The following is a 127,410-nucleotide window of genomic DNA, read 5'->3' as shown; positions in this document are numbered from 1 at the left end:
CTACTGGAAAGGTGAGTCTAGAACACAGTGCTCTTTTTTTTGCATACAGTTTTGGCTAATACATGTAGGCTCTTAATGAATAAGAAGCATTGGTTAAATATGGCACTGTAACTATGTGGATTTTTTTCTTTTTTTGTTGTTGTCAATGCTGTAAACATACAGTACTTCCTGTGTTTGTTGTTGTACTGTGTTAAAAATGTAATGGTGGCCTAAAACATTTACACAGTAAAGTATCTCTGTTAAATCTGTCCAAAACGTGCAATTTCTCAGTTTTTGTTAGCTGTTTGTGAAATTAAACGTTCGCTCACATTCTGTGCATCTCCTGGGGGCTAAGCCCCCTCTGTCCTTAAAACCCAGTGACGCCCCTGATCTTCCTGCCACATTACTTTTACTAAAGGACTTTTTTATATATATACCATTTCAGCTGTATACATTTGAATTCATTGCCAATACAGAATTTTTAAAAAATGAAATACAATATTCATGAGAAACTGTGAAAATTCAACAAATGAATCAGCAGCTGCAGCAAAGAAGGAGCTGCCTGTGTGCGTGTCTGTAGGAAAGCAGAGCCTCACATCCAGAGTGGTGACACCATGCACTTTTTTGACATAATGGAAAACGTACATGTTAAATATGTGCCTTCACATGCCGTGTGTCAGGGGTTGCAAGGGGTGCAGTCTCATTTGTGCCTAACGAATTGTGAAAAGTCAGAAAATGCTCTATAATGCACAAAAATGATTGGGGAAGTCATTGTGGGATAAGATTAGCCTTATTGTCACTGGGCATATTTTAAAGAAAAGGGCAGTATGTACCTTGATGGGAAAATCCACCACTTGTCTTGTGGATGTCCAGTCAGTGTTGGTGTTAATTTGAAAAACAATCCTAATTTTCTGCTATATTGAAAAAGAAAGATGACTTCTCAAGCTCATAGACCAATACAGTGCCTACATTAACCAGGATGCATTGCATGGTAGCTTTTGGAACCAACGTCTATGTTGCCATGTGTCATTACCTGATCATACAGCTATTATTTTGTTGGTCAGAACATATAGTTAGGTGACCAAAATACTCATCAACACGCCATGTGGCTACACAGAAGAGGACTTCCATGTTAAAAGCACTGGATTTTACATGTTATTTATCAGTGGTTTAATGGGCCACCCTGCTATTACTCTCAGTGATCAAAATAAAACAAACACATGGTGTTGTGGTTGACCAGCCAGCAGTGACTTCTACATTTGCTACACGGCTGAGATACTTCTACCTTCAAGTGAGGTGTGAGGACTTTTTACTACCTCAGACAATTTCTCTTGCTGGGACTGTCCAAACTCTTCCAGATCTGTTTGAGTGCAGTGGGGCACAGAGGCTGAGTGGGCTGGTTATATTAGGGAGAGAGCTCTATTTGCTTTAAATTACTGGTTTGTGGCTGCATCTGCTGTGGAGTTTATATAGTTTATACATCTATGTGTTGTTACTTTAGTGGTGTTTTATCATGCTGCTAAGGTAACAGTTATTACATTTAGTTTTAATGAGAATATACAGAGAAAGACGTGTATATTTGCAACTGATTACCAACAGGCTGCAAACTCTATACAAATGTGATGTCTTGAATTTGGACATCAGGGCTGAGTGGTGTGATGTTGCTCTAAAAGTGATACTGAATTGACATTTGATGCAATTGTAGCCTTTACATGTTCTTTAATATAACAGTGCCATCAAATACCACTAGACAGCCCCCTTGACCTGAATGTAATATTCTATAAATGTGTGTGAATGACAATATAAATGATCTGACTTTATCATAAAAGGTAATTACCGTTAAGTCTTCAGAACTTAGATGGGACTTTGCTGTGTCATCCAACTGAGTTCCAGTTTTCTTCAGCCAAGACTGCAGCCTGTTGAAATGTTTTTCAACATTGTCCCAACTGGATGGACTTTAGAACACAACTGCAGCACTTTGCACCATGTCATCCAGGTCTCCCAAAGTACTTGCAGTTGTGAGAAGTCCAAAAGTATGCATGGCCAGGTGGTAGTGGTTCGATGCACTGTGGGTTTTAAAAATAAAAGATTAAATATTTTCATGTCATGTAAGGAAATATGTACATGTAACCTGGCAGCACAAACATATTTTTATGTTATGTTCTTAGTGTAAATAGGCTACCAAAAAATTGTAGTAATAATAGGTTATGCTTACTACTTTCTGCACATTTCCTTAGCATTCTTCATAACATGACTAAGGCAGCGATGGAGAATGGGCACCTCAAAATCAGCTTTTGTTGCTGTGCCACTAGCAATACTGTAATAATGGTCAATGGCGTCATGCAAGTTCTTTTTTGCAAATGACAGACATATTGCCTGTATCAATACCATTGAACCATCACACATCAGCATGATGGGTGCCCGCATGCCCTTTCGTCCGTATGCCCTTGCCACATCGGTCTGAAATGCCTCCAAAAAATATAAGACCGAGGCTGTCGTGTGGTCGCACGTCAGGTAGGTGGCAACTGGCAAAGGGGAGCATTTTTTCGTTGGATGGTGAACCACAAGTTCGTAGACATAGAAGGGAGGGGAGCCCTTCTCCTTTTTTTTAATGCTCCCTGTAGCATCCAAATACACAATGTCCTCCCTGCATCACTCCTGAAAGTGTCAATGCTCCTGAGAGACCACAAAAGAACACCTTTTGGGTGTAAAAACACCTTTTGTAGAACCTCCTCTGGGGTGTTCTTTTTGTTCTCCAGCATTTTTTGGAGGCTGAGCATATCATGACTGTGAAGACGGCTTCTCTGGCGTACTTCCCAGGAAATGCTCTTCAGGACCTGAGGAGTTGGAGCCTCATCCCTGCACCCAGACTCCATTACATCGTCATTTATTCCGGCCAACTTCTCGAGATACATGGCTCGAGGTAATTGTCTTTGTAAAACCTGGCCAATTGCTTCTCTGTCTTCTGCCCGTATTGGCCGTCGTATCAGTTCACTTCTGTTGTGAACACACTCCCCAGCTTGAAACTCCACCGTTGCCTTCAGGTCATCCTCACTCTCCACAGTCACAGTGAAAGTGACTGGGCAGTCGTGAAATCTGCAGTAACCCCGGCACTTGAATTCTGGGGATTTGTTTGAGCCGACAGCTCTCAGCCTGTGCCTCTTGAAGGCTATCGAGCAAAATGGGTGGATGGTCCTCACTCCTTGAGAGATTAAGTTGGTCCACTGCAGTCCTGCAGTGGACCAACTTCCTGCAACCCCTCTGTGTTTTCTTTTTTGTTTTAGGACAGTCCACTTTTTCTTATCAATTAAAAAGAATGATGGATTTGTTGGTAGTGGGATCCTGATGAATCCCTCGTCCTCTGATGTGTTGCTCCAGGTTTCCTATAGAGAATGCACAATGTTATTCCTGTGCCATTAAATATTTTTGTTTTAATATGTTTCTTATAATCTTGCACTGTACATTAGTAACATGTTATAAACAGCATGTACTTTAAAAGGTGTGTTATTATTTGGCTTACGAATAAAGGACAGATTTAGAAATGAGAAATGTAATGCAGATGCCCAAGTATGCAATACTAATTTAAAGTAAGGTATAATTCAGTAGTCAACACAGGTATGACAATATTAACTTCATGTACCCTTAATAACACAAGATGTGATCAATTCATTGTAATAATGGCATATTAGAATGTAGGCAGTTTCAGTACAAAAATAAACCAACATTGAACTGTCAGTTCTGGCCATTTAATAAACATTTAATATTAAAATACAAGCCATACCACTAAAAAAATGTCAAATGACAATAAGTAGTAAAGCTATCACTACAATTAAAAATACTTTTTAATGTTAAATAACGGTTAGACGGAATTAGTAATAGAGTACCCATAACTGTTTTCACAATACATATTGTTTCTATTTGGTTGTGAATATAATTTAGGATCAGCATAACGGTGGTGATGATTATGGTGTGATCGATTACCACACTATTTCTTTTTAAAACACTTATTTACAGCAACCCTTGTATCTTTAGATTATTTCAAGTACTAAAATCATCACCTATATTCATTGAAAAAAATCTGTATATACTCAAATATACTCAAATAATTACAAAGGAACATGCGCCATTCAGTAGACGTAAACATGTAAATGGCAAACGGACTGCCTGTTTATATGACTATTGTCCAAACTGCTTTACAATGTATGACTCATATTCATCCATTCAAACACACACTTTCATATTTTGATGGAGGAGGCAACCTTGTAAGTTGCCAACTTGCTGATCCAGAGCAATTTGGAGTTAGTGTCTAAGTCAATGAGTCTTTGACAAAATGCACAGAGGAGCAAGGAATTGAAAGTGGGACATGTCAATTACCAGACGTGGCTTTTTTGCTCCACAAAGATAACCAAGTTGTTTAAATGCAAATAACACACAATGATGACTAACTTTTTCTGAAGATTTGTCTTCATCTGGGTCTTTGCTGTCTTGGGACAGGAGGGGGGAGGACGACGGCTGTGGCTTGAAAGAAAGACAACACACATTTAAGCATATAAAGTATAGGGACAGTGGCATTCTACATAGCATGTAGGCACACAGTTATAACCAACCTGGTATAGAGATGTGTCTGCCTCAGGAGACATGTCTTTATCTGACTGAGGAGACTTGTCTTCATCTGGGTCTTTGCTGTCTTGGGACAGGAGGGGAGAGGATGACGGCTGTGGCTTGAAAGAAAGACAACACACATTTGAGCATATAAAGTATAGGGACAGTGGCATTCTACTTAGCATGTAGGCACACAGTAATAACCAACCTGGTATTGAGATGTGTCCGCCTCAGGAGACATGTCTTTATCTGACTGAGGAGACTTGTCTTCATCTGGGTATTTGCTGTCTTGGGACAGGAGGGGGGAGGACGACGGCTGTGGCTTGAAAGAAAGACAACACACATTTGAGCATATAAAGTATAGGGACAGTGGCATTCTACATAGCATGTAGGCACACAGTAATAACCAACCTGGTATAGAGATGTGTCTGCCTCAGGAGACATGTCTTTATCTGACTGAGGAGACTTGTCTTCATCTGGGTCTTTGCCGTCTTGGGACAGGAGGGGAGAGGACGACAGCTGTGGCTTGAAAGAAAGACAACACACATTTGAGCATATAAAGTATAGGGACAGTGGCATTCTACATAGCATGTAGGCACACAGTAATAACCAACCTGGTATAGAGAGGTATAGAGATAAAGACATGTCTCCTGAGGCGTCTGCCTCAGGGGACATGTCTTTATCGTCTTTATCTGACTGAGGAGACTTGTCTTCATCTGGGTCTTTGCCGTCTTGGGACAGGAGGGGAGAAGACGACGGCTGTGGCTTGAAAGAAAGACAACACACATTTGAGCATATAAAGTATAGGGACAGTGGCATTCTACATAGCATGTAGGCACACAGTAATAACCAACCTGGTATAGAGATTTCTCTTCATCTGGCTCTGTCTTGCCTTTGCTGTACTATCATTTTTTTAAATAGTGTATTACATTAGAACATTTTTATGATTGACAAAAGTTACTAACATTTTATATTTTCATTTACAAGAAATACCAACCTGTTCCAGCAACAATTGTTGCAGATTCAGACATTTTCTGCCAAAGGAAAAAAACAAAAAAACAAATGTATAGTGTAATCACTAAAAGTCATTTATCAAGCTTTGAATTTCTGATAATTAAACTCAAGTAAACACCTTATTAAATTCATAGGCCTTATGAACTCTGTACCGATTGTTCCTGTTGTTTGGAATCTTGAGCACAGAGCACACTTCACTCCAGAAGCCATCCTTATGTGATGCATTTTCTTTGAGTGTGATGCCACTCTTTTGCAACTCTATAACACTTTTCAAAATGTCATCGACACAGATTTGTTTTGATTTGTTCTATTTTGTAAAAAAAAAAAAAAAAGCGTAATTATTGATCATTAACATACATGGACATTCAGTCTTTGATTAAATATGTGTAATGAAGAGATGATTCATGATTGAATTAATAACTTACTCACCCCAAATAACCTGAAGGTGCATACTCTGTTTAAAATCAAAAAGGGCAGAATATTAGGAAGACAGCATACATACTCTTTCTATATACCATGCTAAAAAAGATTGCTGAGCTGGTTCCTCAGTATCCCATACCAGGCAGTCACTGTAGTAATTACTTTACATTACAGATTTTTTAAGAGAGATACTTATTGAGACATCAGAGGTCAACAGTATGTGCCACTCAGCACTGTCAACTTTTTGAATCTTGGAATTTCGAATCTGTGAATATATTTCCAACTTTGTCGAACTCCAAATCTAACTGTGCAAAGTATTTCCAGTCTTTGATAAAAAAAAAAAGAAAAAAAAAGGTTGCTTGTAAAGTCATTAAAGTTGACCCACGTGATGAAAATGTAACGGACTAAAATAGGCAGATATAATCCAAAAAGTCTCTTGGTGCCTCAACCTAAACCCAAAAGAAAGTCGTTTTGAATTGAACATGAAATTGTAACTTACAGACAAGTGGTTGATCGATATGGTGTTTCAGTGGCTGAAAATGATGATGCAGATTTGTAGATAGGTAGCATCCGACAGCCAATATTGAATGCCAAAATCAAAAAATCCGTAATGTCATGCACATTAGAATGTAAAATGATATTTTAGATTTATTTTATTAATTAAATAAATAAATATGTTCGATTGTGATGTAGATTGTAGAACATTACTGCTAATTAAGGGTGAGCGAGGTACTGTATGTCAGAAAAGATGGCATTTAACCGCATTATTCTATACATCATTACATGTACTATATACTGTATATGTAATGGTAGAGGCCCATTTGTCTCTGCTTGCAGATATTTGACAAACAAAATTGGCCAATAATAAAATACCCCAATTGGCACTCAACTGGCAAACCAAAAAGTAAACACAGATGTCCACTTTCTAGGCTCTTGGTCCTTGTAGTAAAGCAGATGACAGTATAAATGTCTTCTGTATCTGCATGACTTCCAAGTTGTCAGTCAGTTGTCATGAGAAAGGGGTGAAGGTGTGCTGATGAACATGCCGATTAAGGGTGAGAAATCACATTTTTAAAATCATAACTCTTATGGCCGGGTGGATCAGTTGGTAGTGTGTGTTGTGAGTCCTCAACAGCAGCCATATGTTTGAACACAAACATTTTATTTTCCAAAAGAACTTTCCATCAGATGTGTTGGTTAGACAGTTAGTTGTTAGTGAGTTTATACTTGTGTGCATCCACCCAATTTAGTTGCCATTCACTGCTTCAGTCCAGGAACAAAAATGTGCCTTGTCAGTGTGGTGTTGGCAAATCTGTGTAACTTTATCAGTATCCATTGTGTAAAAAAACAATAACAGTATTGCATGAAAAACATAACATTACCAAAACTTAATATCCTGTAAATAGTTCCACTACTATTATCGTACTGCATTGCTACATACCATCCTTACCATTGATCACTACCACTGTTATCACTAGTAATCACATTTCCATGTGCATTTAATCATTATTGCTGTAATACATCTTTGTGTACTTTCACTCCTGTCAACCATCGCTTATAATTGAATACATTGTGATCTCGTTGATCTGCTCTGTACATGCGACATCTATTGCACGTCTGTCCGTCCTGGGAGAGGGATCCCTCCTCTGTGGCTCTCCCTGAGGTTTCTTCCGCATTTTTTTTTTTCCCTGTTAAAAGGGCCTTTTTTTTTTGGGGCAAGTTTTTCCTCACTCGAATCGAGGGTCGAAGGACAGAGGGTGTCGTCTCTGTACAGATTGTAAAGCCCTCTGAGGCAAACTGTGATTTGTGAATTTGGGCTATACAAATAAAATTTGATTTGATTTGATTTGAAATATGAGAAATTTCACTTTATGGACAAATCAAAGAGTCAGGTTCACAGAGAGACACATGACACAATCTAAAATTTAACAGAACAAACTTTTTATTGAAGAGCTGATCAGTCATGTACACGATATCAGTCAATTCTAGTAAGAGAGACTAGCACTGGGAAAACACTGTAAAACAATACACACACAAGGCAGAAGATTAAATTCTGGCCAAATAGGGGCAGGTGAGGGCGCACATGTGGCTGAAAGACAAGAAGCACAGTGCGACTGAAATGACAGGACATGCTAGTCTTCCGGGGTGGATGGGTTTGTGAAATTGTAATGTAATGTTAATAATATAAACCTGAATTTGAGGAAAATATTGAGGATAATATTGAAAATATTTCAAATTTCAGAGGGCTTTAATTTTGAAAATCCACATCAGACCTTGCTGATATTACCTGAGTGACATTCTAGTAATATCAGTCTGAACTAAAATTAGTCTGTGGAAACAGGTAGTTTCCTCCCAATATCAATCTGAATTAAGAGAGAAATTTTATAAATATTTGACATTTTTGAGGGCTTTAATTTTGAAATACAATATCATAACTTCCTGATATTACACGAGTGAGTCTCTGACTCCATCTGAAGTTAAATTAGTCCGTGGAAACAGGAAGTTTCCTTTAAATGTAAATCTGAATTTTGGGAAAATATTGTAAACATTTGACATTTTAGAGGGCTTTAACTTTGAAAATCCACATCAGAACTTCCTGATATTATATGAGTTAGTCTCTGAGGTGGGGTGCTATCATTCTGAAGTGAAATCAGTCTGTGGAAACAGGGAGTTTCCTCCCAATTAGGGGTGTGCAGAGCAGCCGATATTTGTATCTGTATTTGTATTTGTTGAGGGGGGAAAAGTATTTGTATTTGTATTTGTATTCGAGTAAAATTCAAAATAGGCGTAACATTTTTTTTTTTTTTGAGTTACACTTCTAATTTTCGTTATCGTGTAAGTATTCTTTAATTATCCATTATAATAATTATGGATATGCAATATTGGTTGATGTTTTTCCATAAATCCAGCAATGAACATGTAATAAGGAATGTCATTGAAAAGAAAATAACATAACAGCCATTACCTCATCCATGGTTAAACAGACAACTAATAAAATATCATTGTGAACATTATGAACCCCACCACCACCCGTACTTGTTAAAGGACGTTCAACAGACAGAATAAAAACAAATAATACTTAGAAGAACTGTTCTTTCTAATGCACAGAATTCCAAAAACTAAACTTGATCTGTAAATAATATGACATAGTAGCCTGTAGCTAACGGTCATTATGCTTCTGGCCTCTACCTGGTCTTTTTAGTAAACTTTTCTCCCCCGGTCTGCTGTCAGCAGGGTCGCAGGCTGCAGCAGCCTCACGCCCGTGAAGTGGGCTCAAGCCGCGTTCAGCCGCGATCGAGCGGAGCGGGGGAGAGAAACAATGTGTATTTGTTTTACTCTGTGGAAGATCTCCCAACGGAGTGAGGGACAAAGCAAGTGGGACAGATCTGCCCAGTCCCTGAGCAGCGCGCGTTTCAGATAAGCCACAACGCAGAGTGTAAACAACGTCACCTGGTTCAGCAGCACCATGGAAAGCTGCGGGGGCGGGGCGGGGGGGGGGACAACGGTGTTTTGACGCCCCCACCCCCGACTCCTGAACGTCACTCACTCATCCGGGCATGTACTGCGGTCTCATGAGGAAACGTAGCTTTTTGATATGATGTTTTTCTTGTTCCCGAATACAAATATTTTTTAAAGTATTTGTTCAAAATACGTATTTGGAAAAAACATGTTATTTGTGCCTTTCCGAATACCGTATTCGGATTCGGCTCCACACCTACTCCCAATATCAATCTGAATTCAAAGAGAAATATAGAAAATATTTCAAATTTCAGAGGACTTTAATTTTGAAAATGCACATCAGAACTTCCTGATATTATATGAGTTATTCTCTGAGGTGGGGTGCTATCATTCTGAAGTGAAATTAGTCTGTGGAAACAGGGAGTTTCCTTTTAATATCGATCTGAATTTAAAGGAAAATATTGTAAACATTTGACATTTTAGAGGGCTTTAACTTTGAAAATCCACATCAGAATTTCCTGATATTATATGAGTGAGTCTCGGAGGTGGACCACTATCAGTCTGAAGGGAAATCAGTCTGTGGAAACAGGAAGTTTCCTTTTAATGTCAAGCTGAATTCACATGGAATATTGAAAATATTTGACCATTAAATTGGCTTTTATTTTTAAAAACCACATCAGAACTTCCTGATATCATATGAGTGAGTCTCTGACATGGACCACTATCAGTCTGAAGTGAAATCAGTCTGTGGAAACAGGGAGTTTCCTTTTAATGTAAATCTGAATTTGAGGAAAATATTGACAATATTTGACATTTTAGAGTGCTTTAATTTTGAAAAACCACATCAGAACTTCCTGATATTATATGAGTGAGTCTCTGACGTGGACCACTATCAGTCTGAAGGGAAATCAGTCTGTGGAAACAGGAAGTTTCCTTTTAATGTCAAGCTGAATTCACATGGAAATATTGAAAATATTTGACCATTAAATTGGCTTTTATTTTTAAAAACCACATCAGAACTTCCTGATATCATATGAGTGAGTCTCTGACATGGACCACTATCAGTCTGAAGTGAAATCAGTCTGTGGAAACAGGGAGTTTCCTTTTAATGTAAATCTGAATTTGAGGAAAATATTGACAATATTTGACATTTTAGAGTGCTTTAATTTTGAAAAACCACATCAGAACTTCCTGATATTATATGAGTGAGTCTCTGACGTGGACCACTATCAGTCTGAAGGGAAATCAGTCTGTGGAAACAGGAAGTTTCCTTTTAATGTCAAGCTGAATTCACATGGAAATATTGAAAATATTTGACCATTAAATTGGCTTTTATTTTTAAAAACCACATCAGAACTTCCTGATATCATATGAGTGAGTCTCTGACATGGACCACTATCAGTCTGAAGCGAAATCAGTCTGTGGAAACAGGAAGTTTCCTTTTAAATTTGAGGAAAATATTGACAATGGCCGCGTTTCCCAGATTCGATCGTTCTTAAGGACTTAAGAAGGCTCTTAAGAAGGGTTCGGCTAAGAAGGAGCGCTAAGATACGGGTGTTTCCCAGATGCGTTCTTAACTGCCTTCTTAGGAGAACCTTAAGATCAAGCCAAAGAAGCTTCTTAAGAAGCTCTTAGTGGGAGCTGTCCACCGCGGTGCTGCTGTGCTGAATCAATCGATGCCAGGCAAATCGATCACCCACCTCTTTATCAGCGCATAAGTGTGTGTGTGTGTGTGTGTGTGTGCGCTGTCAGACTGGGCTGTCCAGGCAAAGAGATCCAACGGCCGTTGGATCTCCGCACGGGCCAGCCGGTACTTTGCCTGGACAGCCCGGTCTGACAGCACGTCCAGTGGGGAGAAGTGCTGACGCACGTATGCATTTATGTAAACCGTCTGGCTTCGCGCACGGCGACGCTGTTGGTTCGCAGGGAGAATGTGCTGTATTGCAGCCATGGTTTCTCACACGCGCGGACTTTGGCAACGCAGAGTAGCAGGGGAAGCCTCTCTGGATGAGGTTCAGCTGAGTTTAATACATCTGTTCCCTTGATATCTGTGAAATGCCACAGGGTTGTTGTTTTTTTTATGTGTAGTACTATAAACTCATATATGCAGATGTTGCGGAAAACTTTAACGTGTAATTCAATAAAAAGGTTTTTTTTCATCTACCATTTTCTTATTTTTTTTTCTTGCGCCAGTGGTCCGCAGCTATGAGCGCATTTCAACACTGAGCATTGTTTTATTATTTCGCAAAGTGGAGGATGTAAATTTCCCTGACGCGCTTGATCACTGAGCATTCGGTCACTAAGAAGGCTGTTAAGAGTGGGTCAGCTCGATCTTACATTTCCTTCTTAGTGAAAGATCTTCTTAAGCTAAGAGCGACTCTGGGAAACACATCCTTCTTTCACAGCGTTCTTAAGAGCGCTCCTAAGAAGATCTTAGCACTTAAGAGCTTCTTAACGAATCTGGGAAACGCGGCCAATATCTGACATTTCAGAGGGCTTTAATTTTGAAAAACCACATCAGAACTTCCTGATATTACATGAGTGAGTCTCTGAGGTGGACCACTATCAGTCTGAAGTGAAATCAGTCAGTGGAAACAGGAAGTTTCCTTTAATTGTAAATCTGAATTTGAGGAAAATATTGACAATATCTGACATTTCAGAGGGCTTTAATTTTGAAAACCCACATCAGAACTTCCTGATATTACATGAGTGAGTCTCTGACGTGGACCACTATTATTCTGAAGTGAAATCAGTCTGTGGAAACAGGAAGTTTCCTTTTATTGTAAATCTGAATTTGAGGAAAATATTGACAATATCTGACATTTCAGAGGGCTTTTATTTTGAAAAACCACATCAGAACTTCCTGAAATTACATGAGTGAGTCTCTGACGTGGACCACTATCATTCTGAAGTGAAATCAGTCCGTGGAAACAGGAAGTTTCCTTTTATTGTAAATCTGAATTTGAGGAAAATATTGACAATATCTGACATTTCAGAGGGCTTTAATTTTGAAAAACCACATCAGAACTTCCTGATATTATATGAGTGAGTCTATGAGGTGGGGTGCTATCATTCTGAAGTGAAATTAGTCTGTGGAAACAGGAAGTTTCCTTTTATTGTAAATCTGAATTTGAGGAAAATATTGACAATATCTGACATTTCAGAGGGCTTTAATTTTGAAAAACCACATCAGAACTTCCTGATATTATATGAGTGAGTCTATGAGGTGGGGTGCTATCATTCTGAAGTGAAATTAGTCTGTGGAAACAGGAAGTTTCCTTTTATTGTAAATCTGAATTTGAGGAAAATATTGACAATATCTGACATTTCAGAGGGCTTTAATTTTGAAAAACCACATCAGAACTTCCTGATATTACATGAGTGAGTCTCTGACGTGGACCACTATCATTCTGAAGTGAAATCAGTCTGTGGAAACAGGAAGTCTCCTTTTATTGTAAATCTGAATTTGAGGAAAATATTGACAATATCTGACATTTCAGAGGGCTTTAATTTTGAAAAACCACATCAGAACTTCCTGATATTATATGAGTGAGTCTCTGAGGTGGGGTGCTATCAGTCTGAAGTGAAATCAGTCTGTGGAAATAGGAAGTTTCCTTTTAATGTAAATCTGAATTTGAGGAAAATATTGACAATATCTGACATTTCAGAGGGCTTTAATTTTGAAAACCACATCAGAACTTCCTGATATTATATGAGTGAGTCTCTGAGGTGGGGTGCTATCATTCTGAAGTGAAATTAGTCTGTGGAAACAGGAAGTTTCCTTTTATTGTAAATCTGAATTTGAGGAAAATATTGACAATATCTGACATTTCAGAGGGCTTTAATTTTGAAAAACCACATCAGAACTTCCTGATATTACATGAATGAGTCTCTGACGTGGACCACTATCAGTCTGTAGTGAAATCGGTCTGTGGAAACAGGAAGTTTCTTTTTAATGTCAAGCTGAATTCACATGGAAATATTGAAAATATTTGACCATTAAATTGGCTTTTATTTTGAAATTCCTCATCGCAAGCTCCTGATGTTGTGTTTACTTTTTACGTTGGACTAATTATTCACACAGATGAATTGCCAGGGCCTCCATCTGCTAAGCTTCAATGTGATCAGAATGAATTCCTTAAATGCACAATTAATTAATCAATTAACTAATCGTTAAATCACTTCAACAATTAATTAACAGACTGACTGACTGAATGAATGTGAAATTGCAAATTTGCGTTCATAGGTCTGTGCTTTTATTTTGAATTCTGTTCTTGGACTGTATTACCGTAATATGTAGTATATACAGGCACCACCAAGCGACTGGGGGCTCGCTTGACCAGGGTTTTTCGAGTAGAGGCGGGCTTGACCGCAGTAGGAATACCAGGCGGCAGCAGCAGGGGGCGGTGACAAAAAGCTGCAGTCAAGTCGGACAGTTTCCAGCCGCCGTCAAAGAATATACAGGAAGTCACAGAAATATTTCCATCCTGTTAGAGCCATCTGTAGGCTACCTGCAGTGCAGAACACGTTCGGATAGCCATGGCTAAAGAAAATGCGTATGCGTTCTTGATTGCTGATGAAATTGAAGCAGAAGAGATCCCCCTACTTTTCAACTTTGCACATAAATTACACTGTGTTAATCCTCTTAATGGGCATATGGGATGTGGTGTGATTTTTACTATTAAATCTCATAAATGAAACAAATAGAAATACAAACTTTGAGGTCATATAAAGTGGATTTTTCTAAAATGATAACTACTTTTCACTGTGGTCTAAATTTGTCAATCATAACTTTTTATTTGATTAACGATGCCACTGTTATGATTGAGGTGAGAATCAGAACGACTGGGCAGATGTTAGCCCTTGGAAGTCATTTATTGAATAAGAATTGCCTACAAAGTAGATTTATATAAAGGCACTACTTGCATCCATGTGTCAGTCAAACTATATTGTTTTGTAGTAACACAAAATTGACACAAGGGGGCGATTGCAAAATTTGAGCTCGAGCTCATTGTTGTTACTCAATACCTTCCTGGCCACATTTCACAGTAAATGCCTGACAGGAAATGAACTGGTTTGGGTTCTGAGTTAAATCTGTTTTCTAAATCTGCAGAGGGTGTCTGATGAACAATGAATACAGGGACTTTTTGTTTTAACTACTTGTATTAACAGTTTTATACTGTAACTGAAACAGCTGAAATACATCCCATCTGAAAATATGGCAGTGTCAGTGATATGAGAAAAAAAAAAGTAATGTATTTTTCAATTGAATGAGCTATAGGAATATCAAAGTCAAAGTCAGTTTTATTGTCAATTTCTGCAATACATACACATATTCAGGGGGGAAGTCGTATGCCGAACCGCACAACGCCGAACCGCATTAGCAAGGCGCCAATTTTTTTTAAAAAAGAACCTTTGTAACTTTTAACTGTGTGGGAACTTTTAACTGTGTGCTTTCTTAAGAGTGGGGAAGGTCCCCCTGGACATTTCGGCACCAGAGCTGACACTAAATTACAACTCACCTCCGTGTGCTGACTCTGTGGTTCGCAGTGACAGATCGCCTACACAGGCTGCAGGTATGATGGCGGTGTGCGAGTCCTGCCTCCCCACCCTCTCAAAACTGAGGGAGAGTGTCTCTGGCCTGCAGGCTGACCTCAAGGAGAGGGACAAGGTCCTCATGGATTTTTCTACCGTCGCCACGACCCAGGCGAAGCTTGTCGCCCATTTAAAAGCATCCGGTGCTGGTGACCGGAGCCTGACGGCCACGAACAACGCCACCCTGCCGTGGACCGGCTCTATCACCATCGAAACTCCGGCACCAGTACCCACCGAGTCCTGCTGGCACCGCCAGGGAGCCAAGCCTGAGACATCGGCACTCTCCACCTCCTGCCTTCGCCCCACGGAGTCGCAGTGCTCTATCAGGGAGGATGGAGTAGTGGCTCCGGCTCCGGTGAGCTCAACTCCACTCAAGCCGAGGAAACCCTGGTCGGTGGTGAACAGGGGCGCCGGGGCTCGTCCATCTCCCCCTCCGCCTCCGGATCTACCACTGGATAACAGGTTTAACATTTTAAGCCTGCAGGATTTCCCTCCCATGGGCGCTTGGTCCAGCTCGCCTCCGGGACCTGTCCATCTAGCTGGTCATGGCTCTCACTAGTTCAGGAGCCTGAAGCAGTCTGAACCCCCACCTTGGTCAGGTGAAACCGCAGCCGGACACCACCAACCTCAGGCGTCTTCCCGCCGCCGCACCTCCGGGCGCAGCCCCCGGCAGCCAGTGGAGCAGCACACCCCTTCCGTACTGGTTGTCGGGACCTCTATGGTCAGGCACGTGGCTGTACGCAGCGGCCGGACTATGGAAGAATTATCCTATCTTTATTCAAGAGCATAGATTTTCAGTTTGAGAGCATGATTTCATTCCTTTTTAGTGACACAGCTCCTTCTCGCGCTCAGATTTATTCTCCTCGTACTCACATTTTCTGCTCGCACTTGGATGTCTGCTGCTTTCTTTCAAAATGTGTGCTTGAACTCAAAAATCACATGCTTGTGCTCACATTTCTTCTGCTTGCACTCAAAAATTTCACTCACATACAAATATGTCCTGCGCTCGCTCAGATCTAAAGTCTGCGCGCTCAAAACTAATGTGCACGCACTTAGAACAAGCACCTCCTCTCAGGTTGAGGAGTCTGCTCAGAGTCAAGGCTGTCCCTCCTTGCACTCAAAATATTGTGTTTCACCAGCCAATAGGGGACAGCTAGAGTGTGGACCAATCAAATGACGGATGACGCCTTGGGTGCGTTCCTTCACACTTTTTTGAGTGCTCCGTAGGGGCGGGTATATGGTCTGTTTGTGAAACTGCTTCTCTCAAATACACCAGTTTACCATATTAGCCAGCTATTTGAATCGTCACTTATTTAAGATGCCAGCATATTTATGTATAATTATTCTAATCGTAAAATCGTAAAACGAGTTATCGTAATTTAGATTCTCTTTTTTATTCAATATTAGTGGAAATATGTTATATTGTATGAATACACACAACACCACATAAGTATTATGATGGCTGAGTGGTTAAGTCCATTGGCAATTTTGCATTTTAAATCATCGGACGCCGGTTCGATGATTCAGCAGCGACAAGGATTGGTCAGCAAAGTTTTAACTTTCACTTTCACTTTCAAGGCCGGCCTGAGAGAGGAGCTGGACAGCGTGCTGTGGTTGGTGTAACGCGTTGAAAGTCCAGCTGTCTTGCTTATGTTGCTATATGTTGCCAGGGCGGATCAGAGCGCCGTCCCTAGCTGCTCTCATGTGTCCAGTCACAGACATGATCTCACGACTTTCAAGGCCGGCCTGAGAGAGGAGCTGGACAGCGGTGCTGTCTTGGTTATGTTGCTACATGTTGCCAGGGCGGATCAGAGCGCCGTCCCTAGCAACGGTCTGTTATACTTGACGACGGTCATTATACAGAAATAACAGACCGTAGAACGCAGCGATGGACCAATCAGAGAGCAGCATTCAATAGAGCCATGTAATAAACCTTTTAAATTAAACGTTAAACGTTTCAATAAGAGAATCAGCTGGGTACACGTATTCTATTACTGTAACAGTAATTTATTAATTCAAATTTAAAATAATAATATGACACACAGATGGCTTAAAATGCAAAATTTGCCATTGGACTTGACCACTCAGCCATCGTAACACTTACGTAATGTAGTGAGTATTCATACTATATAACATATTTCCGCTAATATTGAATAAAAAAGAGAATCTAAACTACGATAACTAATTTTACAATTACTTAAGAATAATTATACATAAATATGCCGGCGTCTTAAATAAGTGACGATTCAAATAGCTGGCTAATATGGTAAACTGGTGTATTTGAGAGAAGCAGTTTTACAAACAGACCATATACCCGCCCCTACGGAGCACTCAAAAAAGTGTGAAGGAACGCACCCAAGGCGTCATCCGTCATTTGATTGGTCCACACTCTAGCTGTCCCCTATTGGCTGGTGAAACACAATATTTTGAGTGCAAGGAGGGACAGCCTTGACTCTGAGCAGACTCCTCAACCTGAGAGGAGGTCCTTGTTCTAAGTGCGTGCACATTAGTTTTGAGCGCGCAGACTTTAGATCTGAGCGAGCGCAGGACATATTTGTATGTGAGTGAAATTTTTGAGTGCAAGCTGAAGAAATGTGAGCACAAGCATGTGATTTTTGAGTTCAAGCACACATTTTGAAAGAAAGCAGCAGACATCCAAGTGCGAGCAGAAAATGTGAGTACGAGGAGAATAAATCTGAGCGCGAGAAGGAGCTGTGTCACTGAAAAGGAATGAAATCATGCTCTCAAACTGAAAATCTACGCTCTTGAATAAAGATAGGATAATTCTTCCATACCCGGACCTTCTGTCACCCTGGAGCCCGCGTCTCGGAGGTTGCATCCTCCGCCCTGCAGCTGAACGCGCAGCACCGCTCGGCCTCCACGCTGGTCCTGGAGGCCGACATCAACGACCTTAAAAATGAGCGGTCGGAGGTCCTCAAACGGGACTTCTCCGCCATGATCGACCGCCTGCTGGACACGGGGAAGCAGCTAATTATCTCCCGTCTGCTTCCCCCACCGCGTTATGGAGACGCCTTGGCCAGCTGCACATGTGGTTGAAGGGGTACTGCCTGATGAAAAGTATCCCAATTGTGGACAATTTTATGGCTTTTTTAAACAGACCCCACCTTTTTAAACACGACGGCCTGCACCCAAACCGGGAGGGATCGAGGCTTTTATCAGTCAACATTGGCCTGACTGTCCGGTCCTGCACCACAACCACCTCCTGACTCACTACACCTACACACAGACCCTCTGCACCTCACTCACGCTCACCGTCACCCCCCCCCTACCTGCACCATACAACACCCCCCCCCCCAGGTGCCCCAGTTCACGCAATCAAAACCATAATTTCACACAGACAATTGAGACCCAGGACTGTTTTTAGACCAACCACTGTTTTTAACAAAACGCGACGAGCGCACGTTCAGCACAGACGTTAAAATGGCTGTGCTGAATGTGCGCTCTCTTTTAAACAAATCTTTTATCATAAATGATATAATTTCAGATAATAACCTGGACAGCATTCTCCTTACAGAGACATGGCTTGGCACTGATGCACCTGTTGTTCTCACTGAGGCTTCCCCACCAAATTTTAACTTTTTATTTTCAACTAGGGGGTGCAAAAGAGGAGGTGGTACTGCGTCAATCACAAAGAACACCATGCACTCCAACGAAATCTGTTTTAACAGCTACTCATCATTTGAGTACCATGCCTTTGTTTTTAGCAGCCCACCTATCCTCTGTATGACAGTCTACCGACCACCCCAGTACTCCACTTCTTCTATTAGTGAGTTTTCAGAACTTTTATCAATTATTCATACCACTTTTAACAGAATTTTAATAACCGGTGATTTTAATCTACACGTGTCCAAAGAATTTTTAAACCTTTTACACTGCCTTGATTTTAAGCAGCATGTCACACAGCCGACCCACAGCAGGGGGCGCACCTTAGACCTGGTTATATCCTATGGCCTGTCCATTGGTGCGCCCTCTGTTGTGGACCTGGCTGTATCCGACCACTTTTGTGTGTTTTTTACAATCACCAGTTTTAACCAGCGGGAGGCCCCTGTGAGAACAGTGAGGAAACGCCACCTAACTTCTGAAGTGGCTGCAAATTTTATCCAGATTTTACAGAGCACTCCTGCCGAAATTTTACCAGCACCCTGTGACTTAATCACTGACAACTTTTAACAATAAAATAAAGTCAACACTGGACTCAGTGGCTCCACTTTTAATTAAATCAATCAAAACAAGACCTATACCCCCGTGGAGAACTGAGGAAATCAAAAAACTCAAAAGGGAATGCAGGAGTGCTGAAAGGAGATGGAGGAAATCAAAGCTAACAGTTTATTATGAAATACTACGTGAACAACTCAAATCTTACAATAACACAGTCAAAAAGGCAAGAATCTCCCACTTCCAAAAACTAATCCATGATCATAAAAATAATCCCAAATTCTTATTCTCCACAATCGATCTTTTAACAAACAAAAATTTTAAAAGGTCCTCCAAGACACAAGACAACGCCCTCTGCGAGGACTTTGCAGACCACTTCAGAAGAAAAATCAATGACATCAGATCCAGTCTTTTATCCCAACAGTTTTTAAGTGTCGACACAACTGGATCATTGATTTCATTGATTTCACCTATGGAAAGTTTTTCCCTGGTTGATGTGAGGACACTTGGTAGAGTTTTCTCCCAGGTAAAGCCCACAACCTGCCTTTTAGATCCAATTCCCACACCCTTTTTTAAAACACTCTATGGATTCTTTGAGGAACAACTGTTATATATGGTGAACTGCTCCCTTCAGACGGGTGTCTCCTTTAAAACGGCGGTGGTGAAGCCCCTTCTGAAGAAGAGTGATTTAGACCCCAATGTTTTAAATAATTATCGGCCTGTATCCAACTTACCATTTTTAAGTAAAATTTTAGAAAAACTTGTTTTTAATCAATTAAATGATCTTTTAAACTCAAAACATATTTTAGAGAGCCATCAATCTGGTTTTAGGATGAACCACAGTACAGAGACAGCCCTTTTAAAGATTTTAAATGACATCAGGAGCAATTTAGATAATCATAAACTCACAGTGTTGGTTCTACTGGATCTAACCGCCGCCTTTGATACAGTAACCATCACATTTTATTAAACAGACTGAGGAACCTGGTCGGCCTCTCTGGTACTGTTCTTAACTAGTTCACATCCTACCTTACTGATCGACGTTTCTTTGTAAGTATGGATACATGTTCCTCGAGAATCCACGAGACAAAGTGTGGAGCTCCCCAAGGGTCAATCTTAGGTCCAACTCTTTTTAATCTTTACATGCTTCCCCTTGGGGATGTCATCAGGAGGCACGGCATCAGCTTTCATAGCTACGCTGACGATACACAGCTGTACATCGCCGTGTCTCCTGATGACACAGGGTCAATTGATGCCCTTTTTAACTGCATTTTAGATATTAAGTCATGGATGGCAGCAAACTTCCTGCAGCTCAACCAGGACAAAACAGAGGTTTTAGTTATTGGTCCTGAAGGCCAGAGAGAGAAACTTTTACCAAAGTTACAGGATTTTAAACCATCACAATCTGTAAAAAATCTGGGCGTGATTTTTGACTCTGAGCTCACTTTTATTCCGCACATCAAAAACATAACAAAGATAGGTTTTTACCATCTTAAGAATATAGCCAGAGTCCGCCCGTTTCTCTCCCAGGCCAGCGTGGAGGTGCTGATGCATGCTTTTATCTCTTGTCGTTTAGATTATTGTAATGCCCTGCTGTCTGGTCTTCCCAAAAAGAACTCACATAATCTACAATTACTACAAAACTCAGCCGCACGTGTGCTGACGAGGACCAGAGGGCGGGAGCACACTACACCAGTTTTAAAATCGCTGCATTGGCTCCCTGTGCGCGTCAGGATCGATTTTAAGGTTCTTTTTAATAGTTTTTAAATGTCTTAATGGTCTCGGGCCTTCTTATTTATTTGAACTACTTTTACTATATCAACCCTCGCGGACCCTGAGGTCCTCCAGTGCCGGCCTTTTAACCATACCACATGTAAGAACTAAAACAGACGGGGAGGCGGCATTCAGTTATTATGGCTCCCGATTGTGGAACAGCCTACCGGAGAACCTCAGGGCTGCAGAGACTGTTGATGTTTTTAAAAAGAGGCTCAAGACCCACCTTTTTAATCAAGCTTTTAACTGAGCTTGTTTAATTCTTTTTAATTCCTTTTATGCTGTTACCCGTATTTCTTATAATTTTTTATTATTCTTTTCTATTTTATACTATTTAATTTAACTTTTACTTTCTTAATCGATCAGCTTAAGCCTTTTTACCTTTTACCCTATCCTATTGTTCTATTGTTTTTCCTTAATGTCTTAATCGTTTTTATTACTTCAGCTTTTAGCTTTACACTTTTAACTTATTTTACTGTTTTATCCCTCGCATTTCCGGTGTTTCCCTAATGGGGCCTACCACACTGGGAGTTGTTTTTGGTCTACCGATGGGGGTGCTGTCCCGTGGACGGCTCTGGCCTGGGTGCCTAGAGGGCTTTGCACCTTCGTGTGGAGCCTCCTGTGTGCCTGGGCTGGGGTGCCTGTGGCAGCGCCCCCTGCAGTCATGGACCATGATTTCTCTCAGTGTGCGTGGCCCCCAAACGTAGCTTCTTCCTCACCTCGAGTCTCGGTGCCCAGCCATGTCACCTCAGTTACAGCCAGTGTAGGTGTGTGGGTGTGGGTGTGAGCGTGTGTGTGTGTGTCGGTGTGTCGGTGTGTATGCCTGCGTTTGTGCCTGAGTGTGTATGCATTTATATGTGTTTATTTGTGGGGGTGCGAGGGTTGGGTTTTTAAGGTTATTCTTTGTGGTTCTCAGTTTTCTTTTATGTTTTTATCCTCTGTGAGGCACTTTGTGTTGCTGTATGCATGAAAAGTGCATACAGAGATACATAATACATAGTTTTGCTTATAATTAAAAGTATTAATTAACACTATATTTGAAACGACATGAGTGTCCACAGCATTTCCACATCATTGCAATAAATGTATTTGTTAGGACAATGAATTACATGTATTGTAACATCAAAGTAAACACCAAATATCCATTGAAAACAGTCATCATTAATACATTTGTTTGTGTGTGTCCTTAAGCATAAATGTATATGGTTGCTTGACAGATGTTTCTTTTATATGAATACAACCTGGTGTATCCAAAATTTCCCCTCCTAATAGATACAGACATGGCTATGATTTATGGGAACAATTTGAGGTAGATGGACATAGGATTAGGAATTGTAAATGACATATTTAGCATGAAAAGCATGTGAATGTGATCAGTGTGTTGACATGAGTTACTTACCTTTTTATGTGGTCCTGAACTCGTGGTTGAAGGTATTCTGCACAACTATAGCTTCAGATTAGTCTTTGGATTAGGATGTGGGGTTCAAACAGGTGTAGGTTCCACAGCTTTTGATAGGGAATATTGCATGCTTCTCCACAGGTTAAGGTTTCTGTAAGAAAATGTGTGTAATCAGGAGACATTTTGGAGACATATTGTCATTGCAATTCAGCCAATGTCATGATATAAAACAGAAGGCAAAGCAGGTACAGAAAGAAAGAATGAATTATTGTTTTCCTATGAAACAAGTTAACTGTACCATATTAATTAACAGCCAGTCATACAAATAAGAAAGATGTGATAACTCAACTGATGGAGGTTTACCTGTTGAAGGAGAAGTAGTCTAGTTGCTGGACTGATATGGGATGCTGCCTCAGTGTAATGGTTGAAGACATGTGTGTGTGTGTATGTGTGCATGTCTGTGTGTGTGTGTGTGTGTGTGTGTGTGTGTGTGTGTGTGTGTGTGTGTGTGTGTGTGTGTGGTAAGGTTCCTCAAATATGAAAATGACAATAACATGGGTATGATTAACAGTGGGGGAAAGAAAGGCTATAGAAGTGCATTATGTACCCGGCCATGATAGGTGTAAAATACTGGGAGCATCAACAGTCTTGGATGTACAGGTGATCAGTTGAATTCATTTTGTCAGTTGGTAAAAAATGTACACAATAGTGTGTATTTCATTGCTCAGCATGTCTGCATTGAAATAATGGGAGACTCCTTTTATCTTTCTTCTTGGATCCCCACTAGCTCCAACAAAGTGGTAGCTAGTCTTTATGGGGTCCATTGGAGTCTCCTTAGGTATTTTCTTTTCAGCAGAACAATGCTCAATTTTGGTAAGCAAATGGTTCAAATATAGAAGGGAAGTGTGTCCTCTTGTTCTTAAGAATGTAAGATAAAATGAGATGTGTACATTAAAAAAATTCATATATAGTTTTTGTTTGATGCAAGAAAGAGAATAATGACATAAAAGACAATCCCATTTTAGAAACATAGTATAATCTGTCCTAAAAAATAAGTTATGTTAAAATTATTTACAAAATGCATGTGCAAACTTGTCACAGACTTAGAGACAGATGGCAATGATAATGGCAATATTCAATAATGTGTACAGGAAGACAAAGAACAATCTACAGAACTGCAATACGTACCATTTCATGATAGCTGTAATATACTGGCAGCACATCCACAAGTATGTTAGCACCATCTTTCACGTAAACATGATCAATTAAAGTGCCTTTGTCAGTTGTTACTGTTTGTACATACTGGGTGTAATTGTGTTCAGTGAAAAATCTCACCAGCTTACCATCATCCAGTGCATTTTCATTAAAGTCTCCCATAATGATTTTCATGCCAGGACATCCATCGATGAGGTCAATCAGTTGTTTTAGGTGTTGACAAAAGATGGCAACAGGATAACTTGCGGGTCTGTAAACAACTGCAGCAGTCAAGTTAATGCTCTTCACTTGAAATATCAAACATTCAATATTATAACACTTTGTAGGCCATATTAGAACATATTTTGTCACTGAATGATATATTCCAACTCCACCATGAGAGTCTTGTTTGAAGTGTTGCAATTGTGGATGAGTAGTGTCATAACTATGCCCTCGAGAAACATGTGTGAACTGGAAGCCTGTAAGACAAGGCTGCTGTGGTGGATCATCAACTCCTAACCATGTCTCTGTAAGGCAAATGCAATCCGCATTATTTATGTGAGTATTAGTTTGAATATCTGGAAAGTGAGCCTTAAGACTTTGAGTGTTGTGCAATATGATGGTTAAAGCAGATTGTGTGTTGGTGGAAGAGAGAGGTGGTATAAATGGCTGCATTTTGCCGGTGGCTTCTGATACTTTTGCATTACAATAAATGGCAGATTCTTTAAAGTCCTTAATTGTAAAGCCACTTAGACTTGTGACACGACTTAGAGCGACATACGCTTGTCCAGAGGAAAAAACCTTGCTGAGAGACACAACAACTCTGTCAATCGTTAAGCCTTGTACTTTGTGGATAGTGCATGCCCATGCCAACCTTATTGGATATTGTCTGCGTAAGCCTCCATTACAGGTAACATTGTCTTCCTCAGGTTCTAGGATGGTTATCATTCTCCCTTCAGGGTCAATGGCGCGTGTTTTTGCCCACTCTTTTTGACCGACCTTGGGGTCATCGAATGCCACATGGATGGAAGTTGGGAAATTTTTGTCATTGTCTTCACTATCTTGATTGGCATCCACCATTTTAGCAATAGTTCCAAAAGCACCATTTACAAGTCCATCAGACACATCAATGTTTTTCAGCAACATGATACGAGCGCCTATTCCTACATGGATATATTTCTGGAGACAAGTATTGTAAACTTTGTGATGATGGCCATCTTTTAGCTGTAGTCTTCCTGTCTCAGCATTTCTCTCATAATCACGTGCTTCTATGGTGACAGACTCTGGACAGGTCACATTTAAGCGTTTCAGGTTATAATCATCAACCTCTTTATTTGTGGCATAAATGTGTAATGCGTCATTGTCTTCTCCAGTTTCACAACTTTTGAGCATTTCAACATCAAGGTCTTGGAGAGGTGTGTCCTTTGTATGAGTGCGTATACGATTCAAGGCGTGAGCAAAGTCTGAGTCCTTTTGTCTGACTATTTGAGTGAGCTCAGCGATATGGAATTCGTCCTCCCATAGGTTTATGTATTTGAAGTCATTGTACAAAGCAGAACCTTTCACTGGGGGCAACTGATAAAAGTCTCCGACTGCAAGAATACACACTTTAGCAAATGCGGTGTTGTCACCTGGTTGCTTGATTTGTCTCAGTCTTCCATGTACATATGTTAAAAGTCTGTGGTCAACCATAGATATTTCATCGATGATCAATATTTCAAGGTTTCCTAGTTTTGCACGCAAAGAGTAAATTTTTTCTTCTGTCAAGTTTTTGATGGGTAGGGACAGGTCTGTTCCGATTGAAAATGTATTATGTATAGTCTTTTGAGAATTCTAGTTGACTCATAATAAATAGCCTTGATCAAATGGCCTTTGCCTGTTCCTGCTCCACCGGTAATGAATACTTTTAGGGGCTGAGGATTCTCACCATTGACTTTCTGCAAACACCACTGTCGAATTTTGTAGAAAACTGCAGACTGCTCCTCATTCAAAGATCGTAACAACTGTAAAGCATCAGCTCTATTCATTTGAGTTCCATTAGCCTCTATTGTGTAAACAGATTGTTTATTTGGCTGTAGATCTGGGATGTTATCATTACTGCGCTGTTCATCATTTGTGTCATTTGTGTCTTTCTCTGTTAATTTTTGACATTCCAGTCTTTCAAGCTCAGCTTGAGGGCAAATCTGTGCCCATTCATCTTCCAGTTCCCCATTTTCTTTCAACATCTTTTCTGCTTCAGCTATTTGGTCAGCTTCTTTCTCAAACAGAGACCGGTTTCTACCCACTATAGATTTGACATTTTCCACTGTGTTGTTCTCATTGTTCACAGCACCATGGTCATAAAAGTCTTTGTAAGTTTCAAACTGTGCAGGTTTCAGTTGGCAGTCCAAATAATGGGGCAAAAATAGTTGCTGTATGCTGTGGTGGTAGGCTTCAGACTGCTTCATTGGTGACAATCTAACATAACGGATCACAGCAGGTTTGTCTTCATTAGTTATTTTGGTAATAAACCCAAAGTTATTTTTCAACTGGATCACATTATTGTTATCACCTTTGGGGATTTGCGATTTAGGAAGAACTCTGTACTCGGAGGCAAATGTTGCAAGGCACATGTTTAGAAATGGTGGCGTGTCTGGTCTATTTTTGTATCGGTCCACAATGTTTTTCATCCATAAATGCTGGTCGTCAGTCTGACTGTTATCGTGTTGCTGTTTAAGTTGACTCAATGGTACACTCATGATGTTCACCAGTTGGTATGAACTGTGTGCCACGTGAACAGTGTTTGAGTGGTAGGCTGGTTAATCTGTAACAACATTCTTGTGCTGAAACTTGTCGGCTTTGCAAGAAAACTGTGCCAATTTTTTTCATTGACTCCTTGGCTTGTAAATTTCCATTCATGGCCTCCTTTTGAGCCTGATCAATCAGCAGTCCCATTTCTCGTTCACTTTTCAGGGCATATGAAATAATATACACGACACATGAATATGCATCAACAACAAATCGAATGTCCATGTTTGCTTGCCAGCAGCGAAGTAGATCAGGATTGTACTGGTTTATCCAAACATCTTGTGGTTTCCGCTGTAGTACAATACTTGTCCGTTTGGTAAGCTGACAATTTGCTTTCTGAAACAATTCTTGTGATATGCCAAAATATTGAAAAAATTCCTCAGCAGTATGGAACTTTTGTCTTTGTTCACGGTTTGAGATCACAGTTTTCATTTGTTCAAATAGTTTCTGGACATCTTCAGTTGACATGTCAAATGGGCGGATGTCTGGCTGTTCAAGAATTTCCCCTTCACTTTTTTCAGAGCCAGTCTCTTGTTGTCCCTTAAATTCTGCAGCAATACCTGGTCTGGTGATAAATGTGTGCTCTGAGACTGGTCTCGGAAAGTTGAATCTGCAATGTATCTCTCCTTTCTTCTTCTTTTTTGCATTGTTCTTGTCACAAGATTTTGCATGGTATTCACTATGTTTTTGCACATCAATTAAATCCAACAGTTCTGGATCAGATGGCATTTGACATGTAACATATTTATCACAGAACTCTACAACTTTTGCATCAGAGTCTTTGTCTATTTTTGGAGCTTTGTCAACCCAAAATAATGCATGTATGTGGGGTGAGCCACGCATCTGAAACTCCACTCGATAAAAGTAATCTGTGATCTTGCCTATTGGTGCTGCAGGGCTCTGGAGAACATCTCTTAAGAAGCAATGCCATCGGAACTCAAACATCCGGCTGCAGTTACTGGATTGCGCTTTAATAATGCACATTTTTCTAGCCACGAAAGGTCTTCCAGGTTCATTTGTTTACGTTCTTGCCTTAGCATAGCATTCAGCATTTCAGGCCACCTCATGTCAGCAGAGCTAAATGAACAGAACCATGTAGGAATACCAAGCTGCCTTATCATTGCAAACACATCTTTCTGTGCCGATTGCCAAAATGGAGGCGTTCCTCTGATAGGCCTGAGAAATTTGTAGCCCTCGTCAAAATGCAGAATTTTTTTAAATTCTTTTTCTTTTTTTTCAAAGATTCCGGGTCTGTAAGCATGTCTGTGGTAACCTTTTGCGTCAAACCTTTGTCTGTTCCTTTTCTCAGTGCTATTGACACATTTGCCAGTATTTGATTCAGTTCTGACATATATTGAGCATAGAATAAATAGTCAGTGTATTGAGCAAAGCGGCCGTCTGCATTAAGTATTCAGTGATTGAAATATTTGCATAGAGTTATTCTTTCTGGGCGCTCATCGTGAAAAGTAGGCGCTCCTTTTGGAAATAACACTGGGAAACATTTGGGTTCATTTGTACCATCACACAACAGTCTGATTGGAGAATTCTCTTCTGCTGGGGCAATGGATAAAATGCCATCAAAATGCCGATCTAGTATCTCTTGACCCAAATCCACAGGTTGTAAACAAGAGGATGCAAACATCCCATGCTGGTCTTTAATGTGTGAAAAATCTTATATTTCTGGTGCATCATCATCCTCCTTGTCAGAGATGTCATTATCAATACAAGTTTCCACTTTTTCATCACTTTCAGTCATCTCATCTGCATTTGTTTCATTCTCTGTTTCGTCTAATGTGTTGATCCAGTTTGGGTTAATACTCACATCTTTGTACCATGTATTATTGAGTATTAAATAATTCAGACCATTTTTTATATTTCCAGTATCCACATGCATGTCTTGATAGTGTCCTTTGTAGGTCAATTTACGTTTCAGTTTCATCCTCACCATTTTATCCTCACTTTCATCTCTTGGCAAAATGTTGGTCACATGTGATAGATTGGATGGCACACACACAGTTGGTCGTTGCACAGAGTTCTGGCCTCCCCTTTTCAAAGTTATGAGTCTGATAAAGGGAATGTGCAGAGAAATGAGGTGTTGTTCCAACTCATTGAGACATTCTAGCTCAGGTGGAATGGGTTTCAAATGCAAGTTGTTAGCAACTCTCTGGACAGGCACTTTACCTTTGAGAAGATGTCTGTCACATGTATGACAGATCCACAATTTGGAAAAAGCCTCGTCTTGAAAACTGCAAGTTTTTCCACAGGATTTATCACATACATGCAAATAAGTACTTGTTATACATTTATCAGCAAGTGCATTGCCATCAGAGCCCACTTTAGAATATGTGTTTTTCATGCAGCCTTTGACTTGGTTCCTGAAGAGAAGTCTGTGGCAACAACAGCAGGCATATTCGGGCCCATGCTTTACTGTTTTACGGAAATCCTCTATAACACAAGTAATGTCAAATTTCCTGTCCTTTTGTTTTTTAACACTGATATGTGTTTTACTTTTAACTGCATCTCTGAATTTTTCATCAGTGTGATACTTATGCACTGTTGCCTCACATAGTTGTTTCTTCAGATCTGGTGTATATGCATATTTTTTCTTACTCTGCTCACGAACATGCTGTTGAAACGCTTAGTCAGAAGCATATTTTTCCTTACTCTGCTCACGGACATGGTGTTTATACTCCAAGTCTGTGTGGTACTTTTTGTGACTTGCATTTATAGAGGAATTTCTGTATTGCTCATTTGTTGCATATTTTATTCTTTGTCTTTCTAGATGTTTAGCTTTCCTTGTGACATATGTTGCTTTCATCTTATCTAAAATCTCTTCTTTGTTGGCTGCATAGGTTTCTTCCAAAGCCTTCAATTTCCTCTTTCTTGACCAACGATCTGCATGATGTTGTTTTGTCTTTGTCTTTCCATCTGAACTTTGTTCATCGTGATTGCCCAGTTTGTCAAATGATGCACATATGGAGTCATTGTGTGCATCCTTTACACATGTCACAATATCGTAATGATTCCCATCCTTGTGATTCAGGTAAATAGCCTCAGCACTTCTGGTTCCTGCTTGATGGTTACCCGGTATGTGAATGCATGGGTAATGATTCCATCTGTCTGCATTAAATGTGTATATGTCAACCTGTAGTAGGTTAGCAGCTGCCCAGATTTCAATCTCAGTGGCAAAGGAACCTGAGCATTTCATGTTTGAACTGTTTAAATGATCTGGAATAGAGGAATGTCCGGCTCTCAAGTAGTTATGGAATTCTGCTGCATGCGTTTCCAGGTGTTGAACAATTCCCTGGCGCAGTTTCATGTGTCCATTCTCACTTCCCGAAATAGCATAGGATAAAGCTCGGAAGAAACAATTGCCATCACCTTCAATTGATTTAGTTTCACAGACTCTTCCCACAGCTGCCATTTCCTGAGGTGGCAGCTGCTTTGTATTCTTACTTCTCACACCCATCTCTGAACAGTCTTCCTTTTGTCACTGCACTCAGTGGCTTGTATGAAAATGACATCTTGGATACATTCGTTATTTCAACATCTGCATTTTTATCAGTGTCATTGCCATGTGATGTGTTCATAGCACTTACAGTTTGTGGGTTGTTTTTCGATTGCCTGCACATCAGAATTAGTTACTTCAAAGTAATCTTTTCTTTTTAGTCACGTGTTCATACAAAGACTTTGTGCATGTGGCAGGTCTCTTATGTTCGCCCTTTAACACGGCACTGTAAAGTGGTCTGTCTTCTTGGCTTTTGTTACCATTTTTCAGTGTCTTCCTTGGTAGTTGGCATGTCACAATGTTGCACCATTTCACCTGTGATTCTCACCTTGACTCCTCTGACCTCAAATGGCATGTCTTTAAGTGTGCAGAAATAGGGAAGCAGTTGTTGTGCCAGGTTCTCCATGTGCTCATACAGTGCTCTGTAGTCAGAGTGATAAACAACCACAGCTTTACCTGTCCTTCCATCCACATGACCTTGACTGTTGCGTTTATGAGGATCAAATACAGCAAAATAGTGGCACTGCTTAACAACCACACGTGTTACTACCAAAAGTGACAAAGCAGGCATCACGATCCATCAGTGCTCTTTGAATAGCTATATCCAGTGGTACATTAATATCTCCCATATCTGAATCATCAGGCCCATCAAAAACACCAACTGCATTGTGAAAGCTGGACCACAATTTATTGTGAACTGTGCATCTTTCATTACATATGCATTTGGCAACTCATCAAGAAGCAGATACGCACTTTTCCCACTTATTTGACCACCATCTTTAAGAGTAATGTACAACATATTGCCTTCAATAAGAACAGTGTCAACATCATTACTCTTCCCGTCATCACTCCAGGTTGTTATGCTTTTCAACTCATTCATCATCACTGCTGCTAAACTGTTAGCTACACACTGTTTACCAGCATTATCCCCAAATTGGTGGTGGAGCTGTGAGAATGACCCTTGTATGGAAAACTTTACAGGTGCTTGGCCAATACTTTTTCCAGCAGGAGCACTTTCATCAGGGTGGTTCTTTGCAAGCTTGGATTCAGCAGTGGGCTCCTTAACAGCTTCAGTCACGGTGCCAGGGACCTCCATTTTTGGCTCGCTATCACAGCGTACTGGTGGGGATGGATTTCTCCAGTGCCCATACAGCCGGGGTCATCTGGGGGAGGCTGGACACTGGACTGCTTGCGGGCAGCCCAGGTCTTCCTCATGTGCTCAGCACGGCGGTTCACCTTGCGTGGCATCTGAAAGACACATAGACAAGGCAACCAATTATTTACAACTATACTTCCATTCCCACATCATTACTCATAAGGGTGACTCTGAATCCATTTGCAATCAATGTGATTTCATATTTTCCCATCTTTTCAACATTTTTAAAAGGGACTTTTCAACAACATGTAAAAGTTCCTGAATTCATTCACTGGGACACGAAATTATGTTTGTAAATGACTTTAATTTAGAGAGTAAAGGCAAGGTGTATTATCAGACAGCACAACACAGTGATAGGGCACATATTAAATAGCTTTATTAAATATTGCTGCCTTCATCAATAACACAAGCTTAAAGGGATATTTGGGATCTTTTGACATGAAGCTGTGTGACATTCTTATTAGCAGTTACACGCATCAACAGGGACTTTCACCCTGCTGCGTCCTGTGAGTTCCGGTCTGGTTTTGGTGTTGACGAAGCTTGTTCCACTAGTTGACTGGGGTCACAAAAATAAAGTGTTTTGCTGCTCAAAACAATATGCATTCAAAAGAGTAATACATTTGCATCACAAAACGTTGTCCACGAAAAACTCAGACCTCACAATCACTAGGCGCTATTTTCTCTTCCTTCACGTCACTGCGAGCTGCAGCCTGTCAACAGCTGTGCAGGTTTCCATCACCTGTTTCATGGTGTTTATTGCTCAGATAGTTAATGTTAACATGACTAACTATGACACAAGTGATGAAGACATCTCTTTTGGTTAATAAACCCCAAATAACTGCAGTGTCATTTGGGTGGTTGCTGGTTGCTTGGAACTCAAACCAGCAGGCACACAGCCCTTTGAGGAATGGTTGGACACCTGGGGCCGTATTCCTAAAGATTGTTAGTGCAGAGTTGCTCCTAGTGGCCAAATTCTTAGAAAATTCTTAGAATCATGATGTTTTCTTAGAATTTCCCCTAAAAGTGAAGAGTAGAGCCTAGTAAAGATAAAAGCTATTCCTAAAGAATCCTAGCTCTTAAGAGAGCTCCTAAGGTGAGATCTGTTAAGAGCAGGGAAGAGGACTTTTAAGCGGCTTAGGAGTTCCCTAAGCAGAGGACAAAATGGCGGACGGAAGAGACAGGAGAGATATTCTCCAAACACTGGATGACAGTGAATTAATGAAACGCTACAGATTGGATCGTGCAGGAATCATGTTTGTGGTTGCACTTACATCTCCAACCCAACGCCACAATGCAATACCACCCGAAATGAATGCCAGCCAACACTGCTTCTTATAGGCCGGTCGGCAATCACAGACATGAATGCTGAGCCATTTTACCCTCGTTAATACCAAATTGAGTTGAAATGTTGAAAGTGCAAAAATTACCAGCATGGCAATTAATATGAGCAAATAAATATAACTATCAGTATGTGAATACTGTGCAAGTAGGCCTAAGTTTTCACACATTTTGTAGGATAATTTTAAAGTATATCTTACTATTCATTTAACAGATATTTTCTTTTATGTGAAATATTATTTACAATTACACAGTCTTCATAAGATTAGATTCTATGATTAAGTTTATCGATTTGAGGGTCCATCCTTTGCCCATTATCACCAAAAGTATATTTTTTATCTAGCTTTTAGGATCAACCAATCACAGCTTTTGAAATGATGACTCATACCTAGCAACGGGTCAACCACACCTCCTCACTAAGATAGGAGTTTCTGTCCATTCCTTGCTCAGAGTTGTCTGAGAATGTTCTGGAATCACTCCTAAGCTAAGACTCCTTGCTAGGAATTTTTAGGTTAAGTTAGGAGCTCTCTGAGAGGATTCTCAGAATCTTTAGGAATATGGGCCCTGGTTCTCACAGAACAGCAATCACAAATGTAGGGAAACATGCCTACGCTCTCATGTGGACCTTTGACCTGCTGAGGCCCTGTTTTATTTTATTTTTCATTATTAACACTTTCCATCTGTGTGAGGACGTTATCAGGATGGAGACGCCGGGATGTCTCCCCGTGTTATCTCTTAGGAGGGAGAACAACACTCTCTCGTCATAAAACCACCAGAGGGAATCAGTTTGAATTAATTTACGATGGTAACCCCCTGTACGAACTGTTTTTGACCTAACAAGCAGGAACATTCCTTTCACACAGGTCAAACGAAGGAAACATATGAAGCTACTTCTCCTTTAAAACCTCAACCAAAGGAACCGGGATTGTTTGTGATAAAATTGTTTGTGATATAATGTCTTTATAATTGTAATTAGGTAACACGTCTGATGGACCGATCGTGCTATCTGTCCCTCAAACTCACCCATCTTCTCCCTACTTTCCAATACACACACTAGAGAAAAGGACGGTGGAAACCCCCCCTTTCTCTACCTCCTCTCTTTGAAGAGATTAACGACACATCTGTTTCAGTGTTATCTTTGGTACATTCCAAACAAATGGTCAGAGTTTCCTCTAGACTTCAGAAGCATTTCTAATTAACCATTAAATCAGAGTCTCACCTGTTTAATTCTTACAATTTGAAATCCAGTAAAATAAGCTCATCAAACTGAACCAATTCCTAAGTTTCTGTGACGAACATGGACTGAGATCCTGCTTAATGCTCACTGGTTTCTGGTGTTTGGTGGAGTCACAGTGCCACCTAGTGGTAAGTTATGGTTAACTGGATTAGACTGTCGGAGATCCTTTTTTTTAACGTGTTTATAAACTACAATTTAAAAGTCTGTAAAATGTTTTTCTTCACAAGCCTTAAGCTAACACTAGAAGGAACATGTATAAGTGACCAGTTTCATCAGTCCTAAGCTATCTTCAAGTGTATTCTTATGTTCTGATCCAGTGTTGATTTCATTTAAGTGTTCAATGATTTTAATCAGATCATACTGTCTTATTGTTTCACAAAAGTCCATCTACTTTTGCCATGGTAAAGTTCTGAGAAAGGCTAAGCGCGATTTCGAAGCGTTAACTTGATAGTTGGAATTAATTAAGTTTAAAGGTGTGGAATTAAAACATCCACACTGGGAGTGTGGTCAGTACGCCCCTTTGCTCCGCCTGCAAGCCAGGACTATTAAAACCAAGGGACAGAACTCCCTCGCTCTCTCCTCTTTTTTCCTCTTTCTCTTCTTTGCTAAATTTTTCAACACTTTACTTTGCTTCTTTTTGTAACAAGCTCCTAGGTATAAAAATCTCCGTACAATCGACCACGTGCGATAATCTTTAAGAGCTTTTATTTTTGTTAGACGTTAATAGAAGTAAGTTCCGTCCTTACTATTTTTGTTAAGTATCACTATTTTATTCAGTGGAACAGAATTCAGTTTAATTATTCTTGTATTGAGAAACAACTGAGGAAGCGCCAGGCCAGCGTCATCCTTTCGTTATCCTCGTCAGGAAAGTTAAATATCAGTTGAATTAGAGTTAAAAGTCACCACTCAGAGTGTGAAGATAAACAACAGTCTTTTTTAAGACTAAAAACGCCAAGCAAAACGCGCAGTGTCACTGCCTGTTTCCACAAACCTAGGACTACGGTTTGCAACGACTTTGTGCCAAGCTGAAGTTACGCTGCCCTCTACGCTCACGAGCGGTACCATCCCGCTGGGCAGCGAACCGGACCATCCTCTGCTGAACGCTGGATCAGCTGATCTCTCTCCGACACCTGGACGAGAGAGAGCCGCCTGCTGTGAGGTCGAACCGGACCATCCTCTGCTGAACGCTGGATCAGCTGAGCTCTCTCCGACACCTGGACGAGAGAGAGCCGCCTGCTGTGAAGTCTGATCGACCGCATCTTCCCTCTTTCTTCGGGACCCGCAGCTACCGCGAGCCAGCAATCCCTCAGACGAAATCCGGCAGAAAGATCGAAGCGAAAGGCTTCTCCACTCTTCAGACGAAGTAGGCTAAGCATCTTGCACACGTTTCACTAAACGTTCATGAGTTGGTGTTCTTTTAATTCCTAATTCATAATAATCTTTTCAACAAGACAAGTCCGGTTAGGGTCTCGTTAGTATCAAAATTACTCTCGTAACATTTGAATGCTGCCCAGACTCACGACTTTACCATCGCTCACTTCCACCTTAAATAATCCTGTCACTTTAACCATATAGTCTTCACATTTCTGTTTGTTTTATTGTTGTCTGAATCATCATTTCATTTATTCACCTTGATTTATTTAGTAAATAAACATATTTAACCGTACGTCGTTGTCTGTGCTTACTTGCTTTGATGTGGAGAACCGAGGAAACTGTATAAAGAAGTCACTAATTCAGCTATGAGACTAACTAAATTGATTTAAATTGATACAAGTTAACCTTGTTTAGTCGGATTTGATTAATTACCTCCGGATTATTCAAATAGACAAAACATCGGAGGTGGTGCCCCATTAACGAGTGTTTTATTAATCTTCAGTGATTAATACCTTGCCTTTAATACAGTGTATCTCCTACACAAACATACACTCTACAGTATATAAAGTAGTTAAAATTAGCACTTTCCTAAACATGCACATCATTAAAATGCAACAAATACATTGAAAATGTTAATCCCAAGACCTCACATAATAGTCACACTGACAGAGAACCTTACAAAAAGACATCTCAAGACAAAGTGTAGGATTGGTGAAAAAAACTGAAATGCCTTTATTTTACATGGCAGTCATTTTTAAAAACACAATGTGACAAGCACTGGTCTTCATCACCTTTAATACATACCTGTAAGTTTGTCAAGGCAAGTTTTCAGATCATGATGTAGATAGAAGATACTCATGGAAAAAGAAAATGAACCAATTAGTGACAGACAAGACATGCATCAAAACACATTCCTGTAGCATCATGTACAACTAAAAAATTAAACAGCATTAGCAAGAGTATATAAAGTAGTTAAAATTAGCTCTTTCCTAAACATGCACATCATTAAAATGCAACAAATAAAATGTTACAGTTTTTTTCGATTGCTAAGACGCATTGGTCGAAACTGAAGCGACATGTTCAAAACTCTTAACACAGTCTGCATTTCCATCTTGCAGCTCAGCTCAACAGTTAATCTCATGCCCAAAAGTGTGTCTCACCAACAAAACACTTCATACTTGTCTCAAGAGAAGCTCATTCAACAAAACACTAGCACATTGTCTCACTTTGGAAACACACACAATCACTCTTAACAAACGGAACGACAAAATACTAACAACAAAGAACATTACATCAAATACATCTTATATTTCAAGTTTGAATGATTTTTGTCAGGTAAATCAATATTTTATATAGGATCTTTTGCACTTTAATGGTTCTAAATTATTGTATATGCTGTAATATTTTGCACCAACACTGAATCAGGAATGCAGAGATTTATTCAAGAACATTTGTGCTTTTGCATAAGTACTTCAGGACCATACAAAAAATAAAGATTACGTAAACAGAATAATGCAGAATCTCAGAATTCCAGGGGTAGAATACAAATTACAGTAAGAGAGAAAACTAAACTCCTTCCTCTCCTGGCTGCTCTTCTCTCTCTACCAACTTCGCCCGCTGCTCTTTGATCCATACTTGCACAGGAAAAAGAATCAGAAGCCACTCCTTTTGTATATGCTTTCTAATGAGGCCAAATGCAGATGCATCTTCGTTTTATTTATTTTTATTTTCAATATTTTGATATCATTTTCAATAGATTTCAATGTGGCTGCAGCAGAAATTCCCTGTGTTTTTTCCCCTATCATTCTGTTTTGAGTGTGTTTTTAACTGTTTTGAACAAAGTGTGTTAGCATTTGAAAAATGTGCTGTTAAAGCATAGTGTTTTGCAGGTGTGAACTAGTGAATGAGAAAAGACTTCATCCATTTCGGTGACTGTGGTCACTGAATGCACTTCGTCTGAAAGCAATGAAAAGTGAGACACAGTTTAGCCCACATGCATTTCTGTTTTGCAGACTGTGTTAAGAGTTTTGAACATGTCGCTTCAGTTTCGACCAATGCGAAAACAAATCTTACAAACAAAGTGTAAGATTGGTGAAAAAACTAAAATGCCTTTATTTTACATGGCATTACATTTTACATTTATTTATTTTACATTTTCTTGTTAATAAAAATATTTCTTTTAAATTTTGGGGTCTTTTTTTTTTTATCCTTGTGGTATTGAAAATGGTATCGAGTATCAAATATTTTCCTGAGTATCGGTATCGAGTTGAACATTTTAGTATCATGACAACCCTACAATGAAGGAAGAAGTTAAAGAAAACAAAATTAAACAAAATGTGACACACACTGGCCCAATTCCAATCCGACCACTTATGGACTCACTGACTTAGAGGCGCATTCACAGGAAGTCTGTGAGTGAGCGTGTTCTGTTCCATTGTCAGATCATCAAGTCAATGAGTCAGTGAATGAGCCCTTTCTGCCCCCTTACCGTAAGACAGCATTGATGCTGACTTAGCATAAGGAAATTACCCACAGTTCATAGCGTTGTGTAAAATATAGTAAAATATGTGGGATGGCGTCAGAACACAACTGTTTAAAAAAAAAGAAAAGACAGCGAGAGATCCCATGGGTCTGTTGTCCAAAAGTAGAATAAAGATATCCAGGATAAGTGGAAAAGCCAGGTTAGACAAAGTCTCTTAAGTCCATCCAGGTTTAATTGCTTGTTGGAACACTGAGCCAGATGTAACTAATTCTCTCGTTAGTAGAGATTGATTACAGAATCACTGATGAGAGGACAGATGTAACGTATACTCCAATGAACGATCTTAATGCTGACATAAGGTGACACACCTCTTTTAAGAAAAAGAAAAAAAAAGAAAAAAAACACCGCCGCTGTCTTAAAGCTCAGAGAGAGCGCGGCAGACAACTGTGGACTAATTGAATAATCTAAAACTATAATCACAACTCAAGTTCCTTTCACAAATTAACAGTTGTGCACATTGCCTTAATGGGCAGTGGAAGTTGATTCATTGCACAAATCTAAAGCAAAGTTCATACAGCACAAATAGGCTACAAGTGGCCAAAAGTGCAACAGGTGAAAATTAATTAAATATAAGAACATTATGCAGTCTGATGCTTCAATAAATTGCTGATAACAACGTTCAGATGAGGTGTATAAATTATTTGGAAGGTGCCTGCTCCCACTCACTCAATTTTATTCTTGTTTTCTTACCTCAACCAATATTTAGGCTAATATATTTTGTAACATTTTTTATAAAAATAAAAAATACTGCTATTTTTGCTCCATTGCTTTTTATGAGAAGCCAGTGATGTACTACTAGTGGTCATAGAAAATATCATAGATGGACACAGATAGCAAAAATAGTGAGTATTGTCTGTGCTATATGTGTTTTACAGAATTAACTAACTGTCAGACATCTGTATGCCCTGCATCTGAATACAACAGGCAGCGCTGGCAGATGCAAAGATTCAGTGTGAGAAGCACATGAATAAGCCTAATTACAAAAAAAAAAATAGTAAATGTTTCAAATTTTTTGATAGTTGTAAATGTATTATGTTTGTTTAGAAATCAGGCCACAATATGTACATAAGAACATGGAATAACCGTATGAAACACATTGATTCCTGATCAGAGTGACTACTGATTTCACAGATAAAGACAACAGAATCAACTAAGCCTGGCTGTTATTACGGTCTGGAGCAAGTTAGCTGCAGAGAATAAATCACCATAGTAACCTGACCAGGATACATTTAACCTGCTTTCCAACAACTGACTTGGGGCTAAATTAAACCAGGATAACCAACATATCCCAGCTTAATCCCTTATCTAGATTTCAAACAACAGGCCCCAGGTCTCTTTATTGTTAATAGACAACAAAAAAAAATATCAAATGTATTCTGGTATTTTGAAACTTATCATGATAATAATGAACAAAGTAGATGTGTGAACTCTCTTTTTTTTTAAAATTTTATTCAAAATTTAGTTTTATAATTTTATTCATTCTTCTTTCCCACTTTCTACACTGACAAAGACCCTCCTTCCTTCAGTTCATGAGACTGATTGTGTGCAGGTGTGTAACTTACTGCTGGAAAAAACCCGAAAATGAAGACCAGTGGTGCTTCAAGAATTAAAGCCATATAAAATAAAGGCATTTTAAGCTTTTTTTTCATCAATCATAGAAACTGCTTTGCAACGTTTTTTCAGGAACTTCCACTTTTGTGTGACATTTTAAAGTCTAAGATTTTTTTTTTACTTTTCATAAAGTACATTCTGATAAGACAAATAATTTTACTTAAGTCAGGTATTACTACTCTTACTACTTTTAATACATACCTGTAAGTTTGTTGAGGCAAGTTTTCAGATCATGATGTAGATAGAAGATACCCATGGAAAAAGAAAATGAACTAATTAGTGACAGACAAAACATGCATCACCCTATCTCTAAGGGAGCGCCCCGCCACCCTGCGAAGGAAACTCATTTCGGCCGCTTGTATCCGGGATCTTATTCTTTCGGTCACGACCCAAAGTTCATGACCATAGGTGAGGGTAGGAACATAGATTGATCGGTAAATCAAGAGCCTCGCCTTGTGGCTCAGCTCTCTCTTCTCATCCCAGCTGCTTCACACTCGGCTGCAAACCGCCCCAGAACATGCTGGAGGTCCTGGCCCGAAGGAGCCAACAAGACAACATTGTCCGCAAAAAGCAGGGATGAAATCTTGTGGCTCCCGAACCAGATCCCCTCCAGCCAATGACTGCGCCTAGAAATTCTGTCCATAAAAATAATGAACAGAACCGGTGACAAAGGGCAGCCCTGCCGGAGTCCAACATGCACTGGAAACAGGTCTGACTTACTGCCGGCAATGCGAACCAGACTCCTGCTCCGGTCGTACAGGGTACGCACAGCCCTTAGCAGAGGGCCGCCGGCCCCGTACTCCCAAAGCACCTCCCACAGAATGCCACGGGGGACACGGTTGAATGCCTCCAAGTCCACAAAACACATGTGGACTGGTTGGGCAAACTCCCATGAACCCTCGAGCACCCTGCGGAGGGTATAGAGCTGGTCCAGTGTTCCGCGGCCAGGACGAAAACCGCATTGTTCCTCCTGAATCCGAGGTTCGACTATCGGCCGAATTCTCCTCTCCAGTACCCTGGAATAGACTTTACCAGGGAGGCTGAGGAGTGTGATCCCCCGATAGTTGGAACACACCCTCCGGTCCCCCTTTTTGAATAGAGGGACCACCACCCCGGTCTGCCAGTCCAGAGGCACTGTCCCCGACTGCCACGCGATGTTGCAGAGACGTGTCAGCCAAGACAGCCCCACAACATCCAGAGACTTGAGGTACGCAGGGTGGATCTCATCCACCCCTGGTGCTTTGCCACTGGGCAGCTTCCAAACTACCTCAGTGACTTCAGCTTGGGTGATGCATGAGTCAACCTCCGAGTCCCCAGCCTCTGCTTCCTCTATGGAAGGCATATCAGTGGGATTGAGGAGATCCTTGAAGTATTCCTTCCACCGCCCAACGATATCCCCAGTCGAGGTCAACAGCTCCCCACCTCCACCGTAAACAGTGTTGGTGGAGGGCTGCTTCCCCTTCCTGAGGCGGCGGATGGTTTGCCAGAATTTCCTTGAGGCCGACCGGTAGTCCTCCTCCATGGCCTCCCCGAACCTTTCCCAGGCCCGAACCTTTGCTTCCGCGACCGCCCGCGCTGCAGCACGCCTGACCTGCCAATACCCGTCAGCTGCCTCAGGAGTCCCCCGAGCCAACCAGGCTCGATAGGACTCCTTCTTCAGCTTGACAGCGTCCCTTACTTAAGGTGTCCACCACCGAGTTCGGGGATTGCCGCCACGACAGGCACCGGAGATCTTACGGCCACAGCTCTGGACAGCCGCGTCAACAATGGAAGTGGAGAACAAAGTCCATTCGGACTCAATGTCCCCAGCCTCCCTCGGGATCTGGTCAAAGCTCTCCCGGAGGTGGGAGTTTAAGATCTCCCCGACAGAGGATTCCACCAGACGTTCCCAGCAGACCCTCACAGTACGTTTAGGTCTGCCAAGTCTATCAAGCTTCCTCCCCTGCCAGCGGATCCAACTCACCACCAGGTGGTGATCAGTTGACAGCTCAGCCCCTCTCTTCACCCGAGTGTCCAAGACATATGGCCTGAGGTCAGATGACACGACCACAAAGTCGATCATTGACCTCAGGCCTAGGGTGTCCTGGTGCCACGTGCACTGATGGACACCCATATGCTTGAACATGGTGTTCGTTATGGACAAACTATGACTAGCACAGAAGTCCAACAACAGAACACCGCTCGGGTTCAGGTCGGGGAGGCCGTTCCTCCCAATCGCACCCCTCTAGGTAACACTGTCGTCGCCCACGTGAGCGTTGAAGTCCCCCAGCAGAACGATGGAGTCCCCGGTTGGAGCACTCTCCAGTACTCCTCCCAGGGACTCCAAGAAGGCCAGGTACTCTGCACTGCCGTTTGGCCCGTAGGCCCAGACTGTGCGTGGAGGTGAGCCCGACTATCTCTAGTCGGTAGCGCTCAACCTCCCGCACCAGCTCAGGCTCTTTCCCCCTGTCAGGGACCAAGCAGTAAGAACCAGAACACAGGTATAATTTCAACGTAAAATGGGTTTTATTTTGCCCAATAAAAAGCAACAAAATCAAACTTACAACTCAGGATTTAGAGGTCAACTTAATATAACTATAAATCAACTGGCAAATCATAAAGTACCAACTGAAACAACCGACCTCGCAAATGAGAAACAAGGGGATCTTATATACCAACTCGGGTAAACCAAATATAACACAAAGGGGTGAACAAAATAGGCAACACCCTAAACTAATACAAAACACCAATAACTAAACTCCAAACCCCCCCCCCCCCCCCGGACATCACAACAGGTGGTTTGGTCCCATTAAGCCGATGATTGCATAAAGGTGCTGCATGCCCTTGGCCACGCCTTTTGTTCACCTCAGAGCCACCACCCTCCAGCCAGGTAACTCAAAGAGAAGAAACAATAATTAACACAATGTTTAAATCAATGTTGATGTGTGTGCTCCAAATGATGTAAAATTAAGCAAAATAAACGATTACAAAAACCAATGCTGCCAATTATTTGTTTAACTGGAAACAAATCAACTTAAAGAATGATTAAATGAAATGAGAGTGTGGGCAGATATTACCATGTGTGGCTGTGGCCATCACACCCCCCCAGCGAGGTGACATTCCATGTCCCCATGGCTAGAGTCACCGTCCGGGGATCACCCGCCCAGGTCAGCCACCCCAAACACACCGCACCTGCCCCTTCTGATCCCTCCTGCGGGTGGTGGGCCTACAGGAGGGCGGGCCCATGTCGCTCTTTCGGGCTGTGCCCGGCCGGGTCCCGTGGGCAAAGACCCGGCCACCAGGCGCTCGCCTGCGAGCCCCAGCCCCGGGCCTGGCTCCAGGGTGGGGCCCCGGTGACGCCATTCCGGGCGACGTACACTTCCTCGATGTAATTTCTATCATAAGGGGCTTTTGAACCGCTCTTAGTCTGACCTGTCACTTAGAACCTGTTTGCCTTGGGAGACCCTAGGATCATTCAAGTGCTCAAACCCCTCCACCACGATAAGGTGTCGGTTCAAGGAGAGGTAATTGATAATTGAAACATCTTAAAATTCAGTTATTGCATCTATAAATTTGAAAACGGTCAAAATGACCGTCTTGGCCGTTCTAGTGATATAATGACACCAAACCTTATGTTACTGTACGTTAATTATGACATAGAAATTATTTTTCAGAAAACGACGAATAAGTACATCCCAAAATGAAACAGAAACATTACAAGAGAAGAAAAAGTGTTCTTGTGTTTCAATTTCATTTTTACAAAATGTGATATCCATTATAAAACGCTGACATCTTGAAATTAAAGTGATGCACAATATTCTTCTTCAACACAGTTAATGTTTCTCCCTCCATTGGATTTTGGACTGGGATATATTTCTGAATAACTGAGCAAAAGCCACGTTTTTAGCTGACTGAATAATACTGAAGTCTTCAGACGTAGCTTGTTTCTCTGCCACCGTGCGTTATTGCCCAGCCACGTGAAGCTCTTCGGCTCAAAGGCCGCATGCACAGTAATGCCAAGGCTAAAACTACAGCTACCTTGCTACTTGCAGCTAATCGGCTCACAGAACTGAGTGATAGCGACTCTGTGGCTAAAAAGACAGCTGCCTGGCCCAGTGAAAACACTCGGCTCACAACTATGCTACTGCTAACCTGAGAGCTAATGATATGCTATTGCTAGCCGAAAGCTAATACTGTTAGCACAAAAGCTAATGCTACCGCTAACAAGAGCAGTCAAAACCGTAAATGTTAAAACTGCGTCACGGTCTTAAAAACTACGTTGGTTTATACTTAAGTGTCATCACATACACATCATAAACACACTCCGCTACACTATAGGTGGCTTCCAGCGAAGTTTGTCATGTGTGGTTAAATGTATAATCTTGTGAGAGGAGAGACAGTCATGTGCGACTTACCTCTTCAGCGTCAAGTCAGAAAAGGAAGTTAATCGGGCCAGATGTTACAGAGACTTCATGATGCTTCCGGGTCATAATAGATCCAACCTTCAAAACAAAATCATATTTATTGATCCAACTTTCTTAAATGTTATTTATTTATGTATTTACATATGTATTTATTTATTTATTTTAGTTGAACTTAAAATATTAAATAATAAGACATTGCCTTAAAGGCCTATAATAAACACATTCATGTTACATTTTCTATTTCTTATTAAATTAATCAAATCAGATTTATTAGATAGAAGATTACATAGAAGAATTTCTTGTGGAAAAACTAAAATGTATTCACTCTAAAATATATTATTCCACAAATGTTTTCACTAGCAGAACAAACAACAGGTTTGTTGGTCAAAAAAGAGCATAGTTCATCTTCAAAGTTGAAGCTATTCTATAAAAAGAAAACAAAAAACAAACAAATAGACTTTTCTAATGTCTTTTAGCCTGCGAGCAACCAGCACAGACAAGTAACAAGTAGTCTCCAAAATGCTCTTCTTGATAACACCCAAAAAATGTCCGATCTCAACTTTTCTGTGAAATTACAGCAAACTGAGTCTGTCACGGTACCTTAAATATTCTGTTTTAAATGTAGATCATCATCTCAAAAATATTTCCAAATTGAGGGGCTTTCTGTCAAAATCAGACTCAGAAAAAAGAATCCATGCATTTATTAAAAAGTAGACTAGATTACTGTAATGGTTTATTCCAAAATCAAGTATTCAGAGGCTACAACTAATTCAAAATGCAGCTGCATGTATTGTCACTGTTACCAAGAAATATCAACACATCACACTCGTTCGTAAATCTTTGCACTGGTTACCCGTTAGAACAAGAATCGATTTCAAAATACTGCTCCTGGTTTATAAAGCACTACATGGCCTTCCACCTAAATACATCACAGATATGGCTCATCACTTACACCCCAGCAAGAATACTTTGGTCAACAGGCAGTGGCAACTTACTCATCCCTCACACCAGGGGGGTATTCCAGAAAGCGGGTTTTGTGAACACTCTGAGTTTGTTAACCCTGAGATGAGAGAAACTCTGAGTTTTCAGTTCCAGAAAGAGAGGTAACTTAAACTCTGGGTCTGTTACTGAGGTAACTTACTCTGTGAACATAACCTGCTCACTGGCAGGTTTACCTGAAGAAACCCTGAGTCTGACGGAGCTGTCTGACAGCGGCTGTCCTTTCCTTCTCAGTCCGATCATGTTGAAGCAGAAATAATTCAGTTTTACACCAGGAGGAGAATTTAGATTAATTTAGGTGAGCTCTCACTCCCTGACGAGGACTGAACCGAACAGTAGACCGCTTCTCATCAGTCCGTCATTTATATTCTCCACAGCGAATATCAGGCTACACGTCATCGCTGACGTGCTCTTAGGTCTAAACAATCCTCTTTAATCACTTCGCAGGTTAATCAATCACCTTCCAGCAGCCAGAAAGAGAAATAACTCACATTTCATTTGGCTTTCTGTATTTCCACAGTGATAGCTACAAAAGTAGCCTAACCATCAGTAGCCTATTGTAGCCTATTTTTTCCAACAACGTAATTTCAAAGTCCGTGTTTCTAGTTTGCCGCCGCATTGAGTAGGAGATTAAATGACTTCTAGTTCAATCTGTAGACAGTAAGTGTGTGTCTGCCTCTAATGTTGGGTCCTGGGGGTGAGTGACGCCCTCAGCCTCTGGTCACCCAGCGACCTGACTCAGGACCAGCTCCTCTGCCTCTGGTCACCCAGCGAGCTGACTCAGGACCAGCTCCTCTGCCTCTGGCGGACGTGGTGGAGGTGGAGGTGAGCACCACTTCATGTTCATCTACTCAGCAGGATGTCAGGACACAGATGTGTGTTAAACAGCATCTGTTGGTGGTAAAAGCTAAGTTAAAATATCCACTGAATAAACTTTTACTTTGTTTAATATGTGAAATAAAACCAAAGTGAGGAGCCATCGTGAGACTGTTTTTATATTTCATTTTCAGCCGATAGCCTAAAATAAAATAGCCTAAAATAAAATAAAATAAAATAAAACATTGAACAACATTCAACCACTTCCTCAAAGGCTAATATGAAATAAAGTGATGTTACATTCAAAATGAAAAGAAGACCGCATCTAAAACTCTGTCAGTGATTTTTATAGGGCCGCAGCTGTGTTAGGCTACTTTTTTCCCCCCAGAAAATGTCTGCTTCCTGTTTTCCCCCGTTGCCATGGTGAATCACAGTATCGGAGCTCCATTGATGATGGCTTTTTACTAGTCGTCAGGCACGAGCTCAACTCAGAGTTAACATACTCAGAGTCGACTTACCTAACTCAGATCAGCTGTTCTGGAACTGAAAACTCAGAGTTTCACTTCACAGGGTAAGTCAACTCGGAGTTCATGGATAGACTCAGAGTTTGTTGAACCTCCTTTCTGGAATACCCCCCTGATCCAAAGAAGAGGAGGCAGCTGTTAGAGTATATGACCCACGAAAATGGAACACCTTGCCTGATACAGTTAGACATGCCACATCAGTAGCCATTTTTAAAAACAGATTAAAAACCTATCTTTTTTCAACAGCATTCTGTTGAACTGTGTGTGTGCATGTGTCCATATGTGGTTGTGTGGGTGGGTGCGCATGTGTGAGTTTAAGTGTGTATGTGGTGAAGATGGCATACATGTGATTGTTTATTTGCACTTGCACTCTCCAATTGATTTCTAATTGATTTTCTATGACTGTTTTTACTGTAACTATGTATACCTGTTGTGAAGCACATTGAGTCTGCCTTGTGCAGGAAATGCGCTTTATAAATAAAGTTGAATTGAATTGAATTGAAATAATGGCTGGGCAGATCTTTTGGAAAATTTTAGTAAAAGAGGCAGTAATAAGCTCCCAGATAGTATAGGCCAACTGCACTGTAAAAAAAGAAAAGTTGGGTGAACTCATAATTTCAAGGCAACAAACTTCGATAAAATTTTAAGTTGGGCAATTAAACTAAATATTTTACGTTTTGCTTTTGAGTTTGCTCAACTCTGAATTCTGATTTTTGTCAACTCTCCCGTAAGTTGTACTAACTTATAATTTTACATTGTAATAACTTTTAATCCTTACTTCTCCTAACTCTCCCGTAAGTTGTACTAACTTATAATTTCACATTGTAATAACTTTTAATCCTTACTTCTGCTAACTCTCCCGTAAGTTGTACTAACTTATAATTTTACATTGTAACAACTTTTAATCCTTACTTCTGCCAACTCTCCTGTAAATTGTACTAACTTGTAATTTTACATTGAAATAACTCTGAATTCTTACACAGAATCCACTTAAATTTGGTTAAAGTTAGTATAGCAGAATCATTTAAGAGGAATTCAAAATTGCACACTGCAATAGTTTATAATGTAATATAAGTAATATAATGTAACCAATAACTTCTAATCAAATGTATAAATAATTACAGATGCAACATATACATTCAAAACATTTGATTTATTTAAACTGTACCAGCATCAAATCCCTTTCAACAGGGCCAAGTAAATGCAAACTGATGAGACCCAATTGTCCCAGTCCTAGCAGTCAACTTGTGCTACATTGTATACTTGTAAACTTTGACATTGAATAAAAGATCAAACATGAGTCATGTATACAAGACCATACAGAACCAATATGATACACAACTATGAATCCAATAAATCTGTTAACAAGGTCCCTAAGCGCCATAACTTCCGGTCTCAAAATATCAAACATGAGCCATGTATACAAGACCATACAGAACCAGTATGATATACAGCTATGAATCCAATAAATCTGTTAACAAGGTCACTGAGCGTCATAACTTCCGGTCTCAAAATAATCAGCATATTCTTTTTTGTAACACTGCTCAATACTATGTGACAATTTACAAACACTGAATCTTAACATGTAACATGTTTAAGAAAAACCCAATAAAAGTGCAAAATAAATGCAAGAGAGTTGGAGATCGAGGTACATAAGAGTTGAGAGTGAGTAACAGCAAGAGTAAATTAACATGGTGGTGGCTGGACAGAAGGGAACTTTTAGAGGTCAACATTTCAGATCCAACATCATCAGTTAACTTGTGGATTCACTGAAGGAGTTTGTTTTTGAGGGATCTGACCCTTGCAGAGAGGTCTGTACCAAGTTCCATGAAAACCTTCTGAACAGTTTCAAACGTGTACCCGAGATCTTTTGGGTACTTCAGGTTTAGAGCATAGATCAGTCCAAAGAGGTAAGCAAAAGCAGTTGGCAGGTCAGGGAGATCTTGAAGGACAATCTCTTCTTCCACAACAACAGCAACACTCACAACACTTTGAGGAGCTGCGTTGTTGTCATCCTCCAACACAGTGAGGATACCCACAATGAGGCCCTTCGTCTGCTCCTCTTCTGGGTCAGTGTCCTTGTGTTGACAGACAGGAAAAGACCAACACATGGATTGCAAGACATTAGATTAAAATACTGTGAATCAGAATAAGCTATTACTCTAAAATAACTCCAAATTATTGGATAAACATTTTTTTCCAAATAGAATTAATTATGAGTTTGACATATTAACTATTTCCATCCCATACCCCACAACCAAAAATTTAACCCCCATACACACATCAACTGACATCAATTAGGCTAAATCAAGTCATAGCCAGGACAGTACAACTATTGAAGCCACTCTGGACATCGGGAAAGATGAAGGGAACAAGGAGGACAGAGAGGTAATGGTTGAAGTCGACGTTAAATACAGCACTATAAATACAGTATAATAACATTTACAATTTCTATTTATAACCACTCACAAGACAGTTCCTGAAGAGCTTCTCCTGACTGTCACGGAGATACAAGGGGAGGCCCTTTAATGCTGCAGTTTGTCGATGTGCAGTGATGTCAGATGTCTGAAACAAAGAATTGCATGAAACATTACAAGATGTAATTGACATAAGAAGTACAGTAAACATACAGGCAGCTGTCCTCTTCCATATCCAGAACATTTTCTGTTGATTGCACATCAAAGGTTTACTCCTTTTAAACGGTAATTTGGCATTTTTCAACTTGGGCCCACTGTCAAGGTATGTCCACTGAAAGTGCTTTTTGTGTCACTGACAGGCTAATATCATTATCAGTGTCTGACAACATTATGAAAAGGATCCCTACAGAGCAAGATCTTTTTTTAAAGATTAAGATACCCTTTGTTTACCAAGAAAAAGCCACTATATCTCAGTATTTTTATGTCTTTGATCAACCACTACCTGAATTGGTTCGCTTGTTTGTGCTATTGTGTCAGTCAGTCCCTTAGATACCCATGCATTTATTCTGAGGGTTTGTCACTACACGGCAAAATTCCTTGTTATATGCATAATGTTCAGAATTATTAAATTACTACATCTAGAATTCACCTCTTGATCCAGGCTGTTAAGGACCTGATCCATCTCAGATGAAAAAGCTGTCCTCCTCGCCCGATACAGTCTCAGGAGCCTCCAGGTGTGCTGATGAAGGGCTGCTCTGAAGTTGTCCATTAGGTTCTTGTTTGTGATGCGATAAAACTCTTCTCTAATCTGTTGAAAAATGTGAACAGGAAATTTAAATCCTCAATACAAAGTCAAAACAATTTCAACACCATCTTCATGTTAAAATAGGCATTGTAATCAACACACATAACTCTTCTACTCTTTTAAAAAAGACTAAATCATAAACACAACATAATATATTCTTTGTTCACCTGCTTACCTCTGCCTCGCAAAACAGAGCAGGCCACCGTTCCAGAACCTCTGACACCATAGGCTGCAGCTCCACGATCTCCTTGCGCCTCAAGGAGAAAGTCAGCTCCATCTTTTGTCTGATCAGTGCAACATTCTTGTTCTTCTTCTTACACTCCTCAACCAGAGCCAGTCTTTCAACCTCCAGTGAGTCATCATTATGGTTTTCTGGATGGTCAGGGACATGGTTAATCTCACCTCGCTTTGCTCTCTTCAGAGAAGGACCTGCACCATCATCTTCACAGCTCCTCTTTTTCTGGTTAATGCTAACCTCGATACAGCCCGCCTGACGCAGCTTGGACCTGTAATTGCCAAGTTTGTATTTTATGCTCATTTTCCATCCATCATACCCAGTTTCACTGCCTGGTTCTCGAAGGCAGGGGTGTCTACCGATGAGAGCAGAAGCAACTGACCCAATCTGGTCTTGATCAGGATAGGCTTTCACTTCAAAAACTGCCTGAGCAATCTTGTCCAAAATTTCTATCTTCATGTCTCTTGTTAAGCTGATACCTTTCTTGGTCTCTTCATATGCCTCATTGCCTTTGCGCAACTTCAACTCCACATCATAGGAGAAGGCTGGGATGGGAAAAGGTGAAGGCCACTCTGAGACACTTCGCAGATAGTTCTTAATAAAAGTTGAGGGACTCTGGAGTGACTCTCTGCTGGATAAACTAGCTGTGTCCAGGGAAGACCCCGAATCAAAAGAGTCTGACTCTTGCTGAACAAGTGCAGACTCATCCCAAAGAATGTGCAAGATAGCACGCTCAGGTGGCAACTCATGGATGTCAGTCAAATTACAGAGAGCATTATTAAAGTCTGGGTCCTCATATTGTAGTGTGAAGCTGCCTTGAAGTTGAAGATTTTCCTGAAGAATGTTTTGCAACTCTTCAGCTGATTCAGGTACTTCAGGAAGTGTCACTTTACGGGACATTCTTGGGGAGATTTTCACCAGCAGCAATAATCCAGGCTGTGTCACAAGAAACAAGGACAAAACACAGAAGGGTTAGGTTGCAGAGGGTAAAAAACAACAATTTCTTGAAAGTTAAATTCATAAACAATGTAGCAAGGTCTTAGACTGTGTTAGTTCTACCTGCAAAGCATTATATTATTATAAATGCATATGTGGTTCTAATAAGCAGATCAAATATTAACAAGAAAAGCAGATGTCCATAGGCAGAGCAAGCTGGTGCAGCCAAAAAACACACAACATACACAAGGTTCCAACAAAGACTGAACTGAAAACCAAACCTATACACACACACAAGGGCTGATCGCAAACAGGACACAGGTGAATGAAACAAGACACGGGTGAAACAAATCAGGAAATCAACTCAGGAGGGAAAACACAGGAAGTAAAACAGAAACACATACAGAAAAAAATTCAAAATAAAATGACAGACAGGATGTGACTGCATCTTGTTTGAATGGGAGAAAGGGTGAAAATGAGAGTTAGAGCAACAGAGTTTTGTCTATAACATGTAATCAGAGTTCACTTACCATTCTGTGTCACTTCAATGGAGCAGGCACACTTTTGGAGTCACCAGCACCTTCCCTCCCACTGTGTATGCAACCAATGGATGATGGTCGTTGAGAGCCTGAGGATCAAAAATCTCAATGTCTGCGTAGATGCTCTCCACAAGCTCAAAAGACCTAAAATGTTCAAGGTACCAAGATGTGAGCTTTTTGCCAACAAAGGCTACTTTTTCAGGATTAACTACTATGGTCACGATTTTATAGAATTCTGGCGGTCCACTGCAGTGTCCAGATGACAGAATCATACCCTCCACATATCGGGTCCCATGAAAATAAATGTCTTTAGAAAGGGACACAGTTTCAAGATGTGGATAATTTCTCTTAATCACTGTGCGCAGGGCAGCATCCAAAGAAGATGTTTTGATGTCAGTTACTTTCTCCACATGTAACATTGGCTTGAAAAGACTCTGGCTATCAAACTGGCACGCCATCATCTGCTGGTGTTTTAAGGACAGTGTGAGGAGTACATTTTTAAAGTTTTGGACATCATGCATAGTCTTCTTGAAAAAGCTATGCTTTGACTCAAACCTCATTGTCCATAATTCCACCAATGGACCAAAGCAGCGTAGAAGGTAAGGATAATGCTCAGCAAAGTGATGCTTTGGGCGCAATCTAAAATCAGGAAAAGTGTCTGTGAGCAGCCTTCTGTGATCAGACAACTTGATCTCCAAGTAGTGCAATATTTCCTCTGAAAAAACGGGTGAGACAACAATTTCAACAATTTCTTTGAGGTCCATCAGTATTTCCCAGGCAGGTTCTTGTTCTGGTATGCTCTTTCCAATTAGAAGAGGGAGAAATCGTAACAGAGTCCAATTTTCATGGCCATTGCCACCTATGCTGCCCTTTTCAACATTTGCTTTAGAAATTGCCTTTGGTTTATTCACCCTGTCTGAATATTTGTACGGAAATGAATTGATTAGGCTATTCAGTCTGTCCAAAGTAATATAGCCTTTTGAAATAAACTTCTTCAGACACAAACACAGTTCAACAGGAATAACACCTTCAAAAAAGTCATGCAATATGTCAGGAGGAAAACCAGTGACAGGGTGAAAATATGACAGATGCTTACCTAGAACACATTCACTTTTAACACCATTTACATGTGGAACATTTTCATGACGAAGTTGTAGCAGAGATGCATTGTGCTGTTCTCTGGAGCGTAGCTGAAAATCAGAAATTGCAGTAGTTGCTATTTCACCTCGATTTGTTAAACAAAATCTACAGAAATTCTTTACATTGAAACTCTCCTGAAAGCCAGCAAGTGCATGAGCTCCTAAATTGTCTGCACAGACACAAAATGCTGAAACTTTTACGTAGTTGTTAAGAGTTTGCACAAAGACCCCTGTTTGTTCCAGTGACTTTAAATCCTTAATTAAAGGACTGAGAAACTTTTCATAACCAAACTGCTTAACATCACAAGTCTTTCCAAGAAGAGCTAGATGAATTGAGTGTAAAGTGGAACGAAACTTTGAGGGTAAATTAAGAATAACCCAATAAACAGCAGTAATCTTGTGAATTTTCCTCGATGTGCCTAATGGGTTACACAATTCAAAATCATCTATATATAGACCTAATGCAATAAGCAGCTCCTGTTCTCCAAAATGTTCATTTTGCTTAAAGTAAGAACCATCTTGAAAAGTCTTGTAAAACCCTGGAGTAGACTCTTCACTGAAAACAAGTTTTTCCAGAAACTCTGCTCTATTCAATAAAAGCTCAATAACCTGATTCACGGAAACATAAACAAAGGCTTTTCTTGAAGTCCGGTCGTACAATAACTCAGTTGGTTCAATGATGGAGAAATGCTCCCTGAAATATCTGTTTCTCCTATAATCTGTTGATAATGTACCTTTTTCTGATGTAGTAACAAGTACTGGATTTTTTTCAAACACAATGTTACTTATCTCTTGAATAACTTCTTCCTCAACTTCAATATTATGTTTTGCAAAAACCTCTTTGAGAATTTCAGTTGTATGAAACTTGGAAAGGGACAAAATATCATTAAATTCTTCTATAATTGCCTGTATTGCATGTTTCGACACATGTAGCAGACATTGCATACGAAGAAAAAGGGAAGCTAATCTGTGCTCAAGTATTTCGGAGTCTACATTCTGTACACAATCGGGTTCACCTTTTTCTGTGGAATCCAATCTAGGACTGCTTGTTAAAGAAAATCCAGCTTCAGGATCAACATTACATGGCTGGTCTGTGTCGTTAGACTGAAAATCACTAACTACCCTGACTGGTGTCAGAAAATCTCTAAGCTTATGGTTTTCATGATTCCGTGATGTATGTCCAGTAAAACTATTAAGGCGGTTGGTTTCAAAGCTGCACCCCACAAATGGGCAACACACTATCTCTCTGCATCTAAGGTGATGATGCAAATGAATTAATATTTTCTTTTTACAGCAAATGTCCTTGTATTCACACAACCAGCACTGAAATGATAAGTTCTCTTGCCTTTGGACAGTCCTGTGCAATCTTGAAAGATGTGATTTCAAAGCTCTAATGGTTCTAAAAGTGCACCAGCAGTCCCTGTGGATGCAAGGCCAGGTTGAACCTCTGTGATGCAGTCGATAGTGTTTCAGCAGAACAGCTTCAACGGCGTGGGTGAACTTGCAGAACTTGCACTGCATTAATTTCAATCTGAAAAACAAAGATGACAATTTGCTGGGGATTAGTAAAGCAGTCAGCAGAAATTTTAAATATTTTATCAATTTAATGGCAATGTTAACAGTAGACTGGACACTAGAGTTGACAAGACTGACAATATAATATTCTGTCCCATTTTTAATTTTTAATATATTTTGCTGCAGTAAAGATGAATTACAATTAACATATATTAATTAAGGACACTACTCAACAAACCAACACCTACAACAGTCTAGGTTAAGAACGTCAGCAGTCAGTATAAAACAGAGCAGTCAATTAAATGCATTTCAACGTTTTCAAACACCATGATGTGCAACCAACTTTTTTAAATCAACAGACAAGCAGTAACTTCTGACCAACACAATATTTGATACAGGTGAATTGGTCTTTCCTGCCACTACACTATTATGATGATATTAAATCTTATTATTTTAATATTTAAATCGCAGTAGCATATAGTGATTTATTGAACTCAGCCTGATGTAAACGTTAAATAAACTCAATAACCTGTCACACAAGCAGCTCTATGTTGTCCCTGTGTGATGTTCAGGCACAGGACAGTCTGAGGACAGAGAGCTTTGAGGTTGAAGTTTCTATTAATGAAGTTGCACTGTGAGACTGTGACTCAACCACATGTCAGCTGCTCCATCATCCATCATCAGGACATCATTGAACATATCGTCATCAATGTGCACAATATAGGCCTATATTACGGCTGATTGATGCATTAGAGATGAGAGCATAATAACTGTAGCCTACTGTACCTTCACACACGCACACATTGCTCCACCCGCGCAGATAATAATCATGTTATAGTTTAACGTTAACTTATTAAATCACTCTCTCAACACACAGTCATTTACTGAGACCAGCAGACGGTAGAGAACTGAGTAGAGAGGCAGGCAGCAAACTAACTGCACAGCGGACCGAGCCGCAGCCTGTCAGCCGGCTCCGCTCTCTCTCTGTCCCTACTGTCAAACCAGCCTGCTCACCTGCTGCCGTCCTGGACTCGTCCTGGAGCAGAGACGGGGCCTGAGTGTTGTTACACCGCCAACACTTCTGTAAGATGACATGAAATGTCAGCTAATTTTGCGACCACAATTTTGAGTTAGCATTAATACCCTAATGGCTACTCTTGTAGCTGTAACAAGTTAGCGAGCATGAATTAACACAACCAGTCAGAAGATAACATGCCTGTCCTGTTTGAACGGTATTTGCCCAGACATGCTAGCGGCTAACTGCTGCAGCGCCGCTAGCATCAGTTAGCCGCTAGCTTTTGCTAATGACTGCAACCTGTTTGTGTTTAAATGTTGAAAATGTGTAGGTCGCTTTCTCCATTAAACGACGTACAACATACTGCACAACACAACTCAGAATAGTATCATTTTAACTTAATTTAATTAAAGGTTGGTTAAAACTTACCTGTGTGGACTCCAGCTCGAGGCAGCACAGCCACAATGAGACTTCAAGTGAAGAGTGCCAACTCGGAAAGTTGGCTTTCCCGCATTTCACAACAAAGAAATAAGAGTTAGCAGAACTGTTGGTCCTTGTATTGAACCCCAACTTAAAGATTTAACTATTAACAACTCACCAATTTTTTTTGGAGCATACAACTGTCTTGCTTTGTTGTGCTAACTAACATTATTGCCTTAAATGTCAATAATTTATATTTTCAAGTTTTACCAACATAAATGACTGTTTTAGGCCAAAAAATACAAGTTGGCTTTTTTGCAGTGTGGGTAGACTAACTCTGTAATTATTTTCTCTCTGCTTGATTCCTTTCACAACATATAGGCTATTGCCTTTTCTGTTTATCTTTCTTAACCCCACCTGAACAGCCACTACTCTAAAAAATGTTATGTAGGCTAATGTTTCATGTGTTTACATCAGATCAAATCAAAAATAAATCAAAATGATAGTATTTACCACACAGTTCCAACAGGTGGGGCTGCAAGGACATAATATATGGCATTTTACTAAATAGTAAGACCTATTTCTGGAACACTGGCAATAATAAATGTGGCTTTGGTAACTGAAAGTCATACTAAAAAAATAACTACCTCTCAAACAGTTTGTTGGTTATGTGACACCACAGAATGTACTTTTGAGAGATAGCCTATTTTCAAATTCAGTTTATTCTAAATATCCCAACAAGTAACTCAGAGTATAAAGCTATTTAACTACATTTTTTTCACAACCGTTGAGAAGTTGGGATTGACATATTGTATGAAGTATTTCTCTAGTTTTTTTTTTATATATATCTTGAAAGCCATTGATGGTGAACCCTCATTTAAAATAATCTCGAGAGCACAATCCAAAAAAAAAGAACACAACACAGATCAAGAAAAGCTCATTCTGCCCAATATGGAAGCATCTATAAAAAAAAGCCAGTGCTGTTCCAGGATAACTTTATGGCATCACTTCTTTTTAAATAACACCACTACCACATTCATTTTCAATAATTACAAAAACAAGATGTAAAAACTTCATCTTCCACATATGAAATTAAAGTAATTGAAACATCTTAAAATTCAGGCATACACCTGATGCTCTGGGTACGAGGGGGGTGTAAGGTTTTTCACATTAACACATGCACACAGTAGGGTGTGCCTGTAATCTGCTCCTAAGGGATGAGCTCAAAATGTTTTGGTGAGCATATTCCTAGTCCCCTTCTGAGGATGTAAACCGAGTTTCGTGACAGTCGGAAAAATGCTTAATGATTTGGGGCCAATATTCGCTAAACCCCGCCCTTTGCAAGGATATTTTGCTTGACGGCATACTTGTCTTTTGACCAATCATGCTCATCAATAAGAGAAATGACTGTCTCGGTCCCGCGATGCCATATACCAAATCTGGTGTTGATAGCATAAATATTTCAAAATTCTATTCATTTGACTGTTTTACTTAACTTAACTTACTTAACTTATGCAAATTAGCCAAAAATCTGTAATAGACTAGATTTTTCATGGTGCAGGAGGCTTTTTTGTAGAGGACTATCAGGAGGACGTGTACAAAAATTTCGAGTCAATGGCTTTGCAGGGAGAGCCTTTTGAAGTTTACACTCTATGTTATGGCGCCCCCCTTAGGCCGATTGGGATCAAATGTTTTCAGCAGCATTTGGACATCATTTACACTCGACCTACTAAGTTTCATGTCTCTAGGTCCTTCTGGCTCACCATAAATTATTAAAACGCAAACAATGACAGTTAATGAGGAACAGGCCATGCCCACTTTCACCTATCAACATGGCAGTCAAGATATTAGTTAATAGTCACCCCACGAGCATGCATACCAAATTTGGTGAAATTCCGTCCAATGGTTTTTGAGATACGCATGTGTGGCATTTATAGCGCCCCCTATAGGTTGAGCTCAAAATACTTCAGTAGGCAGATTCCCAGTCCCGTTGTGAACCTGCCTACCAAGTTTTGTGATGACAGGGCAAAGGGTGTAAGAGTTATGGCCAATCATTTCTAAGCTCCACCCATTGCGAACATTCATTGGTCCGTGGCGGCCATGTTTTTTGACCAATCGGGCTCATTTATAATAGAAACTTGTCTTTTCATCCCCCGAGGCTGTATACCAAATTTGGTGTTGATAGGGTCAATTTTGCAAAAGTTTTATTCACTTTACTGTTTTTCACATTATGCAAATTAGCAAAAAATCCAATGATATTTTTTGTAGAGCACATTGAGCTGGACTTGTGTGTCTCACCCCTTCGGGGTTAGAACCCTAATAAACCAGTACAATCCTAATAAGAAGAAATCGGATTTTACAGATGCAAAGCTTTTACAAGGAGATGCATCGTGGTTTCAGCCCAGTTTATATCCGATGCACACCACTCCAACCGATGCAATGTATCATAGACCCTTGCATCGATGCACTGATTGCGCATCGGATAAAATGCCCATCACTACACTATAGTCAATATTTACAAATATGAAAGGTAGTCTTATGAATAATAAAAAACAATCTTCTCAAACTAATTTATAAAACACAACAGATATAGAGCAGAACATTTTATGTATCTTTCTTTTTTTCCTTTTTTTTGGCTTGTTTTTTTCATTTTTTGTTGGCAACTTAATAGCTCAAAAAATCTCCTTTCTCTCCACTCCTCTCTCATTTCTCTCATTCCTCTCCACTCCACTCCACAACAACAGTCTCCTGTTTCCCTTTGCAAAAACTCTCACAAATTCATCCATGTCCAAGTGTTTGTTAGGGACTTCTCATGGGCCAAGATCTCCAGGTTCCTTTTTCTCTTGTGTAACAGTGAGACGATAGGGGGTTAGAGCCCGTGACAATGTGGAGAAGGAAATCTCACATGCTGTTGAAGACACACCAATTACCAGGGCTGTTACATACAATTTATTCAACTCAGGAAAGGCTTCCTTGTACTCCTGCAGGTGTTTACACACAGTGGACAGGTCTGTTTCATTTGGACATTTCTCAAGCAACAACTGTTTTGCCACAAGGATTTCATTTTTCAGACTTGCATTGTCTGCCACTATGCCAGCCAGCACAGCCAGAGGGTGCAACTGGGTTGAATCTAGAAATGCACTAGATGGGGATGCAAGACTAGATATGGCTTTCATCAGGTCAACATTTCTCTGTAAAAAATCTAGTTTCCATTTCTGAAATGGCCCTGTCAAAGAGGTTGAGCAGAGATCTTTTCAGAGACTGATGGGGATTAAGGATAGGATCATCAGAGTCTGTATGGCCCACAGTTGAGAGAACAACACTTTGACGAAGGTGTTTGCTCATTGTTCTCCTTCTCTTTGGAGGATGTGAATCATCTCCAGCAGCCGACTGAGATGACTCTGCCCAATACTCATCTTCACAAATGTTTTTTAGCACCGACAACCTCAGAAGCACTGCACATATCCACAGACTGAGACTGTAGAATTGCATTTGCTGGTTTCAAGACACCAAGCACCCGCACTAGAAACTTTTCCAGTCTCAAAGAAGTGATGCCTCTTAATTTGACATTGCAGGCCTCATCATCCTCTGTCATCTCAGATAGGATACTGAGAATATGGTCTTGATTTTCAACAATGCACCTTGTCACCTCATAGTGGCTTGTCCATGGGATTTCAAGCAGCATTTTAAGATTAGGTGCATCATATTTCTTGGACACACGGTGGTGCTGAAAAAACTTGGAGAGGTCAAAAAATCTTTTTGCACATGGTTCACTCTGCATGGCATGCACAACTACTAGGTGCAGTTGATGGTTCTAGCAGTGGATATATGGGACATATCTAGCAAGCTTCTTTTGGAGCAGAGCTTGTACACCACCTCTTACCCCACTCATCACAGAAGCCCCATCATAACACTGGCTAAATATGTTGTCAGCACTGTAGCCAGCATCAGAAAGGTGTGTCAATATCTCAGAGGTGATGTACTCTGCATCAAGTTGATGCAAGTCAAGCAACCCGATAAGATGCTCCTCTGGCATGGAATTGCTGACAAAGTGAATCATCACAGACATTGCACCTGTCCCACTAAACTCATTTACACAGAGAAACTTAACAGCACTGCCCACACTCTTGACATAGTGTTGTTTTTTTTCAAGTTGTGTTTTACCAACCAACAGGGAGTCAACAGTTCCCCCTGTAGCCTCTCTGCTTTTGTGCTGAGTCCATACAGTTGAAGCATGCTGGACACATGCCTCTGTAGCCCCTTGTCTCGATCAAGTGCTGCTTTCCAGTTGTTAAAACCAGTTAAGGTAAAAACAACATCCCTCTCATTAACAGTGCTGCCATATTTCTGACAGGGGAAACAGAAGCAGGCATCTCACACCACAGAATACTCTAGCCATGGTCGAGTGCGGTACCAAGCAGGATTGAATTATCTCAATTTTGTACCAAATGCACGCTTTGGGTAGCTACCCAGTATTGACTGAGATGTGGTGCATTGCCATTTAAGTCACTGGGTAGCTGAGCAGGCTGCTTTGGGGCAGCACTTGTTGGGGGGATGGAGGGAGGTGCAGGAGAAGCAGTGCTTGCTGATGCTAAAGGTGCAGTTATGCTAGCAGCTGTCTCTGATGTACTAGCAGCAGCATCATTGCTACTACTATTAGTACATGCAGGAGCAGCACTACACTTTTTAAAAAAAGAAACTGCATTACACAGCATTAACTTTCTCTTTGTGAGCTGCTGGAAGCTGGAGCAGAAAATAAGTAAGCTGGCTTTGTAAAAAAAACGCTGTGATTGTATGAAACAAAACAGTGCAGAACTACAGCCTGGGGCGGGCTTTACGTAGGGGTCTGTCAGACACAGGTCATTTGTCTTCAGTTTGTCACATGCAGTGGACGTGGGCGCTCATCTCTGTGCTTGTAACACTGCTGCTTCTTCAAAGTCTTACCGCTCCGTGGCCGTGGTGAAACCTGACACTACACTGTCAGGCTACGTCTTGGCTCATTTGCATACTGCAACAGTGATTGGATGTTTACTGAGGGCTGAGGGGAGGGGAGGGGTGTGTGTGTGTGTGTGCTGCGCAGCCTGTGAATGCACGCACAGCGGAGGGACAGAGAGATGAGAGGGAGGCTGATACTGTATCGTGTGTGTCCCTTTTTCAGCAGATTTTTCTGCTACTGCAGATAATTTTGTCAACTTGTAATATATATTATGATATATTAAAATGTGCTTTCTCAACTTCTAAAATTTTGATTTGAGGGGGCAAGACATTTATTTGAGGGGGCGCTGCCCCCTCTTGCCCCTGCGTAGAGCCGGCCTCGGTCCTGCATCGTCTCTGCAGCCCACCCACTGGTAAAACGGGGCTCAGCTCCTGTCCTGTCTGCGCGAAAACACTCCCCCCTCTCCCAGGAGATATCCGAGAGGGGGGGCGTTCATCCCCGAGGTGACGTTCGGTGTGTCCAGCGGTAAGATAGCAATGTTTCGCAATGTCGTCGCTCAGAGCTAGACACGCAAATTGCTCTGTTGTTGGTTGTAAAAATCAACATAAGTGCCTATATTCTGTCCCGGCTACAGAAGACACAGTGGTTGCGTTTCATCTGTAACGACAACGTGCCGGCTATGGTTCCTGTAAGTTTGTTTGTGTGTGCTAACCACTTCACATCGGACTGCTTCAGTAACGAGGGTCAGTACAAAGCTGGCTTTGCCTCGACACTGACCCTCGTAAAAAGGTCAGTCCCAACCATACGGGACCCAGCAACTGCACCCAAGCCACAGGTAAGACATGTTTTGATAGTATTTACAGTTGCCTACGAGTATGGTGAAGTCAGCTTGAAATTGGCTAACTAGTTAGGTCCGCTTCAGTCGGCTATGCAATGGCGTTTGAAGCAAGTTTAATGTTAATAATATTACGAGGGAGCTTGGTTGTCACAGTAAAAAGTCTGGAAACGTGCAGACTGGAGACAGAGACTATGCGAACAGTGTCCAAGAGTGTGTTGGAGACAAACACAGCTTTCGCTAGCTGTATTTAGATGTTATCTGTTGCAGGTCAGTGGGGGATGGGACCCAGGTGGTTGTGTTGGGGAGTGGGGAGTCTCTCATGTAATGGTGGACAACACACAAATTCCTGAGTGTTGGCTTGTTAAGCTTATACAACCAGTCGAACGACAGCATCTCGGCGAGCCATAGTGATACATCCACCGTAAACATTAGCAGATGCTACTGCTAGTGTAAGTGGCATCCTCTCCCTGAGAGGGGCGTGTAGCAGGCAAGGCAGGCGTTGACAGACGGAGCTCATTAGCATTTAAAGGTGCAGGCACAGAAACAGCCTGTTTTCAGTAGAGCTCAGTAGAGCTCACTTGAGCAACTTTTAGACAGCTGAAATTCAGGACCATGGATGGGTTTGGGGCAATACATTTCGAATACAGTGTTGTTGGACCTCTGACAGCTGTGTGAAATTGATGAAAAACAGTATATTATGGGACCTTTAAGGCCTGCCACAAACTTACTCCAGTTTTGGCGCGTGGGTTAAAAATATGGGGGAGATGGATGAAATCAATTTCTGATCCTCGAAGCGCTTCCTTATTGCTGTTAATTTTATTATTGAAAGCCGTGTGAATTAAAATGTCTTTCAGGTTTGTATTCCTTCTGTAGGCGGAGATCATGTGGCACTACTGCAGTGCGACACAGCCCTCCCTCGTCCCCTGAAAATTGTTTTTTTTTTTTACAGTTTTCAGAAACCTCGTATGGCTGTCTGACTATGTTACATTCATAGGGACGAGGGATGGACGGCCGCGTTATAATTGTGTAATTTTGGGTAAAGGTGCCGCCGACCTCTGCTTTGATGCACCTAAGGAAGCGCCTCGAGTAACCCCTAAGCTGCAGCACACTTAAAAGGGTTCAGGTGGACTCCTCCACATGCTCCGGGAAGGTGCAGATCCTGTGGAAGCGTAGATGCTGTCTTATGTGTTTCTGAAATATTTCTTACAGATAAAATGAATAGAAAGACTTTGCCTGTCTCCAATTCCATGATAAGACGGAGGACACGTTTAGCATTGACAAACACCTTCAAGAAATTAGGGATGACTGCACAAATTTGACTGACTTTCAAATGACAACGGAGAGGGACCTTGGAGATTTCAGAGGAGAGGTTTTTGAGGAACCAAATTGCACAGACAGTCCAACTTATTCAGACATCGCAACTAGTGTAGTCTTTAGTGAGGAGGAAGGTGATATCGAAGTAGATGAGGTGGACATAACTGAGGGCCCTGTAGCTGGCAGCTGTGATGAGCAGATTCAGTCATCTGACTCAGAACATTCTGATGATGAAGTCTATAAGACATATTCACTTTCTGACAGCATTTCCATCTCATCTCATCTCATCTCATCTCATCATCTTCCACTTTGTCCGGGGTCGGGTCTTGGTGGCAGCAGGCTCAGTAGGGAGCTCCAGACCTCCCTCTTCCCAGCGACACTTTCCGGCTCCTCCGGGAGGATCCCGAGGCGTTCCCAGGCCAGATGAGATATGTAATCTCTACAGCGGGTTCTGGGTCTGCCCCGTGTCCACCAGCGGGTCCTTTGGTTGCCGCCCCGACTGGCACCAATGACCGTCTGACCACAGCTCTTAGCGGCCGCCTCTACAATGGAGGCGCTGAACATGGTCCATTCAGATTCCATGTCCCCAGTGTCCCCCGGGATGAGCGAAAAGTTCTACCTGGGGTGGGAGTTGAAGACCTGACGGACCAGGGCCTCCGCCAGACATTCCCAGTTCACCCTCACTACTCGTTTGGGTTTCCCAGGTCTGTCCGGCAGCCTCCCCTGCCACCTGATCCAACTTACCACCAGGTGGTGATCAGTTGACAACTCCGCTCCTCTCTTCGCCAGAGTGTCCGAGACATACGGCCGCAGGTCCGATGATACGACCACAAGGCCAGATCTGCTAAAGGTTTGCATGTATTAAAACGTGCGCAAACTCCTTGCACACGAAAAATAATGTACAAACTGATTTATTAACAGTGCGCAAAAAGGGTTGCGTCTGTCAAAGGTGCAAAATAGCGCGTCTGCATTCAGTTAGTACATTTGCAGCAATGAATATGCAACATGGGGCGTTTACACGCAATTGTGCGTGTTGTGGGTGAAGAAAATGTAAATATATTAATTTAGCACACGCAAAGTGGTTTATCAAACTGGAAAGCAATTTTGCCCATAGAAACTCTAAATTTACCACGTCTCAAAGGGAGGTGCAAACAGTTTGTATGCGTAATTGCACACAGATGGCTGCAGTTATTGTTGCAAGAAGGAGATGCCAAAACAATGGAAGGAGACGCCGAGAACGCATTTTTCACCCTCATGTGAACATTTTTGGGATGAATGAGAAAACTATCATTAGAACATATCGCCTATCCAGCCTTGTCATTTTGGAGCTGTTGGAGGAACTCAGAGCGGATTTGGAGCCAGCTACGAGAAGGAGTCACGAATACCTGCAATAACAAAACTCCTTGCAAGTTTACTATTATTATTATTATTATATTTATTATTTATTATACGCCAATTTTTATTTTGTTCTTCTTCTGATGTCTTGGTATCTCCTTTTCACTTCACCCACTGTTTGCCTGTTTTTTCCAACAGCATTAACTTTTTCACCGATTTTCTCCCACACAGCGTTCCTTTGCGCGACCGTCAGATTCCTTTGCTGCAGCTCATTGAAATGTTTATTCTCTTCCTCTACCAACACTTCTAATTCCAAAGGGTCAAATTTCACTTTGCGCTTTCGCTCTCTCAAACTCGCAATACTGAAAACCATGAAACACGCTAAACCCTCATTTAAATAGGCGTGTCTCCAACACGTTTGCAACTGTTGTCATTAACGCAATCACTCTTAGTAAATCGCCCGCAAACCGCGGTTCAACCCTACATGCAAATTTCTAGATTGCGCACGCAGATTAGTACAAGAAATTTGGGATCTTAGTAGATCCGGCCCACAAAGTCTATCATCGACCTTTGGCCTAAGGTGGCCTGGTACCAAGCAGTGTATTTGGTACCAGGCCACCTTAGGCCACCCTATGCTCGAACATGGTGTTTGTTATGGCCAATCCATGACTAGCACAGATGTCCAAAAACAAAACCCCCTTCGGGTTCAGATCGGGCAGGCCGTTCCTCCCTGACAGCATTTCCAACTGGGCAACACACTTTGGTATTTCTTTGGTTGCTTTGACAGCACTTTTGGGCATACTTCGCATTTGCTGTCCTGATCTTCCAAAGGATGCTAGGACCCTCCTTAAAGGATAAGTACCGTTTTTTACAACCTGGACCTTATTTCTGGCAAAACATATGGTCATTTACTCACCCAGATAACTTTGGTGTCATTCGGCGTCGTTCGGACGAAATTAGATCCAGTGTAGCGGCATTATATCCATATAATGGGAGAGACGGGGCAGCGACACACAGCCTCTATATAACGCATTATCTGCCACGAAACTAGTTCATTTCATCAATATTTTGTTATGAAATGCTAGCGCTATTAGCCTCTGAGTCCGGGCTCGTCTATTGTCAACATCCGGGGTCTGTAGGCTGATCTACTACCTCTGACCTGGAAGATGTCGTCTCTGAGCTGCGCGCGCACCCGCGACAGCGCGGCTTGTTTACCTGTAGCTGCTACTGCTAGTTTGACCCCGGATGTTGATAACGGACGAGCCCGGACTCAGAGGCTAATAGCGCTAGCATTTCATAACAAAATATTGATGAAATTAACTAGTTTCGTGGCAGATAATGCGTTATATAGAGGCTGTGTGTCGCTGCCCCGTCTCTCCCATTATATGGATATATCGCCGCTACACTGGATCTAATTTCGTCCGAACGACGCCGAATGACACCAAAGTTATCTGGGTGAGTAAGTGATCATATATTTTGCCAGAAATAAGGTCCAGGTTGTAAAAAACGGTAGTTATCCTTTAAGACTAAGACCAAATACTCTATTCTGGAAAAGGCTGGAGGACAGTATCGCTACTTTGGTATCCTGCCATCTCTTAGAAATACACTGTCCAAGTACACCCACACACTGGTGGTGTGTTTCACTTTCAAGTTGCAAATAAACATTGATGGACTTACTCTGTTTAAGAGTTCTAGTCTGCAACTGTGACTAGAACTAGACCTCAACCTAGGTCTTCTACTGAGCGTTCCCATGAAAGAACCAGTAGTAATAGGTTTGTTCTGTGGACCAAAGAAACCTAGCTCAGCAAAAGAGTTCCTCAAAGATTTCGTTAGAGTTACAACAGCTTGAGAAAGGTTTTGATTTTGAGGGTAGGAATTTGAAGCTCAAACTGGACACAGTCATTTGTGACACACCGGCCAGGTCCTTTGTTAAAAACACAAAGAACCACAATGGCTACCATGGTTGTGACAAATGTGCACAGCCTGGAAAATACATTAACAAACGCGTGACATATCCATGTACAGACTATGCCCTAAGGACAGACGAATCATTCGAAAACAAGGTTTGTTTTTGTTTTGTTTTTTGCTTTGTTTTTTTTTTTTTTTTAAATATATTTTATATTATTTATTAACACAGATACTAGAAATAGCAATAGAAAGCAAAACAAATAGCACGCTTCCTTGCCTTTCAAATCACCACACCCCCACCCCTTAAATGGTCTCAGGCACTATAACTACAAACCTTATAAGCAACCTCAAAAGAAATATCGAGAGGACAAAAACATGTACATCACAACGACATCAAATAATTTTCCGTTTGAGCCCAAATTTCAACATAACCCACATCATTATTTTCCAGACTAAAGGCTACGTTCTCTAAATTCACTGCCTCCATTGCCTCGGTGACCCACTCCCTCTCCAATGGGGTTTTGGAACAGATCCAGTTGTTGATGATCACCTTTTTTGTGATCATGCATAAAGAGAGGAACACTTTCTTGTCCTTTGGTGGAACTTTATTAAAATTATGTAGATCTCCTAATATACATGACTCTGGTGTTAGTGGAATAGTTATGTTAATGTGGTTCATAGCGTGTTTTGTTATACCAAACCACATTTCTTTTATTTATGGCAATCCCAGAGTAAATGAAACAAAGTTCCATCAGTATTGCCACATTTTGGACATTTACTGTCTTCTTGTAAGCCCATTGTAAATAGTTTTGACGGTGTGTAGTATAATCTGTTGAGTATGTTGAATTGTCTTAGTTTATTTTTTTATACATCGAAAAGGTTGCCTTGCATTTTTCCATATAACGTTCCAGGACAGCAACATCAAATTGATCGCCAATGCTATCATTCAGAGTTGAATACCATAATTTAACTGCATTTTTATTGGGCAGGTTATGACTGTAAAGAACATTTTCAAATGTGTGTACACAAATTCTCAGCTTGGTAATATCAAGGTAATATAGTTCAAGTACTCACTCTTTGGAATATTATAATCAGTGATTAACTCATCAAAGTTTTTAAAACAATTGCAATTATTATTATTAGAGAATGTGTGACAAAGCCTAGTCACTCCATTGTCCTTCCACTTTTTCCAATTAATAACCTTTTTGTTCACTGTTATATTTGGGTTCTGCCATATTGGCTGATTTATTGAAGTATCTGTGTCAATTCTTAAGACCTTTGCACATGACTTTAAAATGTTGAATGACACTTCAATGGGAGTTCCAATCAGTACCTTAGGAAATGTTTTCATATAGTATAGACATCCTGAGTCAATATTTAAGTTTTGTAACATATTCTCCTGAATGGTTTTCCAGTCTTTAATCACACCGGGATCAAAAAACATATTTACTTGCTGACAACCAAATGATAATACTAATGAAAAATGTTAGGGAGCTGCAAACCACCTTTTTTGTATGGATTAGACAACCTCAAGTATGAGCGTCGCGCCTTTTTACCATGCCAAATAAATGCTGAGATTGCTTTATGTAAGTCATCAAACCAGGCTTTTTGTATGCTAGTGGGCAGCATTCTCAATATGTAGTTGACAGTAGGGAGGATATTCATTTTTACAATATTTACTCGACCCCACAGAGATATGGGAAGGCTTGACCAGCGATCAATATTCGCGCTTATTTTATTATAGGTTTGAGTGAGATTAATATCTCTTGTTTGATAGATACTTGATGTAATTTTTAGTCCCAGATATGTTAATTCTGTTTGTTTCCATTTTATTTTGGTATTCCGTACACATGTGATATGTGATAGTACAAGTTTTATTTAAGGGCATCAACTCACATTTCTCCCAATTTACTTTATATCCTGACAGAGAGCTGTACTGAGTTGAGATCTGTGTGAGATGAAGAAGAGAGGATTCTACATATGTTAAATACAAAATTATGTCATCACAGTACAGTGATATTTTATGTTTGATTTCCAATATATATGCCTTTAATATTATTTTCAGATCTTATTATCTCAGCTAATGGCTCAACAACCAAATTAAATAGGAGACCTGAAATTGGGCACCCTTGTTTTGTGCCTTGATGTAAAGTGAATGGTTTTGAAAATAAGTCATTTGTTCTTACTGAAGCTGTAGGATTGTGGTAGAGCATTTTGATCCACTGTATAAAGTTGGTGCCGAACCCATATATCTGTAGAGCACTAAACAAGAATGACCATTCAATGCTGTCAAACACTTTTTCAGCATCAATAGTACACAGTGCAGCTGACAGAGGGAGCTTTTTTGAATGTTGTATGATATTATGATATTAAATAATTTCCTTGTATTATCAGATGAGTATCGTTTCTTCACAAAACCAGTTTGGTCACTATGTATCAGCTTTCCAATTAGCTTAAATAATCTTGCTGCAAGAACTTTAGCCTGGATTTTATTATCCAGGTTGGCTAGAGATTTTGGACGATAGTTCTTGCACAAGAGAGGATCTTTACCTTTTTTATGGATTAATGTAATATGTGAATGATTAAATAACGGTGAGAAACTGATGTTTTCATATGATGCTTGATACATCTGCAAAAGGAGGGGTGATAGATCCCCACTGAACTCCTGATAGAACTCTGCATTATAACCATCAGGCCCCAGACATTTATTTTAACAAAATAATTTATGGCCTGATTTATTTCAGATAGAGTTATGGGCTGCTCTAATGTGTGTTTTTCCTCTTCTGTTAAGAAGGACAGCTTTACATTATTAAAAAACGTTTCTAGTAGTGACTCAGGGTTATCATCACCTTCAGACTCATGAAGGTTTTTGTAAAATTCCGTAAAAGTTTTGTTTATTTGATCTGGATTGGAGGATATCGAGTCATTTAGTAATCTGATACTAGAAATTTATTTTTTTGTCATCTGTTTTTTCAGTCTTGAGGCTAACAGCTTTCCTGCCTTTTCCCCACTTTCATAATCATTTAATTTTGCTGTCTTTAGTTTATATTCAATTTTTTCTCTTATAATGTCATCATATTTCATTTTTAGTTTGCACAGTTCTGTCCATATTTCATTCTTGTATTCGTTTGACAGTGAACTTTGTAACAGCTTAATTTTTTGTTAACAATTTGCTTTCCCTTTTGCTGCTGTATCTTCTTCTTGAAGCTACAGCTCTTAATTAGCTCCCCTCTGAGGCAACATTTTAATGCTTCCCATATCATTGGCAAATCATTTATGGAGTTTTTGTTAATATCCATAAATGTATGATTGTATTCACTTATTTGTTTCTTAATTTCTGAATCTCTGAACAGAGAATCATTGACCTTCCACTGTTTAAAACACACTGGTGCTGATTTTAATTCAAGGTCAATCTAATAGGACTATGATCAGATATCTACGGTGGCCCTGAAGTGCAAAACACAACGGCAAATCAGAAAACACAACAGCAAATCAGAAAACACAACGGCAAATCAGAAAACACAACAACAAATCAGAAAACACAACAACAAATCAGAAAACACAACGGCAAAACAGAAAACACAACAACAAATCAGAAAACACAACGGCAAAACAGAAAACACAACAACAAATCAGAAAACACAACAACAAATCAGAAAGCACAACAACAAATCAGAAAACACAACGGCAAAACAGAAAACACAACAGCAAATCAGAAAACACAACAACAAATCAGAAAACACAACAACAAAACAGAAAACACAACGGCAAATCAGAAAACACAACAACAAATCAGAAAACACAACGGCAAAACAGAAAACTCAACAACAAATCAGAAAACACAACAACAAAACAGAAAACACAACAACAAATCAGAAAACAAAACAGAAAACACAACAACAAATCAGAAAACACAACAACAAAACAGAAAACACAACAACAAATCAGAAAACACAACAACAAAACAGAAAACACAACGACATTAACCAAACCGGAAAAGGTAGGTACCCTCGGGCGACATGAATCGTCGCTGATTGGTCCGTCCTTTGAACCTGAAGGACAGGGTTTACATGTTTTCAAAACAAGAGCGCTGCCAGTGACGACATACACGCTGCTATTAAAGAATATTTTGATGCAGGACATGTATATGGGTCCGTGTATCATCTGATCATGCAATTATATTTAATGTGGCAAACGAAAAACGAAAATACGAGTCAATATTCCGTTTTTCTGTGTTTCTGTATGCACCAAACATTGAAAACTGGTGTTTGTTTTCCTATTTTCAGCCCAAAATGGAAAATATAATCAACAAGGAAACCGAAACGAAATAATAAATCTAATTTACATTTTCCGTTATTGTTATACCATTTCCCACGGTACATTTCTGCTGTGTGGCCACGCTTTGCACATGCGCAATGTGTAGGGACTCGCTCGGTATCCATGGTGAGGAACAACACACCGGTCTGAGCGTCCCACGGTCCAGTCCATTGACTGTGTACAGTCTATGGTCCAGTCCCAGTAGACCACTGGAGTCCCACGTTCTAATGGCCTCACTCGAGCCATACATGTCTCTAATTAATGACATGTTTATGAATGGAGTGATGTATCATGAGATCTTAGAAAAGCTGCGAGAAATGGGTGTCCAGCGGGGAAGCTCTGAAATCACACAGAGACGCCGCATTATCGCTGCAGCGGTTCGCCAATTCTCCGCCGTTGGTTGCTCACACAGAACCAAGCAGCTCCGGCGTAAAAGACGAACCAGAGTATAGGCTAATTCACACAGAAAGCCGGCGCTGCGGCTCCAAAGGAGGCGTGACGTACACGTCATGATGATGACGTATGTGTTTTTTTCAAGGTGTTTCCCGGTGTCCTCCTGTTAATCTGAACATGTACCCGCTGACTGTTTATAATCATATGGATGCCGTTATAATGTGTTGTGATTGAGATCCCGACCCACCAAACATCCTGGAAAGTGACAAAGTTACGTTTTTCAGTCTAAATTACATATTACATGATCAGCATCAGTCAACAGGACGCTGTCTGACTATTTCACTAGCGGGGAGAGAGGCTGTTTTCTGGGGGGAAAGTTCACTGAGTCTCGGCCAGGAGGGCTGACCGCTGTGGTGATTTGGTCTCGTCATCAAAGCCACACTAAATAGAATTGCATGATCAGATGATACACGGACCCATATACATGTCCTGCATCAAAGTATTCATTAATAGCAGCGTGTATGTCGTCACTGGCAGCGCTCTTGTTTTGAAAACATGTAAACCCTGTCCTTCCGGTTCAAAGGACGGACCAATCAGCGACGATTCATGTCGCCCGAGGGTACCTACCTTTTCCGGTTTGGTTAATGTCGTTGTGTTTTCTGTTTTGTTGTTGTGTTTTCTGATTTGTTGTTGTGTTTTCTGATTTGCTGTTGTGCTTTCTGTTTTGTTGTTGTGTTTTCTGTTTTGTTGTTGTGTTTTTTGATTTGTTGTTGTGTTTTCTGATTTGTTGTTGTTTTTTCTGTTTTGTTGTTGTGTTTTCTGTTTTGTTGTTGTGTTTTTTGATTTGTTGTTGTGTTTTCTGATTTGTTGTTGTGTTTTCTGTTTTGTTGTTGTTGTGTTTTTTGATTTGTTGTTGTGTTTTTTGATTTGTTGTTGTGTTTTCTGATTTGTTGTTGTGTTTTCTGATTTGCCGTTGTGTTTTCTGATTTGTTGTTGTGTTTTCTGTTTTGTTGTTGTGTTTTCTGATTTGCCGTTGTGTTTTCTGTTTTGTTGTTGTGTTTTCTGATTTGCCGTTGTGTTTTCTGTTTTGTTGTTGTGTTTTCTGATTTGTTGTTGTGTTTTCTGTTTTGCTGTTGTGTTTTCTGATTTGCTGTTGTGCTTTCTGATTTGCCGTTGTGTTTTCTGTTTTGTTGTTGTGTTTTCTGATTTGCCGTTGTGTTTTCTGATTTGCCGTTGTGTTTTCTGTTTTGTTGTTGTGTTTTCTGATTTGCCGTTGTGTTTTCTGTTTTGTTGTTGTGTTTTCTGATTTGTTGTTGTGTTTTCTGTTTTGCTGTTGTGTTTTCTGATTTGCTGTTGTGCTTTCTGATTTGCCGTTGTGTTTTCTGTTTTGTTGTTGTGTTTTCTGATTTGCCGTTGTGTTTTCTGATTTGCCGTTGTGTTTTCTGTTTTGTTGTTGTGTTTTCTGATTTGTTGTTGTGTTTTCTGTTTTGCCGTTGTGTTTTCTGATTTGCTGTTGTGCTTTCTGATTTGCCGTTGTGTTTTCTGTTTTGCTGTTGTGTTTTCTGATTTGCCGTTGTGTTTTCTGATTTGCCGTTGTGTTTTCTGATTTGTTGTTGTGTTTTCTGATTTGCCGTTGTGTTTTCTGTTTTGTTGTTGTGTTTTCTGTTTTGTTGTTGTGTTTTCTGATTTGTTGTTGTGTTTTCTGTTTTGCTGTTGTGTTTTCTGATTTGCTGTTGTGCTTTCTGATTTGTTGTTGTGTTTTCTGTTTTGCTGTTGTGCTTTCTAATTTGCCGTTGTGATTTGCACTTCAGGGCCACCGTAGATATCACTATTGGATGTATTAAGCTTTGTGTCACATTTTTAACAATATCTTGAGAAATTAGGAACAAATCAATTCTTGAGAAGGTTTGAAGCCTGTGGGAGTAAAAAGTATAATCTCTTACATCACTGTGTAGTGTTGTCCAGATATCAACAAGCCCAACAGCATGCATTAACTTGAATAATGTAAATACAGATTTCTTTGGTTGGTTTATCTTCCCACTCTTGTCAACCTGTGGATTTAATGTTGAATTTAGATCTCCCCCCAGTATAATTGTTGAGTCACAAAAATCTACTAATTTACTCTCAATTGCGCTGAAGAAACCTGGACAGTCTTCATAAGGTGCATATACATTTACTAGAGTAAAGTTGTTTGATTCCACAGAAACATTAATAAGAATATATCTCCCGAAAGGGTCACTTAATACATTGTTGACTGTGAGGTTTAATTTCTTATTAAATAAAACAGCAACACCAGCTCTCTTTGAAGATTGTCCAGCACCAAGTACCTCACCTACCCATTCTCTTTTTAGATGACCAAGTTTCTCTGTTCCTACATGTGTTTCTTGGAAACAGACGATATCTGGGGAGAATCTTTTTAAATGCTTCAATATTTTACCACGTTTAACCTGGTTATTTTCTCCGTTCACATTCCAGGATGTAATTCTTAATTTTGTGCTGTTCATTAAACTAACCTAAAGATCAAGTGTAAAACAAGATAGTATATATTTCTTCTTTTCATTGTCAAAAACATATAGATACAACAGCCTTCTTAGTTTCCATTCTCCCACCTATCCCTCCCTCCTCTCTTTTCCCCTCCCGTCCTCCCTCGCACCCACTCCCACACATACATAGAAGGTGCCACACATAGGACGAAAAAACTAACAAACAAATACACATTAAAGAAAAAAACAGAGAAAAAACAAACAAACAAAGAACAAACACAACAGTGTCCATAGGGATATCGTCCATAATCTGTTCTCCTCGGCTGTCCATGATAAGAGTCACTGTCACCTAATGCTTCCCAAATATATAAAGAAAGAAAGAAAAAAAAAGAGGGAAAAAAGGAGGGGGGGAAGAAATCAGCGAGAAAGAAAGAAAGAAACAAAACAAAATAAACAAACAAACAAAATACTGACCTTTGTGTATTGTCTATAGTTATTCCACCTTATCGCTGTCTACACTTAATGTGACAAAATTAGGTCAGGCCAGTAGTTTAAGCGAGAAATCCAGCAACAGTCTTACCACTGCGTCAAGGCGCACGTCGCTGGTCCCTTTTATCCAGGTTTTACTCCACACCAGTTGATCCTTTTGCGGCCTCGGAATCCAGAAACGCTGAGGCTTTGGCAACATCCTTAAACATGTAGCTCTCACCGCCCCGGTTTAGAGAGATCCTCGCTGGGTAAAGCAAGAAAACAAGGTTGATGAGAGTCATCATCATGAGGGGCCACATCCATTTAATCACAGCAATGTTGGCATGGTTTCACAGTTCTCCCTGGCTATATGCATTTGGTTTGTTTAGGTGTTGTTAGCACTTGCTACACATCTGGCTCAGGGGTCCTCTAAATTTCCAAGTACCTGCAAACATAGCAGAGAGAATGTCGGCAAAATTGTTAGACATGCGTTCCTTTGTTCCTCTGGAATTTGCCCAAAAGCCCAGATCACTCAGGGAATTAGATCGGTGGAAGGCCACTGAGTTCAGACAGTTTCTGTTATATACAGGACCTGTAATGCTAGATACCTTTCTGGACAGAAATATGTACAGCAATTTCATGCTGCTCTCCTCTGGTATTGCTATTTTTTTTTATTTTAAGTCCAGGACTATCCTGTCACACACAGTATGCTCACCCCCTACTTAGATCTTTTGTTCGTCATTTTGGTGGAATATATGGCAAAGATCAAAGTATTTATAATGTAGATGGTTTGGTCCATCTGGCAGATGAAGTACAACGACATGGTTGCCTTGACTCAATTTCTGCATTTCCCCATGAAATGCCCGAATTATCCGTCGGCTGTCAGAGAAGAGGTTCACTGATGCTCCATTAAATGTTACCTCTTTTAAAAAACAGCACTTTGTTGGGCCAATTGTAGGTGGACTGTCAGTGTAAGCACAGTATGGTGAAATGGCCTGTGACAAGTGGACTGTCAAAGTTTCAACTGGGGATAATGTTTTTGTCATTGGAAATGATATTTGTCGCATACATAACATTGTAGAGTGCAGTGATGGAGTGTATGTAGTATACAAAGAATTCTCACAGAAATCTCTGTTCTTCACTTACCCATTCAACTCTGACTTCCAAAATATTTACAAAATTTCACAAACATCAGACATACTCAGGTCTGTTAAAGTTACAGAGCTTGTTCAAAAATTGCTGTTCTGCCTGAAAGGGATAGTTTTGTGGCCATATCCCTATTTCATACATTTTAGGGATGTATAATGTGTGTTGGTGAGAAATAACAGCATATCGACATGACTGTCATTTGTCTTGTAGTTGTTAGTAGTTCTACTAGGAATAGTAACCCCGCAACTTTTGATCTTTGATGTTTGTTTTGTCAGATTTTTTTATTTTTTTGTTTCAGGAATATCAAATATTTAAACCGAAAGCAAAAAAACAAGCACTGGCAGTATTCACTTATTAGCCATTGAGGCATATGAGCTTCTTCTGACAAAAAACGACACTGACTACTTCACGACTCACACTGCAATCTACGTGAATCTGGATTAAAAATAACTGTAAGTACTTTGTGTAAGTTTCACTGTTTCACTCATTTAATTCTCTATTAATTAATAGGTTGTTGGTCTATAAAATGTCAGAAATTGTGAAAAATGTCGATCAATGTTTCTCAAAGCTCAAAATGACGTCCTCAAATGTCTTGTTTTGTCCACAACCCCAATATAATCAGTTTACTGTCATGGAGGAGGAAAGAAACCAGAAAATGTTAATTTAACAAGCTGACATCCAAGAAATTTAGAATTTTTATTCTTAAAAGATAACGCAAACCAATTTATCAATTATCAAAATAGTTCGCGATTAATTGAATAATTGACAACTAATCAATTAATCATTGCAGCTGTACACCAAACCTATCATTGCTGTTTAGTCATTATTACATGTAAGTAGTATAGTATAGGTTTTCAAACCCAAATTAAGTACAAAACATTGGCTGTCAAGTAGATTCAAGTTCCAGACCTACAACCTCTTCAGAATGTAAATATGGTAGGAAAGAATTCAAACGTTAATGAATGTTAAAATAATTAAAAATATTAGCAATAGAATGTGTTACTTACTAACTAACTGACTAATCAGAACTTGCAACAGAAAGTTATATTTTCTGTGACTGACGTGCTGTTTGTTTGTTTCCGTCTCAATTAAGGATGTTCCTCTTGATCGAATTCCTGATCAACAAAACTGTGGCAGTGGTGCCACAAAACTGGAGCCTTTATATGGCATTTAATTGGCATTAAAGGACCCGCATTAAACTGGTTTAAGTCCTATTTATCGGATCGATTTCAGTTTGTACATGTTAACGATGAGTCATCCCTGTATACCAAGGTTAGTCATGGTGTTCCTCAAGGCTCCGTGCTTGGACCCATACTATTCACCTTATATATGCTCCCTCTAGGAAATATAATTCGGAAACACTCCATAAACTTTCATTGTTATGCAGATGATACACAGTTATACCTATCAATAAAGCCAAATGAAACTAATCAGCTTACTAAACTCCATGCATGTCTCAAGGACATTAAGACCTGGATGACCTGCAATTTTCTGCTGTTAAACTCAGATAAAACCGAAGTTATAGTACTTGGTCCTAAACACCTTAGAGATGCATTATCTAATGATATAGCAAGTTTGGATGGCATTAACTTGGCCTCCAGCACCACCGTCAGGAATCTGGGAGTTATCTTTGATCAAGATATGTCCTTCAACTCCCACATAAAACAAATTTCAAGGTCTGCATTTTTTCATCTACGTAACATTGCAAAAATCAGGCCCATCCTGTCTCAAAAAGACGCAGAAAAGCTAGTCCATGCATTTGTCACTTCCAGACTGGACTATTGTAATTCTCTATTATCAGGCTGCCCTAACAAGTCTCTAAAGAGTCTCCAGCTGGTCCAGAATGCTGCAGCACGTGTACTGACAGGAACTAAGAAAAGAGATCATATTACTCCTGTATTGGCCTCTCTGCACTGGCTCCCTGTAAAATCAAGAATAGAGTTTAAAATCCTTCTCCTAACTTACAAAGCTGTTAATGGTCAGGCACCATCATATCTCCAGGAGCTCATACTACCCTATCACCCAACTAGAGCATTACGCTCCCAGAACGCAGGATTACTTGTAGTTCCTAAAGTCTCCAAAAGTAGAATGGGAGCCAGAGCCTTCAGTTATCAAGCTCCTCTTCTGTGGAACCATCTTCCTGTTTTGGTCCGGGAGGCGGACACCCTCTCTACCTTTAAGAGTAGACTTAAGACCTTCCTCTTCGATAGAGCTTATAGTTAGGGCTGGCCCAGGACAGGCCCAGGCCTGTCCTGGACCAGCTCTTAGTTATGCTGCTATAGGCCTAGTCCGGGGGACAATGACACACTGAGCTTCTCTCTCCTCCCCTCTCCTCTCCTCTCCATCTGTATACATTATGCCTGTATACATGCCCCATCTCTGCATGTCACTGACTTACTTCTTCCCCGGAGTCCTTGTGCTTTCTAGTCCTACAGGCTCCCTTGGATCCTGGCCGCGCCCGGGTCGTGGATCATGGATGCGCCCACTGCTATGGCCCTGCCTGATCGTGGATGCGCCCACTGCCATGGCCCTGCCTGATCGTGGACGCGCCAACTGCTATGGCCCTGCCTGATCGTGGATGCACCTACTGCCATGACCCTGCCTGACACCCACCACTACTGTCGCTAATATTAGTCACATCTCTGTTACATGCGTTACACTACTATTATCGTACTGCATTGCTACATACCATCCTTGCCATTGATCACTACTACTGTTATCACTAGTAATCACATTTCCATGTGCATTTCATCATTATTGCTGTAATACATCTTTGTGTACTTTCACTCCTGTCAACCATCGCTTATAATTGAATACATTGTGATCTCGTTGATCTGCTCTGTACATGCGACATCTATTGCACGTCTGTCCGTCCTGGGAGAGGGATCCCTCCTCTGTGGCTCTCCCTGAGGTTTCTTCCGCATTTTTTTTCCCTGTTAAAAGGGCCTTTTTTTGGGGCAAGTTTTTCCTCACTCGAATCGAGGGTCGAAGGACAGAGGGTGTCGTCTCTGTACAGATTGTAAAGCCCTCTGAGGCAAACTGTGATTTGTGAATTTGGGCTATACAAATAAAATTTGATTTGATTTGATTTGATATGGCTTTATTGATAGAACAGCTCAAGATACAACAGAAAGCAGGATGAGAGAGAGGGGGAGTGACACACAGCAAAGAGCCCCAGACTGGGACTCAAACCCGAGTTCCACTGCAGCGAGGACAAAGCCTCTGTACATGGGACGGCGCCCCATATGCTAATTTTTAAACAAATAATATAAGAGGTGGCTCTTGTAAACAGATATGAAAATGCATTCTGTTTTTTCATAATTTACCAGAATTATAATTCTGTATCTTTTTTTCTTCGTAATTTGAAACTCAAGTGAAGTTTGACACATAATTTTAATTTTTAGATCGTACTTAGAGGCTCGACACCTGATGATGAAATCGCTGACATGCAACACATCAGATCTACAGTCTGAAGGGGATGAAATAAGACCAAAGATAAAGCTAAAGCCGATGTAAGTATGTACATACATACATACATAATATACATTATTCTCTATATTCTACATTAATTTTTTGACATCATTTTTTGAACAGCATCTTTTAGTGCTATGGGATGACAAACCTGACAACAAAGATATGCAAAGCCAGCTGTAACTGAGTGAGTCATTTACCTGGTTCCTCAGAGAAATCCAGTTAATGGGTTATAGGGGTTGTACTGTATTTAGTCCAAGTATTCAAACACAAGTGAACACATTTTGGGTCATAGTCTTTTGATTGGATTTGTTTAAAATTAAAATAAAATGAAATTAACAATAACATTGGACCTATCCCGTATTTAGGTTTGCAAAATTTGACTTCTTACTCACTAGTCACCAGACAAAGAAGTTACACCTAGGTTAAAACATTTTTAAAATAATCTACAGTAACAGATTTTTTTCTCATATGGTATCTAAAGTCTCTGTTTTGATTAAAAAAAGTATTTTTGCTTAAAGTGATCGTTAACATTATGTGGTTATGTTTTTCCAACCTACTTTTCAGTCAGTTCTTTGGGGACTCGGATGATGACAGTGAGGATGAAGGTCATCTAAAAAAGAGAGCCAGGGGTCCTGCCAAACCCTCATCACAACCACCAACTCCTATTATCCCACCACCGCCTTGCTGTGTTCCAAGTAGCAGCACAGTTGCCCCTCTTCCACCTGCTCCACCATCTCACACTATGCAGATGGAACAAAGAAGACCAGCAAAAGAGCAAACACCCTCTATGAGCCAAGTCTACAGACCTACCTGGCGAGGGGGAAGGCGTGGATCAGACACCATTGCCTGCTCTGGTGAGCAATACCTCAAACAGCGAAGAGATTCAATTTGATATCACCAGAATTTAAGTTTACAACATTTTAAAAAACTCAGCTAACGTTATGAATGTGAAGAAACAACAGTATTGATGTTATGTCAAAGATGTCTATGTTCTTTGTTCTACTGAGGTTAGCATACTAACCAGCTTGTATAATTTATCACACTGTTCGTGTAACAAAATAAACTCACAGAATGCCAAGAAAGGAAATATTTTTGCACTTATTTTCCTTACTAAACAGAAAAATACAACCATGCACCGTCAGAATAAAAGTGTCTCTCTTTTACTTAACTAAGACGAGCTTAATCGCCTCGTTAACTCATTGTAAAAAACACTTCATTCAAACTGGACATAAATAAAATTTACCAAAACAGTCTTGGTTTGTCTTTCGACAATCACGTCTGGTTTGGTCAAAATAAATTCTCAAATCAGAGTAATGTGAAAATATTCCAAATTGACACACTGTTTTACTTACTCTTGATGTCTGACACTCTCTCTTCCTAATTTATTGATATTTTCTTGTGGTTTTTTTTAAGTCCACATCATGAGCTTACTGGAGTATATAAAAAAAACAGCAAGAGCAGTTAATTGCCAAGGTGAACTATCTGACAAGCAAGCTGAACCCAGCTAGCCAAGAAATGGAAACGCCTGACCCTGTACAGTTTTCTTTGGCATCCATGGAGGAAGTGGACTGGCTTAAAGACCCTGCCAATTCTCAACATTCACAGCATTGATGTAAATGTAAAATTCGGGTGAAGATGCTAAATTTTGCTGTGCAAAGTGATAATGCATTATAAACATCCAGTGGTGGCGCATAAATAAGGGAGGAATTTGGGATGCGTCTATCCAAGGACGTTTTATTACTGGACACAGTGTTGGAGCTGGAGCCCCATTCATTCCTATGAAAGCTGCTCAGTGTTGTTTTGAAGCCAAAAAAGCTTGACTTACCGGCTATGAAACTTGCAGTTTAGTGCCCGACTAACTTGAATGAGGATAAAATAATTTAATCGTGCAGCTCTTCTAGACTTTACAAATGTTTGTTACAGCCCCAGTGCTGTGGGTGTGTTTTGTGTTTGTCTGCAGCAGGCCGCATATTTGGCCGATGAGTTTGCCCTCACGTATAAATCAGTGTTTGTTAAACGTGAACCATCTATTCCTGGTGCCACTCTAAAAACCCCAACTGATGTGCCAGTTACTAAGACTTCTGTGCCGCAGTTGGCTGGTAATTTAGAGAAGCTGTGTTTCTTTTGCCATAAGCCTGGTCATATAGTGGCTGACTGTCAGTCTCTGAGGCGTAAGCAGCAGTGTCAGTGTTGAGGCAGCCCAAAGGTGTTGGGCTCATTAAAACCGCCTCCCTGGTGGAGCTGCCCAATGCTTCAGGTGGGCCTGATGAATGTTTCAAGCCGTTAATTTTTCAAGGTTGTGCCTCCAGCCCCTCTACACCCTATTCCAGCTTTTGGTGAGCCATTCGAACACGTGATTGTGGACTGTGTGGGTCCGCTGCCCCGTACTAAGTCGGGTAATGAATTTATGTTGACCGTGATGTGTGTTGCCACTCATTTCCCTGAGGTTTGACATGCGGTGGCACAACAGTTTAATCCTGGTGATGAGGTATTAGTTCTGTTGCCCATGCCTGGTGCGGCTCTTCGTGCACAATTTAGTGGTCCTTATGTGGTTTAAAGTAGTGCTGCACGATTTGATGAAAATATGCGATTGCGATTATTGTGGACTATATTGCGATTTGCGATTGCGATTACGATATTATAAATGAATGGTGTCATGAGTCTACTTGCTTGAATATCAAGGACAACACAGAATAACAATAGTTTGTATATTTCTCAACTCAAAACATACAAATATGACACAAAAAATACAAAACCTGAAGTTTACAGTACTGTATTTTTTCCCCAAATAACTTATGGAGTCAGTGATTTCCTTGTGTCTTTTCGAGGTATTTTCGTATGGTGTGACACTTGCAAATGTATCCGTAACTGTGCGTTGTTGTGGTTGTTTCAGGCGTTTTTCAGTTGTATCTTTCACGTTACTTTGTTGGGCTTTCATTTGAATGCATTCTTCGTATTTTTCTTTGTGGTGTTTCAAGTGTTGATATAGATTGGTCGTATTGCTGCGGGACGTAGTGACTTTAGCTTTGCATGTTTTACAGAGCACATCTTGCTGTTCAGTGTCGTCATACCTGAATCCAAAGTATCGCCATATAATAGAAATTGCAATTTTTTTTGCCACCAACTTAGCTTGTCCCTCTTTGAGTTCCCATGGATTAAAGCAAAAAAAAATCTTTTGACTGAAATGTTTTTTCGAGCTGTAGCCAAGTCATTTTCCCAATTTGTAATTTGTGAAACATGTTACAGGGCATTTTACTTGACACGTGCTAAAAAAATAAGATAGGATTTAGAGCCTCACCCCACACCATGTTCTCTAATGCAGACATCAAGTTTAAATATTTGACCAACAGTGTTTTACAGGAGGATGATTTGAACAGCTGTTCTATTCACACTTAAAATGTTTTTTGTCTTTTCAATGTAATTTTCAATCTATGAAATCAATCTGTGCCTTTTTTTTGCCAAGCTTCCCTTAAGTTTTACTCTTTCAAATAATCAACCTTCTACAGAAATTTTCAGTTCAATTGTTTTTAAAATTGTTTTTAAAAACAATTCAATTGTTTTTAAAAAGTCATCCATCCATTCATCACACAAAAATAAATTAATGTTGTGTACATTCATAGATCCATCCCTGAATTCATTACTTGTGTACATCTATCTATCAAATATTAATTCATCAAGTTGTGTATTGCGCACATCCATTCATACAGTCAGTGGCACATGAATTAAAATGACTTGAGTAAAAACATTGCATCTCTCTCTCTCTCTCTTTCTCTGTCTCTCTCTCTCTCTCTCTCTCTCTCAGGTGGGGTCAAGCATGGAGACCTTCCTTAAAGAAACTGGCCCCAAACAGCCCTTTCTTCTCGGTGTCGGAGAAAGAAGCAACAGCATCCAGGATTTCTACATCATCCTGGACCAGAAGGCCATTCCCTGCAGGATGCCTTTGATGAGCTCTTCAAGGCACATTATGCTTTTGCCATGTCGTATGATGATGCGCTGTCCAGCTTCTTCATCTTCATCTGAACCACTGTGTATGGCATCGACGTCGGCAAAGTGAAAGAGAGTCCTCGGGTAAAAGAAATCAGAGCGAGGCTTCTTCACTGTGAAGTTTGAAGAACGATACATTTTGACCAGAAATGTACACATGCTACGTTTGCAAGATACACGACACCAGTTGTTCAATGTTATTTAGACATTTGAAGTTTAAGCATGGATTGTATCCCGGAAGGTCTCTGCGCTTGAACTGTGGAGAGTCTGGTTGTTCATTTGTTTTTTGTACATATTCTGGTTACCAACGTCACCTATCTCGAGCACATAAAGACAGTCTTGATCCAGATCCTGTCAGCAGTTTTGAATTTGAGCCTTTAGCTGGACCTTCCACACCAGTGAATGTGGATCCTTCTGTGAGGGTCACTACACATGTTCCAGTTGAAAAGAGGAATATACTGGACATGTGCAGCTCTGTTATTGCTCAGGTTCAAGCCTCAGGTGTTCCAGAGAGTACTGTGCAGTGTCTAGTTGGCTCAATGGAGGAACTGGTTAATGACATCCATGCTCACGCAAAGGAAGCTGTTGTTAATTGTTTGTCTTCTGATGCATCTAGAGAAACTTTGGAGAGAGTTGAGAGTTGTTTTGATCAACTAGAAAACCCATGTTCATGTCTTAACACAGAATCTAAAAGGATGAGGTATTTTGAAAAGAAATGGAATATAGTAGAACCTGTAGAGCATGTTCTGGGTGTCCGTTTTGATGTAAGAAGAGATAGAAAAACAGGCACATACAGGCAAGTTCCGGTCAATGATAAGTTCATGTATGTACCTATCCGGGGGTCTCTTTCAACTATGTTTAGTAACAGTGAACTCTGTAACAGTTTCCAAGAAGTAAAACCACACCAGGAGGGATTTTACAGAGATATAAGGTTCAAGGTTCAAGGTTTTATTTGTGTCCCCGTAGGGCAATTATTGTTGCGGCAAGTACAAAACAACACAGATACAAGACACACAATTAAAAGTCTGGGGGAAGGGGGGTAAAATACAGTGTGTTGAAACAACAACAGTGGCACGACTAAAAAAGAGCCCATAAATGACAGGGAAAGTACAATCAGTGCGTATCCTCCGTTTCTGCCATCATCATCAACATCACATAGGAACAAGAAACAAGAAACAAAGAGAAGAACCACAGAATGTATGTCAATCAATCAGGTACAACTCCTACCCTCTTCAGAATTCAAGAGGGAAATGGCTGTAGGGATAAAGGAGTGCTTGTACCTGTTACTTTTTATACGAGGAAGTCTGAATCGGGAGCCAGAAGGCAAAAGCTGGAACTCAGAGTGTAAGGGATGGGAGCTATCAGAAAGAATGGCATTAGCCTTCCTAATTATCTGCCTATTGAACAGATCTGTAAGTGTGTACTGTTGGACTCCCACAATCTTACTGCTTGTTTTTATCACTCTGCTTAGTGCATTTTTTGACTTGATGTTAAGGTTGCCGAACCAGCAGAGGAGAGAAAAGGTCAGCACAGATTCCACATATGATTTGTAAAATACAATCATCAGGGACTTATCAATCTGAAACTTGGATAGTTTCCTCAGACAGAACAGTTGTTGCTGGCCTTTCTTTTGCAGGTTATGTGAGTGGCAATTAAAGTTTAACTTATTATCCAGAAGAGTCCCAAGATATTTGTAAGTTTCGACAATGTCCACTGTCTGGCCTTTGATGATGGTTTTTTGGTTGGTGTTTTGGGGCTTGAGTCTAAAATCAATGCACATGTCCTTAGTTTTCTGTACATTAAGTTGCAGAAAAGCATTATCATTACCAGTGGATGATGTCCTCTCCCCCGACATGCATCCGTTCACCCTCACCCTCACCCTCTGTGTTCTGACAGTTAAAAAATCAAGAATCGAGCCTACAGTATTAAAATCTAAATGAAAGTTGTTTAGAAGTTTGTCGATCAAGATGTGAGGCTGGATTGTATTAAAAGCAGACGAGAAATCTGCAAATAGCAGCTTGACATGGTTTTTGTTACCTTCAAGGTGTTTGAAAACCCAATTTAATAAGGTGGCGGTGGCGTCCTCAACTCCGCGACCGGCCCTGTAGGCAAACTGTAGGGGGTCCAGTAGGTTTTCAGTCTTATTAAGGAGATCTCTCTTTACCAATTTTTCAAGGGACTTCATAACAAGGGAAGTCAGTGCCACAGGTCTAAAATCATTAAAAACTTTGGGGTGGTTGGTTTTAGCCACAGGTATCACCGTGGACTGCTTCCAGCACCTTGGCACTTTCTGTTGGTTAAAAGAAAGCTGGAAGATATAATAAAAAGATGGCTGCTAATTGTTCTGCACATGAGGAGAGCAGTCAACCACTTATGTTGTCAGGACCCGGCCTTTTTCCAACTTTTGAATATTTGAAAGATTTGGCTACAGAGAGAACATCAAAAGGAAGGTGACCAGAACAGGATAGTTTGTTTTTCAAATTTAAAATCTCATTACTAAAATCAAAGCAATCAAACCTAAGATAAAACTTGTTGAACTCATTTGCTAAATGGTTGTCAGAATTAAAACCAGCAAGAGCCACCTTTTTGTTGCCCTTGGTCTCAGAAGCAACAATGGTTTTTAAACCGTTCCAAATTGGGCCCAACCTGTTGTTGGCAAGTTCTCTTCCCAGTTTCTCCTTGTAATTCAATTTTGCCTTTTTTATTTCATTCTTAATCTCCCTTTTAAGCAGGTTCAGTTCTGTAAGGCTTCCTTCTCGGAATGCCTTTCTTTTCTTGTTTAGCAGTTTTTTCAAAGGTTTGGATACCCGGGGTTTGCTATTAGGAAATATTTTGACTGACTTTTTTGGAATCACACAGTCTTCACAAAAAGTCACATAGCTGCTAACAATGTCAGTCAGCTCGTCGATGTCACTGCATGATTCCTTGAACATGTCCTAGTCAGTTATGTCAAAGTTCAGTTTGGAATCATCGGTCCAGTTGAGAATCTGTTTGGTGATGATTCTACCTCTCCTGAGGACAGAGCAGTAAGCTGGCACGAGCTGCACACAGTTGTGATCAGCCCCGCCCAGTGGAGGAAGGGGGAGGAACTTAAATGCTCCTTTGACAGAACCATAACACAGGTCGAGAGTCTTGTTATACCTGATAAGGACAGGTGACGTATTGATTTTTGTGAGTTCTTTTTAGTGAACAGTGGTTGAAGTCACCAAGTACAAAGACAGGAGCATCGGGTGACAGAGACTGCAGCTTCTGGGTCACTTTTAGTATAGACTCCGAGGCTTCCTCCTCGTTGGCTCTCGGGTGGATATACACAACGGTGACAAATATCTGCGGGAATTCCCGGGGCAGGTAGTGGGGGCGCAGGGACACGGACAACAGTCTGTGTCTAGTGCACAGTTTTTTTGACGGTTTTGCACCAACGCTCATTAACATACAGGCACACACCCCCGCCCTGTGATTTGCCAGTGACACCGGCATCCTGGTCTAGGCGGACCGGCTCGCCAAATCCATCAATGGACATTTCCGCATTGGAGTCTCTATCCGAAAGCCAAGTTTCAGTAAACGCCAGTAAACATGCGTTTCTGAATTCATGCTGAAATTGGACATGGGCTTGGAGTTCATCAAGTTTGTTACAGAGAGACTGTGCGTTAGCGAGGATGATTGACGGTAGAGGAATGCAAGAGAGCGACTGTCTCCGCAGACGTTGGAGTAAACCACCACGTCTGCCCCGCTTCCTCGTTTTGTGTGGCGGGGCATTAAAGTCTTTCTGATCACTGTCCTTATGATCAGAAAGGGAGTCCAGGCTCGGAAAGATTAGATCTGGGGGAGGAACTGACGAGGGGTTGCTCCACTGCAGAAGAAACTCTCTGCTATAGTACTGAGTCCAAGCCGGCTGATCAGCTGACGGCTGGAGGCCAGAGAAAAAACATAACGCCAGCCACAGAAGGAGAAAACACGCTGTAAACTCCATTGTGCATTAATAGACACAATTTCAGTCAAGTTTTAGTCAAGGGCCATATCCACCTTGTTGATCAGGTCGGATCCACTGTATTAAAAGCCAGGATCACTGAAGAAAAACACTTAAAACACACGCACAGACACAGACACAGAGGTACTTGCTGCCGGTCGCTGCACGAGCATGCGCCTGAATCATGATCCTGATCTTAAGAAATATGGGTTTGAGCCAATTCTGAAGCCACTTATTGATGATCTTAAGATTTTGGAGACTGAAGGAATACAGTTGCCCTTTTTTTTAACTGATAAAAGTGAATATCAGTCAGTTTTCAGTGAAGATCACCCAGGTTTAACTCTATGTTCAAAAGACCTTCATGTTGAGCATGTTCGTGTCATCCAGGAAAATCCTGCTTTGAAATCAACATTTGGTGTCAAACGAGACTGTCCACTCAATTCCCTCCAGTTTTGCCATTCGTCAAACAATTACGCTGTAGACATAATGCATGACCTGCTAGAAGGAGTGGTGCAATATGAGTTAAAGTTTGTGTTTCAGTATTTGATCAAGAATTCAATATCCTTAAGTTCATTGTCTGAAAGAATTGTTTGCTTTAATTATGGATACACAGAGAGAAAGAACAGGCCAGGTGGGCTTAAGCTGGATGACAACAGCAAAGATCTTGGACTTAATGCTATCCAGTCTTGGTGCCTCCTACGCGATGCCCCGCTGATATTTGGAGATTTAGTTAACTTTAACTTTAACTTTATTTGTATTTGTATGGCACTTTTCATACATATAGTAACACAAAGTGCCTCACAGAGGATAAAAACATAAAAGAAGAACTGAGAACAACAAAGAATAACCTTAAAAACCCAAACCTCCCACCCCCACAAATAAACACATAGAAATACATAAATACATACACATTCAGGCACAAACACAGGCATGCACACAGACAGACAGACACACACACACACACACACACACACAAATACGCTCCCACCCACACACCTACACTGGCTGTGACTGAGGAGACATGGCTGGGCACCGAGACCCGAGGTGAGGAAGAAGCTACCTTTGGGGGCCACGCACACCGAGAGAAATCATGGTCCATGACCGCAGGGGGCGCCGCTACAGGGATCACCCCAGCCCAGGCACACGGGAGGCTCCACACCAAGGCGCAAAGCCCTCTAGGCACCCAGGCCAGAGCCGCCCACGGGACAGCACCCCCATCCGTAGACCAAAAACAACTCCCAGTGTGGTAGGCCCCCAATTAGAGAAACACCGGAAATGCGAGGAACTAAAACAGTAAAATAAGATAAAAGTACAAGGCTGATGGATCAGTTAACCTTCTGGAGTCCCTGGACGCGCCCCCGCGTCTTAATCACGTGACAGATTAATGACGACATAGCAGCAAGACGCAGCCTTGTCCCAGTCTGTTTCAACTTGTTGTGACCACAAACTATATATTTGTTTTTAAATTGTGTTGATAGGCCAAATACAACCAGATTTATGATACATTATTTACGCCATACTTTTTCCTGAATATTTTCGTCACCTTCGATGCACGTTCGGTGCATTTAGAGACCGGAAAAGCGAGTAAGTGAGTGTAACGAAAGTGCTGGCAGCAAAAAAACCCCCCAAAAAAAACCATGGCAACCCCTCATTTATTGGTGGAAAAATGCACCACATCGATCAATCAAAAAATAATGTGGCAAAGCGCGGCATTTAGTTGATGGGGAAAAAAGGGAAAGTTGTGGGAGTTACGGCGGCGATAGATAGAGACAGAGATAGTGATAGTGAGTTTTGAGATTGGAGTTATTTGTGACATTTAGCGTATTTTGAGTGTATAGTTAGTGTGTAGTGGTTTAGTGTAGTGTGTAGTGTCGTGTGTTTAGTGTGTAGTGCAGTCGTTTTTTTGTTTTGTGTGACAAAACAATGAGGTGGCTGATGAATGTGGAGCGGGCGGCGGAGCTCTTCTTCGAGCTGGACGAAGCGGAGGGAGACGCGGCGGAGCCCGAGTCTGACTCTGAGCCGGAGAGTGAGGAGTTTGACGACGAAGTGGATGATCCCTCATTTGTTTTGGAGGAGGAGAGAGAGGAAGAGGAGCCTCCGACGTGGGTACGGAGTCGGAGATCCGCCCAGAGGACGGGACGGCGCGGCACGTCCACCCAGAGGACGGGACGGCGTGGCACGCCCACCAGGTCCCGGTCCCCGCTGGCTCAGGCAGCAGAGCCACGCAGCAGCTCTGAGCCCTGGAAGACAGAGGAGGATGCTGACACTGCCCCAGCAGTAAGCAGGTTCCAGCCTCACAGACCACCAGGAGTCCAGGTAGAGACACTTTCCCCCCACAGTCCAAAAGACCTTTTTCTTTTGTTTTTTGCCACTGACACGGTCAATACCATCTGCAGCAACACCAACAAAAATGCGGAAAAAAACAAAGAGTCAGGGAAAAAATACAAGTGGACTGACATAGAGAAGGAGGACCTGTATGAGTTTTTTGGTCTCCTGATCTACATGTCATTGGTGTCGCTGCCGAGTCTCCAGGACTACTGGAGACAGAATCACATTTTGTTTGTGCCACTTCCAGCCAAAGTGATGACCAGAGACCGGTTCAGGTCCATATTCTGGAACATCCACCTCAGTGATCCCGAGGAGGATGCAGAGAACGACAGGAAGAAGGGAACACCAGGCCATGACAAACTGTTCAGAGTCAGGCCTCTGTATGATGACATCCTCCTTGCCTGCCAGTCTTATTACCACCCGAGGAGGGAGCTGTCAGTGGATGAAAGGATGGTGGCAACTAAGGCAAAGACCGGCATGACACAATACATGAAAGATAAGCCAACTAAATGGGGGATAAAACTTTTTGTATTGGCTGAGTCGAGCAGTGGCTACACCATCAGGTTCAGCATTTACACAGGGAAGGCTGTAACTGCAAGTGAGCATGGGCTGTCTTATGATGTTGTCATGGACCTCATTCAGCCATCCTGTCTTGGCACTGGGTACCATATCTACATGGACAATTTCTACACCAGCCCCAAAGTGTTCATGGACCTGGCCAGCATGAAGTTCGGAGCATGTGGCACCTACAGGGAGAACAGAAGAGGATGCCCCAGAGGGAGGGCAAATGCTCTCACCAAAAAATGTGGAAGAGGATCAGTGAGATGGATCAGAGAGGGGCCACTGGTTTTTGTGAAGTGGATGGATACACGGGAGGTGTCTGTGTGCTCCACCATCCATCCTGCATTTTCAGGTGAGACAGTGCAGAGAAGAGTGAAGGATGGAGATGGACGCTGGGCTGTGAGAGACATCCCCTGTCCGACACCAATCATGGCCTACAACAAGAGTATGGGTGGGGTCGACCTGTCAGACCAGCTCATCCAGTACTACTCCACCCACAGAAAAACTGCTAGCTGGTACCGGACCGTGTTGCTGCACTTCCTGGACATTGCAACAACAAATGCCTTCATCCTGCACCGTGAGATGAGCAATGCCAAGCAGGTGCAGCCCATGACACACAAGGACTTCATGGTGGAGCTGGTGTCTCAGCCTTGTGGCATGGACAAAGCAGGTGTTCCCCAGAGCAGGAGGGCTGATCACATTCCTGTGCCCATCACCACAGCCACAGATGCTGGCCATAAAGCCACCAAAGGCAGACTGAAGTGCAAGCACTGCCTTCAGGTGGACAACAGGAGGAGTGACACACCCTGGAAGTGTCAGGCCCGTGATGTGCCCCTCTGTCTTGTGGTGGACAGGAACTGTTTTTTTGAGTGGCACAAATAATTTGTGTGCCATTTGTGAGTTTTGTGAGTGCCATTTGTGTTTTGTAAATAGTTGTACAAAAAACGCCTGAGGCATTGCCTGCATTTTAATGTTAATAGTGGTAAATTAGTCTGTTGTGTGTTAAAATTGTACAAAGGTTTTGAATTTCACAATTTATATTTGCATTATAAGTTATAAAAATGGTTGGTTAAACATATTTGTGGTTTTCACAATAAAAAATATTACTTTTTTCTACTCGGATTTTATGTTTTCTGTGTGATTTTAGGTCCACTGTGTTAGTATAGTATGTCAAAATTGAAAAATAACTGTAAATCCACATAGGTGAGGTTGTGCTGAAAAAAATGACACCAAACAAGGCAAGGTAAACAGTTTTTAAGGTGAAATATAAAGGTAAAATCAAAAGTAGTCAAAAACGGCCAATTATACCCTTGACTCCAGAGGGTTAAAAGAAGTCAGAAAACAAATAGACGCAACTCTGACTGATGAATTGGAAAAGAAACTTAGATTCACAAAACAAACCTTTTACGAACACGGCCCCAAAGCAACAAAGATTTTGGCAAGGCGCCTTAGAACACAAAAAGTTAAAAATTGCATATTTAAGATTAGAGACCCATTGAGTAATGTCTTGTCTTTCAAACCTGAGGACATTGAAAACTGCTTCAAAGAATATTACAGGTCAATATACTCAGAACCAGACCCAGTAGATGATGGGATGATTAATAATTACTTACTATCACTAGATCTCCCCTCCATAGGAAAGCTACAAAATGAATCTTTGTCCACTCCAATTACAAAGAAAGAATTAGACAGTGTTATCAGCAATTTGAAAAACAGTAAGTGCCCAGGGAGTGATGGCTTCCCAAACGAGTGGTACAAGGTTTTTGAGGAGGACCTTGCACCCACATTACTTGAATCTCTGAATTGGACTCTTAAATATGCTATAATACCCCCGTCATGGAAAGAAGCACTGATATCAGTGTTACCAAAGGAAGGTAAAAACAAAGAGCTATGTGAATCTTATCTGCCGATCTCCATACTAAACGTAGATTATAAAATATTCACATCCATAATTTCTAGAAGGCTTGAACATTTCCTTCCTGACTTAATAGATGAAGACCAAACTGGGTTCATAAAGGGCAGACAAACGCAGGATAATATCAGACACACACTACATATTATAGAGCAAATTAATAAAAGACAACTCAGCGCAGCCTTGATTAGCCGACATTCGACAGAGTTAGCTGGCCTTTTCTTTATAAAGTTCTGGAGAGATTTGGCTTTAATAACCAATTTATCAGTTGCATAAAAGCCCTCTATAGTAACCCTACTGCCAGACTGAGGATCAATGGCTCTCTGACAGGCAACTTTAACCTTAATAGAGGTACAAGGCAGGGATGTTGCCTCAGCCCCTCCCTCTTTGCTTTGTTTATTGAGCCGTTAGCTCAGGATATCAGACAAAATAATGAACTAGAAGGGATTAACATAGCAACAGAGGAGCACAAATTAGTTCTGTTTGCTGATGATATCATCGCCTACTTAAAAAACCCAAACATAATAATTCCCAGACTTTTGACCACTTTAGAAAATTTTGGCAGGATGTCAGGATAAAAACTGAATGTCAATAAAACACAGGTACTCTGCTTAAATTACATACCAAACAGCAAAGTTAAGAGTAACTATAAACTAAAGTGGGACACAAAATGGATAAAGTATCTAGGGGTTATAATCACACAGAACTTAAATAACCTGTATGAATCTAATTATTGTACTTAGAGCGATAAAATTCAGAAAGACATAACACGCTGGTCAACGTTAATTTTGGATTTCAGTTCGAGGATAGAGGTGATAAAAATGAATGTACTGCCGAGGCTATTATATGTCTTCCTCTCACTACCCGTTAGGATCCCAGAATCCCAGTTCTCCGCATGGAACAAATTAATATCTCGATTTATTTGGGCAGGTGCTAAACCAAGGGTAAAACTCAGAACACTCCAGCTAGATAAGGAGCGAGGAGGTCTCGCCCTGCCGGACTTTAAACAATATTACTGGGCACTGCGATACATTGTTTATTGGTGTTCCCCTGCATATCATGCAAAGTGGAAACATATTGAATTCAATTTAGGTAAAGTGCCACCTCCTGCCAAATTAGTGGGGAAAGAATGTTCAGTCCATAAGGAAGATAATGCTATCTTGAGAGACACTTTGAAAACATGGTTTGAGATTGTCAAGAAAAACAAAATGGAAGGTGACAGTAAATTACTAATATGGCCCTCTCAAACACCTAGTTTTGGTCCCAGTGTGTCAGATGATACATTCATCCGGTGGACAGAGAGGGGAATAACAGCAATATGTACACTTGTTGAAGGGAAAACCTTTAAATCCTTTGAAAAATTCAAACAAGAGTTTGATCTTGTAAACAGAGACCTGTACCGGTACTTACAGCTACGACACTTTTACGACAAGGAAGTGAATAGGCACTTATCAGCGGGGATAAATGAGATGATTGTATTTCTGACGGGTGCATACAAAAGAATTCCCTCAAAGATTGTATCGAAACTGTATGGCTGTCTCCAAAAATGTAATGGAAGAAATTCATTATATGTCAAATCAAAATGGGAACAAGAATTCAATGTCACATTGTCTGAGAGTGATTGGTTTTCCATGTGCAACACACAACAATCTTCAACTAGCTCGAGAAGATGGCGAGAATTCGGATGGAAAAATCTCATACGCTTTTTTATCACCCCTCACACAAAGACTAAACAACTACAATTACAACAGAAATGTTGGAGAGGGTGTGGACATGTAGACGCCAATCACTCCCATATCTTTTGGTCATGTGTAAGAATACAATTATTTTGGAACAATGTCATTCAAATAATGGAGGAAATTTTAAACCTGAAAGTACCCAGCGATCCAAGGATTGTATATCTGGGACTTATACCTGCTGAAGTAATTGAAAAGAAAGACACTTACCTCTTTAAAATATTGACAATTGCTACCAAAAAGGCCTTGACAAGGAATTGGTTGAAAAGCGACCCCCCAAGGCCTAGACAATGGCTGGACATTGTTGAGGAAATATATACCATGGAAAAATTGACTTTTTGCTTGAGAGTTAGAGAAGGAGATTTTGAACAAAAATGGGAGAAATGGACTGCATTCAAGGACAAATCCGAGCCACAACGGACTTAAAAAAAAAGATAAGAACATGGAACACCTCCCCCAGCATGTCACTGTTTTCATTTTAACCATGTGTTGTCGTCGTTGTTGTTGTTTTTTGTTCCATCCACCTTAAGGCTTCGGCCTAGGTGTTTTATTTGTTACTTGAAAATGGCAAAACAAAAAATAAAAATAAAAAAAATAAGATGAAAGTATAAAGCTAAAAACTGAAGTAATAAAAACGATTAAGACATTAAAGAAAAACAATAAAACAGTAGGATAGGGTAAAAGATAAAAAGGCAAAAGCTGATGGATTAAAAGAGTAAAAGCTCAATTAAATAGTATAAAATAGAATAGAATGATAAAAAATTATAAGAATACGGTTAAGAGCATAAAAGAAATTAAAATGAATTAAACAAGCTCAGTTAAAAGCTTGATTAAAAAGGTGGGTCTTGAGCCTCTTTTAAAAAACATCAACAGTCTCTCAACAGTCTGAGGCTCTCCGGCAGGCTGTTCCACAATCGGGGGCCATAATAACTGAATGCTGCCTCCTTGTGTGTTTTAGTTCTTACTTGTGGTATGGTTAAAAGGCCGGCACCGGAGGACCTCCTGGTCCGCGAGGGTTGATATAGTAAAAGTAGTTCAGATAAATAAGAAGGCCCGAGTCCGTTAAGACATTTAAAAACTAATAAAATAACCTTAAAATCGATCCTGAAGCTCACAGGGAGCCAATGCAGCGATATTAAAACTGGTGTAATGTGCTCCCGCCCTCTGGTCCTCATCAGCACGCATGCGGCTGAGTTTTGTAGTAATTGTAGGTCATGCGTGCTCTTTTTGGGAAGACCAGAGAGCAGGGCATTACAGTAATCTAAACGACAAGAGATAAAAGCATGCATCAGCACCTCCGCGCTGGCCTGGGAGAGAAACGGGCGGATTCTGGCTATATTCTTAAGATGGTAAAAACCTATCTTTGTTATGTTTTTGATGTGTGGAATAAAAGTGAGCTCAGAGTCAAAAATCATGCCCAGATTTTTTACAGATTGTGATGGTTTAAAATCCTGTAACTTTGGTAAAAGTTTCTCTCTCTGGCCTTCAGGACCAATGACTAAAATCTCTGTTTTGACCTGGTTGAGCTGCAGGAAGTTTGCTGCCATCCATGACTTAATATCTAAAATGCAGTTAAAAAGGGCATCAATTGGCCCTGTGTCATCAGGAGACACGGCGATGTACAGCTGCGCATCGTCAGCGTAGCTATGAAAGCTGATGCCGTGCCTCCTGATGACGTCCCCAAGGGGAAGCATGTAAAGATTAAAAAGAGTTGGACCTAAGATTGACCCTTGGGGAACTCCACACTTTGTCTCGTGGATTCTCGAGGAACATGTATCCATACTTACAAAGAAACGTCGATCAGTAAGGTAGGACGTGAACTAGTTAAGAACAGTACCAGAGAGGCCGACCAGGTTCCTCAGTCTGTTTAATAAAATGTGATGGTTACTGTATCGAAGGCGGCGGTTAGATCCAGTAGAACCAACACTGTGAGTTTATGATTATCTAAATTTTAAAAAAACGGTGTGGGGAATGGATCTAATAGGCAGGTTGTGGGCTTTACTTGGGAAAAAACTCTACCAAGTGTCCTCGCATCAACCAGGGCAAAACCTTCCATCGGTGAAATCAATGACATCAATGGTCCAGGTGTGTCGACACTTAAAAACCGTTGGGATAAAAGACTGGATCTGATGTCATTGATTTTTCTTCTGAAGTGGTCTGCAAAGTCCTCGCAAAGGGCATTGCCTGGTGTCTTGGAGGATCTTTTAAAATTTTTGTTGGTTAAAAGATCGATTGTGGAGAATAAGAATTTGGGATTATTTTTATGATCATGAATTAGTTTATGGAAGTGGGAGATTCTTGCCTTTTTGACTGTGTTATTGTAAGATTTGAGGTGTTCACGTAATATTAAAGGAGCAATAAGCGGAAATGCATTATTTAAGACTGAAGGAATTAAAAAATCGCTACATGGAGAACGAGAGGTGTAATTTCATCTGGAGTATAGGATGACGTCACACACCCGCTCTCTGTGTTGATCTCCTGCCTCATGTTTACAAGCCGGTCCGGCCGCGCGTTCATGTGGGTTCATGTGAAACTCCGCCTCCTCCCTCCTCTCCCCCTCCCTCCCTATCAAACGCGACAGCCAGTGAGTAGTGACAGCGGCAGCGGCAGCATTTTCGAACTGCAATGGCAGACAGCGGAACAAAACCTTCCAATGAAGACGAGCAGGAGCAGACTAAAAAAAAAAACGGTCATTGGCAAAGAAATTGTCCGATAAAGAAATGGATAAAACCAGAATTAACATTGGCCTGGCGTTTCCGAGGTGGAGGGAGCTACGAGAGCTAAAGGGGCTACAGTCGGACTCGGAGCTGGCTCTTCTTCTTCTTGACCGGCAAGTAACACCATAAAGTCAAATGTCTGTTTTATTGTCTGTGTTACAGTAACTTTACACACTTGCCGCTATATTGCATGAGTATGTAGCATGGGTTAATGTCCGGAGCTGGAGTTGTTACCAGCTCGGTCCTCAGCAATGGGTCAGGCGTTACGGTTGTGTTTGGTGAGTAGCCCGACAGGCAGCTAGCATTTCAATTAGCATTGTAAAATTTAGCCTGGCGGACAACCTGGGGGGCTCACGGGCTGTCACACCAGGCTGAAACATCGGTCTCACTCACAGAGAAGAGTAGGAACGTTAGCATTAGCTCCCGGTGCTAGCACTAGCCAGGATCCGGCCATGGCTCTAGCCCAATCAGCCGATAGCAGTCCGCTGCGATCGGCAACTGGAGCAACTCACAGCTATGCAGTGCTTCTACCAGCTCTAACAACTTGATCACTGAACCTCCAATCCAGCGGGGGTTTGCTAAAAAGTCGTTGCTAAGAAGGAAATATTGTCATTGCAATATTGATCAGTGTGGTTGCACATATTGCATTTTCCTCATATCTGCTGCCCTAATGCCATCACATTCACACATTAGCATCGGGCCTCATACTGCAAACCACGTCGTTTACCATTCACTGCTAAGTTAGAAGGTTATGACTGTAACGGGTGATTTCTTTTTTTTAATACAAGTAAAAAGAAGCTATTTTCCCGTGATGAGTTACTAGCAGAGGCAGAGGGAGGTGTGGCTAATGGCACACTTTGTTTTGGTCTACAGGCAGTGCTCAACAGCAAACCTAGCGGTGAAATGATTTCGCTTTTTGCTCCTTTAAGCTTTGATTTTCTCCATCTCCTTGCAGAACTCCTGCATTCCCTTTTGAGTTTTTTAATTTCCTCAGTTCTCCAGGGGGGTGTTGGTCTTTTTTTGATTGTTTTAATTAAAAGTGGAGCCACTGAGTCCAGTGTTGACTTTATTTTATTGTTAAAGTTGTCAGTGATTAAATCGCAGGGTGCTGGTAACATTTCAAGAGTGCTCTGTAAAATCTGGAAAAAATTTGCAGCCACTTCAGAAGTTAGGTAGCGTTTCCTCACTGTTCTCACAGGGGCCTCCCACTGATTAAAACTGGTGATTCTAAAAAACACACAAAAGTGGTCAGATACAGCAAGGTCCACAACAGAGGGCGCACCAATGGACAGGCCATAGGATATAACCAGGTCTAAGGTGCGCACCCTGCTGTGGGTTGGCTGCGTGACATGCTGCTTAAAATCAAGGCAGTGTAAAAGGTTTAAAAATTCTTTGGACATTGCATCTGAAGAGATGTCCACATGTAGATTAAAATCACCAGTTATTAAAATTCTGTTAAAAGTGGTATGAATAATTGATAAAAGTTCTGAAAACTCACTAATAAAAGAAGTGGAGTACTGGGGTGGTCGGTAGACTGTTATACAGAGGATCGGTGGGCTGCTAAAAACAAAGGCATGATACTCAAATGATGAGTAGCTGTTAAAACAGACTTGGTTAGAGTGCAAGGTGTTCTTTGTGATTGAGGCAGTACCACCTCCTCTTTTGCACCCCCTAGTTGAAATAAAAAGTTAAAATTTGGTGGGGAAGCCTCAGTGAGAACAACAGGTGCATCAGTGCTGAGCCATGTCTCTGTGAGGAGAATGCCGTCCAGGTTATTATCTAAAATTATATCATTTATGATAAAAGATTTGTTTAAAAGAGAGCGCACATTCAGCACAGCCATTTTAACGTCCGCGCTGAACGTGCGCTCGTCACATGTTTCCAGAGGAATGTTAAAAACAGTGTCTGATCTAAAAACAGTCCTGGGTCTCAATTGTCTGTGTGAAATAATGGTTCTGATTGCATGAACTGGGGCCGCTGAGGGGGGGGCGTGTATGGTGTAGGTAGGGGGGAGTGACGGTGACCGTGAGTGAGATGCAGAGGGTCTGTGTGTAGGTGTAGTGAGTCAGGAGGTGGTTGTGGTGCAGGATCGGACAGTCAGGTAAATGTTGATTGATAAAAGCCTCGATCCCTCCCGGTTTGGGTGCAGGCCGTCCTGTTTAAAAAGGTGGGGTCTGTTTGAAAAAGCCATAAAATTGTCTACAAATGGGATACTTTTTAACAGGCAGTACCCCTTCAGCCACATGTTCAGCTGGTGAAGGCGGCTGCTGGTCACGTCACCATAGCGCGGTGGGGGAAGCGGACCGGAGATGATTAGCCGCTTCCCCGTGTCCAGCAGGCGGTCGACCATGGCGGAGAAGTCCTGTTTGAGGACCTCCGACCGCTCATTTTTCCTTGATGCCGGCCTCCAGGACCAGCATGGAGGCCGAGCGGTGCTGCGCGTTCAGCTGCAGGGCGGAGGATGCAACCTCCGAGATGCGGGCTCCAGGGTGGCAGAAGGTCCGCCCGCCATGTACAGCCACGTGCCTGACCATAGAGGTCCCAACAACCAATACGGAAGGGGTGTGCTGCTCCACTGGCTGCCTGGAGGTCCGCCCATAGCTGCGCCCGGAGTTCCGCTCGGAAGTGAGCCCGGAGGTCCGCCCGGAGGTGCGGCGGCGGGAAGAAGCCTGAGGTTGGTGGTGTCCAGCTGCGGTTTCACCTGACTGAGGTGGGGGGTCAGACTGCTTCGGGCTCTTGAAATGGTGGGAGCCATGACCAGCTGGATGGACAGGTCCTGGAGGCGAGCTGGACCAAGCGCCCACGGGAGGGAAATCCTGCAGGCTTAAAATGTTAAACCTGTTATCCAGTGGTAGATCCGGAGGCGGAGGAGGGGGAGATGGACGAGCCCCAGTGCTCCTGTTCACCACCGACCAAGGTTTCCTCGGCTTGAGTGGAGTTGAGCTCACCGGAGCCGGAGCCACTACTCCATCCTCCCTGATGGAGCACTGCGACTCCGTGGGGCGAAGGCAGAAGGGGGAGAGAGGTGCCGATGTCTTGGGCTTGGCTCCCTGGCGGTGCCAGTAGGACTCGGTGGGCACTGGAGTTCCGATGGTGATGGAGCCGATCCACGGCAGGGTGGTGTTGTTCGTTGCCGTCAGGCTCCAGTCACCAGCGCCGGATGCCTTTAGATAGGCGATAAGCTTCGCCTGGGTCGTGGCGACGGTGGAAAAATCCATAAGGACCTTGTCCCTCTCCTTGAGGTCAGCCTGCAGGCCAGAGACACTCTCCCTCAGTTTTGAGAGGGTGGGGAGGCAGGACTCTGCCATCATACCTGCAGGTGAGTTGTAATTTAGTTTCAGCTCTGGTGCCAAAATGTCCAGGGGGACCTTCCCCACTCTCAGGGTAGCACACAGTTAAAAAATCCCACACAGTTAAAAGGTAAAAGGTTCTTTTTTAAAAATTGGCGCCTCGTTAATGCGGTTCGGCGTTGTGCGGTTCGGTGTACGACTTCCTGCTTCCGACATACCTTCCTGCTTAAGGCGTTAAAAGAGAGGATACCTGTTGGCAATTGTTACTCCTTTTAATTCAAATTGTAAATGTTGTGTTTTCACCAACTGTAACTCATGGTATGACTTATTATTTGAAACATTTAATTATTGAACATCACAAACTTTTTAAATCCATCTTCCCAGAGCACAATCTCATTCCAAAACATCACCATATGATCCACTACCCAAGCTGTATTAGAAGAATTGGACCACTCATACACATTTGGTGCATGCAATTTGAAGGAAAACATAATTTCTTCAAGAAATCTGTTAAAAACTTCAAAAATATTGCTAAGACTCTGGTTAAGAAACATCAGGCTCAGTTAGCATTTCATTTTGAGAACTTTTATTTCCAAAGATTACAGTTTGGTCCGATCTCCGAAGTCCTGGTCAGCAGTATAGAGGGTGGAGAGGTGCTGAATGAAGCTTTTGATGTGTCGTCAGTTTCCACCACTTCCTGGGTCAAAAACTATGGCACAGAGTATCAAGTTGGGATGTATGTGGTTACTGGAGTTGAAAATGAGATGCCTTTGTTCAACAGGATTAACAGTATAATTGTTAAAGACAACAATGCCTATCTTTTGATTTGTAAAGTCTCAAATATTTTTTTTGATGATCATTTAAATGCATTTGGTATTGAGGAGAAAAATTAGGTTTTCACAGTGATCTGTGTACATGACCTGGTATATTACAGACCTTGTGATAAGCAATTTTCATGACACCGATGACCAAGTGTACCTTGTTCCATACTGGGAACACTGTTTTTTCCTACGCAACTGGTAGGGAAAAAAAACTTTGTGTGTGGATGATGAGTTGAGATGATGCTTCTCCACGGCTTTTTTTTTTGGTTGAGTTAGTAAGTAACATGCAATTTAAGTTGGATAATTTTGCTTATGCTAATTTAAGCTTATGTACTTTATTGAAACTTTAATGTGAACTTAATAGTTAAGTATGATGTTACTTTAAGTATGTACATTGTTACTTTAATCATTATATAAACTAAACTGTAGGATTGTTATCCTAAGTTAATTTGACTGATTTTGTTTGCTTTGAGATTCAAGTAAACGTTAACATTTGTTCTTTAGAAATACTTTCAGGGAAAGTGTTTATTGGTGTTTATTGGAATTTACTTGAGACTAATGCATGTCATTTCTGTTTATCTTCAAGGTTATCAATCTATTCCATTATTCTGTTTATGTCCGTTGAAACCGTCAAACCTAAAACCATCTTCAAGAAAATAAAATCAAAGAATAAGAAGAATTGAGTAGTCCTTTGCATCCTTCAAAAGTTGATCAAGCAGTTTTTCAAGTTTGGGCAGAATTGTGGTCACAAAAAACACACATAACTTGACAGTATGTGACGTAATAGGTCAACCGGATAAAGGTCCAGGAGCAACTAGCTGTAACAGTGCATATCGCCAACTACCATGGTGGAGTGGGACATGCCTAATCGAGCCTAATCGAGCTATGACTATAGCTTGACCAAAGTGTGAATGGAAACATACTGACTGAGTAAAAAGCTTTTGTGGCCAGCTCATTGAGTGTGCGTGTGGGCTGGAAGGGGAGTACACTTGGTATGATCCAGGAGGCTTTATATGGCACCTGCTGGAATAGGAATAGAGGTTAGAGGTAGGGGAAAAAGCTAAAACAGGGAGATGGCAGTAGGGCATCTCTGGGCTCCATGTGGAATACATTACAGAGTAACTGAGCATAAAAATTTGATTTGTGTATAAAAACACATGTTTCTCATACAGGAACAAACATTCACAATTACAGTCCTGTCTGTATTTGATTATGAGTACATTTTGCATTTGCATGCTACCTCTTTCACTGTCAGGCTGGTAGATGTGGTTCAGCACAATGCTTCATGGTTTGTTGCACCCAGACCTATCATACACAGAGAGAGTTTGACCAGTCATCCTTATGAAAGTAAGTATAATGAAGCTTGTGTCAGTGCAGCCAGGATACATAAATCTTGTGTCATATAAGCTGCATGTGTCTTTCATTGATTATGTGGTTCTGTAAAGCTCTGTAAGCCTATATAAAGCTCTCAGTGTGAATACCAAGCAGAAACAAAGGTGAGTGAGAAACGCACAAGTATTTAAAGTCCACCTTCAGCTAGTTTCTCTTCCTGTTTTACGGTCAATGTTCTCTTTCAAACACAAAATGGGGTGTGGTTAATAGTCATATGTAGTTATTGCCATGGCAACCAGACTGCCGTTCTAGCAAGATCTATATAACTAGCATGGATTAGCAATAGAATGAATATTAGCAGGGACAGCAGTGTTTCCCAAACATTAATTTATTTGTGGCGGTCCGCCACAATATCAACGTTGGCCGCCACATAATGATTTTCTATTTTTGGAGCTGCGCATCCCGTTCTCACTCACTCAAGACAACGCACCCGTCAGTGAATAGCATGATGTTATATACTCCGATACAGTGGATGGTGGTGTGGTTTTTAGTCCGCCGGTAAAACCAACAAAGAGGAGGAGGACTATTTAATGCGGTTGGCTTGACCGTAACTTCCTCTGCAAAGAAGACAGCTGGCCTCACTGTCGAGATAAAGCCCCCATAAAGAGCGTCAGGCCTAGAAGCCAGTTTTTGTTGTGGCCAAGCCATGTAATTACATCGTCATGTGATGCACTGGGGACTTTTTCCCAAAAGCTAATATTGTGAAAGACGCATCTGTAAAATGGTAATAAACGCCTCACAGCCTCCGCGAAATGATTAGTTTTACTGTCAGAAATTGAGCAATTCGGTCCAATTCAATTTGGAAAGTCTAGAAGAGCCGCCGATCAAATTATTTTATCCTCATTCAAGTTAGCTCGGGGCTAAACCGGAAGTTAGCCGACTCGGTTGGTGCAAGTCTCGAGTGCGCATGCTCTATGGCACCCCAGCTAGACAGCCACCGCCACAATTAAAGTCTGAAAGGGTTAGGTTTAGGGTTAGTTGTCACTCAGACTGAAGTTCTTCTTATTTATCGAGGAGTTGCAGTGTTTATTCATGGTCAAACTGTAACCTGTACTGCATATTTACTGCCACTTGACAACTTCTCTCTCTCTCTCTGGTGCTAACACCTGTCTGCTCTAAACACACTCACCTGAGCTATCTCTCCTTCTCTTGCTCGGCCATTCACACACTATGCACTGCCCTGTTTCTTAAAGGAGCCACGCTGTTTCTATAACCCCTGTTGGAGGATGACAGATGACGTTCAGACTTCACTATAGTCATACATCATTATTCCATATTAGCAACAGCTTAAATTGAGCAAAAAATTAAGTTATTTGGCAATATATGTGGCTTATCAACATTGCCAGGAAAGGACTCAGACAAATATGAAATATTATAAAAATAACAAAATACACTGGAGGCGGGCTCCAAGTCCATTAGCTGGTTTTTGTTTAAATTGAACATTCATTTGAAAAAGGAGGACATTTGAAGGACTTTTATTTGCTGAGTGATGGTTGGAGCCTTAGGCTTGGTTTGCCTCTTTTAACTTGCAAGGTATTTTGTCATCCAGCACCCAAACCATTGGATGTTGGCATGTGCAGGTCTTGTTTGTTATTTTTGATGTAATGTTCAAACATCCAGTGCCTATAAAAAGTATTCACCCACTTGGATGTTTTTGTCTTTTATTGCTTTTACAAATGGAATCAAGGTCAATATAGCAAAAATATACACACTTGAGTCTGTAGACAAGTGTAATATATAGAGCAGTACTGAAACCAGAGCCAGGTTCCCTTCTCACTATCCACTGAGCCGGGTGTTAAACAGAAACTGATGCAATTCTAACAGGAAGTTAAAGTGTATTTTTTGTGACTGTGTCTAAATCTCAGTTCGACCAAAAGACTGAACAACAATTATGCTTGACTCTCCTGGCCATTTTCCTTCCACACTCAGTCACAAAACACACACGTACACACAGTCACAGTGTTTCAACACTGAGAGGGAAGTGGTGTTATATGGCACATACTTGTACCAGCAAACTCAAAGCCTGAACCACAGAGAGCAAGTGGTAGAAACTTACTGGTAGAAAAAATACAAATGCTCTTTATTCCAAACTCAGGGCAACCACATTTTACATAAGGACACACCTGCTTTTACGGAATGATTTTTATTTAATTTTATTTTCCATCTGGCAAAAGATACAGAAGTATCTGCTGCCGTACCACCAGACTACAGAGCAGCTTCATTCCCCAGGCTGCGAGACTGCTCAACTCATCTAACCCTTTAGCATAAAGGGACTAAACTTACACTTTGTTGTACAACCCTGTGTTGTAAAATAACTATTAGCAACTGAGAACTCTTAACATGGCCTCTGAGAATGCATTGTGGGAATGTGAATTCTTTATTCTTTTGCTACAAACAACAGCTGCCCATGTTTATGTTTTTCAGTGTCTTTATGTGCAGATTTGTGCTCCACAGATGTGCCATCTAACTAGCAGCTATCACAGTGCACAGGTTCATGGCCCCATTACAGACCGCAGGGTGACTTCAATACAAGGGCACCAGGCTTGTCACAGCCATGTGGCAGGTGTGGCCAACCATTGTGGTCAGATGCAGCTGGGGCTGTAGCATACTCCCTACACACACACACACACAATGCAGAATACACAAAATCTACCCTGTAAAGTTGCTTTGCAAATAGTCATGTTTTACACAAGAACCTCTTCAGGCACATCACAACTACTGGTCCTTGATGTGTTAATGTCATACTTCAAAGGATGGACAGGTCACTATTTGAATCAAGCATGGCCAATCATTTGTTGGTAATTCTTGGTAAGGATATGCAATAATTAACTACTGCATACATCTTGACAGCTCTACTTTACACTGTTGATTTGTATAATCCCAACAGACATGTCCAGTGATTTTCAGCTTTCTGTGTTTACATTTGTCTGTTTTGATGATACAAGTGAGCAGTCCTGAAATGTGTGTTTCTCTTCTATAAAACACATTCTACATTGCGGAGGCAACGTCTTTCCACTTAGGGCTTCCTTCACCTTTGAAACGGGGCAGAGCTCCGTGGGAAAAACCTGCCTGACACAGCAACGTAGGGAATTGGCATGTCCGCAACCATGAATGAGTTCGCCTCAGTTTCACATGATTGTCACTGTCAGCCTGTTCATTTTACTGACCCGAGCTGAGACGCACCCCAAGTGTCGGCGGCTTTTTAACTCGTTAAATAATTGTGCTCCAGTATAATCGGTACGCCTGAAACTCATCTAGTGAGAAACGTTCCGCGGTGCAAATATAAGTGCGATTAAAATGCGTTAATTTTTTTAACGCGTTAATTTTTGTGTAATTAATTAATCTTAATTAACGCGTTAAAGTCCCAGCCCTAAAAAAAATACATGAGAATGTGCATACTGGTACACATCTTTAACACCATGCGTACCATGCATGCAGTCTGTTCAGTCTGATTAGTGTGAATAAGGGTGACATTTTATTTAGAGCTGTTTTTTTCACTACATTAAAAGTAGGGATGTCCCGATCAGGTTTTTTTGCCCCCGAGTCCGAGTCATTCTATTTTGAGTATCTGCCAATACCGAGTCCCGATCCGATACTTCTACAGTACATTAAAAAAATGAAGACAGCAAAGAAACAGATCCAGGATGTCCCTGATTTTTTATTTTATTCACTTATTTTATCATTTAACACTTTTAAACAGAGCACTTCTGTGAGGTAGCTTGAACAATCAAGTAATGAAGTAATAAAAGAATTCTTCACATTGGAGTTTAGTGCAACAAATGTCTAATACAAAAACTAACAGCAGCTCAACTTGAAGTACCTGGCAGGCATGTAAACAAATAAGCAAATAAAAGTGCCACAGTTTTATAAAGTAAGGCCAGTAATGTGCTTTTTGGAACTGCACTCTTAATTCTTACCCTCCTCCTCTGGCTTCACAGAAGGAAATGTATGTTTTTCTTGATGAAAACCAACATCTCTACCTTTTCAGGTTTGAGCCTGTTCCTGTTCTCATCAAGGATGTTAGCGACAGCACTAAAAAGTCGCTCACTGTCCACAGAGCTGCAGGGGGCACAGAGATACTGGGTTGCAACAGCAGCCATGGAGGGGAACTGATTAGCATGTTCTTTCCAGCAGCCATTCTCAACCTTGGGGTCCTGACCCCAATTAGGGTCGCGAGACGATTTCTAGGGGTCGCCAAATCATTTTGGAAAAATATAAGTGCGCAAAATTAATGTAGTGTCCAACCGGACATTACAAGGACGACGAGCGGTTGGTCTCAAACAGGCATTTTATTACTCAAAACCAGTTACTGTCGGCCGTAACTACACCAAAACAACAACGAACCTGTACACTAAGCTCATGTCTGCCCTTCTCATTCACACATACAGACACAGCTCTCTCTCTACCCCGCCCCTCACCTTGGGGGGGAAAAAAAAAAAAGAAAAAGAGAGAGAGAGAGAGAAAAAAGGCGCGTTGTTGTTTTAGCCACAGCTGCAGCAAGTTTGCTAGCTGGAAAAATGGAGTGATGGCTTAAAAGAAAAAGTGTTCCAGCACAAGACAGTCAGCAGCAGCAGCAGGGGTCCCAAGATCAGCCACCAGAACCACCACCTGAGAAACGTATGGCACTGGGGCTGACACCGGCGGCTGATAAAGGTTCGAGGCTCCGTAAATATCAGCCCAACTTTTTGAAATATGGCTTTTCCAGCACAACAAAAAACAGCATTGACCACCCACAGTGTGTCATTTGCTCGAGCCAGACCTTCGTGATGTCCTCCAAACATCAGTTAAGATTGTCAATTTCATTAAATCACGGCCACTGCAAAGCAGACTCTTTGCCACACTCTGTCATGAAAAGGGATCAGGACACGAAGCATTTCTCTTTCACACAGAGGTCAGGTGGCTTTCTCACGGCAAAGTTTTAATGAAGCTCTTTGAACTGTGTGAGGAGGTCCGCATATTTTTATCAGACTGTAGTTCTCCCCTTGCTGACTATCTGACTGACCCAAAGTGGGTCGCGAGCCTCGCATATTTAGCCAGCATTTTTGACAAACTAAACAGCTTAAACTTGTCCCTACAAGGCCCAAACACAAATGTCCTTATTCTCTCTGATAAGGTCACGGCATTTAAGAGAAAGCTGGAGCGGTGGGCTGTGCGAGTGGAAGGGGGAAGTGTTGAAATGTTCCCTGAGCTTGATGACTTTATGGAGAGTTACGACATAACATTCAAACTATATAAGGAATTATTGCCTCTCACCTCAGAAGCCTGCTTGAAAGTTTCAATAAGTACTTCCCAAATGATGACACGCCGGAAAAGTACGACTGGATACGCCAGCCTTTCACCACCTCCACCGCACATCACCTGCCATTAGAGCTGCAGGACGCCCTGCTAGATCTCTCCTCTGACCGCACATTACAGACTGCTTTCTCGGCATGCGCACTGGAAGAGTCCTGGTTGTCAGTAGCAACAAAGTACACAGCACTGTCAAAAGCTGCAAGTTTACATTTTAACTGGCTCAACTACCAGCAATATGATGGGATGTAGCGACCATCGTCGGTCTGTAACTCACGTGAAAAGTTAGACTCTTGATGCTGCTTTATGTTTTTCAAAATATTCAAAAGTGTTTCAAAATAAAATGATAAAGAAACTAATAGCTGAAGTGTGATCATAAGTGCTTGTCTGATTTGTAAATGCGACGTAGCCTACGGTGTATTGATTGTGTGTGTGTGGGGGGGGGTCGCGGACAGCAGTGCATGTCGAATTGGGGGTCGCGACTTAAAAAGGTTGAGAACCACTGCTTTCCAGTACTGAAGTGGATCACTTTTCTTAGGGGTGGTTTGCTCTGAGAGGTAGGTCTGCACCTGCACTTCTGCCGATGTGCTACTCACGGACCGGGCCTGTGACTGCCTCTCTTGTAGGATTTCCTCAAAGGCACTGTCCAGGCTGCTGCATGATTCACGCTGTGGTGCCTTGCTCACTGGGTCTGCTGAAGCCCCTGCTTCCTCTGGGACTGCACTGGCGACCCTCGTCCCCTCTATCTTTGCCACCTCCTGGATGAGGTGTTGCTTTGCAAGCGTCAGGTTGGCAGACTTTGTGAAGAAGCTAAAAATAGATAAATGTAACACACAATTCAAAACAACATAAGATAAGAGACAACACATAGCACAGCTCTTCAGTTAGGCAACTGCCTTACACATGTACTCAATTAATAAACAATTAAAAATCTAACCACAGAACCAAATCTAAATTAAAAGGGAAATAAAAAATAAATTGGCCTAATACTGGTGTCTGATGATGACTTGACTTTATATGAACATGATGTACAAAAAGTGCATTTTAATTTTACTATACTTGCCCATCTTTGTATCTGGGATCTAGTAGAGTGGCAATGTAGAAGAGTGGCTCAGTTTCAATATTAGCAAAGCGCTTCTCCACAGCCTCCAGGAGAGTCCTCTTCATGGTCTTGATTCCCTGGTCATCGTCCTCCTCCCGAGACAGAATACGTCTGATGGCTAATGAATGAATGAATGAATGCAATGATGGTTTCTTTCAAACAATATCAATAAATGTTACAATATAAAATAATAAATACAAATACAAATTACCTGTTATGGCAGGGATCACGTCAGCTGCAGTTGAAGTCTCCCTGCTCACGTCCCTGGTCTGCTCTTCAAAGGGGGCTGGCACATCAGCTGTCTTCTTCATCAGCTCCCACTGGCTGGCTGTCAGTGTTACTGGTAGAGTGCGCTCAGCTGCAAAGACACTGAGAGCCCGTTTTTGTTCCAGTAGGCTCTGCAGCATGTAGAGGCTGCTGTTCCACCTTGTCTGCACATGAGAAGAACAAAATTCACTTTATTTTTGCAAATTGGCATAGCCAGGTGCAGTGCAAGTAAATTATTAGTGACCTATTAAATTAATTAAAAAGTGCATGGGAATAAATAATGGAATGGAAATAAATCAAATAATGTTATGAGAGGACTCTCACCTGCACATCTTGTTGTAGGCACTTGATATCCATATTCAGGTCCATCTGGATATCTTCAAGGCGAGAGTAGGCCAGCGGGGAGTGCTTGAAATGGCCTACAACCTTCCTCGCGTTGGCCAGGGTGTCTGTCATACTGCACTGGGAAAGCAGGCCCTCATGCACGCAGAGTTGGCAAGAATGCGCGACACAGCCCAAACTCTGCACTCCCATATCCCCCATGCATTTCTTCATATTTGCAGCGTTGTTGCGCAAAATTATGTGGCCCCGTTGCTTGTCGATTCCCCAGTTGTTTAGCATCTGTTCCCTCGCCTGTCGGATGCGCTCTGCTGTGTGGGATCCGCGAAATTCCTGGGCATGCAGGGTCGCGCGGCGTAAAACAAAACTGGAGTCGATCCATTGTACAGTGAGGCTCAGTAGTGACATCGGAGCCACAGACGAACTCCAGATGTCTGTGGTAAATGAAACATGGGGCACGTCTGATAACAGGACACGTAGTTTGTCACAAACCTTCTTTTGAAGCGCTGGCAGAGCTTTCTCGGTGAAATAGTGGCGAGAGGGCATGTCAAATCGGGGTTCTAAGTATTCCATAAGCATAAGAAATCCCAGGTCTTCTACAAGGGCGAATGGCTGGTCACTCATTGCAATCATTTGAGCTATCTTAGCTGTGATCCCCTGCGCCTTCTCGCAGTCGCAAGGCATTTTTTCTCTCCTCTTCAAAGTGTCTTGCAGCGTGGGCTGACTCGTCTTCGACTGGGTTGCCTGGGTAAACTTTGTATATTGTGTCGGGTGTTTGTTTTTGAGGTGCCGTATCAGGTTTGTTTTGTTGAATGCAGCCTTGTCCTTGCCACCTCTTGAAATCCCAAGTTTGCATATATCACAGTTTGCAATAGCAACGTTTTTGTCATCCACTTCAAAATACCTCAACACCGCAGACATATTCGCGCCCCCAGCTTCAAGCTGCTGCCGTGTTCTGCTTCGCTTTACGGCACGCAGCAAAGTGACGTCATGCCGCATACATTGGTTTCTGTGTGGAGTTGAGACGGTCTGACTCTGTACCACCACATAACAGTAAATACCAAGCTATTATTTTTCCCATTTGTTTTGAAATATTATAGGTCTGATTAAAAAAAAAAATCATGAGAATAAATATACATGTATCCGATCCCTGATCGGGATCTAACGTCCGATTCCGATCGAGTCTGAAACCACGTGATCGACCCCGATTTCCGATCACGTGATCAGATCGGGACATCCCTAATTAAAAGTTTAAAAACCCTTCATTATCTTTAAAGTGACGTTGTTGTTGTTAAAGCTATGGTCTACGATTTGAAAGATTTTAAAAAAGCATCCCCCCCCACACACACACCCCTCCCCTCTGTGCTCCATAATCCCTCCCCTCCGAGCTCGTATCACCCTCCCCTCGGAGCCTCCCACGACACACCCCCTCTCGCAACAAGCAACAAGAGCAACAAGCCGGCCGGCAGAAACCAAATACGGTGCCAGCTTTGAATGCGGAGTAACGATGAAACAAACGTAAATCTTGTAAGTCATTACAATGTCCACAGTTAAGCTCCACAGCCAAGCTAGCTGTAATCATTAGCATGTTACAGCTACGTTACACGTTATAGCTACGTAGTAAGTTACTATTTATCGACAGCTAAGTTAGCTCTGGTGTTGGGATAACAAGGGAAAAGCTAACAGTGGCCGCGTTTCCCAGATTCGATCGTTCTTAAGGACTTAAGAAGGCTCTTAAGAAGGGTTCGGCTAAGAAGGAGCGCTAAGATGCGGGTGTTTCCCAGATGCGTTCTTAACTGCCTTCTTAGGAGAACCTTAAGATCAAGCCAAAGAAGCTCCTGAAGAAGCTCTTAATGGGAGCTGTCCACCGCGCTGCTGCTGTGCTGAATCAATCGATGCCAGGCAGATCGATCACCCACCTCTTTATCAGCGCATAAGTGCGTGTGTGTGTGCGCGCGCTGTCAGACCGGGCTGTCCAGGCAAAGAGATCCAACGGCCGTTGGATCTCCGCACGGGGCAGCCGGTACTTTGCCTGGACAGCCCGGTCTGACAGCACGTCCAGTGGGGAGAAGTGCTGACGCACGTATGCATTTATGTAAACCGTCTGGCTTCGCGCACGGCGACGCTGTTGGTTCGCAGGGAGAATGTGCTGTATTGCAGCCATGGTTTCTCACACGCGCGGACTTTGGCAACGCAGAGTAGCAGGTGAAGCCTCTCTGGATGAGGTTCAGCTGAGTTTAATACATCTGTTCCCTTGATATCTGTGAAATGCCACAGGGTTGTTGTTTTTTTTATGTGTAGTACTATAAACTCATATATGCAGATGTTGCGGAAAAGTTAAACGTGTAATTCAATAAAAAGTTTTTTTTTCATCTACCATTTTCTTATTTTTTTTTTCTTGCGCCAGTGGCCCGCAGCTATGAGCGCATTTCAACACTGAGCATTGTTTTATTATTTCGCAAAGTGGAGGATATAAATTTCCCTGACGCGCTTGATCACTGAGCATTTGGTCGCTAAGAAGGCTGTTAAGAGTGGGTCAGCTCGATCTTACATTTCCTTCTTAGTGAAAGATCTTCTTAAGCTAAGAGCGACTCTGGGAAACACATCCTTCTTCACAGCGTTCTTAAGAGCGCTCCTAAGAAGATCTTAGCACTTAAGAGCTTCTTAACGAATCTGGGAAACGCGGCCAGTGTCAGTCATGTCGGTCACTACAGCAGGAATTAGGTAATGTCGTGAGCTTTAATCATAACAATCGCTTCCACATTGTGGCTGAAAACTAAACCTGCATGAGCCTCAGACCCAGCTGTGTCCTTGCTGTTTTCTGAGTTGCACCACGACCGCGACACAAACGTGCCCCGTAAACCGTAATCTCTTGTTTATGACAGATAAGACCACACAAATACACACATCGTAACGCGTATACGATAATCCATCATGTTGGTTTAGCAAAGGCTTCGTTGAAAACAAATGGTTTAGACTGGGAGGAGGGTTAGCAAAACAGTTGAGTAGTGACCGGGCAAAAGGTTGTTATGGAGAAATAAATCCGGACAGGATGAATGAAACCCCAATACGAAGCGGAGGGGTTTCATTCATCCATTCATTCATCTTACTTGCATTATTTGCTGCTTCATTTAGCTGCCACGAGCAAATAAATAGGCTGATTTGGTGTAAACATGATAGCAATTTTAGCTTACAATGCTAACATAAAGGCTAACGTCTCCGTTGAACAAGTAAACAAGTGTTGACAATATTGCAGAGACAGAAATTGTTTCTACATAACAACAAATCAACTCAAAGTAAAAGTTGGTAAGATAGTAAATATGTATATATGTAATATATGACTTACAAATCCAGTAGCATCTAGGCTAGGTCGCCATCAGTTCTCTCAGCTCGCTCCACCAGTGTAAGCTGGTCTAATATTTATCCCTGTCCAGCTCATGTTATATCACTTTCTCTTTTTCTTTTCTTCGCCTCCTCAGACAATACCTTCTTGGCTTTTTTAACTGGCTTGGCCATGGCGTTGGTTTACAAAAAATCCAAGTAGCTGCTGGCTAAATCCACCGATGAATAAACGTGTCGTAAAGCAGGTCGCACTAGACTTCTTTACGTCAGGTATGTGCCGACCCGCTCAGGGAAGTTACACAGTGCGGTTTCTGCCAGTGCGACCCCCCTCAGGCTGCAGAGGCGTCACCACTTAACTGAGCTTAGAAATATTATTTTAAGGTCGAAAAACTACCTAGTGTTGCTTTAAATGGCTCTATATAAGGGCTGTAGCTGTGTGTAATGGCTGTGCCACATGATAAACAGCTGCTTTGGCGAGTTTTCAGGGACCGTACTGATGTCCTGGCCCATGGTGATGACTGCTCATCAAGCGAAGAGAGCGCAGGGATCCCCTCTCCTCCTCCAGAAGCTCACACACTCTCAGTGTGCACAGAGATGCATTCTTGGCTTCTCGCTTGAAATCAGGCCACTTTTCTTTAACCCCTCCAAAGACTGTGGCTCTTAACTTGCGGCATTCAACTCTTCTGTCACTTTCTGCCATTCTACTAATTCTGGCCCTTTATATGCAAACCAGGCAATTTGGGGCGTGTTTATAGTAAATTGTGGGGATGATCAGATAGCTCGTGCACGTGTGTACAATGTCAGGATGATTGAGATGTATAACACATGGGAACAGACATACGTGGGGTTTTTAAAATCTGACAAAAAGGCTGCGTATGCATGTTTCCTGTGTACACAGATTTATACACCTGAATGTACAGAGTTTTAGACAGTTGGCCCCTGAGGTGTGAAGTGTATTAATCAAATCAAATCAAATCAAATTTTATTTGTATAGCCCAAATTCACAAATCACAGTTTGCCTCAGAGGGCTTTACAATCTGTACAGAGACGACACCCTCTGTCCTTCGACCCTCGATTCGAGTGAGGAAAAACTTGCCCCAAAAAAGGCCCTTTTAACAGGGAAAAAATGCGGAAGAAACCTCAGGGAGAGCCACAGAGGAGGGATCCCTCTCCCAGGACGGACAGACGTGCAATAGATGTCGCATGTACAGAGCAGATCAACGAGATCACAATGTATTCAATTATAAGCGATGGTTGACAGGAGTGAAAGTACACAAAGATGTATTACAGCAATAATGATGAAATGCACATGGAAATGTGATTACTAGTGATAACAGTAGTAATGATCAATGGCAAGGATGGTATGTAGCAATGCAGTACGATAATAGTAGTGGAACGTATGTAACAGAGATGTGACTAATATTAGCGACAGTAGTGGTGGGTGTCAGGCAGGGTCATGGCAGTAGGTGCATCCACGATCAGGCAGGGCCATAGCAGTAGGCGCATCCACGATCAGGCAGGGCCATAGCAGTGGGCGCATCCACGATCCACGACCCGGGCGCGGCCAGGATCCAAGGGAGCCTGTAGGACTAGAAAGCACAAGGACTCCGGGGAAGAAGCAAGTCAGTGACATGCAGAGATGGGGCATGTATACAGGCATAATGTATACAGATGGAGAGGAGAGGAGAGGAGAGGGGAGGAGAGAGAAGCTCAGTGTGTCATTGTCCCCCGGACTAGGCCTATAGCAGCATAACTAAGAGCTGGTCCAGGACAGGCCTGGGCCTGTCCTGGACCAGCCCTAACTATAAGCTCTATCGAAGAGGAAGGTCTTAAGTCTACTCTTAAAGGTAGAGAGGGTGTCCGCCTCCCGGACCAAAACAGGAAGATGGTTCCACAGAAGAGGAGCTTGATAACTGAAGGCTCTGGCTCCCATTCTACTTTTGGAGACTTTAGGAACTACAAGTAATCCTGCATTCTGGGAGCGTAATGCTCTAGTTGGGTGATAGGGTAATATGAGCTCCTGGAGATATGATGGTGCCTGACCATTAACAGCTTTGTAAGTGAGGAGAAGGATTTTAAACTCTATTCTTGATTTTACAGGGAGCCAGTGCAGAGAGGCCAGTACAGGAGTAATATGATCTCTTTTCTTAGTTCCTGTCAGTACACGTGCTGCAGCATTCTGGACCAGCTGGAGACTCTTTAGAGACTTGTTAGGGCAGCCTGATAATAGAGAATTACAATAGTCCAGTCTGGAAGTAACAAATGCATGGACTAGCTTTTCTGCGTCTTTTTGAGACAGGATGGGCCTGATTTTTGCAATGTTACGTAGATGAAAAAATGCAGACCTTGAAATTTGTTTTATGTGGGAGTTGAAGGACATATCTTGATCAAAGATAACTCCCAGATTCCTGACGGTGGTGCTGGAGGCCAAGTTAGTGCCATCCAAACTCGCTATATCATTAGATAATGCATCTCTAAGGTGTTTAGGACCAAGTACTATAACTTCGGTTTTATCTGAGTTTAACAGCAGAAAATTGCAGGTCATCCAGGTCTTGATGTCCTTGAGACATGCATGGAGTTTAGTAAGCTGATTAGTTTCATTTGGCTTTATTGATAGGTATAACTGTGTATCATCTGCATAACAATGAAAGTTTATGGAGTGTTTCCGAATTATATTTCCTAGAGGGAGCATATATAAGGTGAATAGTATGGGTCCAAGCACGGAGCCTTGAGGAACACCATGACTAACCTTGGTATACAGGGATGACTCATCATTAACATGTACAAACTGAAATCGATCCGATAAATAGGACTTAAACCAGTTTAATGCGGGTCCTTTGATGCCAATTAAGTGTTCCAGTCTCTGTAGTAGAATGTGATGATCAATGGTATCAAATGCAGCACTAAGATCTAGTAAGACCAGGACAGAGACAAGTCCTTTGTCAGAAGCGATTAGGAGGTCATTTGTAACTTTCACCAGTGCCGTCTCTGTGCTATGATGTGCTCTAAAACCTGATTGAAAATCCTCATATAAACTATTTTTATGAAGAAAGTCACATAGCTGGTTGGCGACTGCTTTCTCAAGGATCTTGGAGAGGAAAGGGAGGTTGGATATAGGTCTATAGTTGGCTAAAGTTTCTGGATCAAGATTAGGCTTTTTAAGGAGCGGTCTGATTACAGCTAGTTTAAAGGATTGTGGTACGTATCCTGTTAATAGAGACAGGTTGATCATTTCTAGTAAAGATGTGCTAATTAAAGGTAAAGTTTCTTTCAGCAGCCTAGTTGGGATGGGGTCTAGGAGACAAGTTGTTGGTCTAGATGAAGAAACCATCGAAGTTAGTTGGTGGAGGTCGATGGGAGAGAAGCAGTCTAAATATAAGTCAGAATTTAGAACTGTTTCTGAGGTTCCTGTGTTTAAAGATACAATAGTGCCAGTTGAGGGCAGGCGATGATGGATTTTGTCTCTAATAGTTAAAATTTTATCATTGAAGAAGCTCATGAAGTCATTACTACTGAGCGTTGTAGGAATACATGGTTCAGTAGAGCTGTGACTTTCTGTCAGCCTGGCTACAGTGCTGAAAAGAAACCTGGTGTTGTTTTTGTTTTCCTCTATTAATGACGAGTAATAGCTTGCTCTGGCATTGCGGAGGGCCTTCCTATATGTTTTAAGGCTATCTTTCCAGGCTAAGCGGGATTCTTCCAAGTTGGTGGAACGCCATTTCCTTTCAAATTTCCGTGATGTTTGCTTCAATTTGCGGGTATCCGAGTTATACCAGGGTGCTAACCTCCTGTGCTTTATAGGTTTCCTTTTCAGGGGGGCAATAGAGTCCAGTGTTGTTCGCAATGAGCCTGCAGTGCTATCAACAAGATGATCGATTTGTGAGGAACTGAGGTTAGTGGAGGAGTCCTCTATTATATTGAGACATGGCATTGAGTTTAGTGCCAGCGGTATAATTTCCTTAAATTTAGCTACAGCACTATCAGATAGACATCTAGTGAAGGAGTTTTTGCCTAATGGTGTGTAGTCCAGTAATAGAACTTCAAAAGTTATTAAGTGATGGTCTGATAAAAGAGGATTCTGTGGAGAAACTGTTAGATTTTCAATCTCGATACCATAAGCTAGAACAAGGTCAAGGGTGTGGTCAAAACAGTGAGTTGGTTTATGTACACACTGAGAGAAGCCAATAGATTCTAATAATGAGATAAATGCAGTACTAAGGCTATCATTAACGACATCCACATGAATATTAAAATCACCTACAATAATTACTTTATCTGATTTGAGGACTAGACTTGATAAAAACTCAGAGAATTCAGATAAAAATTCTGAGTAAGGACCAGGTGCTCGATACACTACAACAAATAGAACTGGCTGTAAAGTTTTCCACGTTGGATGTGAAAGACTCAGAACAAGGCTTTCAAATGAGTTATAATTTAATTTAGGTTTAGGAATGATTGACAGACTTAAGTCATAAATAGCTGCAACACCACCTCCTCGGCCGGAGCCTCGAGGAATGTGAGTATTAATGTGACTGGGTGGAGTGGATTCATTCAGGCTGACATATTCTTCAGGATGCAGCCAAGTTTCAGTAAGACAGAATAAATCAATATTACAATCTGAAATTAAGTCATTTACTAGTACAGCTTTCGATGACAGGGATCTGATATTTAGGAGTCCGCATTTAATTCTCTTGTCTTGTTTTGAGATTGCAGAGTTGCTGTTAATTTTTATTAGATTTTCATGCACAACTCCTCTTCTGTGGACTTTTGATTTGATTAATTTAATTAATTTAGGTGGTCGGGGGGCAGACACAGTCTCAATGAAGTTTTGGGTGTGCAACTGATCTAATGGAAGCTCAGAGAAGCGTGTAAGACTGCAGCTCTGCCTCCTGGTCTCAACTCTGGGTTGTCAGGCTGGTTGTTGGCTAATGAAATGGGTTAAATTTCTAGAGATGAGAGCCGCTCCGTCCAAAGTGGGATGGATGCCGTCTCTCCTAATGAGACCAGGTTTTCCCCAGAAAGTCCGCCAATTATCAACAAAGCCCACATCGTTTGCTGGACACCACCTCGACAGCCAGCGGTTGAATGATGACATGCGGCTGAACATGTCATCACTGGTTAGGTTTGGCAGGGGCCCAGAGAAAACTACGGAGTCCGACATTGTTTTGGCGTAGTTACACACCGACTCAACATTAATCTTAGTGACTTCCGACTGGCGTCGCCGGCAGTCATTACCGCCGACATGTATTATGATCTTACTATATTTACGTTTAGCTTTAGCCAGCAGTTTCAAATTTGATTCGATGTCGCCCGCTCTGGCCCCTGGGATGCATTTCACTATGGTCGCTGGTGCCGCTAACTTCACGTTTCGTACTATGGAGCTGCCAATAACCAGAGTTTGTTTCTCAGCGGGTGTGTCGCTGAGTGGGGAAAATTTGTTTGAAACGTGAAGCGGCTGGTGGTGTAACGTGGGCTTTGGTTTGGTATTATGCTTCCTTCGTTCAGTCACCCAGCCGCCCTGCTGTCCCGGCTGCTCGGGAGTTGCCGAGGGACGGCTAGCTGAAGCTACAGTTGCTCGGTCCGCACTAGCTAAGTGGCTAACTGCAGCAGTTACAGTCGGAGTTTCCATGCTGCGGAGCCGAGCCTCCAACTCACTGAGCCTCGCCTCCAACACTACAAATAAACTACACTTAATACATGTACCAGTATCACTAAGGGAGGCAGAGGTGTAACTGAACATCTGGCACACTGAGCAAGAGAAAAGAGGAGAGCGAGAGGGAGAGAGAGAAGCCATCGCTAGCTGATAGTGGCTAAGCTAGGACACGATAGATCAGCCAGCAGAGCTAAGAGAGCTACAAACAGCAGCAAGCCCGGCGACCAAGCTATAAACACAGAGTATTGTTGAATGCCTTAGTGGACCAGCAAGTGCCCGATCACAAGCGGGATCTCGGTCGCTGCAGAAAGGAATACAACAATAATCTGCTTGGACGAGCCGGAGCAGCACAGTTACGCTATCAGTCAGTAACACAACAACAGGAAATGACGCAATGACGCAACACGCTTACCGTAGTACGTAGACAGTCCTGTGTCGACAACTGCAGCAAAAAATCTGCTGCTACATTAGAATTAGAATTAGAATTAGAATAGTGTGTTCAACACAGGGTCGAAGGACAGAGGGTGTTGTCTCTGTACAGATTGTAAAGCCCTCTGAGGCAAACTGTGATTTGTGAATTTGGGCTATACAAATAAAATTTGATTTGATTTGATTTGATTTGAACTAAAAATACTGTTACTTTACAGAAGTGTGGCTCTAGTACAAGTAACAGTACTTGACTAAATATGTACTTAACAAAGACCATACAATCGTTTAGCATAAAGGTAATTTTATTTGAATTGATAGAATGCCTGGTGAGGGTAGGGAAGGGGGTCGAGGTAGGTGAATGAAGGGAAGAGGGGTCGAGTGCGTTAGATGGCGGAAAGGGGGGTCACATACATTGGATGTATGGAAAGGGGGTTCGAGTGCGTTGGACCAATGGAAAGGGGGTCAAGGTAGGTGGATGAAGGAAAAAGGGGAGGTCGAGATCGGTGGGTGGAGAAGAAGGGGGGGTCGAGATTGAGATGAGAGGGGATCGTATAAGGTTGTAGAGTTTCTGCTCCGTCTAGGAACAAGGGTGGTTGAGACTCAGAGTGGGGGTACATCTCGATGAGCGTGCGTCTCCATTTGTGCAGCTTTATTATCCCCAAAAATGTTTACTGGCTATGGGCTCATCAGATATCAGAGTCGAGGAGACAGGCTGTTTGAGATTGTTGCCAAGATGTGATGAAGAGGTGGAAGAACTGAGGGTTTAGACATGGATGGTGGCTGAAAACAGAGAGACTGGTATAGGGTGAGAATCCAAGTCTGGTGCCAAGGAGGGGGTAGAGGGATAGAATCCAATCCACTTTATTTATATAGCACGATTTTAACAAACACAGGGTTTTCCAAAGTGCTGCACAACAAGATAAAAACACAATTAAAACTGCAAGCAGTGATGAACGGGCCCTCGCCCCCCCACGTACGTTGGGCTGTGACGACGTCAGAGGCCGCGCGCCCAGATGTGTGCTCGCCCGTTGCCTGTCGAAAGTTCCTACCTAAATGGGATGCGTGTCACACAAAACACAACAGTGACATCTTCAGTGACTTCCTGTGTCCAGTGGGTGGCGCTATAGATATGACACACTATTGATGCATAGACATATTCATGGCCAGCCCCTCTACATGTGTGACCAATTTGATGCAGATGGGAAATTGTATGTTGAAGATATAAGGACTTCCTGCGTGATGGCGAAGGATCTAAATTGACCGCACCGCCATGCCCACCAAGCACAACACAGGCTGTTGAAGGTATGAGGATGCTGCTGAGTGAATGTGAAGTCTGTGGTTTTAAATCTGTAGGAAAAGATAGTGAAACTACAAGCCATAGAACTTGGGGACGTACAGAATGGGAAAAGCCATAAGGGGGTCATTGAAATAAACCGTATCACCACGCCCACCAGGAATGACGTAGGCAAAAGCTTAGCACAACTTTTCATCATCAAGGTATGAGGATGCTACTGAGCGAATGTGAAGACTGTGGTGTAAAATCTGTAGGACGAGTTAGTTAATGTACGACCCCTGAAATGGGTTTCCTACAGAATGGGAAAAGCCATAAGGGGGTCATTGAAATAAACCGTATCACCACGCCCACCAGAAATGATGTAGGCTAAAGCTTAGCACAACTTTTCATCATCAAGGCATGTGGAAAAGGCGTAGTGACTGGGAAGTCTGTGGTGTTAAAGCTGTAGGCCAAGTTAAACAATGTACGAGGCATAGAAATGGGAGAAAATGGCGGCGAAATCTCAACTTTGAACCAAAATGGCAGACTTCCCATTGGACTGATGGTTGGGTTAGAACTAGGTAAAAAACTAGGTAACCGGAAATGGGCGTGGCCTATACCAGGAGATTCAGCACAATTCACTGAACGTGTGGATATAAGGTTTTTGAATGTGCAACAAAGTATGTGGGAGTTATGAGCCAAAACGCACTTTGCTTGATTATAGCGCCACCTACTGGTGGAAATTCACAACGACAACAGATTAAAATTTTTTTCGCGAGGTCTGATCTATATTCGTTATATAGTTTGGTGAGTTTTGGGGTATGTTCAGGCCGCCAAATATGCAATCTCGGGGAAGGACAAAGAATAATAATAAATAATCCGAGCAGATACAATAGGTCCTCGCACGAGATTCGTGCTCGGGCCCAAATAATAAATAATCCTAGCAGATACAATAGGTCCTCGCACGAGATTCGTGCTCTCGCCCTAATAATCCTTACAGATACAATAGGTCCTCGCATGACATTCGTGCTCGGGCCCTAATAAATAATCCTTACAGATACAATAGGTCCTCGCACGAGATTCGTGCTCGGGCCCTAATAATAATAATAATAATAATAATAATAATAATAAAAAATCCTAGCAGATGCAATAGGTCCTCGCACGAGATTCGTGCTCGGGCCCTAATAATAAATAATCCTAGCAGATGCAATAGGTCCTTGCACGAGATTCGTGCTCGGGCCCTAATAATAATAATAATAAATAATCCTTACAGATACAATAGGTCCTCGCACGAGATTCGTGCTCGGGCCCTAAATAATAATAAATAATCCTTACAGATACAATAGGTCCTCGCACGAGATTCGTGCTCGGGCCCTAATAATAATAATAAATAATCCTTACAGATACAATAGGTCCTCGCACAAGATTCGTGCTCGGGCCCTAATAAATAATCCTAGCAGATACAATAGGTCCTCGCACGAGATTCGTGCTCGGGCCCTAATAATAATAAATAATCCTTACAGATACAATAGGTCCTCGCACGAGATTCGTGCTCGGGCCCTAATAATCCTAGCAGATACAATAGGTCCTCGCACGAGATTCGTGCTCGGGCCCTAATAATAAATAATCCTAGCAGATACAATAGGTCCTCGCACGAGATTCGTGCTCGGGCCCTAATAATAATAATAATAATAAATAATCCTAGCAGATACAATAGGTCCTCGCACGAGATTCGTGCTCGGGCCCTAATAATAATAATAATAATAAATAATCCTAGCAGATAAAATAGGTCCTCGCACGAGATTCGTGCTCGGGCCCTAATAAACCAGTACAATCTAATAAATATAGCCGCAAGGGGCAAATGGGTGGGTTCTAACCTCTTTCGTCCCAAACGAGCCACCCTGAAGCCACCCTGAAGAGGCTTTTTTGTAGAGGACTATCAGGAGGACATGTACACAAAATTTCAAGTCAATAGCACTTACGGCTTGGCGAGGAGAGCCTTTCGAAGTTTACACTCTATGTTATAGCGCCCCCATTAGGTCGATTGGGATCAAATGTTTTGAGCAGCATTTGGACATCATTTACACTCAACCTATCAAGTTTCATGTGTCTAGGTCCTTCAAGCTGCCCATAAATGATTAAAACGCAAACAATGGCGGTTAATGAGGAACAGGCCACGCCCACTTTCACCTATCAACATGGCAGTCAAGATATTAGTTAATAGTCACCCCTAGAGCATGCATACCAAATTTGGTAGTATTCCGTCCAATGGTCTTTGAGATACGCATGTGTGGCATGAAAAGCGCCCCCTATGGGTTGAGCTCAAAATGCTTTGGTAGGCAGATTCCCAGTCCCGTTGTGAACCTCCCCACCAACTTTTGTGATGATAGGGCAAAGGGTGTAGGAGTTATGGCCAATCATTTCTAAGCTCCGCCCATTGCGAACATTCATTGGTCCGTGGCGACCATGTTTTTTGACCAATCGGGCTCATTTATAATAGAAACTTGTCTTTTCATCCCCCGAGTAGAGCACATTGAGCTGGACTTGTGTGTCAAATTTCAAGTCAATCAGACTTACGGTGTGAGAATGGTGAATTTCTGAAAAACGCCTTTTCAAGCCTTAATTACAGCGCCACCATCTGGCCGACTGGGCTCATATTTTAATAAAAGTTGATGCACATCATTTCCAATCATTGGGCCAAGTTTCAAGTTTCTGCGCCATTCCAGCTCACGGGAATATGAGCTCAAGCGGCAGACAACAAATAATAATAATAATAATAATAATTAGCAGGAAAATGTGTATATATTGTCCACTCCACACTAAATGTTGAACATGAAGTTGAAATCATATGAACTAACATAAATAAACAGCAGGTAGCAAGTTACTACTCACAGTATGCTTTCCTGCCGTCTTTGGCTGCCCGGTCTGGTGTTGAGAGCTCATTTTTGCTTTTGGAAATGAATCTCTCAATTGACCCAGCAGCGGCTTTCCCACAACAAGTCTCTGTGTGTTTTCTCAGTGACAAAGTACTTAGCTTGTAGGGCTCGAAAGCTAAAACTTTTTTGCACGTCTTGCAGACGGCGTAGCCACTAACTACGTTATTTTCTTGGTCTTGAAGCAAACCAAACTTTTCCCAGACGTCCGACTTGGCCCTCGATGATGTATTGTCCACAATTTCATATTCTCCACTCGCCAACTTCAATTTTATGTCGTCCATTTCGCTCAGCAGCTAACTGGCGCGGGCGGCTCAGTGACAGTGGCCGTGAGTCGTGACGTTGTTTATTTAGCCGGAATTAGTCAAGTGTCACGCAAGTGTCAAGTCACTGCTTTTCACAATAAAATGATGAAAATAGTCACCCGCCGCCCCGCCCGTGTTAGTTCAGTTCCGCCCGTGCCCGTACCCGTTAATTTATATGAATATAATTTTTAACCGCCAGAAACTACCAAGAGTACCCGACCCGTTGCAGGACTCTGGTTTGAAGTGAACCAGGATATGATGTTTATTGAAGATCCTCCTGAGTTTCTCAGTTTTCTCAGATGTTCTCAGATAGGGATTACGTTTTCCTGTCTCTTCAGCAGAAATGATATACTGTAAGTACGTCTCTCCATTAAGAGAGCTGTGCAAATTACGCACAAGGCTCCTGACACAGCAACAGGATCGGTTAGGATCTACTATTATGTGAGTAAATAAGCAGACCTCATGATATTTTCAGACAGCTCCATCAGAGCTGCGATAGTGGCATACTCAGGTCACAAGATGGAGCCACTGGGCAGAGCATCACTCACATGCAAGTACAAGGGTCAAAAACACCAGAGTGACTTTGAAATAATAGAGAAAGATGCTCCAGCAATACTTGGAAGAGAGACGAGTACAAAATTAAAAATGGTGAAGAGACAGCACCATCTACATCTACACCATCTACAGCATGGGAAAAACAGATGACATCCTAAAAAAATATGAGCATCTCTTCACAGGGCTTGGATGCCTGCCAGGTGAACACACCATAAAACTAGACCCGGATGTAAAACCAGTGATACATGCACCTAGGAGGATCCCAGTTGCATTCAGGGACAGAGTGATTGAGCAGCTTCAAAAGATGGAGCAATCAGATGTCATCACAAAGCAGTCCGAGCCAACTCAGTGGGTGAACAGCATGGTGACTGTTGTCACTCCACAGAAGATCAGGATTTGTATGAATCCTAAGAAGAGAGCATTATCCGCTTCTCACTGTGGAGGAAGTAGTATCGCGCATGCCTAACGCAAAATATTTCTCTGTGTTGGATGCAAACCAAGGGTTTTATCAAATAAAGCTGGATGAAGAGAGCTCCAAACTGTGCACTTTCAACACACCCATCGGCCGGTACCGCTTCAAGCGCCTTCCCTTTGGCATCTCATCCGCCAGCGAGGTGTTCCAGAGAGCTGTGGCCCAGATGGTCGAGGGGTTGGACGGTGTGGTCAACATCATTGATGATCTGCTGGTGTGGGGCGACTCCATTGAGCAACATGATAAGAGGCTGCTGAGTCTACTGCAGAGGGCAGATGAAAACGGACTGAGATTCAACAAAGGCAAGTGCAAGTTCAGAAAGACAGAGGTCAAATACATTGGACATACACTCAGTGCAGATGGACTACGGCCTGATGAAGAGAAGATTCGAGCAATTGTGCTAATGCCTCCGCCGGAAGACAAACAAGCATTAATGCGCTTTATGGGAATGGTACAATATCAGTCCAAATTCATTCCAAATCTGTCAGAGATCTCTGCACCACTACGGAGACTGCTGCAGGGAGAAACAGAATGGCACTGGGAAGAGCAGCAGCAGCAAAGCTTTGAGCTATTGAACAAGCTAATCACAGGAGCTCCCACTCTGAAATATTATGATGTCAACAAAGCAGTGACACTGTCTGTGGATGCCAGCTCGGAGGGCATCGGAGCTGTGATACTGCAAGATGAACGACCTGTGGCATACGGATCAAGAGCACTCACAGACTGTCAACGGAGGTATGCACAGATAGAAAAAGAGTTGCTAGCCATTGTATACGGATGCGAAAAATTCCACCAGTATGTATATGGCAGAGAAATACAGGTTGAAAGTGATCACAAACCATTGGAAAGCATATTCAAGAAGCCACTGCATCAGGCTCCTATGAGGCTGCAAAGAATGCTGCTACGTCTTCAGAAATACAGTGTGTCTGTCACTTACAAGCCAGGAAAAGAGCTTCACATAGCAGACGCATTGAGCCGTGCTTACCTTCACGAGCACAAAGGGGATCTCCTTGAAGAAGAACTGCAGGTAAACTGGATCACACCACAGTTGCCTATTTCAGAAGAGAAGCTCAAACTGTTCAGAGATGCAACATCACAAGATCCAGTTCTGCAGGAGCTGAAAAACATGACTCTGAATGGATGGCCAAGAGACAGGTCTGCTGTGCCAGACAGCATTTTGGACATTTGGAGAGGAGATCAGTTTTGCCTCTGGGCTGCTGTTCAAGGCAGAGAAACTCATTGTACCACTGCAGCTGAGACCACAGATGCTGGGCAAGATACACGAGTCACACTTGGGCGTGGTCACATGCAACGAAAGGGTCAGAGATGTTTTATACTGGCCAGGCATGTCCACACAAATTGAACAGGTGGTAGCGCAGTGTGATGTCTGCAATGAGAAAATGAACAGTAATCAAAAAGAGCCTTTGATCTCACATCCCTTACCAACTAGACCTTGGGAGAAGGTCGGCACTGATCTGTTCCACAGTAACGGTTCAGAGTTTCTCTTATGTGTGGACTACTTCTCCAAGTACCCTGAGATTGTGAGGCTGAGCAACACGACCAGTAAAGGTGTAATAACTGCCATGAAGTCCATTTTCTCTAGATACGGGATCCCTGACATTGTTATCTCGGACAATGGGCCTCAATATGCAAGTGAGGAATTCAGGAGCTTTGCAGAAAGTTGGGAGTTCAGTCATCTTACATCAAGCCCTGGTCATGCACAGTCCAATGGGCAGGCGGAAAGAGCTGTGCAAACAGTTAAAAGGCTACTCAAAAAGTCTCAGAAGGATGCTGGTGACCCATACATAGCGCTTCTGGAATACAGAAATACACCGCTGGAGAGTGTGGGACTGTCTCCTGCCCAGATGTTGATGGGGCGTCGATTAAAGACAAAACTGCCGGCCTCCACCTCTCTTCTCACTCCTGAAAAGGCGCTCAGTGTGCACAAAGGGCTGAAAGAGAGGCAAGAAAAGCAAAAGAGATACTTTGATCGTCATGCTAAAAGACTGCCTGAGCTGCACACTGGAGAAAATGTTAGGATGCAGTCTGGGGACAAATGGGAGCCAGCAGTGGTTCTGAAAGAACATGATCAGCCACGTTCATATGTGGTTTGTACGCCAGAAGGCAGGAGGTTCAGGCGTAACAGGAGACATCTCAGACCGACGGCTGAGACAGTGTTTCCACCTGCTGCTGAGAGCAATGTGACTGTTGATATGGACTGTGACAACACTCTGTCCGCTGACGGGGTCAATTCACATGCTCAATCCTCAGCACCAACTCAAAGCAAGGACACTTGTGGCTCATCTACACTCACAGAGCCCTACCAGACTAGATCCGGTAGAGTGGTCAAGACTCCACTGAGATTCAAGGAATGAGAATGTGGAAATGGACACTTGAGTTTACTGTATGACTGATTTAAGGTTGTTCATTATGCCTTAGAGCTCACAAGGGGTAAGATTTTGTTTGTTGTTTCTTTAGAGTACTGTGGCTAACTTTATTCTCTTGAGGAGGCATTATATATTTCAGTGATAAGTTACTCATGTGTCATAATTTGCCTGATATTATGTTCTATACTGTCTTTATGTGTTGAGTAAAGATAAACAGTTAATAAAAAAAATAAAAAAATAAAAAAAATCTTAAGAAGGGGGATGTAATGTATTGTTATGTGTTACTGTGACTTTAAGGTGAAAGGTAACACAACAACACTTCCTGGTTAGAGCCATGGTGTATTATGGTCTGTGAGGTAAGTAAAGTTGGACTAGCTGTGACACGAAAACCTGGTCATCCTGTCAAGTTATTTATTACACCAAACATTACACTGGTCAAAGTTTAATTAAAATAAAAATTACATTCACAACTGTTAAAGATGTCTTACAAAGTCCTTAAAGTGTATAAAGTATCTTAAAAATGTACACACTGTATATTCACACAAAAAAATAAGTCTGATAGAAAAGAAAACACTGAGTGAGTTGGAATTACTTGTAACCAACATCAGCTCATACGACACATTTAGAAATAAAAGCATGTCGTTGAGGTAAAGGAAAGTAACTGATAACATTTGGGAACACGGTCTTTAAAACAACACAAAGTTAATTTTGTATTTCTTTAAACTTCACATGTTGGCCAGTATGGTCCTCCAAACAATACAGAAGGATACACAGAGCATATACTTTTTTAACTACACACGTTGACCAACATGATCGTAACACAAAACAAAAACACAGAGGCATTGAAGATATTTCAACACTTCATGAACTGGCCAACATGGCTAAAGCCAACAACAAGGCAACAAGTGAGTCTATATTAATCTTCTGAACAAGAAAAGAATGACATGAAGACTACCTCAGGCCCAGATCCTGATCCAGCAGGGTCCAAGGAACAGCCAGTTATATTGAAAAGAGCAAAGAGGTCAATATGTTAAGCTCAATTACCCAAAAATGATCCTTGAAAATTAGAAACAGAGAGAGATAAGATGAAAGATGATCAGACACACACTATGACTGCACTTTCAGCACCAACACCCGATGTGCACATGTACTGTACAATAATTACATTGTAGAAACTGTGATGCCAAGTAAGGCAAATTAACTCAAACACACAGTTTATTGTCCGGCTTGATACAAATGAAAACTTGCATTTTTCTCACTTTACTTATCTAAGAGAGAAGTCTGTCTGGTATAACAACATCATTTACTCTGTGTCACAACCTGGCTCAACAGTATGTGACAAAAGAAGGAGATCACACATGACCACACAAGAGAATAAGAGGATCCTGCAGGTCTGATTTAGCCCAGCCTGCTCAGGTGTGTTGCATCACTGATGAGGACCCAGCTCCACCCATCAACTTCCTGGCACCAAGGAAAGACACAACCAACAGAGGACAGAGTAGGACCAACCCTGAGGCCATCACATTTAAGAGTTTTGGGACACACAAATTGGTTAAAAGTGAGTGGCATTCAAGCTCTGACTGCACAGAGAGTGTGTCACAGAGCTGCCAGGGTTTTTTGTTCAGTGGGGGAGAGATATGCCAGCTTTAACATCGGCATCACATCACATTGTGAAGTTCATGTCCATATATATTGCAGAAAAGAAAAAAAATATAAATTCAAAATATATTTCCAATGTATATATATTTTTCAACCCACTTCAGATTGATATCCATATCATGAGAGCCTTGACGGCTGTGTTCTCTTGGAAACCGTGCTCATGCGATTACCGTGAAACATTAAAGCTACAGTATATTAAAAAATAATTATATGGAGAGCTAAATTAATTGAATTTACTGTTTATTATATCAAAATAAATGTCACACAAATTAGCTAGCTAGCATGCTGTTTCGTAATTGTGGAGTTCACTCAGTTCAAAGGCCTTCACTAATGCTGACATGACAACAACTGAAGGGGCGTAAAGGGGACAAAGCTGTCGAGGCTCTCATCATAAAAAAGCGGGCGTGGTTTAATCTAAAGTGGGTTGAAAAAACACTAGAGATGAAAGAGACAGAAAGACGGACATCTTGTTGTGTGTGTGTGTGTGTGTGTGTGTGTGTGTGTGTCTATGCTTCTTCTCACCCAATTCTTTTGCCCCTGGTAGACATGCGGATTCACAAACGCACATTTTTGTCTCTCTCTCAGGGTTGTTGCCTATGAAGGACCTGAAAAGTGTCAGAACACACACAAAACATTTAAAGCAGATTTTTTTGATCAGCTTTATGATGCATACAATCATGTTTAACATCTACATTTGTATAAAGCATGTTCTGAGGTGTGAGAGTTCAACCCTTACCTCTGAATAAACCTCACTGTACAGACCACCTCCTGCTGGTACTCAGGGTTGGATTATGTAGCAGGGTGCAAAATCACCTTCATCAGCTCATCATCAAGGTATCTCCTGAGACAAGAATTAATAAAACACGTGACATCAGTTATTTACTTATGCCATTTTTTTTTTTTTTTTTGAACTTCTGACATTTATATTATTCTTTAGTATTTATGAGTGACCGAACTGATCTTGAGCTGGGTTAACAAGTGCTATTAGTTACAATGTACAAATGGAAATTAAATCTTTATACTAAAATGTAATCCTATACAAGACCTTTACCTTTACCTTACCTTTATGGATGAGCACAGTATTGGAAACACTGTTAATACAAATCCAACGTTTTCCCTAAGTTTCTGGAAGGCCTAGATTCTGTGGTGGCGGTG

At 41.5% G+C, this 127,410-nt stretch overlaps 2 protein-coding genes across 7 annotated transcripts; one reads left to right on the top strand and one right to left on the bottom strand.

The window, feature by feature from the left end:
* Positions 1-47,040: 47,040 nt before the first annotated feature.
* On the bottom strand, positions 47,041-55,245 carry LOC311258197 (uncharacterized protein). 4 transcript variants are annotated; one of them, XR_014622703.1, is made up of 8 exons: positions 54,937-55,245; positions 54,507-54,573; positions 51,935-53,508; positions 50,830-50,982; positions 49,304-50,299; positions 48,973-49,131; positions 48,376-48,471; positions 47,041-47,984 (listed from the first exon to the last, which is right to left on the bottom strand). XR_014622703.1 is itself a non-coding variant. In XM_084354323.1 (8 exons), the coding sequence occupies exons 4-8, from the start codon at positions 50,830-50,832 to the stop codon at positions 47,673-47,675; spliced, it is 1,566 nt and encodes a 521-aa protein (XP_084210449.1). In that variant the 5' UTR covers positions 50,833-50,982; positions 53,323-53,508; positions 54,507-54,573; positions 54,937-55,245; the 3' UTR covers positions 47,041-47,672. The 4 variants fall into 4 exon arrangements, 2 of the variants coding, with proteins under 2 accessions (XP_084210449.1, XP_084210450.1); XM_084354323.1 differs by having other exon boundaries at positions 53,323-53,508; XR_014622704.1 differs by lacking the exon at positions 54,507-54,573 and having other exon boundaries at positions 50,830-53,508.
* Positions 55,246-60,177: 4,932 nt separating this feature from the next.
* Positions 60,178-89,408, top strand: LOC311259036 (piggyBac transposable element-derived protein 4-like). 3 transcript variants are annotated; one of them, XM_084355836.1, is made up of 5 exons: positions 60,178-60,388; positions 60,498-60,698; positions 77,473-77,580; positions 78,107-78,396; positions 81,345-89,408. In XM_084355836.1, exon 5 carries the CDS (start codon positions 87,417-87,419, stop codon positions 89,262-89,264), a length of 1,848 nt encoding a protein of 615 aa, XP_084211962.1. In that variant the 5' UTR covers positions 60,178-60,388; positions 60,498-60,698; positions 77,473-77,580; positions 78,107-78,396; positions 81,345-87,416; the 3' UTR covers positions 89,265-89,408. The 3 variants fall into 3 exon arrangements, with proteins under 3 accessions (XP_084211962.1, XP_084211963.1, XP_084211964.1); XM_084355837.1 differs by adding an exon at positions 77,663-77,726 and having other exon boundaries at positions 60,178-60,698; XM_084355838.1 differs by lacking the exons at positions 77,473-77,580; positions 78,107-78,396 and having other exon boundaries at positions 60,178-60,698.
* The last annotated feature ends 38,002 nt before the right edge of the window (positions 89,409-127,410 follow it).

This window comes from Pagrus pagrus (assembly GCF_965226575.1).
Source record: "Pagrus pagrus genome assembly, chromosome: 6".
Lineage (NCBI taxonomy): Eukaryota > Metazoa > Chordata > Actinopteri > Spariformes > Sparidae > Pagrus > Pagrus pagrus.
Note: the sequence above shows the minus strand (reverse complement) of the source record. Positions and strands in the feature narration are given on the sequence as shown.

Excerpts from the sequence above, each read along its gene's own strand:
- LOC311258197 (XM_084354323.1), bottom strand. Across the intron at positions 49,132-49,303 it reads CTCTGTTTTGCGAGGCAGAG|ATTAGAGAAGAGTTTTATCG; the intron begins GTAAGCAGGTGA and ends ATTTTTCAACAG. Across the intron at positions 47,985-48,375 it reads AGCTCTTCAGGAACTGTCTT|GACACTGACCCAGAAGAGGA; the intron begins GTGAGTGGTTAT and ends TGTCAACACAAG.
- LOC311259036 (XM_084355836.1), top strand. The coding sequence starts at position 87,417 with ATGAGGTGGCTGATGAATGTGGAGCGGGCGGCGGAGCTCTTCTTCGAG.